Genomic DNA, 115,995 nt, shown 5'->3' with positions numbered 1-115,995 from the left:
CTAGACTGTGTTTTGGGCCAAGAGCTGAAATCACTAGGTTTGGCCTAGAGCCAAATCTACCAGAAGCCGGCAGAAGCAGCAAAGCGGATGGTGATAGAGCCAACAGGTCGGTGGCAGAAACATGAAACGAGCAGCCAGGAAAGCAGCGGCAGCACGATGAGCAGACAGCAGGTGGGTGATGCAGAGGCATAATGAGAGGCTAGCAGGGCGGATGGGGAGTGACCAGCGGAGTGAGGAAGTTGCCTCTTTACCTCCTGCCACTCAGGATGTCAGGTGAGCTCTGGGCCTGCCCTGACCAAAGGCAGCAAGTGTGAGTGGGGTGCAGGGAAGGGTTGGGCATGTGAAGGGGACATTGACATTGCTGGACTTACGAAGCTGAGAGGAAAAGGTCTTTGCCCAGCCTGCTTGGGGTGGGAAGGTTACTCATGGATTTGGTTATGAACTCTGTGCTGGTTTCCCAAACTAATGCCAGGTAACCTACCTCCCTTTTTATTAAAAATTTATTTTCCCCGCTCCGACTCTGTGGCTACGTCTACACTGGCATGATTTTCTGAAAATGCTTTTAACGGAAAAGTTTTCCGTTAAAAGCATTTTCGGAAGCATGTCTAGATTGGCATGATGCTTTTCCGCAAAAGCACTTTTTGCGGAAAAGCTTCTGTGGCCAATCTAGATGCGGTTTTCCGCAAAAAAGCTCCGATCGCCATTTACGCCATCGGGGCTTTTTTGTGGAAAACGCTACTGTACTGTTTACACTGGCCCTTTTGCGCAAAAGTCTTTCGGAAAAAGACTTTTGCCCGAACGGGAGCAGCATAATATTTCCGGAAAAGCACTGACAATCTTACATGAGATCGTCAGTGCTTTTCTGGAAATTCAAGCGGCCAGTGTAGACAGCTGGCAAGTTTTTCCGCAAAAGCAGATGATTTTGCGGAAAAACTTGCCAGTCTAGACACAGTCAGAATGTACGAGTGGGGAAGCATTTCCCAAGGGTGCTGTGTGATTTTCCCAGGTTACAGGTGTAGTAAGATGAAGGCCTAAAACATAAGTCCTTGTAGCACAGACCTGGTGTGAGGCCTAACAACAGACTAAACATGGGTAACATAAAGCAAATAGCTTCTTTCACACTGTTGTTGGACACCCTGCCGCTCCCCTACCTCTAGGACAATCAGGACCCAGGGTTGGAGGACGCACAACGTCTCCTCCCCCACCAGCAGCGTGTAGCGTGTAGAGTTAATTGGCAGGGTTGGCTCTAAGCACAGCCTGCCCTTTGCAAGGTGGAGGCAGGGTGGCAGGAGACTTCACATGCTCTTCCCACCTCCAGGCCCTGATTGACCTGGGGGCAGGCGGGGGAAAGCACAAAGTCTCATCCCACTACGAGAGGCGCAGGCTCCTAGAAGGAACCACCAGCTGTTCAGAAAAACTGGTGGTTCTCTCTGGGGGGCAGGAGTAAGGACTTCATGTGCCCCTCCCCTCCAACTGAGGCCAATCAGGAAGCAGGAAGTCTCCTGGCCCTGCCTCTTCTGGCCAAGGCTCCACCCCTTCTGCCCAAGCCCACGCCCCTTCCAGGGCAGCCCAGGGCCACTTCAGAAATTTCTGAAGGCGCCACCCTGGGTAAATTTATTGCCTGCTCCTGATTTAAAGACTTCTGAGGTACTGAGGCTATAATCTCAATGTTAACGAGTATGGAAATGAGTACTTTCTTAATTACTCGTTTCCTCTCTGATTTTTCCAATTAACTTATTCCTGTGGTGTTTCAAGCATACAGACTTCCACATGGGTCAGCAGCAGTCGGACCCTTTAGCTCCATCCACCGCACTGACGGCTGCCCTCTGAGCCAGCGCACTCACTGCCAGCAGGAGTCAGTTGGCATGCGCCATGTGGCCTTCCGCTGCTGGCCATGAGACACACACTTTACCAGAGGGTTGCACAGCTGTTTGGCATGAGCAGAGGAACAGTGAGACTCACGCAGGGTGGGTTCTCCTCCAGGCTAAGACTCGCCTGCCTCTGTCTCCTCCCTCAGGGTACATCTACACTACAGCATTAATTCGAGTTAACTTAATTCGAAATACTTAATTTGAATTAAGCTAATTCGAATTAAAGCATCTACACACAAAACCTATTTTGAAATAGCGTTTTGATATTTTGAAATAGTGCGTCCACACTGAGTGGACCCTGAACCAAAGTTAAGGCTGGCCGGAACCAGTGCTGGCAGGGCATCAGGTTAGGACAGGGGTTGTGTCTACATTGGCGCAATCTTGTGCCAAAGCGGCCGCTTTTGCCCAAAAACATGCTGCCTGTCTACACTGGCGGGGAGTTCTTGTGCAAGAACACTGACATTCTAATGTGTGAAATCAGTGCTTCTTGCGCAAGAACTATGATGCTCCCGCTCAGGAATAAGCCCTCTTGCGCAAGAGGCCAGTGTAGACAGGCAACATGAATTTCTTGTGCAAGAAACCCCAATGGTTAAAATGGCCATCGGAGCTTTCTTGCACAAGAGAGCATCTACACTGGCACGGATGCTCTTGCGCAGAAGCACATCTGTTGCGCAAAGGCACATGCCAGTGTAGACGCTCTCTTGCGCAAAAACTTGGTTTCCAGTTCACCCTGTCTCTTCATTTCCCCCTCAAGCCCACTCATTGACTCCCCCTCTCCAAGCCCCTTACCCCAACCCACTCCTCCTGCACACAGCTCTAGCTCTTCTCTCCCCTGTATTTGGATCAGGCTGCTTCCTCCTCCTCGCTGCCTTGGTTCCAGCTTTGAGAGTATTGAGAACACACAGTAGCAAGAACTGCTAGGGAAGTCCTGCTTGTTGCCGCAGTCCCAGGAATTGAAAGGACATGCGAGAAGCAGCCCTTGATCTAAAGGGACTGAAATGTCACTGCCAAATGAAGTGCACAAGCTGTTTGGTTATAAAATGTTCAAATCTTTTGATGTGATGAGTATGAGAAGCACACGGCATCTTTATATGAGCAAAAATCAAAACGCTGCATTTATTGAGCATACAATGGTAAAGCAGGTTTTTTTTTTCCTTTCATGAGGATTTTATTTTGCTGAAGAGGTCTTTTTGCAGACACATTTGATATGCATTTTGTTTCTATTAGAGCAGGTTACTCAACTTTGGGAGGCTTGGGGGCTACAGTGATACTCACAGCACATGCTGATGGCTGCAACTTAAGTGCGATTGTCTATACATGCAAATATATATACAAATAGATGCAAATACCTTCTTTCACACTGATGGGCATGAATACAAAGATTAAGGCAAGACAACACAACACACAGCCCCCATTTAATTCAGTTCTGATGGTATTAATAACATGCAATATTTACTCATTTCCACCCATATGACAGCACTTTTAATGAGTAATGACAGTCCAGGAATGTAACTACTAAAAATAATATTAACGACTTGTTTGTTTTGGCTCCCACCCATGGGCTGTGTATGGAGCCCTGTGTAAATAGAAAGCATGCCACAGGCCACAAACAAATGGGCTGTGGGCTGCATGTTGAATTGCCCTATATTAGAGCCTCTGCATCTGAAATGTTACCAAACTCTGACAATCTCTTCATCTGAATAGGGCAAAAATAGGCTGTATGTTCTCACCCTTATTTTGGTCATATTATCAATACGAAGGGCTTGATTGACACAGGGAAGTGGAAAAGGGATTCAGGAGTCATTGGACCATTTATTTTAGGCTTGATTTTACAAGGAGAAAAGATTATCTGTCTAGTCAGGCTGTAGTCAGCACTATATGAACTTAAGGGCAGGTGGGCTTGTGCTAGCCTTGCGTGAAGGACAACTGGACCCAGGGCTCAACTGCTTTTGGGGGACAGATAATGAAAATCAGGGTCAATGGATGCCGGTCAAAGGTTTAAAATGAGGGAACCAGATGGGGACAATGAGCAGAGGACCCCGGAGAGCACCCACTGCTCCTCAAAGCTGTCCGTGCAGCCAGTGGAAGACACATAGACGAACTTTGCCCACATTCATGACATGAGGGAGAAACAGAAATAGTCCCGTTGCAGAGCACCCACTCATCCAGCAGCCTCCTCATGGTTTTGTATATAGTGACTTTCGCCAGGGCCAGGAGGAGGTTGATGAGAAGGTCTCATGACTTTGTGGGGCCACGGATGGGGTGTTCATGAATAAAGAAGTGAAGGGAGTAATGCAGCCAGAAACTCAGCAAGAGGTTCTGAAGGAGCTAGAAAAGGGGCTGCAACCTCGCATATTCAAGAGAGGCAGGCATCCGATTTTCCCTCATGCTGCAAAAGAGGCAGGCATCGGAATAGGGATGAACTGCATCAGGTACAGGCACATGCTCAAGTCTTGGTGTTCTCAATGGGCCGTGGGATTATGGTGGAGTAAACACTGGCCCATCAGGGTTCCCCTCTCTCAATACTTCTTAGTCCCCCCATTTGGTATTGGGGTGGGCATGAGGGTGAGGAAATGCAACATATGGAGCACGGGGATGTACAATGGTCTCTGAGCGCAGATCAGAAACAGACCAGCTGTGGCATCTAGGACCCCTTTTGTCCCAATTGAGAAATGCTTGTGCTTTTCCTTGGGTCTGTCCCCCATCTGCCCTCCTTCAATATGCAGCAACTGTTGACAGAGTATACAGCATAAAACACACACTGACTTAAAATAACAAGCAGTCTGGTAGCACCGGAGGAACCAACAATATGAGATCATGATTATGCATATAGATTATTTTTTGTTAGTCTCCGAGGTGCTACAAGACTACGCGTTGTTTTTTTAAAAGTTACAGACGTACAGGGCTTCCCCTCTGAGAATATTAAGACTTGGCACATGAAGACTTGAATGCTTCCAATGTCACTAAATATAGGAAATAGGATTTTTTTCTACTATACTGATGTTTCTGAAATGTTTGTTTTCTACTCTTTGGGGAGGAAGAGAAGAATTTCCCAGAAATGCCCCAAGAATTCCCAGGAGTAAAACCCCATTTGCTCTGCTTTGGGATCTTTGCAAAAGGCTCTCGGTCAGGGCCAGATTCTAGGAATAGCCACAGACGAAGCAACGTGACTGAGACCAGATTTATGTGTTGTCCCACCCAGCCCTGGCAGAATCCCTTCTGCTTGGAACCTCAGCAGGCTGTTGGGGTTGGGTGCCACTGCACCGGAACTCTGTGCTCTCAAGTGGCCCTCAATGCGAGCCGCCTGCACCATTTCCACCCCTTGGCCTCTCTGCCCCGGGCTGTCTTTCTGTGAGCCCTACCCGGAAATGGGACCAGATGGCCCAGTGGCATCCGTCCAAGGACACAGGGTGAGCCTTAGGCAGATTCAGCCGATTCGGCCAAATCGGGCCCCATGCATAAGGGGGCCCAGTGCCAGGCACCTAGAAGTCGGCTCGGGTCCTCCTTACCTGCGCACGCTTCCGGCTGCTGCTGCCATGCGCGGTGTTTGCAAGCGAGCAGGCAGATGCCTGGGCATGACGTGACGTCACGGCCTGGGATTTTAAAACTGAAAACTGCTAGGTGGAGGTACAGGTGGTTTGGAGTCCGGCCCCACAAAGTAGAAGGCAGAAGGTAAGGGAGGGGGAAAACTAGGGGGAAAGGGTGGGAGGGGCAGGGGCTTGTGTGGAGAGGATGGGGGAGGGGCAGGGGCTTGTGTGGAGAGGACGGGGGGAGGAATGGGAGGAGCAGGGACTTGTGCGGAGGAGACGGGGAGAGGTGGGAGGGGTAGGGGCTTGTACCGAGGAGGAGGGGCTTGTATGGAGGAGATGGGTCAGGTGTGGGAGGGGCACCGTCTTGTGCAGAGGGGGAGGGGCTTTTACGGGGAAGGGGAGGAAGAGAGGGGAGAGGAAGAGGCTTGTGCAGAGGGGGAGGGGGAGAAAAAGGGGAAGGTAACAAGAGACAGGGTGGAAGAAAGACAAATGCCAGGGGGCCAAGTGCAGACAATGAGGAAAAGGGGAGGTGTCAGTGGAGAGTGGGCAGGGTGATGCTGGGAGAGGAGAGGAGAGGGGAAGGGTACTGGGAGTTAGAGCAGTGAGGGGGAGGTGCTGGGAGAAGGTTTGAAAGAAGGGGTGGGCATGAGGAAGGTGGGGATGGAGCAAGTTATGTGTGAGAGCACAGAGGGGCATGAGTGGAATGGGGGCAGAGAGTGGTGAGGGGATGGGCATTAGGAAAAAAGAGGGCAAAGGGGGTAGGGGCAGTGAGGGAAGAGGGATACACCAGGAGGGTGCAGGGATAAGGGAAGGTGCAAGTGCCAGGGGATTCTGGGGGTGAAGCAGAAGGGCAGACACCTGCAGGGGAGGGACCAGCACCAGAGGAGAGAGGCAGGGCAGATGTGTAGAGGGAGGTGTTAGATGAGGGGATGAGGAGGGGTAGCTCACATGATCAGAGTGGGGCTACTGGAGGAGTGGGCACAGGGGCGGGGGGAAAAGGGCTGGTGGGGGGGGCAGGTCACAGGAGGGTTGAGGGCAGTAAGAAGGGCAGCAGTCAGAACAGCAGAGGAGGGTGAGGAGTTGGGGGGCAGCAGGCACCAGGGGAGCTGATGGAGAAAGGAGAGGAGACATGGCAGCAGAGAGAAAAAGTAAAAGTTTATAAAATATTTATTAATAACTTGGAATGCTGCCCACGGCCACTTTGTTTCCACCCCACGGTGCAGTTTGAGTTTATGTGGGGATCAACATGTGGCCAGCAAGTGGGAGCCAAAACAAAAAAGTAGTCAGTGTAATGATTTTCTGTTGATATGTGTTTTAGTAGTTTAATTCTTGGACTGTCATTGCTCATGAAAAGTGCTGTCAAATGGGTAGAAATCGGGTAACTATTGCATTTTATTAATATCAGCAGAATTAAAAGGGGCCTGTGTGTTGTGTAGTCTTGCCTTAATGTTTGTATTCGTGCCTGTCAGTGTGAGAGAAGCTATTTGTATATATTTGCTTGCATATGCAACCGCACTTAAGTTGAGACCCTCAGCATGTTCTGTAAGTATCAGTGTGGCCCCTGGTGCTTCCAAAGTTGAGTTGCCCTAGCTCATCCCAGACCAGTATCTGTCTAACCTGGTCTTAAATATCTCCAGTGTCGGAGATTCTGCAATCTCACTAGGCAATTTATTCCAGTGTTTAACCACCCTGACAGGCAGAAAGTTTTTCCTAATGTCCGACCTAAACCTCCCTTGCTGCAATTTAAGCCCATTGCTTCTCATCCTAACATCAGATGCCAAGCACAACAATTTTTCTTTCTCCTCCTTATGATGCTCTTTTAGGGTATGTCTACACTACCACCCTAGTTCGAGCTAGGGTGGTTAATGTAGGCAACCGGAGTTGCAAATGAAGCCCGGGATTTGAATTTCCCGGGCTTCATTTGCATGTTGCCGGGCACCGCCATTTTTAAATGTCCGCTAGTGCGAACTCCGTACACGCGGCACGAACTAGGTAGTTCGGATTAGGCTTCCTATTCCGAACTAGCAGTACTCCACACAAAGGGGAGTGATTCAAATCTCAGCTGGAATCAGCAGGAGGCCAGAGCTGTGTGAAAGGATCCCCTGTCGTCCATGGAAGTGTCTCTGTGTGGAGGAGCGGGCTGGGGAATGCGTTACACGCTGAGAGTCCTACACTCATGCTGCTATTATTCCCCCCAGCTCCCGTCAACCATTTCTCCTGGCCACTGTGGTCATAGCCATGCGCAGCACATTTCATTAGGGTGTGCACCCAAAGAATTTTTTAAAATGCACTTTGACCCCCCCTCATTAGCCACACACCTGACCCCAGTTAACCATGCCCCTGGCCCCCATTAGCCACGCCCCTGGAGGTAACCCTCTCCGGGCAAGATGGGCACATGACCAAAAGTAAAAAGTGTTATGTGACCCCCCGACCCAAGGACTTTTCCCACCATCCTCCTACCAATAGGGATTAGTTTGGCCTCCACCAACCCGCTCCCCATGCAACTATCCTGCAATTGCATTAATCCAATGTGTGTGACATTAATGCGGAGGTGGAGAGGTTGGGGGGGGGGAGGGGGAGAGAGTGTTCCCTCTAAGAGTTTTGTCCCATGAGCAGAATGAATTCTGTGTTGTGCACCAGTACTGAGTTCATATGGCTTATTTGGATGTGCCATTGTGGCACCCAAGTTATTAATAAATATCTACCTTTCCCCTCTGCTGCCATGTTTCCTCCCCTTGCTCCATCAACTCCTCTGGTGCCTGCTGCCCCCCAACTCCTCACCCTCCTCTGCTGTACTGACTCCTGTCCTTCTCACTGCCCTCAGCCCTCCTGAGACCTGCCCCCCTCCACCAGCCCTTCTCTCCCTGTCCACTCCTCCAGTAGCCCCACTCTGACCATGTGAGCTACCCCATCTCATCCCCTCTTCTAACACCTCCCTCTACACACCTGCCTTGCCTCTCTCCTCTGGTGCTGGTCCCTCCCCTGCAGGTGTCTGCCCTTCTGCTTCACCCCCAGAATCCCCTGGCACCTGAACCTTCCCTTAGCCCTGTACCCTCCTGGTGCCTCCCCCTTCCCTTACTGCCCCTGCCCCCTTTGCCCTCTTTTTCCCTGATGCCCACCCCCTCACCACCCTCTGCTCTCATTCCTCTGTGCCATCACACATGACTTACCCCTTCTGTCAAGCCTTCTCCCACCACCTCCCCCTCCAATCCACAATGCCCTTACCCTCTCCTCTTCCAGCATCACCCTGTCCCCGTTCCCACTGACACCTCCCCTCCTGCCCTTTTCCTCATTGTCTCCACTTCCCCCATAGCATTTGTGTCTCCTCTACCCGGAACCTTCCCCCCTTTTTCCCCTCTCCCCTCCTCCTCCATACAAGCCCCTTCCCCTTTCTTCCTCCTCCACACTTTCCCACTGCAAAAGCCCCTTTCTCTGCCACCCCTTCCTCTTATTCCCCCCCCCCTTACCTTCAGCTTCTGCCTTACAGCTTGCAGGGCTGGAGTCAGAGCCAGCCCAAGCTACAGGGCTGGGGGGGGCACCCCCGGGGCACCGTGAGGTGCTGCCGGGAGAGGTGGGGTGCCCCCAGGTGCCTCAACATCGCTGGGCCATGTGCGCCATACTGCCATGCTGGGCAGGGGTGCTCCCAGGTGCCTCAAGGGCACCGCGCGGTGCTGCCGGGACGGGTGGGGCCCAAGGCGCAAAAATGGCTTGGACTAGCCAGCCCGAGACATTAGGGTGTGCCTGGGCACACCCGGCACATCCTGTGCACAGGCCTATGACTGTAGTGTTATGTGTCTAGGGGGGAAGCTGTGAGAGGTCTCCATCTCACAGCAACACAACACCAAGGGGGGGCAACACTGAGAGAAACTTCCCCGCAACACTGACATGAGGCACCTGTGGCATTTTTTTTTAAAACAAAGTGAATCAGACTTTGAGGGGCCCATTTCTGTTCCCACTCCTCTTGCCAGACGTTCTGATCTGGGTCCAGGGGGATTGGTCCCACGAGACTCACTGGTGTCATTACAACTGCACAAAGCCCTGGAGATCTGCTCTAGGGCAGGACTCGGCTCCGAGTCAGGGTGGGGACGGATTAGAAAGTCCTCCCAGGACCTTTCCAAAGTTCTTTGATTTCTTGATTTATGAAGAGATGCATCAAAAATAAAAAAATAAGTCACTTTGTGAGCAGTACAAGAAGTAACAACCCCCCACCCAACATGTCTATTCAGTCGGGAGATGAGTGAAGGACAATTGGTGTTTGTGAGAGTGACAGAGGCAGATGCAGTGTGTGAGCGAAAGAGATTTGCATTGCCAAGCTCTTGCCATCCCCTTATCTCTGTGTGGAGGGTGCACTCAGGGTACAGAAGTGGGGAGAGGAGGGACACCCTGACATCAGCCCCCCTCCTTTCTCCCATATCCCTCACAGCCAGCAGGAAGCTCCCAGGGGGGGCAGCTCCAAGGCAGAGGACAGGAGCAGCATGACAGCGGGTGGAGGGGCAAATGAAGCGCTAGCGGTTGAGAGCTTCCTACCCAAACCATCCCTACAGTGCTCAGCCTGGGAGACTCTGCTCTAGGATGGAGATAGCCATCAAAGAACAAACACCTAATATATCAACGTAACAAAAAGATGAAAATATGTGACCCACCCCAAAGCTGCATTTATCTGCCCCATAACAGCTTCCTTCTACATCAATCTCGTCTGACTTAATCTTGGGCTAGCCACGTCCTCTTTGTTAAGGGGAGCAGGACCAATGTGCAGAGATCTTATCAGGCCACCCCGTGCTCATGAGACCTCCGGATACCGTTGTCTCTGTGTCCCACCCTCCAGTGTGGGCAAGACAATTCTCTGCCTACAGTTGGCAGGCGCTGGGTGCAGAAGCTGCACCGGGACTGACAGGGACATCCTCTGCACCTGGGTAACAGACGATTGCTTGGAAAATGTGCCCAAGAAGATCCTCCCTGGAGAACTGCAGTTAGTGACCATGAGATACTGAGATTCTGAAGAGGATCCAGCCCAGCCCGGCTCCTGTAAACACGCAGGGTATGTTTACACTGCAGTGCTAATTCGAACTAACTTCGTTTGAATTAGTTAATTCGAACTAAGCTAATTCGAACTAACGCAGCTAGACCTAAAAACTAGTTCGAATTAGCGTTTTGCTAATTCGAACTAGCGCGTCCACACTGATTGTACGCAGGGGGGCATTTAAGGGCACCTGAAACCGGTTCTGGCAGGGCATCAGGTCAGCAGTTGCTTTGTGTGGCTGCTGTCTGAGGCTATCTAAGGCTCGTGCTTAAAGGAACCCCCCCCTGGACAGCCGGTTCTCAGCTTTTCCTGCTTGCTTGCCAACATCGCCGAGGGACAGCAAAGCGTTGGTCTCTGTGCCCGTCTGTGTCAGTGGTTCCCTTTGGGGCCGCCGCTGCAGGTGGCAACATGGAGCCAGAGTTTGCCCTGCACCTTCTGGTGCACTTTCTGGACTTGCTGCTGCAAGCCTGCCAGCAATGGCTGGAGGCTGCCTGGCACCACCTGGTGCACGTCAGCCCCCTGCCTCTCCACCTGGCCGCCCTGGGGGCCGTGGAGGAGACGCGGCGGTGCCCGGACGCCGGCGTGCCCCGCCGCATCTGGCGTCTGGACACCAGTAGCGACTGGTGGGACCACATCGTCCTGGAGCGCTGGGGAGACCGACAGTGGACCCAGAACTTCAGGATGAGGAGGGACACCTTCCTGGAGCTCTGCGAGTGGCTCGCCCCTATCCTGCGCAGAAGGGACACTCGCATGAGGCCCGCCATCCCCCTCCAGAAGCGTGTGGCCATCGCCCTCTGGAAGCTCTCCACGCCGGACAGCTACCGATCCGTCGGGAACCAGTTCGGCGTGGGGAGATCCACCGTCGGAGCGGTGCTCATGCAGGTACGGCACTTGCCGACCACTGGACCGGGGGAGGAGGGGGGCTGCAAGGAGGGGATGGGCTGCCCCAGGGAGGGAGGAGGCGAAAGTGCCCCGCACCGGTCTCTCCCGGCCATACTACACGCTGCCCGGGGGGGTTGCTTCCGGCAGTGGGGCGCGGGGCACTGCCAGGGCACGAGCACTCCCAGCCACCCGGGCGTCCCACTGATTCACGCTTTGCTGTGTCTCTCCGCAGGTGGTCAGGGCCATCAACTGGGTGCTGCTCTGCAGGGTGGTCCGCCTCGCCGACCTGGACGCCATCATCCGGGGCTTCGGTGCCCTGGGCTTCCCCAACTGCGGGGGGGGGGCCATCGACGGGACGCACATCCCCATCTGTGCCCCGGAACACCAGGCCTCCCGGTACGTCAACCGCAAGGGGTACTTCTTCGTGATCCTGCAGGCCGTGTGTGACCACCAGGGACAGTTCACGGACATTAATGTGGGCTGGTGCGGCAAGGCACACGACGCATGGGTGTACCGCAACTCCTCCGTGTGTCAGAGGCTGCGGGCCGGGACCTTCTTCCCCAACTACCACATCAGGGTCGGGGACGTGGACATGCCCGTCTGCCTGGTGGGGGATGCCACCTACCCCCTACAGCCGTGGCTGATGAAGCCCTAGACGGGGCACCTCAATCCCTCCCACCAGGCCTTCAATGTCAGGCTGACCAGGGCCCGCATCATGGTGGAGGGGGTCTTCGGGTGACTGAAAGCCCGCTTTCGATGCCTCCTAACCCGTCTGGACCTCGCCGAGCACAATATACCTCCTGTAGTGGCAGCATGTTCTGTGCTGCACAATTTGTGTGAGAGAAAGGGGGAGGCTTTCCTGCCAGCCTGGATGGCTGAGGCTGACCGCATGGCTGGCCACTACGCTCAGCCCCGCACTGCCGCTGTCTGGGAAGCCCACCGGGGGGGCCGTCCGGATCCGGGAAACCCTGTGGGAGAGCTTCCTGGTGGAGGAGGAGGAGGAGGAGGACTGAACTCTCCCTGCATGCCCTACTGGGGCCTTCTTCCACCATCCCCCCCTTCCCATTTCCCCTTCCTAACCACCCTTCCTAATGTCAAATAAAGACACCTGTTTTGGCAAACAACCTCTCGTTTTATTTAACATAAGTGGGGTGGGGGGACGGAGGAGTGAGGATGGGAGAGGGGAGGGGGAAACCTGGGAGGAGGGAGCTGGAAGGGGAGAGAAGGGAGGAATGGAATGGAAAGCTCAGGGGTGGGGGTCCGGCTGCCTCTCCGGTCTTGCAGCACTGTGGGTGCGGGGGTCTCGGGGGGAATGGGTGTGGAGGTTGGGGCAGGAGGGACGGGGGCTGCGGAGGAAGCAGGAGGAGCACGGGGAACAGGGGAAGCAGGAGGAGCAGGGGGAGCAGGAGCAGGAGCAGGAGGAAGTGGGAACTGGTCGAGGAGGCTCTGGAGGTGGCCTCTGAGGGCACGGCCCTGCTCCTCCAGCGCCTCCAAGCTCCACTGGCGCAGCCAAAGGTCCTCCTGGACCCACTGGTCCTGGGTGCGGAGCTGGTGATCCAGGAAGCAGAGGTGCCGCCGCTGGTACTCCTCCTGGTTCCTGGCTCTCCTGCTGGACCGGGTGCAGGTGGCTGCTACAGGCGGGGTGGTGCGCCCTGCAGGCCCAGGTGCTGCGGCTGTGGTGAAACAAGAGCAGCGGTCAATTCTCCCTGGGGCCCAGGTGGGTGAAACCGAGCCCCCCTCTGCAAGGCCAGGGCCCCTGCATGACACCCAGCTGCTGCTCCGTGGTGGGCAAGGCCCAGGCGCACAGCCCCTGGGCTCCCTCCTGGGAAGAGGGGGAGGGCTGGGGGGCATCGGGTGGCTGGCTCATGGGGTGGCAGGTGCAGGGTCAGCTGGCAGGGTGCTGGCAGCCTTGCAACTGGCACAAACACCGTAGCCAGCCCGTGGCCCTTTAAGGGCTCCGGGGCTGGGAGGGGGGCAGTAGAGTTTGCCTGGTGTTGCCCAGAGTGGCCAGCAGGGCAAGCTGGGAAGGGTTAGCCTCCCACTAGTATGAACTAAAGGGCTACACAGCCCTTAGTTCGAACTAGTAAGTTCGAACTAGGCGTTAGTCCTCGTGAAATGAGGTTTACCTAGCTCGAACTAAGTGCTCCGCTAGTTCGAATTAAGTTTGAACTAGTGGAGCGCTAGTGTAGCGCGTATGAAAGTTAATTCGTTAGTTCGAATTAACTTTGTAGTGTAGACATACCCGCAGTTTGGGAGGAAGGCAGGTAAGGGACGGCTGGAAGGATTCACTGCTCATTGTCACCACTGATTGATTAGACAGGGTTATTCTTTTTCTCTCCCACTCTCGTCTCTCCCTCCTTCCCCCGCATGCAGTTTCCTGACAATCCATGGCCAGCCAACATCCTGTCCCATTTCTGCTTCTCTCTCTTTGTCTGTCTGTCTGTCCAGCTTTCTCCCTGGGTTTAATTTTCTCTCTGCCACTTGCTGTCACTCCAGGCTGCTCCCCATCTCTGGGCCTTTCTCCATGTCTTTCTCTGTCCCCAGCATCTCCAAAGCCACTGGGTTCTGCTGGTCCAGGGCAGGAGGCTGAGGAAGGGCTAGAAGAAGCAGTGAAAACACAGAGCTGGGAGGTCAGTCACCAATTTCCCCATCTGCTCTCTCCCAACAGCACAGGAGTGTGTGAGAGAGGGACAGCGGGGGACACCAGCATCCTCCAGCAGTGGTTCCAAGATGGCTGAACTGAGCAGAGAGACCCTGCCACCAACAGCATCTGTCTCATATCACAAATATGAACATAACGACACTGAATGCCCAGAGTCTGATGCCCCTGAAGTGACCTTTAGCAGCATTGCTGTGATCATCAGTATATTGGGGCTGGTGGGGAACGGGATCGTCCTCTGGTTCCTGGGCTTCCACATGAAGAGGAACCCCTTCACCGTCTACGTCCTCAACCTGGCCGTCGCCGACACTGGCTTACTCCTCTCCTCGCTTGCCTATCTTGCCGCTTACACGGTTGAATATCTGTTTTGTGACAATGCAAAGTTTGATGTCATATTATCCCTGTTTGCAGTGCTGTGTGTGTGGACGTACAGCACCAGCCTGTATCTCCTAACGGCCATCAGCACGGAGAGGTGCGTGTCCGTCCTCTACCCCATCTGGCACCGATGCCACAGGCCAAGGCACCTGTCTGCCACCGTGTCTGCCCTGCTCTGGGCTCTCTCCTCCCTGCTCTGCTGTCCTGTGGCCATTTCTTGTCTAGATCTCAAGAGTGAAAAGCGTTTCACTTCTTTCCTGTACGTCTATGCTCTGAATGTCCTGATATTCTCCCCTGTCATGGTTCTGTCCAGTCTGATCCTCTTCATCAAGGTGCAACGAAGCTCCCAGCGGCGCCCGCCCGGCAAACTCTATGTTGTCATCCTGCTCACCGTCCTCTTCTTCCTCCTCTTCACTATCCCACCGAGCGTTGAGTTTTTCCTCACCTACCTGCACATACCTGTGCCCTCTGAGATATTACATGTGCTGGCCTGTGCAAGCAGCAGCATCAACCCAGTCATCTATTTTCTAGTCGGGAGCTACAGGAAGCGGCGATTCCGTGGGTCTCTCAAACTTGCACTCCAGAGGGTTTTTGAAGAGCAGGCAGATTGTGGAGAAGACAGAAACGCCCCCAGCAGAAACCCAATGGAGATGGCTGTTTAAATCCCTTCAGCAGCCAGCCTGGGAGACCCTTTCTGGGCATGGAGATTTCCCTACATTCCAGAAAGGGAAAGGACCTTTCTAATTGTTCCCCACCCCTGCCCTTGTGTGGATCCCCAGGGCTCCTTTGCTGCTGTCAGCCACCAATAGTTCTCCCGCTGCATGATCTGGCTCCCGCTGGAATCAGTTTGGAAAGTCCAAGTGACTTGAGTGGGAACAAGTCTCAGGGGCATCACTGTGTTAGCCTGAGTCTGCACAAACAATGGGGAGTCTTGACACCTTAAACACTCACAGGTTTATTGGGCTTTAGCTGTTCCCAGCTGGGATTTGAATCATTCCCCGTTTGTGCCAATGGCAATGGTACAAACTAACCCACAACCGGTCAGAGTTCAGTCCATCTATCAGCATTGCCAGGTTGTAAGGGAGGGCCTGTCACTGGCCATTGGAGAGACAGAGAGAGGAGAGCACTGAGCACAGTGGGAAAAGAATAAGGTGACCTGGTTCAGAAGAGAAGCCATGTGCAGGACTGAGGACCCGGCACCCGCTAAGGGGCTCTCAGTTTCACCCCATGCATACACCAGCATGGTGGGGAAAGCAAGGCAGGGCAAAGGGGTTGGTGTTTATTGTGGTGTCAAGATTTGTATATTTTGTGCACTCGCTACAGCAAAGAGGGATTGGTTTGAAATCCTTTTGAAAGCCCATGTGTGCGTTTGCTTCACAGTTTTATGATGTATACTCTGTCCAATTATTTGTACGTAGAAATAGATATGGAATCTTATGGTTATTATTGTAGAAATATTTCAGACTTTTACGGTTATTATTTTGTTTTTATTTCTATAGTAGATATTGTAATATCATGTAGGGAAAGAATGGAGTGATCTGAATTTTTTGTACTTCTTTTTGTAATCCCTGCTCTGTATGGGTGTGTCTCAACTACATGGCTCTGTCGATGGAGCCATGTAGATTAGACATATAGGGAAAGGCATATGAAGCCGCGATTTAAATGATCGCGGCTTCTTTTAAATTTACATGGCTGCCACGCTGAGCCGACAAACAGCTGATCAGCTGTTTGTCGGCACAGCGCGCTAGTCTGGACGCTCCCCTGCCGACATCAAAGCCCTTTGTCAGCAGCCCCGTTATTCCTCATGGGATGAGGTTTGCCGGGGCCGCCGACAAAGGGCTTTGATGTCGGCAGGGGAGCGTCCAGACTAGCGCGCTGTGCCGACAAACAGCTGATCAGCTGTTTGTCGGCTCAGCGTGGCAGCATGTAAATTTAAAAGAAGCCGCGATCATTTAAATCGCGGCTTCATTTCCCTTTGCCAAAAAAACAAATCTGCATGGCTCAGTCGATGGAGTCATGTAGTTTAGAGGTACCCTATGAGTATGTCTACACAGCAAAGTGATTTTGAAATAATAGCCATTATTTCAAAACAACTTTACCACAGTCTACACAGCCAGACCGCCATTTCAAAATCAAATTGAAATAGTGGAGGGCTTAGTTTGAAATTGGTAAACCTCATTTCATGAGGAATAGCACCAATTTCAAAATTGCTCTTTCAAAATAAGTGCTGTGTAGACGCTTATTTCAAAATAAGGGGCCTTCAGCCCTTCCCAGGTGCCCTGGTGGCCACTCTGGGCACAATGAAGAAAACTCCTCTCCCTCCCCCCTCCCTGGTGCCCTTAAAGGGATAGATTCTGGCCATAGTGCCTATGCTGACTCCAAGCCTGCCAGGCCAGAGCCAGCAGTTGCTAAAGTGGTCCCAAGTATGTGCCCAATTGACCCAAGTATGAGCCAGGCAGCCAGTGCCAGCCAACCCTCTACCGCTCCTCAGAACAAGTCTGCCAGCTCCCAGGAGCCTGCCATGGACTGGAAAAAGCAGGCACCTGCCTAGTCTAGTGCGGAGATCACGGACTCAATTCAGGTTTGGGGGGATGCCTCCAACGTCCATGATCTCCGCACTAAACAGAGGAACACAACTGTCTACAGGCAGGATGGCTGCCAGCCTGGCCACCAAAGGCCACATGGGAACCCAGGAGCAAGATCACATGAAAATAAAGGAGCTGCAGCAGGTGTACGCCAGGACCACGGGGGGCAGCTCCCAACCAGGGGCAGACCCAGGCCCCTTTTGATGCCCTGGACTGAATCCTGGGGGGATGACCCGCAACTCTTGATTCTATTTTTCATTATTTGTGCCCTGTAATCAGTTGAACACTGGGTCCAGGTGTCTCTCCTGTAAGGCAGAGGCCTATAGAAGTGGATGCTCACGGCCCCATGAGTTCAAATTTTGCTCACTCCAGGCTGACCAGACAGATACCCTTTTCTCTTTGTAAAACCGAGCCTAAAATAAATTCTCCGACATCTTCTGAATCCCCTTTCCACTGACCTGTGTCAATCAAGCCCTTCATATTGATAATATGATGAAAATAAGGGTGACAACATACAGCCTATTTTTGCTTTGTTCAGATGAAGAGATTGTCAGAGTTTGGTAACATTTCAGATGCAGAGGCTCTGATAGAGACAAAATGCCTATCGAATGTGTCTGCAGAAAGACCTCGTCATCACAATGAAATCCTGAGGAAAGAAAAAAAACCTGCTTTACTATTGTATGCTCCATAAATGCAGCATTTTTCCTTTTGCCTTTTACCCATAGAAAGATGCCGAGTGGTTCTCATACGAAAGATGTCAAAAGATTTGGACATTTTACTGCCAGAGAGTTTGGGCATTTCACTTGGCATTTCCTAAGCGAAACATCACTTGAAATTGAAAGGACATGGGAGAAGCGGCCCTTGATCTGAGGGACTGGCTTTTGGCTTCCTCCTTTCAACATGAGAAGCTAAAATCCCTTCCACTCTGGCACAAATAATGGATGTTCCTGTCCATGGTTTCTTGCTCTAACCACACAGAGAAGCTACCTAGACGATCTCCCTACAGCAGAGCTGCATCAGCCTAACCATACTGCTGTGAGCTCCCCACTGCAGACCCGGTCTGGGGGTGCAGGGAAATTGTCCAAGGGACAACAAGCATTTCTGCTGGCTGCGCCATAATGCACAAGCCCTGGTGAGTGGGTGGCATTCAGCTGCAAGGGGACACATCTGGAGCCAGCTCGCTGACAGGGAGTTACTCCATTAACTGCAGTGGCAGAGGACTGTATTGTGGGTCATTGTAGACCAGTGTTTCTCAACCAGTGTTACCAGTATCTCTAGGCCTCCTCCAGAGAGGTCTGGGGGGAATGTCAACACAACTGAAATTTGGAGAAAACTGAATTTTTATTTTAAGTTTGACAGCGCTTTATTGTTGTGCTTTCTACACCCAAAAATTTCATCACCTGTCCGGCTATGATTAAGTGGTTTAAATAAATACATTGCAATGGTGGGAAAAAAAAAATGTGTGTCTGAAAACTTTTTTTAAAAAAGGGGTACTTTATTACAAAAAAAGTTGAGAAACACTGTTCCAGATCATTCCTCATAGATGTTTCTCTAACCTGCTCTTGAGTAGGTCCAATGATGGGGATTCCACAACCTCCCTAGCCTATTTATACCAGTGTTTAAGCACCCTGACAAGCAAGAAGTTTCTTTTTAAATCTCTCTTGCTGCCATTTAAGCCCATTGCTTCTTGTTCTATCCTCAGAGGCCACGGAGAACAATTTTTCTCCTTCTTTCTTGTAACACCTTTTTACCTACTTGAAAACTGCTATCATGTCCCCTCTCAGTCTTCTCTTTTCTAAACTAAACAAGCCCAATTCTTTCAGCCTTCCCTTTTAGGTCATGCTTTTTAGTCCTTTTAATCATTTTTATTGCTCTTCTTTGGACCTTCTCTAATTTCTCCACATTTTTCTTGATATGTGGTGCCCAGAACTGGACACAATTCTCTAAGGGTATGTCTACACTACAGCGCTAATTCGAACTAACTTAGTTCGAATTAGTTAATTCGAACTAAGCTAATTCGAACTAACCCGTCTAGAACTAAAAACTAGTTCGAATTAGTGTTTTGCTAATTCGAACTAGCATGTCCACATTAAGTGGACCCTGAACCAGGCTTAAGGATGGACGGAAGCAGTGCCGGCAGGGCATCACAGGAGGACTTAGAGTGTGGAGATGCTGTCTCAGGCTAGCCGAGGGCTGTGCTGAAAGGGTCCCGACCCCCACCCCGGACAGACAGTTCTCAGGGGTGCCCTGCTTGCAAACCAGTCCTGGCTTGGAGTGCCCGGAGTGCCCACACTGGGCACATCACAGCACTCGGCCATCAGACCGGCTGCACTTGCCGCAAGCTGCCATCTGGGGAGAGGGGGTAATTGGGGGGCTGCAGGAGAGCTTCCACCCCCAGAAGCCCGCAGAGCCAGCCCAGTCCTCCCCATCGGGGGCTCGTACCCCATTCCTCCCTCACCTCCTTCCACTTACCCTTCCCTAGCCCCTTTTCTTGATGTACAAAATAAAGGACAATTGTGTTCAAAAATGGAATCTGTCTTTATTGAACAAAACTGGGGGAGACTGGGGAAAGGAGGTGGGAGAGGGGAAGAGAGAGGCTGGGAGAGGGGAGAGCAACTACAATGATCAGGGGTTGGGAACAGGTCCCATATGAAGAGTGGCTAAAGAGACTGGGACTTTTCAGCTTAGAAAAGAGGAGACGGAGGGGGGACAGAATAGAGATCTCTAAAAGCAGGAGTTGGGTGGAGAGGGTGCATACAGAAAAGTTCTTCATTAGTTCCCATAAAGAAGGACTAGAGGACACCAAAGGAAAGGAATGGGTAGCAGACTTCAAGCTAGTAACAGAAAGTTGTTCTTCACAAAGCAAAGAGTCAACCTGTGGAACTCCTTGCTGCAGGAGGCTGTGAAGGCTACAACTAGAACAGAGTTTAAAGGGAAGTCATGGAGGTTGGGTCCATGGAGTGCTATTAGCCAGGGGGTAGGAGTGGTGTCCCTGCCCAAAGTTTGTGGAAGGCTGGAGAGGGATGGCCCTAGACACATGGCTTGGTCACTGTCTTCGGTCCATCCCCTCCAGGGTCCCTAGGGTTGGCCGCTGTTGGCAGACAGGCTACTGGGCTAGATGGACCTTTGGTCTGACCTAGGACAGCCATTGTAAGCTCAGGGCTCAGGGTCGGGGGTCTCAGTGGACCCCCTTGATTTTCATGCACACTTGCTCCTGGGTGGCCAGGCTGGCAGCTCTCCTGGCCTAGCCGGCTACTTTCCTGTGCCTAGTGCGGAGATCGTGGACGAGGTCCACGATGTCCACTCTAGACCAGGCGGGTGCCCGCCTCTTGCGGTCCCGGGCAAGCTCCCGGGAGCCGCTAGCCTGGTCCCGGGAAGAGGGGGAGGGCTGGGGGGCATCGGGTGGGTGGCTCGATCTGTGCCAGGTGCAGAATCTGCTGGCTGGGTGCTGGCAGGCTTGCACCTGGCACGGGCACCGTAGCCAGCCCGTGCCCCTTTAAGGGATCCGGGGCCAGGAGGGGGGCAGACGAGTTTCCCTGGTGTTGGCCAGAGTGGCCACCAGGGAAACCTGGGGAGGGCTATCCTCCCACTAGTTCAAATTAAGGGGCTACACACCCCTTAATTCGAACTAGCTAGTTCGAACTAGGCTTAATCCTCGTAAAATGAGGTTTTCCTAGTTCGAACTAAACGCTCCGCTAGTTCGAATTAAGTTCGAACTAGCGGAGCGCTAGTGTAGCGCCTATGAAAGTTAGTTCGAACTAACTCTCTAGTGTAGACATACCCTAACTGAGGCCTATTCAGCGCAGAGTAGAGTGAAAGAATGACTTCTCTTGTCTTGCTCACAACACTCTTGTTAATGCAACCCAGAATCATGTTTGCTTTTTTAGCAACAATGTCACATTGTTGACTCATATTTAGCTTGTGGTCCACTATGACCCCCAGATCCCTTTCTCCTGTGCTCCTTCCTAGACAGTCGCTTCCAATTCTGTATGTGTGAAACGGATTGTTTCTTCCTAGGAGAAGTCCTTTGCATTTGTCCTTATTAAACTTCATCCTATTAACCTCAGACCATTTATCCAGTTTGTCCAGGTCATTTAGAATTATGTCATGTTCGCTTGCACAGATGTGTGCCACCGTATTATGGAAGAAAGAATACTAAAACAAGGGATAATTAGAAGTTGCATGACTTTAAATGTTTTATTATTATAAAATCAAATAAAAAGAATATTAATACCGCAACATTTTCAGTATCCATTAGGTATCTTCACGTATCTGTTGCTTTGAGGCATAAAACAAAATTGTCCATTTGTGACATACCAAACAAAGTTTGTTATGATTAATATTGATACATGAAATGAAATAGTTGTTATAATCAGGGCTCGCCGAACCGCAGCGAGCCCTGCTTGCCAGCCACGCTGTCCGGCGATCTGTACATGCCCAGATCGTTCTGCACATGTGCAGATCGCCCGAACCCGGCTCTTCCGGGTTACAATCTACTAGCCATGGCTGAGTAGATTGTATAATTTGGTTATAGTTTATGCTTGAAATTAAAGATTATGTCTCTTGACTTGACACATATGAAAAAAACGTTAGCAGCTTTATACATGTAAAAGTGTATTGGTTGTCTCTTTTGTGTTGTGACTTGTGAAACAAATTTAAACATTTTGTTTTGATGCAAGAAATTACTTCATTGATTATTTTTATTTAGGAGACCACTAATCACAGTAACTAGAATGAGACCAGTAGCCACTAAGGGTATGTCTACGGTACATGGCTCTGTCGACGGAGCCAGGTAGATTACCTTTGTAGACATAGGAAAGTGAAGTAACGATTTAAATAATTGCAGCTTCATTTAAATTAAAATGGCTGCCGAACTGTGCCGATCAGCTGTTTGTCGGCACAGTGCTGTAGTCTGGACGCTCCACAGTCAACATCAAAGGCATTTGTTGACCTCCCCGTAAGGGGGAAGGGTCTTGTGCAGCAAGGGAGGGGAAAGAGGAGGGGCTTGTGTGGAGGGGGAGGGGAAGAAACGGGAAGGCACCAAGAGACAAATGGCAGGGGGCCAAGTGCAGACAATGAGGGACATGGAAGGAGGGGAGGTGTCAGTGGTGGGAGGGCAGGGTGATGGTGGGACAGGAGAGGAGAGGGCACTAAGAGAAGGGGGAGGGACCAGGAGGGTGCAAGGCTAAGGGAAGGTGCAGGTGCCAGGGGATTCTGGAGGTGAAGCAGAAGGGCAGACACCTGCAGGGGAAGGACCAGTACCAGAGGAGAGAGGCAGGTCAGGTATGTAGAGGGAGGTGTTAGAAGAGGGGATGAGGAGGGGCAGCTCACATGATCAGAGTGGGGCTACTGGAGGAGTGGGCAGGGAGAGAAGGGCTGGTGGAGGGGGGCAAGTCGCAGGAGGGCTGAGGGCAGTGAGAAGGGCAGGAGTCAGGAGAGCAGTGGAGGGTGAAGAGTTGGGGGGCAGCAGGCACCAGGGGAGCTGATGGAGCAAGGAGTGGAGCCATGACAGCAGAGGGAAAAGGTAGAGGTTTATAAAATATTTATGAATAACTTGGTTGCCACAGTGGCACATCCACACATAACTTGAAATGATGCTCACAGCCAGTTTGTTTGCGCCCCACAGTGCAGTTTGGGTTTATGTGGGGATCAACACGTGGCCGGCGAGTGGGAGCCAAAACAAAAAAGTAGTCAGTGTAATGAACTTCTGTTGATATGTGTGTTAGTAGTTAAATTCTTGGACTGTCATTGCTCATGAAAAGTGCTGTCACATGGGTAGAAATGGGGTAACTATTGCATTTTATTAATATCAGCAGAATTGACTTAAATGGGGTCCATGTGTTCTGTAGTCTTGCCTTAATCTTTGTATTTATGCCTGTCAGTGTGAGAGAAGCTATTTGTATGTATTTGCTTGCATATGTAACCACACTTAAGTTGAGACCCTGAGCATGTTCTGTAAGTATCAGTGTGGTTCCTGAGACTTCCAATCCCTGACAGGTGTCTGTCTAACCTGGTCTTCTTTCGAGGTGAATGTGGCAGCATTGAGACACCACCCAGAAGCAGGCAGCACAGACACTAATTGCAGATTCATGGGACAGCTCTCACAGATCTTGCACATGCATAAGCTGATAGATCTGCAGGAGGGGGGACTGTGGCATAGTGAGGGGGGCGGAGGGATCAGTTGCCCCTGTGAGAAAAATAATCTAATATTTAGTTAAAAATAGATGTCACACGTTTTTAAAAGGAATACCATATCTCCTGCCTTTTGTCTATTTTTGTCTCTTTAGGCCCCCAGTTAAAATTTTCAAAAGCACTTGAGTGACTAAAGTCACTTTTGAAAATTGGACTTGGAAATCTAAGCTCAGATTTTCAAAGGTAATTAAGCTCCTAAAGAGACACTTGCCAACTCGGATCTTCAAAGAACTTTATACAGCTTTGAAAACTGGTCATAAGAGTCCTAGTCAGTTCTGAACATGAGATGTAGGACTCTAGTCCTAATTCCTTCAGCCTTTTTTTTTCAATTTGAACATTTATCTACACTAATTCCCCTCCTTTCTCTTTCACAATCCAATAAATGCATGGATCAAAATTATAGGTGCTTTGTGAATATCCTGACAAGAGAGTGGAAAGATTTCATATTGTCATGTATGATTCCTGGTCACCCATCTCAAATATGACAAACTAGGTTGATACCTGTTCATATCAGGAGCTGTTGAATTCAGTTTGCCATTTGCAGTATCTCATTAGGATGTTTAGTGGAGAAGATATTGGGTTTTTTTATTTATACCATGGGCAAAGCATAGGCTCACAGGAAGTCCTCCATTGTTTTACCATGTGTCTCAAAACATTTGGTGTTTTTCTAAAGGCTGGAGTCAATTGATTATGTAGGAGTCTCAGCTTTCATTTAGAAAAAGTTCTCTATACTTCTGAGCCTTACAGCTAAGAAGGAAACCTTTAAAACATGAACCCTAAATGCTCAAGAAACAAAAGGCCAATAAAAATCCAACATGTTTTATTTTTAAAAAAATCTTATGATTTGTAGACCATTCTCATAACATTGTGTAGACGTTCCGTGTGATTTTTGGGTTGGCAATACTGCTCTTGGGTTGGTGAATTTAGAAAGGTCTCTCCCTTCAGTTTCCCTTTCCACTCTCCTTTTTGGTCATAGGTCATCAGAGAATCATAGAGACAAGGGAGAGTAGGGTGTGTCCATGACTATGGTTAATGACTGGTCAGGGTGACTAACTATTATCAGCCAGTGGTCTGAATGAGCTAACTACTGCCATCTGCTAATCAACTGTAGGAAAAGGCTTCAGGAGCAGACCTTATTTATATAGACATACCTACTTTGCCACAGAGATCAGTAGATACACTTGCCGTGTCAAGGTGATCAATATTGGCTCTTTTGGGTTGAAATTCATTTAAGACTTGGAGCTGGGAGAGTGAAATGTTGTTATCCATATTGTATGTATGCTTTTGCAGAAAAAGTTGCCAGCTGTCTACACTGGCCGCATGAATTTCCACAAGAACACTGACGACCTCATGTAAGATTGTCAGTGCTTCTTGCGGAAATACTATGCTGCTCCCACTCGGGCAAAAGTCCTTTTGCACAAAAGCTTTTGTGCAAAAGGGCCAGTGTGGACAGCTCAGATTTGTTTTGCGCAAAAAAGCCCCCATCATGAAAATGGCGATCGGGGGTCTTTTGGGCAAAAGTGCGTCTAGATTGGCCACGGATGCTTTTCCGCAAAAAGTGCTTTTGTGGAAAAGCGTCCGTGCCAATCTAGATGCTCTTTTCTGCAAATGCTTTTAACGGAAAATCATGCCAGTGTAGACGAAGCCCCAGTGTTTAAAGGCAGAGCCGACTATGAAACAATTGAGAGTCTTTGTCTTGTCTCAGTGATCGCTTGAGCAAAAATCATTGATAAAATTTGTGTAGACTGACCTTGGACTCAACATGCAGGCAGTGTGTTGAAGGGCAGTGCAAAGGAGGCAGTGGTGGGGAGGTACCATATTACCTAGTGAAATCATTGGTGCTGAAATCACTAAGGTCTGGCATTTGACCATAGAACTGACACTTTCTTAACAAAGACTCCTTTTTTGCTATTTAAAAAGTGAATCAATGTAACAGAAAACTGCAGCGCTCTCTGGTAACTTTTTAAAAATCAAACGTTAAACTTTATTGAAAAGATTGGATAGTTTGCAATTGAAAATATTTGACCTGCACTTAGGGCAACTGATTTAATTTTGTATAAAATTTTCCATAATAAAGGATGGCATTTTTTTTTAAAATGTTCAACAATATTGTTATACATTTTGATCAAATCTACTTCTGCTGTGATACCTCATGTCCTTAACTTGCATTGCTGTTTCATAAGTGACCCAATGAATGAATGGAAACAATGCTACATACTGACAAGAGCCATATTTAGCTACCTAATTATGGGCCTCTTCCAAAGCCCATTGAAATCAAAGGGAGTCTTTGGGATTTGGATCAAGCTTAAAACATTCTGATTTTGGCAAGTGCTGAGCATTTGCAGCTCCTACAACAGTCACTTCAAGCTTTCCAAGCTAAACATGTTTGAAAATTGGACCATTTATTTAGATTCCTAAGGTCCTGATCATGACGATGCTAAGGCCATGGCTTCTGTTTAGATGGGATGGTAAGTAGACCAACTGGAGAATGTTCCTTTGTCTCTCTTACCCCGCAATGAACATCTAACATGTAAACTGGATCTGATGTATAGACCTTGTTTGAAAAATTGACTAAGTGGGTAGGTATAGAAATTGCTTTGGATAATCCTTAGCTGTCAGCCACCATGAAGCCCAGAAGGTATCTTCTGGATATATCATCTTTGTTAATATTGCAATGCTCGCTGACTATCAATGTTAAAAGCTTAATATATGCCGCAATGTACCGAAACTTTTGTGTGTGGTTGTGGTTTGTTCTGTGGGTTTTGTTTTTTGTTTTTTGCTCACCAAAAAAATCCTATGTTGTAGGGCCAAAACTGTTCGAATTGGGCCCCCCATTCCCTAAAGCCGGCCCTGCAAGGACCAGTGCTGATACCCCCTCACAACTTCTCCATAGCTTAGACAAACACACACCAGCTTTGCAAAAGGGTTTCAGATCAATCCCTCTTTGCTTTAGCGAGTGCACGACACACACAAATCTCGACACCGCAATAAACACCAAGCCCGTTCCCCTGCCTCGCTTTTGTCACTATGGGTATGTCTACACTACCCCGCTAGTTTGAACTAGCGGGGTAATGTATGCATACCGAACTTGCTAATGAAGCCCGGGATTTGAATTTCCCAGGCTTCATTAGCATAAAGCCGGTGCCGCCATTTTTAAAAGCCGGCTAGTGCGAACGAGGAGTACAGATAGTTCGGAATGGCTACGTAGTTCGAACTATCTAGCCCGTGCCTCGTGTAGCCGCGCGGCACGGGGTTCGCACTAGCCGGCTTTTAAAAATGGCGGCGCCGGCTTTATGCTAATGAAGCCCGGGAAATTCAAATCCCGGGCTTCATTAGCAAGTTCGGTATGCATACATTACCCCGCTAGTTCGAACTAGCGGGGTAGTGTAGACTTACCCTTAGATAGTGCATGCGTGGGGTGAAGCTCAGAGTCCCTTAGTGGGTTCTGAGTCCCCTGTCCTGCACATGGCTTCTCTCCCAAACCAGGCCACCTCGTTCTCTTGTCTCTGTGCTTAGTGCTCTCCTGTCTCTGGCTACGTCTAGACTGCAGAGATAAACTGGAAAAAGATATGTAGTTTGCTGTACTCCAAAATTTGGAAACGCTTGCTCGTTTGATATATCCCTTATGCCTTGTAGAATGAGGTTTACAGGGATGATGAAAGAGCATGTTCACTTTTTAGAATTTTTTTTCAGGAAAAGAGACATGTTTCTTGGGCGCGGGAAAAGCACTGCAGTCTAGACATAGCCTCTGTCTCTCCAATGGGACAGGCTCTCCCTTACAACTTGGCAGCACTGGTAGATGGATTGAAATCTGACCAGTTGCGGGCAGGGGCAGCCTGTGAGCCTGGGCAGACTCGGCAGTCGCTTAGGGCGCCGCCAGCCCAGGCACCTAATGATGACGTCATGGCCACTGACAGCCGTGTAGGTGGGGGCGCCGATCACGCCTTCTACCTGTGGTGCCAGCTGCCACAGCCCACCTCGGGCCACTCTTGGTTGTGGGTTAGTTAGTGTAATTGCCATGGACACAAAGGGGAGTGATTCAAATCTCAGCTGGAATCAGTAGGAGGCCAGAGCTGTGTGAAAGGATCCCCTGTCGTCCATGGAAGTGTCTCTGTGCGGAGGAGCAGGCTGGGGAATGCGTTACACGCTGAGAGTCCTACACTCATGCTGCTATTATTCCCCCCACCCTCCGTCAACCATTTCTCCTCGCCACTGTGGTCATAGGCGTGCGCAGCACATTTCATTAGGGTGTGCACCCAGAGAATTTTTTTAAAATGCACTTTGACCCCCCTCATCGGCCACACACCTGACCCCAGTTAACCATGCCCTGGCCCCCATTAGCCACGCCCCTGGAGGTAACCCTCTCCGGGCAAGTGTTATGTGACCCCTGACCCAAGGACTTTTCCCACCATCCTCCTACCAATAGGGATTCGTTTGGCCCCCCCCAACCCCCCCCATGCAACTATCCTGCAATTGCATTAATCCAACGTGTGTGACATTAATGCGGGGGTGGAGAGGCTGGGGGGGGGGGAGTGTTCCCTCTAAGAGTTTCTTCCCATCAGCATAATGAATTTTGTTTTGTGCACCAGTACCGAACTCATGTGACTTGTTTGGATGTGCCATTGTGGCAGCCAAGTTATTAATAAATATCTACCTTTCCCCTCTGCTGCCATGTCTCCTCCCCTTGCTCCATCAGCTCCCCTGCTGCCTGCTGCCCCCCAACTCCTCACCCTCCTCTGCTGTCCTGACTCCTGCCCTTCTCACTGCCTTCAGCCTTCCTGAGACCTGCCCCCCTCCACCAGCCCTTCTCTCCCTGCCCACTCCTCCAGTAGCCCCACTCTGACCATGTGAGCTACCCCTCCTCATCCCCTCTTCTAACACCTCCCTCTGCACACCTGCCCTGCCTCTCTCCTCTGGTGCTGGTCCCTCCCATGCAGGTGTCTGCCCTTCTGTTTACACCCAGAATCCCCTGGCATCTGCACCTTCCCTTAACCCTGCACCCTCTTGGGGCCTACCCCTATGCATACAGCTCCTGCCCCCTTTGCCCTCTTTTTCCCTGATGCCCACCCCCTCACCACCCTCTGCTCCCATTCCTCTCATGCCCCTCTGTGCCCTCACACATGACTTGCTCCAACCCCACCTTCCTCATGCCCACCCCTTCTGTCAAGCCTTCTCCCACCACCTCCCCCTCCAATCCACAATGGCCTTACCCTCTCCTCTTCCAGCATCACCCTGTCCCCCCTCCCACTGACACCTCCCCTCCTGCCCTTTTCCTCATTGTCTCCACTTCCCCGCTAGCATTTGTGTCTCCTCTACCCGGTGCCTTCCTCCTTCCCCCCCTCCTCCTCCTCCATACAAGCCCCTTCCCCTTTCTTCCTCCTCCACACTCCCCCACCGCAAAAGCCCCTTCCTCTCCCACCCCTTCCTCTTATTCCCCCCCTCCTTTCCTTCATCTTCTGCCCTACAGTTTTCAGGGCTGGCGTCAGAGCCAGCACAAGCTGTAGGGCTGGGGAGGGGCACCCCTGGGGCACTGTGCGGTGCTGCCGGGAAAGGCGGGGAGCCCCCAGGTGCCTCAATGGTGCCATGCTGTGCTCACCATACTGCCATGCTGGGTTGGGGTGCTCCCCGGTGCCTCAAGGGCACTGCACTGTGCTGCTGGGCTGCACAGTGCTGCCGGGCAGAGTGCGCCCAGGGCGCAAAAATGGCTTCGGCTAGCTGGCCCGAGACAGTAGGGTGGGCCTGGGCACACCCGGCACACCCCGTGCACACGCCTATGACTGTAGTGTTATGTGTCTAGGGGGGAAGCTGTAGGAGGTCTCCATCTCACAGCAACAAAACACCAAGGGGAGGAAACTCTGAGAGAAGCTTCCCACCAACACTGACATGATGCACCTATTGCATTTTTTTTTTTTAAACAAAGTGAATCAGACTTTGAGGGGCCCATTTCTGTTCCCACTCCTATTGCCAGATGTTCTGATCTGGGTCCAGGGGGATTGGTCCCACGAGAATCACTGGTGTCATTACAACTTCACAAAGCCCTGGAGATCTGCTCTAGGGCAGGACTGTACTCCAAGTCAGGGTGGGGATGGATTAGGAAGTCCTCTCAGGACCTTTCCCAAGTTCTTTGATTTCCTGATTTATGAAGAGACGCATCAAAAATAAAAAAATAAGCCACTTTGTGAGCAGTACAAGAAGTAACATCCCCCCACCCAACATGTCTATTCAGTCGGGAGATGAGTGAAGGACAATTGGTGTTTGTGAGAGTGACAGAGGCAGATGCAGTGTGTGAGCGACAGAGATTTGCATTGCCAAGCTCTTGCCATCCCCTTATCTCTGTGTGGAGGGTGCACTCAGGGTACAGAAGTGGGGAGAGGAGGGACATGACATCAGCCCCCCCCTTTCTCCCATATCCCTCACAGCCAGCAGGAAGCTCCCGGGGGGGCAGCTCCAAGGCAGAGGACAGGAGCAGCATGACAGAGGGTGGAGGGGCAAATGAAGCGCTACCGGTTGAGAGCTTCCTACCAAACCATCCCTACAGTGCTCAGCCTGGGAGACTCTGCTCTAGGATGGAGATAGTCATCAAAGAACAAACACCTAATATATCAACATAAAAAAAAGACGAAAATATGTGACCCTCCCCAAGGCTGCATTTATCTGCCCCATAACAGCTTCCTACGACATCAATCTCATCTGATTTTATCTTGGGCGAGCCACTTCCTCTTTGTTAAGGGGAGCAGGACCAATGTGCAGAGAACTTATCCGGCCACCCCATGCTCACAAGACCTCCGGATACCGTTGTCTCTGTGTCCCACCCTCCAGTGTGGGCAAGACAATTCTCTGCCTACAGTTGGCAGGCGCTGGGTGCAGAAGCTGCACCGGGACTGGCAGGGACATCCTCTGCACCTGGGTAACAGACGATTGCTTGGAAAACGTGCCCAAGAAAATCCTCCCTGGAGAATTGCAGTTTGTGACCATAAGACACTGAGATTCTGAAGTGGATCCAGCCCAGCCCGGCTCCTGTAAACACGCAGTTTGGGAGGAAGACAGGTAAGGGACGGCTGGAAGGATTCACTGCTCATTGTCACCATTGATTGATTAGACAGCATGATTCTTTTTCTCTCCCACTCTCGTCTCTCCCTCCTTCCCCCGCATGCTGTTTCCTGGCAATCCATGGCCAGCCAACACCCTGCCCCATTTCTGCTTCTCTCTCTTTGTCTGTCTGTCTGTCCAGCTTTCTCCCTGGGTTTAATTTTCTCTCTGCCACTTGCTGTCACTCCAGGCTGCTCCCCATCTCTGGGCCTTTTTCCATGTCTTTCTCTGTCCCCAGCATCTCCAAAGCCACTGGGTGCGGCTGGTCCAGGGCAGGAGGCTGAGGAGGGGCTAGAACAAGCAGTGAAAACACAGAGCTGGGAGGTCAGTCACAGATTTCCCCATCTGCTCTCTCCCAACAGCACAGGAGCGTGCGAGAGAAGGGCAGCGGGGGACACCAGCATCCTGCAGCAGTGGTTCCAAGATGGCCGAACTGAGCAGAGAGACCCTGCCACCAACAGCCTCTGGCTGGGATTACGAATATGAACATAACGACACTGAATGCCGAGAGTCTGATGCCCCTGAAGTGACCTTTCTCAGCATCACTCTGATCATCTGCCTGTTGGGGCTGGTGGGGAACGGGATCGTCATCTGGTTCCTGGGCTTCCGCATGAAGAGGAACCCCTTCACCGTCTACGTCCTCAACCTGGCCATCGCCGACACTGGCTTCCTCCTCTTCACACTTGCCTATCTTGCCGCTTACACGGTTCAATATCTGTTTTGTGACATATTATCCCTGTTTGCAGTGCTGTGTCTGTGGATGTACAGCACCAGCCTGTACCTCCTGACGGCCATCAGCACCGAGAGGTGCGTGTCCGTCCTCTACCCCATCTGGCACCGATGCCACCGGCCAAGGCACTTGTCTGCCACCGTGTCTGCCCTGCTCTGGGCTCTCTCCAGCCTGCTTTGCTGTTCTGTGGGCATTTTTTGTCTAGTTCTCGTCAGTGAAATTTGTTTCACTTCCTTCCTGTACATCTTTGTTCTGAATGTCCTGATATTCTCCCCTGCCATGGTTCTGTCCAGTCTGATCCTCTTCATCAAGGTGCAACGAAGCTCCCAGCGGCGCCCGCCCGGCAAACTCTATGTTGTCATCCTGCTCACTGTCCTCTTCTTCCTCCTCTTCACTCTCCCTGAGAGTGTCGACCTTCTCCTCACCTACCTGCGCTTACCTGCACTTACTGAGTTGTTACATGCGCTGACCTGTGCAAGCAGCAGCATCAACCCAGTCATTTACTATCTAGTCGGGAGCTACAGGAAGCGGCGATTCCGTGGCTCTCTCAAACTCGCACTCCAGAGGGTTTTTGAAGAGCAGGCAGATTCCGGAGAAGACAGAAACGCCCCCAGCACAGACCCAAAGGAGATGGCTGTTTAAATCCCTTCAGCAGCCAGCCTGGGAGACCCTTTCTGGGCATGGAGATTTCCCTACATCCCAGAAAGGGAAAGGACCTTCCTAATTCTTCCCCACCCCTGCCCTAGTGTGGATCCCCAGGGCTCCTTTGCTGCTGTCAGCCACCAATAGTTCTCCCTTTGCCTGATCTGGCTCCCGCTGGAATCAGTTTGGAAAGTCCAAGTGACTTGAGTGGGAACAAGTCTCAGGGGCATCACTGTGTTAGCCTGAGTCTGCACAAACGATGAGGAGTCTTGTCATCTTAAACACTCAGGGTATGTCTACACTTCAAAGTTAATTCGAACTAACAGATGTTAGTTCGAATTAAGTTTGATAGGCGCTACACATGCGACCCACTAGTTCGAACTTAATTCGAACTAGCAGAGCGCTTAAATCGAACTAGGTAAACCTCATTCTACGAGGACTAACGCCTAGTTCGAATTAACTACTTCGAATTAAGGGCTGTGTAGCCATTTAATTCGAACTAGTGGGAGGCTAGCCCTCCCCAGCTTTCCCTGGTGGCCACTCTGGCCAACACCAGGGAAACTCGTATGCCCCCCTCCCGGCCCCGGACCCCTTAAAGGGGCACGGGCTGGCTATGTTGCCTGTGCCAGGTGCAAGCCTGCCAGCACCCAGCCAGAAGACCCTGCACCTGGCACGGCTTGAGACAGCCACCCGCTGCCACCGAGCCGTCCCCCTCTTCCCGGGACCAGGCTGGCGGCTCTCGGGAGCCTGCCCAGGACTGCAAGAGGCAGGAACCCGCCTGGTCTAGTGCGGACATCGTGGACCTCATCCACGACCTCCGCACTAGGCACAGGAAAGTGGCCATCTAGGGCAGGAGAGCTGCCAGCCTGGCCAGCCAGGAGCAGGTTTGCATGAAAATCAAGGTGGTCCAGTGAGATCCCGACCCTGAGCCCTGAGCTTAGAATGGCCGTACTGGGTCAGACCAAAGGTCCATCTAGCCCAGTAGCCTGTCTGCCGACAGCGGCCAACCCTAGGGACCCTGGACGGGATGGACCAAAGACAGTGACCAAGCCATTTGTCTCGTGCCATCCCTCTCCAGCCTTCCACAAACAGAGGCCAGGGACACCACTCCTACCCCCTGGCTCATACCTCTCCATGGACCCAACCTCCATGACTTTATCTCACTTCTTTGTAAACTCTGTTCTAGTTCTAGCCTTCACAGCCTCCTGCAGCAAGGAGATCCACAAGTTGACTCTTTGCTTTGTGAAGAAGAACTTTCTGTTATTGGTTTGAAGCCTGCTACCCATTCCTTTCATTTGGTGTCCTCTAGTCCTTCTATTATGGGAACTAATGGACAACTTTTCTGTATGCACCCTCTCCACACCACTCATGCTTTTATAGACCTCTATCCTATCCCCTCTCAGTCTCCTCTTTTCTAAGCTGAAAAGTCCCAGTCTCTTTAGCCTCTCTTCATATGGGACCTGTTCCAAACCCCTCATCATTGTAGTTGCCCTCCCCTCTCCCACCCTTTCTCTTCCCCTCTCCCACCTCCTTTTCCCAGTCTCACCCAGTTTTGTTAAATAAAGAGAGTTTCTATTTTTGAACACACATGTCCTTTATTTTGTACATCAGGAAGGGGGGCTAGGGAGGGGTAAGTGGAAGGAGGTGAGGGAAGAATGGGGTACGAGCCCCCGATGGGGAGGACTGGGGTGGCTCTGTGGGCTCCTCGGGGTGGAAACTCTCCTGCAGCCCCCCGATTGACCCCTCTCCCCAGATGGCAGCCTGCGGTAAGTGCAGCTGGGCTGATGGCCGAGTGCTGTGATGTGCCCAGTGTGGGCACTCAGGGCACTCCAAGCCAGGACTGCTTTGCAAGCGGGGAACCCCTGAGAACTGTCTGTCCGGGATGGGGGTCGGGACCCTTTAAGCACAGCCCTCGGCTAGCCTGAAGCAGCAGCTCCACGCTCTAAGTCCTCATCTGATGCTCTGCCGGCACTGCTTCCGGCCATCCTTAACCCCAGTTCAGGGTCCACTCCGTGTGGACATGCTAGTTCGAATTAGCAAAATGCTAATTCGAACTAGTTTTTAAGTCTGGATGCACTAATTCGAATTAGCTTAGTTCGAGTTAATTAATTCGAACTAAGTTAGTTCGAATTAGCGCTGTAGTGTAGACATACCCTCACAGGTTTATTTGGGCTTGAGCTGATCCCAGCTGGGATTTGAATCATTCCCCGTTTGTGCTGATGGCAGTGGTACAAACTAACCCACAACCGGTCAGAGATCAGTCCATCTATCAGCATTGCTGGGTTGTAAGGGAGAGCCTGTCACTGGCCATTGGAGAGACAGAGAGAGAAGAGCACTGAGCGCAGAGGGAAAAGAATAAGGTGAACTGGTGACCTCCCTAGGCTATTTATTCCAATGTTTAAGTGCTTGTCCAGTGACAAGCAGGAAGTTTCTTTTTAAATACCTCTTGCTGCCATTTAAGCCCATTGCTTCTTGTCCTATCCTCAGACGCCCAGGAGAACAATTTTTCTCCTTCCTTCTTGTAACACCTTTTTAGCTACTTGAAAACTGCTATCATGTCCCCCCTCAGTCTTCTCTTTTCTAAACTAAACAAGCCCAATTCTTTCAGCCTTCCCTCTTAGGTCATGTTTTTTAGTCCTTTTAATCATTTTTATTGCTCTTCTTTGGACCTTCTCTAATTTCTCCACATCTTTCTTGACATGTGGTGCGCAGAACTGGACCCAATACTCTAACTGAGGCCTATTCAGCGCAGAGTAGAGTGAAAGAATGACTTCTCTTGTCTTGCTCACAACACTCTTGTTAATGCAGCCCAGAATCATGTTTGCTTTTTTAGCAACTGTGTCACATTGTTGACTCATATTTAGCTTGAGGTCCACTATGATCCCCAGATCCCTTTCTGCTGTGCTCCTTCCTAGACAGTCGCTTCCAATTCTGTATGTGTGAAACGAATTGTTTCTTCCTAGGAGAAGTCCTTTGCATTTGTGCTTATTAAACTTCATCCTATTAACCTCAGACTATTTATCCAGTTTGTGCAGGTCATTTTGAATTATGTCATGTTCGCTTGCTCGGATGTGTGCCACCGTATTATGGAAGAAAGAATACTAAAACAAGGGATAATTAGAAGTTGCATGACTTTAAATATTTTATTATTATAAAATGAAATAAAAAGAAAATTAATATCGCAACATTTTCAGTAACCATTAGGTATCTTCATGTATCTGTGCTTTGAGGCATAAAACAAAGTTCTCCATTTGTGCCATACCAAACAAAATTAGTTATGATTAATATTGATACATGAAATGAAATAGTTGTTATAATCAGGGCTCGCCGAACTGCAGCGAGCCCGGCTTGCCAGCATCGCTGTCCGGCGATCTACGCAAGCGCAAATCGTTCTGTACATGCGCAGATCGCTCAAACCGGGCTCTTCCGGGTTACAATCTACTCGCCGTAGGCGAGTAGATTGTATAATTTGGTTATAGTTTATGTTTGAAATTAAAGATTATGTCTCTTGACTTGACACATATGGAAAAAACGTTATGAGTTTATACATGTAAAAGTGTATTGGTCCTCTCTTTTGTGTTGTGATTTGTGGAACAAATTTAAACATTTTGTTTTGATGCAAGAAATTACTTCATTGATTATTTTTATTGAGGAGACCACTAATCACAGTTACTAGAATGAGACCAGTAGCCACTAAGGGTAAGTCTACACTACATGGCTCTGTCGACGGAGCCAGGTAGATTGCCTTTGGAGACATAGGAAAATGAAGTAACGATTTAAATAATTGCAGCTTCATTTAAATTAAAATGGCTTCCGCGCCGTGCCGATCAGCTGTTTGTCGGCACAGTGCTGTAGCCTGGATGCTCCGCAGTCAACATCAAAGGCATTTGTCTACCTCCCCGGTAAACCTCATCCCATGACGGGGAAGGGACATGGGCAGCAAAGGAGGGGAAAGGAAAGGGGCTTGTGTAGAGGGGGAGGGGAAGAAAGTGGAAGGCACCAAGAGACAAATGCAGGGGGCCAAGTGCAGACAATGAGGGACAGAGCAGGAGGGGAGGTGTCTGTGGGGGGGGAGGCAGGGTGATGCTGGGAGAGGACAGGAGAGGGGAAGGGCATTTGGGGCTAGAGGGAAAGGGGGAGGTGCTGGGAGAAGGCTTGAAAGAAGGTGTGGGCATGAGAAAGGTGGGGATGGAGCAAGGCACGTGTGAGGGCACAGGGGCATGAGGGGAATGGGGCAAAGAGTGGTGAGGGGGTGGGCATCAGGGAAAAAGAGGGTCAAAGGGAACAGGGGCAGTAAGGGAAGGGGGAGGAACCAGGAGGGTGCAAGGCTAAGGGAAGGTGCAGGTGCCAGGGGATTCACAATGGCCTTACCCTCTCCTCTCCCTGCATCACCCTGCCCTCCCTCCCACTGACACCCCCCCTCCTGCCCTTTTCCTCATTGTCTCCACTTCCCCCCTAGCATTTGTGTCTCCTCTACCCGGTGCCTTTCTCCTTTTCCCCCTCTTCCCTCCCCCTCCATACAAGCTCCTTCCCCTTTCTTCCTCGTCCACACTCCCCCACCACAAAAGCCCCTTCCTCTCCCATTCCTTCCTCTTATTCCCCCCCTCCTTACCTACAGCTTCTTCCTTACAGCTTGGAGGGCTGGAGTCAGAGCCAGCCCAAGCGGCAGGGCTGGCGAGGGGCACCCCCGGGGCACCGCACTGTGCTGTTGGGAGAGGCGGGGCCCCCTCAGGTGACATGATGCACCTGTGGCATTTTTTTTAAAACAAAGTGAATCAGACTTTGAGGGGCCCATTTCTCTTCCCACTCCTATTGCCAGACGTTCTGATCTGGGTCCAGGGGGATTGGTCCCACGAGACTCACTGGTGTCATTACAACTGCACAAAGCCCTGGAGATCTGCTCTAGGGCAGGACTCTGCTCCGAGTCAGGGTGGGGACGGATTAGGAAGCCCTCACGGGACCTTTCCCAAGTTCTTTGATTTCTTGCTTTATACTCAGACTCATCAAAAATAAAAAAATAAGCCACTTTGTGAGCAGTACAAGAAGTAACAACCCCCCACCCAGCATGTCTATTCAGTCGGGAGATGAGTGAAGGACAATTGGTGTTTGTGAGAGTGACAGAGGCAGATGCAGTGTGTGAGCGACAGAGATTTGCATTGCCAAGCTCTTGCCATCCCCTTATCTCTGTGTGTGGAGGGTACACTCAAGGTACAGAAGTGGGGGGAGGAGGGACACCCTGACATCAGCCCTCCCTTCTCTCTCCCATATCCCTCACAGCCAGCAGGAAGCTCCCGGGGGCCCACCTCCAAGGCAGAGGACAGGAGCAGCATGACAGCGGGTGGAGGGTGAAATGAAGTGCTAGCGGTTGAGAGCTTCCTACCCAAACCATTCCTACAGTGCTCAGCCTGGGAGACTCTGCTCTAGGATGGAGATAGTCATCAAAGAACAAAAACCTAAGGGTATGTCTACACTACAAAGTTAGTTCGAACTAACATCCGTTAGTTCGAACTAACTTTCATAGGCGCTACACTAGCGCTCCGTTAGTTCGAACTTAATTCGAACTAGCGGAGCGCTTAGTTTGAACTAGGTAAACCTCATTCCACGAGGATTAAGCCTAGTTGGAACTTACTAGTTCGAATTAAGGGCTATGTAGCCCCTTAATTCGAACTAGTGGGAGGCTAGCCCTCCCAAGGTTTCCCTGGTGGCCACTCTGGCCAACACCAGGGAAACTTGTATGCCCCCCTCATGGTCCCGGACTCCTTAAAGGGCCATGGGCTGGCTACGGTGCCCGTGCCAGGTGCAAGCCTGCCAGCACCCAGCCAGCAGACCCTGCACCTGGCACGGATCGAGCCACCCACCCGATGTCCCCCAGCCCACCCCCTCTTCCCGGGACCACGCTGGCGGCTCCCGGGAGCTTGCCCTGGACCGCAAGAGGCGGGCACCCATCTGGGCTAGTGCGGACATCGTAGACCTCGTCCACGATCTCTGCACTAGGCACAGGAAAGTGGCCAGCTAGGGCAGGAGAGCTGCCAGCCTGGCCACCCAGGAGCAGGTGTGCAAGAGAATCAAGGGGGTCCACTGAGACCCCCGACCCTGAGTCCTGAGCTTACAATGGCCATCCTGGGTCAGACCAAAGGTCCATCTAGCCCAGTAGCCTGTCTGCTGACAGCGGCCAACCCTAGGGACCCTGGAAGAAGTGACCAATCCATTTGTCTCGTGCCATCCCTCTCCAGCCTTCCAAAAACCTTGAGCAGGGACACCACTCCTACCCCCTGGCTAATAGCACTCCATGGACCCAACCTCCATGACTTGATCTCACTTCCCTTTAAACTCTGTTCTAGTTCTAGCCTTCACAGCCTCCTGCAGCAAGGAGATCCGCAAGTTGACTCTTTGCTTTGTGAAGAACAACTTTCTGTTACTAGTTTGAAGCCTGCTACCCATTCCTTTCCTTTGGTGTCCTCTAGTCCTTCTTTATGGGAACTAATGAAGAACATTTCTGTATGCACCCTCTCCACCCCACTCCTGCTTTTAGAGACCTCTATCCTGTCCCCCCTCCGTCTCCTCTTTTCTAAGCTGAAAAGTCCCAGTCTCTTTAGCCTCTCTTCATATGGGACCTGTTCCCAACCCCTGATCATTTTAGTTGCCCTCTCCTCTCCCAGCCTCTCTCTTCCCCTCTCCCACCTCCTTTTCCCAGTCTCCCCCAGTTTTGTTCAATAAAAACAGATTCCATTTTGGAAGACACGTTATCTTTATTTTGTACATCAAGAAGGGGGGCTAGGGAAGGGTAAGTGGAAGAAGGTGAGGGAGGAATGGGGTACGAGCCCCCGATGGGGAGGACTGGGCTGGCTCTGCGGGCTTCTGGGGGTGGAAGCTCTCCTGCAGCCCCCCAATTGCTCCCTCTCCCCAGGTGGCAGCCTGCGGCGAGTGCAGCTGGGCTGATGGCCGAGTGGTGTGATGTGCCCAGTGTGAATACTCCGGGCAATCCCATCCAGGACTGCTTTGCAAGCGGGGCACCCCTGAGAACTGTCTGTCTGGGGTGGGGGTCGGGATCCTTTAAGCACAGCCCTTGGCTAGCCTGAGACAGCATCTCCATGCTCTAAGTCCTCCTCTGATGCCCTGCCGGCACTGCTTCGGGCCATCCTTAACCCCGGTTCAGGGTCCACTTAATGTGGACAACTAGTTTGAATTAGCAAAACGCTAATTCGACCTAGTTTTTTAGTCTGGATCCGTTAGTTCGAATTAGCTTAATTCGAATTAACTAATTCGAACTAAGCTAGTTCGAATTAACGTTGTAGTGTATACAAATCCTAATATATCAACATAAAAAAAAGACGAAAATATGTGACCCTCCCAAGGCTGCATTTATCTGCCCCATAACAGCTTCCTACGACATCAATCTCGTCTGATTTAATCTTGGGCCAGCCACTTCATCTTTGTTAAGTGGAGCAGGACCAATGTGCAGAGATCTTATCAGGCCACCCCGTGCTCATGAGACCTCCGGATACCGTTGTCTCTGTGTCCCACCCTCCAGTGTGGGCAAGACAGTTCTCTGCCTACAGTTGGCAGGCGCTGGGTGCAGTAGCTGCATCGGGACTGGCAGGGACATCTTCCACACCTGGGTAACAGACGATTGCTTGGAAAACGTGCACAAGAAGATCCTCCCTGGAGAAATGCACTTAGTGACCATGGGATACTGAGATTCTGAAGTAAACACGCAGTTCGGGAGGAAAGCAGGTAAGGGACGGCTGGAAGGATTCACTGCTCATTGTCACCATTGATTGATTAGACAGGGTTATTCTTTTTCTCTCCCACTATCGTCTCTCCCTCCTTCCCCCGCATGCTGTTTCCTGACAATTCGTGGCCAGCCAACACCCTGCCCCATTTCTGCTTCTCTCTCTTTGTCTGTCTGTCCAGCTTTCTCCCTGGGTTAAATTTTCTCTCTGCCACTTGCTGTCGGTCCAGGCTGCTCCCCTTCTCTGGGCCTTTCTCCATGTCTTTCTCTGTCCCCAGCATCTCCAAAGCCACTGTGTGCGGATGGTCCAGGGCTGGAGGCTGAGGAGGGGCTAGAACAAGCAGTGAAAACACAGACCTGGGAGGTCAGTCACCAATTTCCCCATCTGCTCTCTCCCAACAGCACAGGAGTGTGCGAGAGAGAGGCAGCGGGGGACACCAGCATCCTGCAGCAGTGGTTCCAAGATGGCCGAACTGAGCAGAGAGACCCTGCCACCAACAGCCTCTGGCTGGGATTATGAATATGAACATAACGACACTGAATGCCCAGAGTTTGATGCCCCTGAAGTGACCTTTATCAGCATCACTGTGATCATCAGCGTTTTGGGGCTGGTGGGGAACGGGATCGTCCTCTGGTTCCTGGGCTTCCGCATGAAGAGGAACCCCTTCACCGTCTACGTCCTCAACCTGGCCGTCGCCGACACTGGCTTCCTCCTCTACTCGCTTGCCTATCTTGCCGCCTACATGGTGGAATATCTGTTTTGTGACAATACTGACTTTCATTACATATTATTTCTGATTACAATGCTGTGTCTGTGGACGTACAGCACCAGCCTGTACCTCCTGACGGCCATCAGCACCGAGAGGTGTGTGTCCGTCCTCTACCCCATCTGGCACCGCTGCCGCCGGCCAAAGCACTTGTCTGCCATCGTGTCTGCTCTGCTCTGGGCTGTCTCCAGCTTGCTTTGCTGGTTTATGGGCATTTTTTGTCTAGTTCTCAGTGAAAGCTGTATCAATTCCCTCCTGTACGTCTTTGTTCTGAATGTCCTGATATTCACCCCCGTCATGGTTCTGTCCAGTCTGATCCTCTCCATCAAGGTGCAACGAAGCTCCCAGCGGCGCCCGCCCGGCAAACTCTATGTCGTCATCCTGCTCACCGTCCTCTTCTTCCTCCTCTTCACTCTCCCTCAGAGCGTTGACCTTCTCCTCACCTACATGGACATACATGAGCCCACTGACATGTTTCATGCGCTGGCCTGTGCAAGCAGCAGCATCAACCCAGTCATTTACTTTCTCGTCGGGAGCTACAGGAAGCGGCGATTCCGTGGCTCTCTCAAACTTGCACTTCGAAGGGTATTTGAAGAGCAGGCAGATTGTGGAGAAGACAGAAACACCCCCAGCAGAGATCCAGTGGAGACAATTGTTTAAATCCCTTCAGCAGCCAGCCTGGGAGACCCTTTCTGGGCATGGAGATTTTCCTACATCCCAGAAAGGGAAAGGACCTTCTTAATTCTTCCCCACCCCTGCCCTAGTGTGGATCCCCAGGGCTCCTTTGCTGCTGTCAGCCACCTATATGTCTCCCGTTGCCTGATCTGGCTCCCGCTGGAATCAGTTTGGAAAATCCAAGTGACTTGAGTGGGAACAAGTCTCAGGGGCATCGCTGTGTTATCCTGAGTCTGCACAAACAATGGGGAGTCTTGGCACCTTAAACACTCACAGGTTTATTTGGGCTTGAGCTGATCCCCAGCTGGGATTTGAATCATTCCCTGTTTGTGCCAATGGCAATGATACAAACTAACCCACAACCGGTCAGAGTTCAGTCCATCTATCAGCATTGCCAGGTTGTAAGGGAGGGACTGTCACTGGCCATTGGAGAGACAGAGAGAGGAGAGCACTGAGCGCAGAGGGAAGAGAATAAGGTGACCTGGTTCAGAAGAGAAGCCATGTGCAGGACTGGGGACCCGGCACCCGCTAAGGGACTCTTAGCTTCACCCCATGCATGCACCAGCATGGTGGGGAAAGCAAGGCAGGGCAAAGGGGTTGGTGTTTATTGTGGTGTCGAGATTTGTATATTTTGCGCACTCGCTTCAGCAAAGAGGAATTGGTTTGAAATCCCTTTGAAAGCCCATGTGTGCGTTTGCTTCACAGTTTTATGATGTATACTCTGTCCAATTATTTTTATGTAGAAATAGATATGGAATCTTATGGTTATTATTGTAGAAATGATTCAGACTTTTATCGTTATTATTTTGTTTTTAGTTCCATAGTAGATATTGTAATATCATGTAGTGAAAGAATGGAATGATCTGATTTTTTTTTTACTTCTGTTTGTAATCCCTGTTCCGTATTGGTATGTGTACACAGCAAAGTGATTTCGAAATAACAGCCATTATTTCAAAATAACTTTACCAGAGTCTACACAGCCAGACCGCCATTTCAAAATCCAATCAAAATAGCGGAGGGCTCAGTTTGAAATTGGTAAACCTCATTTCATGCGGAATAGCACCAATTTCAAAATTGCTATTTCAAAATCAGCGCTGTGTAGACGCTTATTTCAAAATAGGTGGCCTCCAGCCCTTCCCAGGATGCTCTGGTGGCCACTCTGGGCACAATGAAGAAAACTCCTCTCCCTCCCCCCTCCCTGGTGCCCTTAAAGGGGTAGATTCTGGCCACTGTGCCTATGCCAGCTCGAAGCCTGCCAGGCCGGAGCCAGCAGTTGCTGCACCTGACCCAGTGGCCCAAAGATGAGCCAGGCAGCCAGTGCCAGCCAGCCCTCCACCACTCCCCAGAACCAGTCTGACAACTCTCAGGAGCCTGCCAGGGGCTGGAAAAAGCAGGCACCTGCCTAGTCCAGTGCGGAGATCAGGGGCTCAATTCAGGTTTGGGGGGATGCCTCCAACATCCATGATCTCCGCACTAAACAGAGGAACACAACTGTCTACAGGCAGGATGGCTGCCAGCCTGGCCACCAAAGGCCACATGAGAACCCAGGAGCAAGATCACATGAAAATAAAGGAGCTGCAGCAGGTGTATGCCAGGACCACGGGGGGCAGCTCCCAACCAGGGGCAGACCCATCCTCCTTCCCCTATTTTGATTCCATGAACTGAATCCTAGGGGGCAGGATGATCCGTGCCCCTCATGTGGTCATTGACCCTGGGGCAGAGTTTGCTGCCCCCTGCTACTCCAGCCCCTGCTGCCTCCCCAGCTACCGCTCCTCCTCCCACTCCTTCTCTCCCTCCTGCTTCTTCCTCCCCACCCTCCCCTCACCCCCAGTGACGCCAAGGCCCCGGCACCGACGGTGCTGGGAGACAGTTGGGCCAGCAAGATCCCCAGTCCTAAGCCCAGAGCTTCTTCTCCCCCTTCCTCTCCCTGCTTGCCCCTTTCAGCTCCCTCCTCCCACCCTTCCTCCTCCCCTCTCCCACCTTCTTTCCCCAGTCTCACCTCAGTTTCATTCCCCTCCCACCCCAGTTTTGTTCAATAAAGAGGCTTTGTTGTAATGAACACATGTGTTTTTTACTGTACATCAGGAAAGGGAGCTAGAGAGGGGTAAGCGGAAGGATGTGAGGGAGGAATGAGGCACAAGCCCTCATTGGGGCAAACTAGGAAGACTGTTACTGCCTGCAAAATGTGCTGCCAGGCTCGCAGCAACACGTCCAGGAGAAGCATCAGTGTCCTGGGGCGGCTCCGGCTTCATGCTGAAGAGTGCTGTGGTGTTCTGAGTGAGGGCAACCAGAGTATACAGAAAAAAAATGCTTTGCTGTCCCTCAGCGAGGTAGGCAAGCAAGCAGAGAAACCTTAGAACCAGATGTCCAGGGGGTCCCTTTAAGCACAGCTCTCAAGGTAACTCCTGACCTGATGCCCTGTCAGAACCCATTCCAACTGGCCTTATATGTGATTCAGCATTCTACCAGTGTGGATGCAATATTTCAAAATAGCAAAACGCTATTTCAAACTGCATTTTGTGTCTACACACGTTATTTCAAAATAAACTATTTCAAAATAAGATATTTCAAAATAATGCTTTAGTGTAGACATACCCTATGAGAGTAAGGAATGAGTGAGAGCACAGGGTAAAGGCCACTGTTGAACCAGAGATGGTAGACGGGAGGATCCAATTTAGAGAGGTCTCTCCCTTCAGTTTCCCTTTCCACCCTCCTTTTTTGTCACAGGTCAGCAGAGAATCATAGAGACAAGGGAGAGTAGGGTGAGTCCATGACTATGGTTAATGACTGGTCAGGGTGACTAACTATTATCAGCCAGTGGTCTGAATGAGCTAACTACTGCCATCTGCTAATCAACTGTAGGAGAAGGCTTCACAAGCAGACCTTATTTATATAGACATACTTACTTTGCCACACAGATCAGTAGACAGACTTGCTGTGTCAAGGTGACCAATTTTGGCTCTTTTGTGTTGAAATTCACTTAAGACTTGGAGCTGGGAGAGTGAAATGTTGTTATCCATTTTGTCTGATTAAAAGGTAAAAGACCTGAACTTAAAATGACCTGACTTAGGGTCTACCATCACATCACATCTAACTGAAAGGCACAGAAGATGGAAACATGTTTTATTTCTGGTGGTGTAGAGTCTGTTTGGGAGTCCTCAATATGCAGGCAATATGGGTATATCTACAGTACATGGCTCCATCGACGGAGCCATGTAGATGAGGTTTGTAGACATAGCAAAATGAAGCGGTGATTTAAATAATTTCCGCTTCATTTACATCAAAATCGCTGCCACACTGTGCTGATCAGCTGTTTGTCGGCACAGCACAGTCGTCTGGACGCTCAGCTGTCGACATCAAAAGCCCCATTATGCCTCGTGATCAGATCTACTTCTGATGTGATATTTGTGTGGTTTTGAGTGGGGGTGGTTTTTTTTTTTTTTTGCTCAATAAAAAATCCTGGGTGTTAGGGCCCCACCAAAACTGTTCGAATTGGGCTCCACACTTCCTAAAGCCAGCCCTGACTGGCTTGGGCAGGAGGTTCTCAACCGCTGGCACTTCAGTCACCCCTGCCCCCACTGTCTGCTGCTCCTGCCCTTTGCTTTGTAGCTGCCCTCTCCCTTCCCGGGAGCTTCCTGCTGGCTGTGCAGGATGTGGGAGGGACAAGGGGGACGTTGATGTCAGGGTGTCCCTCCTCCCCCCACTCCTGTCACCCATCCCTACACACCGAGAGAAGGGGATGGAGGGAGCTTGGCAATGGAAATCTCTGTCGCTCACACGAACACCAACTGTCCTTCCCTCTCATCTCCCGACCTAATACACATGATGATGGTCGGGGGTGGAGGGGGGAAGGGTTTGTTATTTCTTGTACTGCTTACAAAGGGGAGTATTTTTTATTTTTGATGGGCATTATGTAATTTTCCTCTCTCTTGCACTTAAATTTAGTCCGTTGAGTGGTGAATTCTAACAAGCCTAAACTGTCGTGGCTGAGCAATTATCCCTGTGGTCAGTGCTGCTCCTGGAAATAGCTGGCACGTCCCTCTAGTCCCTGAGAGAGGCAGAGCAGGGGGTCTCCACAGGCTTTCCTTGCCGGCAGACACCGCTCCTGCAGCTCCCATTGATCAGTAACAGTGGCCAGTAGAAGCTGTGAGCTCAGTACCTGTAGATGAGGGAAAGCACATGGTGCCATTGCTCTATATACCAGCTGCTTTCAGGAGTGGTGCAGGGCCAGGGGTGGAGTAAGCCTGTCTTAGCCCCACTACTCTGCCACCTGGAAGCCATCTCAGTTGAATGGTACCCAGCCAGAGCCTGATCCTTGAACACCTGTACCAGCCCCGAACCTCCTCCTGCACCCAACCTCCTGCCCCAGACATGAGTCTCCCTGCACCAAAACTCCTTCCCACAGCTTGCACCCTGAAACCGCTCCTGGACCCAATCCCCCACCCTGGGCTAAGCCCAGAGCCCCTCCCACATTCCAAACCGCATGACCAAAGGCCAGAGCCTGCACCCTAAACCCCTACCCCTGCCTGGTGAAAGTGAGTGAGGATGGGGAAAGAAGCGGGATGGAATGAGCAGAGGGAGGCCTCAGAGAACGATTGGGAAAGGAAGTGCTGCTGGGCTGATTGAGTTTGAGGTAGACCTTACATTGCACTTAAATTGAAAACACAATTTTGTGGTTAAGAAGGTTGGAGACCTCTGCTCTAATAGGCTGTTTCTCTGAAGTACGGCCCTCTGATCTGGCGGATCCAGGCCCTTGCTAAGTGTACAGCTTCCATTGTTAAAGAGCTCTATTGACAGCATTTGGTCAGTTCTGCTAATTCATGTAAGACATTTCATACAGCTACCGTGAAATGATAATTAGTGTCAGAGTTTATTCAGGCTGTACATGGCTATTGGGCCATTATTTTCTGAGATTTCCCATTCAAAATATGTAGGAAGAGCCTCATAATCAGGGCTTGCCGAACCGTGGCGAGCCCTGCTTGCCAGCTGCGCTGTCCAGCAATCTGCACGTGAACCTGGCTCTTCAGGGTTACAATCTACTCACCACACACTCTAGCATTTCATTTCAATATTTAGGTGTGTCTAAGCTACAGAGAGTGGGATGGAGCTGTAGGGTGTCCACAAGGAACTCTCTAGCGATATCTGGTGCTGCCACAGGAGCAAGTCAGCTGATCAGCATGTCAACAGGTAATCCTAGGTCAATAATATCTCTATTCTATGGCTGATTGTATGGCTAGTCCATCAGGGGTTTAGGAGGCATAGGAAGTTGCTAAAGCCCACGCTGTCTATCCTGTATTGAGCTATATGAGCCTGAAGAACTGGTGCTGAAAGAGAAACTTAAAAAACAACTAATGTTTTGGAAGCACTTTAAAGACTAACAATACAGGTAGATCAGCTGTTCCCAACCTTTTCCAAATGAGGACTCATTTTGACAATTCAGGAAGACTTGGTGACCCAAGGCAATTCAAAAATGGGGGGAGGAGGGAGGGCAGAGCCACCTGGGGAGACACTTGGCGACCCTTTTGGAATGTGATGGCGACCCATATTTGCATCCCGAACCATAGGTTGGGAAACCCTGATGTAGATGGTATCATGAGCTTTCATGGGCACTTCTTCAGATGAGCTGTGCCCATGAAAGCTCATGATCCCATCTACATGTTTTGTTAGTCTATAAAGTGCTACCAGACCATTTCTTGTTTTTTTCAGTTTATCCTCTACAGACTAATTCGACTACCCCCTGAAGTTGGTGTTGAAAGGTTCACGTTCAAGAAAAGAGTTTGAATATAGGCTGTAAAATTCTACACAAATTGTGTCAGCTGAAATATTCGGAGTGGTGGAGAAATGTGCAGTGCAGTGCATATACAAATGCAGCTGGACAGCTAACCTAGGTCACTGGTTTTGAGCCTGAACATTGGTCTTCTGGTCAGGCTGATTAATCTGAAAAGGAGGAAAAAGGGTTTATTCCAGGCTGATGCCTCTTAGCCTGAGAGACAGCTCCCCACTCACCCTGCATCCCAAGAGGAATCACAGTCTGAGTGTGTTTCACTGTGTGGGAGAAGAACACTGGACAATGCTCTCACTGGACTGAAAGCCAATTTTAAATTGTAGTTTTGTTGCTGACAATTAAAGAAAGACCAGACTGATGGGTTGGGGGGGGGTCTTTTTCCCGTGGGTGTGGTTGAGTTAGACACTACAGATGGAAAAAATTGGCTTGGTCAACATGCACCTGGTGGACAGTGCAAGATGGTTCCTACAATAATCAGAACAGGAGAAAAGTGCTGGGTTGAAAGTGTTGGTGAGGAGAAACCTGCAAGAGGAAAATTAAATGCAGAATTTTTTCTATCATAAACACCCTCAATTCTAAGAGGTCTGCTGAGACTGTATGATTGACCCAAGCAGTGCACTCTGCAGAGCTTACTTGTCTACATTTAAAAGCCAGAGGTGCAGTGGGGGACTGGCGTGAGCAGGGAGTGCTGTGTCCTGGCTCACACTGGGTTTGGGACTGCTGCACTTCTTACATCCTTAGTGCGGGGTCTCAGTGGAGGCAGGCTGGGGATGTGGTGTCTTGGCAGAGTGGCAGTGAGCAGTCTGAGAGTGCGGGGTCTGAGCACAAGGGAAAGAGAGGCCACTTACATGTTTTCATGCAGCTCCCAAAACTGCATGCCCCAAGCACTGCCTCTCATTGCTCCTATTGACTGGATTGCGGAGCAGCGGGAAAACCCTCCAGGAAATATCCCCGTGCTGCTGTTCCCCCAGCTGTGGGAGGGGAGGGCAAACAGCAGTGCACAGCCACTTCTAGCTGCGCTTCACCTTTCCAGGACATTTCAGTGCTTTATGGGGACACAGGGATAGGAGATTTCAAATCGGGACTGTCCCAGAAAATCCAGGCCGTATGGTCGGCCTACAAATATCACATTAGTGGATGTGCAGTTGCATGAGCCTCTGATATGGTGGCTTATGTGGTTAGGTCCAGTGATGATGTCACTTTTACAGATCTGTGGACAGAGTTGTCAATGGAGTTCACTGCAGGGGTGGGTTCCTGAGGAATGATGTGCGATTACTGGAAAGAATTTGCTTCAGGGTAGCGGGGGTGCCTGCGAGGATTGGTCATCCTGTGCATTTTGTGGGGTTGTCCCTGCACAGGAGCCCTCATGACAGGCTGCTTTAAGCTGGGATTTCAGTTCTTCTTCTGAGACCGTTTTTTTCCAAATCTGCACATGTTCACTCCTCTATTACCAAGTCTAATTTACAGGAGGCGAGATGCTATTTGCAAACAGCCGCTACAGAGGAGGCAGTAACACACCTGAGAGCACATCATTATCAGAGTGACCCGTTTGCCACTTGGGGTTGGCTTCCAAACAGTACAAAACAGAACCAGCCCAAACCTGCCAGCCAGAAATCTGGGAAAACTGAACACCACCTTGGCTACCTCTCTGAAGCAATCCTTGTATTACTGCATGCACTAACTTTGTGTGTAACACAAGCAAAGTTTTACTAAGGGAAGAAAACACAGCAGTGATGTGGGAAAATGCTGCTTCAGTGCCTGGAAAGTGCATCTACAAATAATGAAACATCCTCCTTGCAATATTTTGGGCGTAGCCCTTTGCCTCAATTTCCTATGTCAGGGCTGAGTTAGTTTAGAATCTTCTTACATCAGATCAAGCTAATGTGCTTTACTTTGGAGAAACAGAACATCCAAGGAGAGATTCATGATCAGAGATTTTTATTTCATTATAGGGAAATGAACAGTATGGTCCTGACTCTACTCGTATTAAATTCATAGGAAATGATGCCCCCGATTTCAGTGGCACCAAGATTGGGCCCTGAGTGAGGAAAACGACAGACACGCACCTTCCGCACTGATGGCTGTCAGGAGGGATACGCTGGAGGCTAACGTGAACACCAGCAACAATTCCAAGTACCTAAGTAAGTAAAATAAAACCAATATAATGACTATTAGGATAAGAGCCAAGCAGAGGAGAAAGCTGAAGTCAGCAGCAGCCAGGTTGAGGACATAGACGGTGAATGGGGTACCTCTTAACACGGAAGCCAAGGATCCAGAGCACCACCCCATTTCCCACCAGCCCCAATGGGCACACGATCAGAGTAATACTAAATAGTGCTGTCAGTACATGGTCATCGCTAATTGGTTTGGATCTATTGAAATAGCTCCCATTATATATGGTTCCATTTTCCAGGCTGGATTCTATTGGAGGCAGGGATGTGGTCCTCAGGTCAGTCATCATGAAACCTCTGCTGCTGGATGGTGGTCTCTCCTTCTGCCCCTATCACATGCACCTGTAGGCAGAGAACAGATGGGGTATCAGTGTCTCAGACTTTCCCCATGCCGTGTTTCACTGATTTTTCAAGTTGCACCCAGGCCTCTTGGCATGGAACTGCTAGGTTCTGCGTGTGAGATCTCCAGAGCCCATAATGGCCTTGAGGGGTCTTAGTAACAGAGAGAGACATGGAGAAAGGCTTGTCGGTGTAGACCACTTTGGATGCAGAGGCAGAGAGACACTTCAAGATGGAGAGAGGAGCAGTGGGGGAAGAAAGATATAGGAAGGGCTGTCAATCGTTTATGGAAAGGGAATGATAGAAAAGGGACAGGGGTGCAGAATGGATGTTGGGAGAGAGAAAAAGAAGATCCATATAGTGTTAATGATGACAAAGAACACAGAATCCATCCACCAAATCCTTACCTTGCTTCCCTCTACTGAACTGAGTGTGTACTGAAGTGTCTTGAGCTTTGACTAAGTGTGTATTGGAGCTGGAGCAGTGTGGATCCAACTTAGATTATCAGGGTCAGTTGGTCAGTAATTGAGATTCTCCCCATAGGGTCCTTTTCCAAAAGTTATTTGAGGAAGACTCTGTTTTTCAGGATACTAAAAATTTCCCTGTGGGCTCCTGTGCCACACCTGACACTCAGTCCATAATGGACCCCATGTGAGAAATGCCTGCAATGCATTGGACAGGGAGATACATTGAGATCAGAGGTTTTGCATGAGTACTGGGAGGCTTTGTGATATCTGAAAGTATCAGGTCTCTGCTCCCTGTACATGTTTGCTTTTGATCTGCTTGGCATAATGGAAATAGCTTTCTAATGATTAAATCTCATGGAAAAGATAAGATAAGAAAAAAATCATTTTAATCTGAGAAATTCTCCTACTATATTTAGGCTGTAACTGACTGTTAATTATCTTGAAAATTATCACTTGCTTAACTGTTTAATTTTTCTGTAATTTTTACCAAACATACTTCTGGGAACTTTGATTAGGTATTTTGTGTCTGCTTTGAAATGCCCATCACTATGGTGTCTTGCTTTAAATATATATATATCTTTCACTGCCAAAATACATAACCTACCATATTTTTTTTTTAAATTATGCTTGGAGTAGGTTGTGTATGTTCTTCCTGCAAACCCACCAACCAGAAGGAGAGATTGGGAAAAAAATGCATTTGGACAGTGTGGACATGAGCAGAATTAACATTGACTGGTGCCTATTGTACTCACCTGAAGAAAAGGTTTTCAAAAGAAAGTAATTAATGTAAATGTTGATATTGTTAAACAACACACGTTGTCGCAATGTCCATTAAGTATGATCATTAATAAATGTCCATAATCCCAGAAGGACTGAAAGAAAGGAGCAGTTCACAAATGAAATACAATGGATAGAGATTACCCACTGGCTACATAAGAAAGAAACTAGTCTGTATATTCCACAATGTGATAAAAGCAGCTCTGCTATCACAAACAGTATTTCATTGTGTGGTTCGAAGAGAGATATCCCCAGTTTTCTGGTTTTCTTGAAAAGGGGGGGATATCTTACTCCTGAGTTCCTGTTGCCTGCCGATCCTACCTACCCACCTCTTATTTAGGGCGCCCCCCGCGATCATGCTAATGAAGCCCGGGAAATTCAATCCCGGGCTTCATTAGCAACTCCGTATGACTACATTAACCACCCTAGGTCAAACCTTTGGGTTTGAGGTGGATCTTACATTGCACTTGGTTTGGAAAAACTGATGTTGTGGCTAAGGAGGTTGGAGAGCACTGCTCCAAGAGACTGTTTCTCCGAGGTACGGCCCTCTCATCTGGCGGATCCAGGCCCTTGCTAACTGTACAGCTTCCATTGTTAAAGAGCTCTTCTGAAAGCATTTGGTCAGTTCTCCTAATTCATGTAAAACATTTAATACAGCAACAGTGAAATGGTAATTAGTGTCAGAGAGTTCATTAGGGCTGTACGTTACTATTGGGCCATTATTTTATGAGATTTCCCGTTCAAAATATTGAGAAAGAGTCTCCTAAGCACATCTCAAAGCACTTCCAGTAAAATGTCAAAAGAGCCACTTTGCTTCATTTGGAGGTTTCAGTGATAGAGTCTCAAAGCCACTCTGGTCTCAAGTTGTGGTGGGAGAGGTCCAGGTTGGATATTAGGAAAAACTATTGCACTAGGAGGATGGTGAAGCACTGGAATGGGTTACCTAGGGAAGTAGTGGAGTCTCCATCCCTAGAGGTGTTTAAGTCCCGGCTTGACAAAGCCCTGGCTGGGTTGATTTAGTTGGGATTGGTCCTGCCTAGAGCAGGGGGCTGGACTTGACCTTCTGAGGTCTCTTCCAGCTCTATGATTCTATGATTCTAGGATGGAGATGATCCTAGGGCCAACCCAATGGAGATGATCAATTAAATTTCTTAGCCTGAGAGACTCTGCTTTGGGATGGAGATTTCCGTATATCACAGAATCAAAGAACAAAACCTAATGTATCAACATAAAAAAAATACGGACATATGTGACCCTTACCCAGGCTGCATTTATCTGCCTCATAACAGCTTCCTACTATAGTAATCTTGGGCCAGCCACTTCCTGCTCATTTAGGGAACTAGTGAGCAGAGCCGTGTTCCTTGATGCTATCAGACCACCCCATGCTCATGAGACTTTCGGATGCCTTTGTCTCTGTGTCCCGCCCTCCAGGGTGGGCAAGACAATTCTCTGCCTGCACTTGGCAGGCGCTCGGTGCAGAAGCTGCACAGGGACTGGCAGGTACATCCTCCGCACCCGGGTAATGGACGATTGCTTGCAAAATGTGCCCAAGAAGAACCTGCCCAGAGAACTGCAGTTAGTGACCATGAGACACTGAGATTCTGAAGAGGATCCAGCCCAGCCCGGCTCCTGTGAACACGCGGCTCAGGAGGAAGTCAGGTGAGTGACGGCTGGAAGGATTCACTGCTACTTGCCGCCATTGATTACACAGGATCATTCTCTTTCTCTCCCACTATCCTCTCTCCTCCCTCCTCCCACATGTTGTTTCCTGACCATCCATGGCCAGCCAACATCCTGTCACATGTCTCTCTCTCTGTCCTTGTCTGTCTGTCCAGCTCTCCCCCTGGGTTTAATTGTCTCTCTGCCGCTTGCTGTCAGTCCAGGCTGCTCCCCACCCCTGGGCTTTTCTCCATGTTTCTCTCTGTCCCCGGCATCTCCAAAGCCACGGGGATTGGCTGGTCCATGGCAAGTGGCTGGGGAGGGGCTGGAATGAGCAGTGATAACAGCGTTGGGGGATCAGTCGCTGATTTCCCCGTCTGCTCTCTGCCAACAGGCGTGTGCGAGAGAGAGGGGCAGCGGGGGACACCAGCATCCCGCAGCAGCGGTTCCATGATGGCTGAGCTGAGCACAGAGACCCTTCCAGCAACAGTCTCTAGCCTGGATTACAAAGCTTTCTATAATGGCAGTGGATGCTCACGGATTCTTGCCCCTAATGTGACCACTCTGAGCATCACTCTGATCATCTGCCTGTTGGGGCTGGTGGGGAACGGGATTGTCATCTGGTTCCTGGGCTTCTGCATGAAGAGGAACCCCTTCACCGTCTACATCCTCAACCTGGCCGTCGCTGACACTGGCTTCCTCCTCTGCTCGGTTGCCCATCGTGCCGCTTCCATAGTACAATATCTGTTTTGTGGCAATCCTGAGTTTCTTCACATATTATTTCTCATTACAGTGCTGTGTGTGTGGACGTACAGCACCAGCCTGTACCTCCTGACGGCCATCAGCACGGAGAGATGTGTGTCCGTCCTCTGCCCCATCTGGTACCGATGTCGCCGGCCAAGGCACTTGTCTGCCATCGTGTCTGCCCTGCTCTGGGCTCTCCCCTTCCTGCTGTTCTGTTCCGTGTGCATTTTTTGTCTTCTTCTCCTCAATGAATTCTGTGAAACTTCCCTCCTGTACGTCTTTATTCTGAATGGCCTGATATTCGCCCCCATCATGGTTCTGTCCAGTCTGACCCTGTTTATCAAGGTGCGATGGAGCTCCCAGCGGTGCCCGCCCGGCAAGCTCTATGCCGTCATCCTGCTCACCGTCCTCTTCTTCCTCCTCTTCACTCTCCCTCAGAGTTTTGCATTTTTCCTCTCCTACCTGCGCATAATTAAGCCCACTCCGATACTTTACATGCTGGCCTGTGCAAGCAGCAGCATCAACCCCTTTATTTACTTTCTAGTCGGGAGCTACGGGAAGCGGCGATTCTGTGGCTCTCTCAAACTCGCACTCCAGAGGGTATTTGAAGAGCAGAGAGATTCCGGAGAAGACAAAGACCCGCCTCCCAGCACAGACCCAGTGGAGACAGTTGTTTAAAGTCCTTCAGCAGCCAGCCTGGGAGACCTTTTCTGGGCATGGAGATTTCCCTTGATCCCAGAATCAAAGCACAGAGAAAGGGAAAGGACCTTCTTAATTCTTCCCCACCCCTGCCCTAGTGTGGATCCCCAGGGCTCATTTGCTGCTCTCAACCACAATAGGTCTCCAAGCAACTGATCTGGTTCTCACTGGAATCAGTTAGTGAGTCTCAGAGGGTCACTGTGTTAGCCTGTGTCTTCACAAACAACTTGGAGTCTTGGCATCTTAAACACTTAGGCTATGTCTAGACTGGCAAGTTTTTCTGCAAAATCATGCGATTTTGTGGAAAAATTTGCCAGCTGTCTACACTGGCCGCTTGAATTTCCAGAAAAGCACTGACGATCTCATGTAAAATCGTCAGTACTTTTCTGGAAATACTATGCTGCTCCCGTTCGGGCAAAAGTCTTTTTCCGAAAGATTTTTGTATAAAAGGGCCAGTGTAGACAGCATAGTACTGTTTTCTGCAAAAAAGCCCCGATTGCGAAAATGGCGATCGGGGCTTTTTTGCGGAAAAGCGCATCTAGATTGGTCACGGACGCTTTTCTGCAAAAAGTGCTTTTGCAGAAAAACATCCTGCCAATCTAGATGTGCTTTTCCGAAAATGCTTTTAATGGAAAACTTTTCCGTTAAAAGCATTTCTGGAAAATCATGCCAGTGTAGACATAGCCTCACAGGTTTATTTGGGCTTGAGCTAATCCAAGCTGAGATTTGAATCATTCCCCTTTACACCCATGGCAATAGTACAAAGTAACCCTCCCCCGGTCAGATCTCAGTTCATCTATCAGCATTGCCAGGTTGCAAGGGAGGGCCTCTCACTGGCCATTGTAGAGAGGGAGAGGAGAGCACTGAGCGCACAGGTAAGAGACCGAGGTGGTCTGGTTCTGTAAAGGAGCCATGCACAGAACTGGGGACCCAGCACCCGCTAAAGGACTCTGAGCTTCACCCCACGCATGCACCAGCATGGTGAGGAAAGCGAGGCAGGGCAACGGGGTTGGTGTTTATTGTGGTGTCGAGATTTGTATATTTCATACATTCGCTACAGCAAAGAGGTGTTGGTTTGAAACCCCTTTTCAAAGTCCGTGTGTGTGTTTGCTTCACAGTTTTATGTTATATACTATGTCAAGTTATTTTTATGTAGAAATAGATATGGGATCTTATGGCTATTATTGAAGAAATGATTTAGACTTTTCTGGTTATTATTTTGTTTTTAGTTCTAAAGTAGACATTGTAATATAGTATAGGGAAAGAAAGGAATGATCTGAAATTTTTAAAATTCGGTGTGTAATCCTTACTGTGTGAGAGTAAGAAGTGAGTGAGAGAAAAAGGTGAAGGCCACTGTTGAACCAGAGTCGCTAGAGGGGAGGATCCAACAACAGACTAGAAGCTGCCAACGGCTGCTACATATCAAGAGAGGGCAGATTGGTAAGTGTGGACACCAAGGAAAAGCATGAGCATTTCTCAATGGGGACAAGAAATTCGTGATCAAAACCTGCTTTGTTTGGCAGAACAAAGAAGATAAGGATCAAGAGAAACAACTGGAGATAACAAATATCTGTCATGAGAACAGCATGATGATGCAAAACCCACTGATCCTGATGGAGAAGGACCTTTATGAAAGAAGGACGGCTTTCCCATAACAGCCAGGTTTGTCGTGGCATTCTCAGACTTGAACCTCCTTCAGGGTTGAAGCAAAGCTGGGTCCTCCCTTTCACTTAGTTTATTTGGCCACCAGCCTAATGCGGGCATCAGACCGCTATCTAGACCATTAGTGGCAGGTGTGGGTGTGTGTGTGCCTGTCTATGTAAGCATATGCTAATTTCTTGTTTCAGCAGGCGGTGGTGGTTTTGTTGCAGCCCACTTTCAAATTCCTGCAGCGAGCCCTGCCAGAGGGTACACCCCACCCTCTTCCCCAGAAGCCCTCCATCTCTTTTTCTTGGGCCCCTGTTCCGTAGGTTCCCTGGCCTCCTCATCCATGGACCCCTGCATCTGCAGTTGGTCTGTTTCCAAACCGCGCCCAGAGACCATCTGTACACGATCATGCTCCATACGTTGCATTTCCTCACCCTCGTGTCCTGCCCCAATACCAAATCACAGGACTATGTGAGACCTGTTGAGGGTGAAGAACCCCAATGGGCCAGTGCTTACTCCATCTTAATCCCACAGCCCATCGGGGTCACTCCAGCCTGACTAGACAGATACCCTTTTCTCCTTGTCAAACCAAGCCTAAAATAAATTGTCCGACGTCTTCTGAATCCCCTTTCCACTGCTCTGTGACAGTCAAGCCCTTCGTATTGATAATATGATGAAAATAAGGGTGACAACTTACAGCCTATTTTTGCCTTATTCAGATGAAGAGATTGTCAGAGTTTGGTAACATTTCAGATGCAGAGGCTCTGATAGAGACAAAATGCCTATTGAATGTGTCTGCAGAAAGACCTCGTCATCACAATAAAATCCTGATGAAAGAAAAAAAAAAACTGCTTTACCATTGTACGCTCCATAAATGCGGCGTTTTGCCTTTTGCCTTTTGCCCAGAGAATGATGCCGAGTGCTTCTTGTACACATGGGCTACATCTAGACTGGCATGATTTTCCACAAATGCTTTTAACGGACAAGTTTTTTGTAGAATTGCCAAATTTCAGAAAAGCCTCTTTAGAAAGAAAATTGCAAAAAGATACGCAGTTTGCGGTACGCATATCTCCTCATTCCACGAGGAGTAACGGTAGTTCGAACTAGGAAGCCTAGTTCGAACTACCTAGTTCGTGCCCCGTGTAGCCGCGCTGCACGGGGTTTGAACCAGCGGGGATTTAAAAATGACGGTGCCCCGCTTATGCAAATGAAGCCCGGGAAATTCAGATCCCGGGCTTCATTTGCAATTGCGGTATGCCTACATTACCCTTCTATTTCAAAATAGGAGGGTAGTGTAGACATACCCTCTGACACAGTGGACTGTCAGGGACCCTCTCTTTTATAATCTCCCATCCCCTTTGTCGGGTGGCTCCAAATCAGCCCCATCAGCTCATCAAGGCCTCTATCTTGGACCAAAGTGGGGCCAACAGACTGGCCGGGCCCCTGGCCAAGATGGAGGAGGGTTTTCACGTTCCCCCAGATGGGTTGGTGGCCTCAGGAGGAAGGGGCAGGCCTTGGGTGGAAGGGATGGGCTGGGCCTAGCTTCCCCTAGCTGACCTCAGTGGTGCCCGGAGTGTAAGGTGCCTCCCCCAGCTGGCTCTCAATGCTGATCATAGCGCGGTGTGGGTTGCTCCAGTGGTGATTTAAACAGCTGCGATGGTTGCCAGGAGCTCTGGGCCCACTTGAATCGCCAGGACTCAGGGCAGTTGCCCCATTCCTCCAGCCCACTCCCCTTTAGGCAGCCCTGCCTACTTCCCTTGTGGAGTTCAGACTTGACTAATGAGCGCATTGGGCAGCAGCTGTCTCCTGGTTGGCAGGTTCTCCCTTTGAATGAAAGACCAGCAAAGGAGTAAGCCTGCCGTAACCCCACTGCTCCACCACCTGGAAGCCATCTCAGTTGAATAGTGGCCGGACACAGCCTGCTACCTGGACCTCTGTCCCAGCCCTGATACTCCTTCTGCACCCAACCTCCTGCCCCAGACGTGAGTCCCCCTGCACCCACACTCCTTCCCAGAGCTTGCGTCCTCAAACCCCTCCTGGATCCCATTCCCTAACATGGGCTAAGCCCGGAGCCCCTCCCACACTCCAAACCCCTTGACCCAAGACCAGAGCCTACACCCAAACCTCGTACCCCAGCCTGGTGAACGTGAATGAGGATGAGGGAGGAAGGGAGATGGAGTGAGCGGGGGAAGGACTGGGAAGGAAGTGCTGCAGGGCTGTTTGGGTTTGAGGTGGATCTTACATTGCACTTGAATTGAAAAACTGATGTTGTGGCTAAGGAGGTTGGAGAGCACTGCTCCAAGAGACTGTTTCTCCGAGGTACGGCCCTCTCATCTAGCGGATCCAGGCCCTTGCTAACTGTACAGCTGCCATTGGTAAAGAGCTCTTCTGAAAGCATTTGGTCAGTTCTCCTAATTCATGTAAGACATTTAATACAGCAACAGTGAAATGGTAATTAGTGTCAGAGTGTTCATTAAGGCTGTACGTTACTATTGGGCCATTACTTTATAAGATTTCCCATTCAAAATATTGAAGAAGAGTCTCCTAAGCACATCTCAAAGCACTTCCAGTAAAATGTTGAAAGACCCACTTTACTTCATTTGGAGGCTTCAGTGACTGAGTCTCGTTTGCTTTGACTTATTAAGGTCACACTCCAGAGTGGCTTTGATGGGAGGGTGGATCTCACAGAGGATGGAGATGATCCTAGGGCCAACCCAATGGAGATGATCAATTAAATTTCTCAGCCTGGGAGACTCTGCTCTGGATGCAGATTTCCCTACCTGGCAGAAACAAAGAACAAACAGCTAATGTATAAACATAAAAAAATACAGACCCCAAGGCTGCATTTATCTGCCCCATAACAGCTTCCTACTACATCAGTCTCATCTGATTTAATCTTGGGTAAGTCACTTCCTGCTCATTTAGGGGACCAGGATAAGTGAGGAGAGCTGTGTCCCTTGATCCTATCAGACCACTCTGTGCTCATGAGACTTCCGGATGCCGTTGTCTCTGTGTCCCTCCCACCAGGGTGGGCAAGACAATTCTCTGCCTGCACTTGGCAGGTGCTGGGTGCAGAAGCTGCACAGGGACTGGCAGGGACATCCTCCGCACCTGGGTAACAGACAAAAACATGCTTGGAAAATATGCCCAAGAAGAACCTCCCCAGAGAATTGCACTTAGTGACCATGGGATACTGAGATTCTGAAGAGGATCCTGCCCAGCCTGGCTCCTGTAAACACGCGGTTCTGGAGGAAGTCAGGTGAGTGACGGCTGGAAGGATTCACTGCTCCTTGTCACCATTGATTACACAGGATCATTCTCTTTCTCTCCCACTATCCTCTCTCCCCCCTCCTCCTGCATGTTGTTTCCTGACCATCCATGGCCAGCCAACATCCTGTCACATGTCTCTCTCTCTGTCCTTGTCTGTCTGTCCAGTTCTCCCCCTGGGTTTAATTGTCTCTCTGCCACTTGCTGTCAGTCCAGGCTGCTCCCCACCCCTGGGCTTTTCTCCATGTTTCTCTCTGTCCCCGGCATCTCCAAAGCCACGGGGATTGGCTGGTCCAGGGCAAGTGGCTGGGGAGGGGCTGGAACGAGCAGTGATAACACAGCGCTGGAGGGAGTCAGTCGCTGATTTCCCCATCTGCTCTCTGCCAACAGGCGTGTGCGAGAGAGAGGGGCAGCGGGAGACACCGGCATCCCACAGCAGCGGTTCCATGATGGCTGAGCTGAGCACAGAGACCCTGCCACCAACAGCCTTTAGCCTGGATTACAAAGCTTTCAATAATGACACTGGATGCCCAGGGATTCGGGCCCCTAATGGGACCATTCTGAGCATCACTCTGATCATCTGCCTGTTGGGGCTGGTGGGAAACGGGATCGTCATCTGGTTCCTGGGCTTCTGCATGAAGAGGAACCCCTTCACCGTCTACGTCCTCAACCTGGCCGTCGCCGACACTGGCTACCTCCTCTGCTCGGTTGCCCATCGTGCCACTTCCATAGTGCGATATCTGTTTTGTGGCGATCCTGAGTTTTTGGACATATGGTTTGCAGTGCTGTATGTGTGGACGTACAACACCAGCCTGTACATCCTGACGGCCATCAGCACGGAGAGGTGCGTGTCCGTCCACTTCCCCATCTGGTACCGATGTCGTCGGCCCAGGCACTTGTCTGCCACCATTTCTGCCCTGCTCTGGGCTCTCCCCATCCTGCTGTTCTGTTCCATTAGCATTTTTTGTCTTCTTTTTTTCAATGAATTCTGTGCAAATTCCCTCCTGTGCATCTTCATTCTGAATGTCCTGATATTCTCCCCCATCATGGTTCTGTCCAGTCTGATCCTGTCCATCAAGGTGCGACGGAGCTCCCAGCGGCGCCCACCCGGCAAGCTCTATGCCGTCATCCTGCTCACCGTCCTCTTCTTCCTCCTCTTCACTCTCCCTCACAGTTTTGCGTTTTTCCTCTCCGACCTGCACATTATTAAGCCCACTCCGATAGTTTACACACTTTCCTGTGCAAGTAGCAGCATCAACCCCTTTATTTACTTTCTAGTCGGGAGCTACGGGAAGCGGCGATTCCGTGGCTCTCTCAAACTCTCACTCCGGAGGGTTTTTGAAGAGCAGAGAGATTCCGGAGAAGACAAAGATCCCCGCCACAGCACAGACCCAATAGAGACAGTTGTTTAAAGTCCTTCAGCAGCCAGCCTGGGAGACCTTTTCTGGGCATGGAGATTTCCCTTGACCCCAGAGTCAAAGCACAAAGAAAGGGAAAAGACCTTCCTAATTCTTCCCCACCCCTGCCCTACTGTGGATCCCCAGGGCTCATTTGCTGCTCTCAACCACGATAGGTCTCTCCGCACCTGATCTGGTTCCCACTGGAATCAGTTAGCAAAGTCCAAGTGATTTTAGTGAGTCACAGAGGGTCAGTTTGTTAGCCTGTGTCTGCACAAACAACGGGGAGTCTTGAGAATCAGTTTTGAACCCCTGTCCTTTCAATTCCAAGTGATTTTTCGCTTAGGAAATGTAACTGCCAAGTGAAATGCCCAAATTCTCTGGTTGTAAACTGTCCAAATCTTTCGACATCATGGCTGTGTCTAGACTTGCCAGTTTTTCCGGAAAATCAGCCACTTTTCAGGAAAAATTTGCCAGCTGTCTACACTGGCCACTTGAATTTCTGGAAAAGCACTGACGATCTCATGTAAAATCATCAGTGCTTTTCCGGAAATACTATGCTGCTCCCGTTCGGGCAAAAGTCTAGACACAGCCTCACAGGTTTATTTGGGCTTCAGCTAATCCAAACTGAGATTTGAATCATTCCCTTTTACGCCGATGGCAATAGTACAAAGTAACCCACCCCCTGGTCACATCTCAGGTCATCTATCAGCATTACCAGGTTGCAAGGGAGGGAATCTCACTGGCCATTGGAGAGAGGGAGAGGAGAGCACTGAGCACAGAGGTAAGAGACCAAGGTGGTCTGGTTCAGTAGAGAAGCCATCCACAGAACTGGGGATCCGGCACCCGCTAAGGGACTCTGAGCTTCACCCCACGCATGCACCACTATGGTGAGGAAAGCGAGGCAGGGCAACGGGGTTGGTGTTTATTGTCGTGTCGAGATTTGTTTATGTCGTGCACTCGCTACAGCAAAGTGGGATGGATCTGAAACCCTTTTGCAAAGCCTGTGTGTGCATTTGCTTCACTGTCCAGTCCTCTGAAGAGTGGCACTGGAAACCCTGTCTGCTCACAGGAGGGCCGGTCTGGGAAATGGTTTGCCTAAGCTACGGAGAAGGGGATGGAGCTGTGGGATGCCCACAAGGAACTCTCTAGCAATAGCTGGTGCTGCCACAGGAGCAAGTCAGCTGATCAGCATGTCACCAGGGAATCCTATGTCAATAATATCTCTATTCTATGGCTGATTGTGTTGCTAGTGTGTTGGGCTTTACCAGGCATAGGAAGTTGCTAAAGCCCGCGCTGTCTATCCTCTATTTAGCTGTATGAGCCTGAAGAACTGGTGCTGAAATATAAACTTAAAAAACAACAAATGTTTTGGTAGCATTTCAAAGAGCAGCAAAACATGTAGATCAGCGGTGCCCAAGCTTTTCCAGATGGAGACCCATTTTGACAATTCAGGAAGACTTGGTGACCCAAGGCAATTCAGAAACGGGGGGAAGAAGGAGGGCAGAGCCACCTGGTGAGACAGTTGGTGACCCCTTTGAAATATAATGGCAACCCATATTTGGGCCCCGATCCATTGGTTGGGAAACCCTGATGGAGATGGTATCATGAGCTTCCATGCGCACAGCCCAGTTCTTCACATGGACTGTGCCCACGAAAACTCATGATATCATCTATGGCAGTGTCTACACTGGCACCTTTTTCCGGAAATGCTTAAAACAGAACAGTTTTCCGTTTTAAGTATTTCCAGAAAAGGAGTGTCTACATTGGCCCCGGAGTTACCGTTATAACGATGCGCTTTTCCGGAAAAACGCGTCTACTTTGGCGGCGCGCTTTTCCGGAAAAGCAGAAGCCCGGAGCCATTTTGAAGAGGGTAAAGGCCAGCAGACCTTTCCGGGGGCGGGGGCGGGGCTGGGGCCAGAGCACGTTTCAGACACGTGCTTAAAGGGGTCTCGCTGGACAGCCGTTGGTCTCCTGCTCACTTGCCTTGGGGCCTCTGCCAGGGACTGGCACCCTTAGCAGGTTTGGTGGTTGCCCTCTGAGTTTTGGAGACACCACCCTTTGGCCCGCAACTGCTTTTCCCTGCGGGTTTTTTTTTCTGCCCTGCTCTGTCTGCTACGGAGCCGTGGGTGGCCATGTGCCTGCTCGGGCCCCTGTTGCAGCTGTACAAGTGCCTGCTGCTCGTGCTGCAGGCCGGTGCCATGGTGTACATGTACCAGGAGGCAGAGATCGCCTTGGACTCCCTCACCAGGGAGGCCCTGTCAACCATGTCGCATCAGCACCCCACCGTGGAGAGGCCAGTCTGGAGTTTGGACACCAGCACCGACTGGTGGGACCGGGTGGTCCTCGGACTATGGGACGACCAGCAATGGATCAGGAATTTCCGGATGAGAAAACGGACCTTCCTGCAGCTGTGCACCTGGCTCACCCCCGCGCTGCAGAGAGCCACCACCCGGCTGTGGGCACCCATCCCCGTGAACAAGGGGGTCGCCATCGCGCTCTGGAAGCTGGCCACACCGGACAGCTACCGCTCGGTGGCACAGCAGTTCGGGGTGGGAAGATCAACCGTCGGAGTGATCGTCGTGGAGGTAAGTCCCAGGGGGAGTGGGATGGGGGGAGGGTGCTGCACTCCAGGCCCAGGGACAGCCAAGACTCCAGGCTGGGTCGCCCAGGGGTTTGGGCCACCCCTCCCTTGCACAGGCGCGGTGGGGGGGGGGGGGGCGTTGGGTGAGGGGGGCCCTGGGGTGTGTGTGTATGTGTGAGGACAGAGGGAATCAAAGGGGGGCCCAAGGGAGCGCACACTCACCCCTGCCGTATGTGATGTGTTCCCTTGTGTTTCTCTGCACCCTTCTGTAGGTCGTCCACGCCATCAACGACGTCCTGCTCCCGCCAATCATCCGCCTGCGCGACGTGGATGATACCATGGCCGGCTTCACTGCCCTTGGGTTCCCCAACTGCGGGGGAGCTCTGGACGCCACCCACATCCCCATCCAGGCCCCGGAGCATCGAGCGGGCCATTTCAGGAACCGCAAGGGGTACTGCTCCATTGTTCTGCAGGCCCTCGTGGACCACCGGGGCCGTTCCTGGACATTTACGGGGGCTGGTCCGGCCGGGCACATGACGCCCGCATCCTCCGGAACTCTGGACTGTTTCGCAGGTTGGAGGCGGGCACCTACTTCCCCCGGCGGGACTTGACTGTCGGGGATGTGCCTATGCCCATCTGCATCGTCGGGGACGCGGCCTACCCCCTGAAGCCCTGGCTAATGCGGCCCTACACGGGGCAGCCGGAGCAGAACCGGGCCCGGTTCAATGACCGCCTCAACCGGGCCCAAAACCCAGTGGAGCTCGCCTTTGGACGTTTAAAAGCCCGCTTCCGTTGTTTGCTCACCCGTCTCGCGATGGGTGAGCAGAATGCAACGGAGGTACTGGCCGCGTGCTGCGTGCTCCACAACATTGTGGAGCGCAGTGGGGAGGCCTTCCTCCCTGCATGGATGGCAGCTGAGGCACAGACGTTGGAACAGCCCGACACAGCTGCCATCCGCCAGGCGCGCCAGGATGCGGTGCGCATCAGAGAGGCCCTGCTGGACATGTTTGCCCAAGCCCCGTAGTAGGGTCGCCTGGGTCTCCCCAGACTACTCCCTCCCATCCCCTACCCTTCCCCACCCCCTCCCCTTACCTCTCCCCCCAATCGTACAGTGTCGGGTCAAAGCACATCGGCCGTCATCGTGACTGTTCGTCAGGTGCGTCGGGCTTAGTTAGGGTTTTTCTTTTTAGTTCAGGCTAGGGTTTAGGCCACCATCACCTGTCCCGAAGAACAGCCAAGAGGATTCGGGGTTCGTGCGGAAGGCTCAAGTCAGCATACCTGATTCCAGTCGTCTTCCGTCGAGGGATCTCCTGGCTGTTCCTCTCCCGAGGCCCGGAAGGACCAAAGGATTGAGGTGGTCAGCAATACTACCCAATTGTCCTCCCTGCACCTATACTATGTTTAATAATCTGTAGTGTGCATCTTTAACCGTTCTTGCTTGTTTGTTAGCTATGTAAATATAGTTTGTGGTTTACATTTTACTGAAAAGTCTCGGTATTTCTTTATGCACCACAAACCAATGACCACTTACAAAGGGCCCCCCGGTGATAGAGTAAAGAATTTGTTGTCCACAGTTTGTAACCCTGTTAAATTTAAGTGGCTAATTGGCATCTCAAATCATTTCTTACAGTTACTAGAGTAACACAATAACCAACACAAGAATGAACAGAAAAATTGAAAACTTTTTATTTACAGGGGGGAGGGGAGACCTGCAACTGGGACGGGGGGGAGGGGGAGACCTGCAACTGGGACGGGGGGGAGACCTTCAACTGGGACAGGGAAGGGGGGCAGTTACTGCGACGGGCGGCCCCTGTGCGTGCTCCTCCCGGGGGGACCTGCACAGGCTGGGCAGACCGCGTCGGGGCAGCCTGCACAGGGAGGTGGGCAGGAGCAGGAGCAGGGACAGGAGCAGGAGCAGGAGCAGGGGCAGGAGCTGGGATAGGAGCAGGGGCAGGAACAGGGGCAGGAGCTGGGAGAGGAGCAGGGATAGGAGGGGGCATGGGCTGTGCTCTGGGAGGGATGGTGGGGGCATGTGGTCCGGCCATGCCATAGTGTATGGCGTGCACTAAATGTGCCGTGAGCATGTCCATAGAGGTGCGCATCCCTCTGCACTCCGTTAGGAAGGCAGTCCAGCCCTCCTGCTGCCACTGCAGATCCCCCTGCACCCGCTCTGCAATGGAGCCCTGGATTGTCTCCACGGCGTTCACGTGGCGGCGCAGAAGCTGGTCCCTCTGTCGCAGCCTGCGCCTCCGGGGTTGGCCAGCTGGGGGTGCCGCTGCTGCCAGACTGGGGGGTTTAGTGCTCGGTCTCACTGCAGGGAAGAGAAGAAAGGATGGGTCAGTCAGGCAGGCCATCCACTGTCCCCACACCTCATGCCCTCCACCCCTGAGCCCAGGTGACCCCACAGTTGTGTGGCTTGGGCCCACTCGGTTCCCCTCCTGTCCCCATGTTGTATGTTGGCAAGGAGGACCACCCCTGGAGTAGGGTCCTCCCTCCAGTATTGTAAGCACCGGTCTGTATCCTGGCCCCGTGGAGGGCGGGAGGGCGCTTGTGCTGCATTCACCTGTGGAACTCCCTGCCGGTGGAGACTGTGAAAAGCTTTGGGCTAATCACTGGTGTTTGACAGGGAGTGAGATGCATCCCCACACAGTGCCTGGGAGCACATCTGGCAGAGGCGGTCTGGGCTCTCAGATCCCCTCGCGTGGGATATCTCCTGGACGGAACCAGAAGAGTGACTGGGTGGGGGGGGGGGTCCCATCCTTGCAGCAAAACTCAGGGGCCCTTGTCCCTCCCACTATCCCTCCCGCAAGGCCGGTAGCCCAGGTACATGTGTGGCCACAGTGGGGACTTCCCTCGGGGAACCACCCAAGGCACCGGGAGCAGGCGAGGGGCTCGGTGGGGTCCACGGTCACAGGACCATGACGCTGCAGTATACCCAAGAGCAGCTGGCTGTGCCTCACAGCCAGGCATGGGACAGTGTGCTGTTCTCTGTGCTCCAGCCTTGGCGGAGGTGCGGGCTCTGGGCTGAGTCCCTGGGGCCCTGGCCGGTTCCAGCCGGCATCCACCCTTCCCCCTGGTCCCGCCCAATGTGTGTGAGCAGCACAGTCCCAGGCGTGCCCTGCTACAGCCACATGCCGCTCGGTCACCAGGCTGCATGTGGTTGCACGTGCTGCTTGCTGCCTAATGCTACCCAGCGTGCAGCTCACATGGCCTCAGTGACATGCTCTCCCCCTCCTCCTCCGGGCACCTGGCTCCCCATCCCTGCCCTCCACCCTCCGCCCTTTGGGAGTGCAAACTACAAAGACTCACCAGTGGGTTCCTCCCCGGCCTCAGCCTCGGAGGAGCTGCTGGAGGGGGCCTGCTGGATGGTGGCAACGCTGGCCTCCTCAGCACCGGACGCGCTGCCACTCTCCTCTCCCAGCAGCCTCCGAGCTCTTTAACAGCTTGGGTAACCAGGAAGTCCAGGGTTCCTACGGGGTCTCGCGCTGTCCAAACCACTTTTTTCCGTTTCTTCTGCTTTTCCGGAAAAGCTGTCTACACTGGCCCTTTTCCGGAAAAGCTTTTCCGGAAAAAGGACTTTTGCCCGAGCAGGAGCAGCGTAGCGTTTCCGGAAAAGCGGCCGATTTGGTACAGTAGATCGTCGTTGCTTTTCCGGAAAAGCAAGCGGCCAGTGTAGACAGCTCGCAGCTTATTCTGGAAAAGCGGCTGCTTTTCTGGAATAAGTGGCCCAGGGTAGACACAGCCTACATGTTTTGTGAGTCTATAAAGTGCTACCAGACCATTTGTTATTTTTTAAGTTTATCCGGTACAGACTAATTTGCCTACCCCCTGAAGCTGGTGTTGACAGATTCACCTTCAAGAAAAGAGTTTGAATACAGGCTGTAAAATTCTACACAAACTGTGTCAACTAAAATATTCGGAGTGGTGAAGAAATGTGCAGTGCATATACAAATGCAGCTGAACAGCTAACCTTGGTCACTGGTTTTGAGCCTTAACATTGGTCTACAGGTTAGGCTGATTAATCTGAAAAGGAGGAAAAAGAGTTTATTCCAGGCTGATGCCTCTTAGCCTGAGAGACAGCTCCCCACTCAGCCTGCATCCCAAGAGGAATCACAGTCTGAGTGTGTTTTGCTGTGGGGAGAAGAACACTGGCCAATGCTCTCACTGGACTGAACTCCAATTTTAAATTGTAGTTTTATTGCTGACAATGAAAGAAAGCCCCGGGGGCAGGGAGGCGTGTCTTTTTCTCTGGGGTGCAGTTTAGTTAGACACTAGAGATGGAAAATATCCGCTGGGTCAATGTGCACAGGGTGGACTGTACAAGATTGTTTCCTACAATATATCAGAATAGGAGAAAAGTGCTGGGTTGAAAGTATTGGGGAGGAGAAACCTGCAAGAGGAAAATTAAATGCAGAATTTTTTCTCTCATCTTAAACACCCACAGTTCTCAGAGGTCTACGGAGACTGTATGATTGACCCAAGCAGTGCACTCTGCAGAGCTTACTTCTCTACATTGAAAAGCCAGAGGTGCAGTGGGAGACTTGGCGTGAGCAGGGAGTGCTGTGTCCTGGCTCACACTGGATTCAGGACTGCTGCGCTTCTTACATCCCTAAAGCAGGGTTTCGGTGGAGGCAGGCTGGGGATGTATCGGGGGTATATCTAGACTACAGGCTTACGTCGACATAAGATTTGTCGACAGAATCTGTCGACAAAACTTATGTTGACATAGAAGGTGTGTCTAAACTACATGGCTCCGTCGACGGAGCCATGTAGACGAGGCTTATTGGCAGAGGGAAATGAAGCCGCGATTTAAATAATCGCAGCTTCATTTAAATGTAAATGGCTGCCACGCTCAGCTGACCAGTTGATGATCAGCTGTTTGTTGGCAGATCCGGGCAGTCTGGACACTCCCCCGTTGACATGAAAGCCCTTTGTCGACCTCCCTGGTAAATCTCATACCACGAGGCATAAGAGGGAGGTTGACAAAGGGCTTTCATGTCGACGAGGGAGCATCCAGACTGCCCCGAATGAGGTGTACTGGTAGTTCGGAATAGGAAGCCTAATCCGAACTACCTACTCCGTGCCGCGTGTAGCCGCGGGAACGGAGTCCGAACTAGCGGGGCTTTAAAAATGGCGGCGCCTGGCAAGATGCAAATGAAGCCCGGGAAAGTCAAATCCCGGGCTTCATTTGCAACTTCTGTTGCCTACATTAACCACTCTAGTTCGAACTAGGGTGGTAGTGTAGACATACCCTAGTTTAGACACACCCAGAACGTCCAGACTACATCGCTTTGTCGACAAAGCGATGAGTTTTCTCTACAATGAGCGTCCAGACTGTGGGATGCTCCATCGACAGAAGAAGGCACCCGGAAGTGCTTCTGAAAGGTCACAGGGGCAGCCATAAAGCCCAGGCCCTGCTGCATGCTCCCTGCAGAGACGCGTGCTTAAAGGGATACTCCTGGACAGCTGTAGCTCTGCTCCTGCTTCTGGCTTGCCTACCTGATACAGGGAACGCAAAGCTGCTGCAGTTTTTCTGGCTCTGGTTGACCTGCTTTGTCGGACACCACAGCTGCTTATTTTCTGGTTTGTCTGTTTGTGTGTGTGCTTGTGTGTTTGTTTGTGTGTCTGCTTGCTTGTTTGTTTGGGTTTGGGCTTTTTCGGTTTTTAGTTTCTTTGTATTTCTGTCTGTTCGTTTGTTTCTTTTGTTCTTTTGTTTGTGTGTTAATTTGCCTTTTTTAGCCTTGGAGCCTGAGCTGCCCCTGGGCAGGCGATGGCCCCACACGGTGCTGCTGGAAGCTCTGCTGCATGCTCAGGAGATCAGGATGAGCTTGGCAGCAGAGCTGGATTCTGAGCCCAGCTGTGAGCCCCTCGCTCAGGCTGCAGCCCTGCTGCCCTTGCCCCCCAACTTATTCCTGGAGAGGCGAGTTTGGAGAGCGGACACCAGTTCCGTCTGGTGGGACCGGCTAATGGGAGTCAGGGGCATGGTTAAAAGAGGTCGGGGGTGGGGCTAATAGGGGTCGGGGTTTGGTTAACAGGGATCCAGGGGTGTGGCTAGTGGGTCACCACCAAAAATTATACAAACCTGCCACCCCTGAGTGTGTGTTTGTGAGAATGACAGAGACACAGTGTGTGAGCGACAGATTTGCATGGCCAAGTTCCCTCCATCCCCTTCTCTCTGTGTGGAGACAGGGTACAGAATTGGGAGGAGGAGGGACACCCTGACATCAGCACCCCCCTCTTCTCCCTCCCACATGCTGCACAGCCAGCAGGAAGCTAGTAGGGGAGGAACACCAAGATTCATCATGCTGACCAGCAGAAACTAACGGCCCCATTATCTAGCCTGGCAGTGAGAACTCGTGGCTATAAGTCTCATTCTAGTAACTGTGATTAGTGCTCTGCTAAATCCTTGCATCAAAACAAAATGTTTAATTTTTTTTTCACAAGTTACAACACAAAAGAGATAGTCAGTACACTTTTGCATATGTAAAGATGCTAACGTTTTTTCCATACGTGTCAAGTCAAGGGGCATAATCCTTAATTTCAAGCATGAACTATAACAACTATTTCATTTCATGAGTCAATATTAATGATAACAAATTTTGTTTACTATTTCTTTATGAGATTTCCCGTTCAAAATATTGAAGAAGAGTCTCCTAAGCACATCTCAAAGCACTTCCAGTGCCGTCATCGTGCCAGCCCTCCCGCATGTTGTTTCCTGACCATCCATGGCCAGCCAACATCCTGTCACATGTCTCTCTCTCTCTGTCCTTGTCTGTCGGTCCAGTTCTCCCCCTGGGTTTAATTGTCTCTCTGCCACTTGCTGTCAGTCCAGGCTGCTCCCCACCCCTGGGCTTTTCTCCATGTTTCTCTCTGTCCCCAGCATCTCCAAAGCCACGGGGATTGGCTGGTCCAGGGCCAGTGGCTGGGGAAGGGCTGGAATGAGCAGTGATAACACAGCGCTGGAGGGAGTCAGTCGCTGATTTCCCCATCTGCTCTCTGCCAACAGGCGTGTGCGAGAGAAGAGGGGCACCGGGGGACACCGGCATCCCACAGCAGCGGTTCTATCATGGCGGAGCTGAGCACACAGACCCTGCCACCAACAGCCTCTAGCCTGGATTCCAAAGCTTCATATAATGACACTGGATGCCCAGGGATTCTTGCCTCTAATGGGACCATTCTGAGCATCACTCTGATCATCTGCCTGTTGGGGCTGGTGGGGAACGGGATCGTCATCTGGTTCCTGGGCTTCCGCATGAAGAGGAACCCCTTCACCGTCTACGTCCTCAACCTGGCCGTCGCCGACACTGGCTACCTCCTCTGCTCGGTCGCCCGTCTTGCCGCTTCCATAGTGCGATATCTGTTTTGTGGCGATCCTGAGTTTTTGTACATATGGTTTGGAGTGCTGTGTGTGTGGACGTACAACACCAGCCTGTACCTCCTGACGGCCATCAGCACCGAGAGGTGCGTGTCCGTCCTCTGCCCCATCTGGTACCGATGTCGTCGGCCCAGGCACTTGTCTGCCATCGTGTCTGCCCTGCTCTGGGCTCTCCCCTTCCTGCTGTGCTGTTCCATGGGCATTTTTTGTCATTTTTTTCCCAAGGACTGTGCACATCCCCTCCTGTACATCTTCGTTCTGAATGTCCTGATATTCTCCCCCATCATGGTTCTGTCCAGTCTGATCCTGTCCATCAAGGTGCGTTGGAGCTCCCAGCGGCGCCCACCCGGCAAGCTCGATGTTGTCATCCTGCTCACCGTCCTCTTCTTTGTCCTCTTCACTCTCCCTTACAGTTTTGCGATTTTCCTCTCCTACCCGCGCATTATTAAGCCCTCTCCGATACTTTACATGCTGGCCTGTGCAAGCAGCAGCATCAACCCCTTTATTTACTTTCTAGTCGGGAGCTACGGGAAGCGGCGATTCCGTGGCTCTCTCAAACTCTCACTCCGGAGGGTTTTTGAAGAGCAGAGAGATTCCGGAGAAGACAAAGATCCCCGCCCCAGCACAGACCCAATGGAGACAGTTGTTTAAAGTCCTTCAGCAGCCAGCCTGGGAGACCTTTTCTGGGCATGGAGATTTCCCTTGATCCCAGAGTCAAAGCACATAGAAAGGGAAAGGACCTTCCTAATTCTTCCCCACTCCTGCCCTAGTGTGGATCCCCAGGGCTCATTTGCTGCTCTCAACCACAATAAGTCTCCCAGCATCTGGTCTGGATCCCACTGGAATCAGTTAGGAATATCCAAGTGACTTTAGTGAGTCTCAGAGGGTCAGTGTGTTAGCCTGTGTCTGCACAACCAGCTGGGAGTCTTGGCATCTTAAACACTTAGGCTATGTCTAGACTGGCAAGTTTTTCTGCAAAATCATGTGATTTTGCGGAAAAAATTTGCCAGCTGTCTAAACTGGCCGCTTGAATTTCAGGAAAAGCACTGACGATCTCATGTAAAAATCGTCAGTGCTTTTCCGGAAATACTATGCTGCTCCCGTTCGGGCAAAAGTATTTTTCCGAAAGACTTTTGTGCAAAAGGGCCAGTGTAGACAGCACAGTAGTGTTTTCCGTAAAAAAGCCCCGATTGCGAAAATGCTTTTTTGCGGAAAAGCATCCTGCCAATCTAGATGTGCTTTTCCGAAAATGCTTTTAACGGAAAACTTTTTCGTTAAAAGCATTTCCGGAAAATCATGCCAGTGTAGACGTAGCCTCACAGGTTTATTTGGGCTTGAGCTAATCCAAGCTGAGATTTGAATCATTCCCCTTTACGCCCATGGCAATAGAACAAAGTAACCCACCCCCGGTCAGATCTCAGTTCATCTATCAGCATTGCCAGGTTGCAAGGTAGGGCCTCTCACTGGCAGTTGGAGAGAGGGAGAGGAGAGCACTGAGCACAGAGGTAAGGGTACGTCTACACTACAACGTTAATTCGAACTAACTTAGTTCGAATTAGTTAATTCGAACTAAGCTAATTCGAACTAACGGATCCAGACTAAAAAACTAGTTCGAATTAGAGTTTTGCTAATTCGAACTAGCATGTCCACATTAAGTGGACCCTGAACCAGGCTTAACGATGGCCGGAAGCAGTGCCAGCAGGGCATCAGAGGAGAACTTAGAGCGTGGAGATGCTTTCTCAGGCTAGCCGAGGGCTGCGCTTAAAGGGTCCCGACCCCCACCCCGGACAGACAGTTCTCAGGGGTGCCCCGCTTGCAAAGCATTCCTGGCTTGGAGTGCCCGGAGTACCCACACTGGGCACATCACAGCACTCGGCCATCAGCCCGGCTGCACTTGCCGCAGGCTGCCATCTGGGGAGAGGGGGCAATTGGGGGGCTGCAGGAGAGCTTCCACCCCAAAAGCCCGCAGAGCCAGTCCAGTCCTCCCCATCGGGGGTGCGTACCCCATTTCTCCCTCACCTCCTTCCACTTACCGTTCTCTAGCCCCTTTTCTTGATGTACAAAATAAAGGACAATTGTGTTCAAAAATGGAATCTGTCTTTATTGAACAAAACTGGGGGAGACTGGGAAAAGGAGGTGGGAGAGGGGAAGAGAGAAGCTGGGAGAGGGGAGCGCAACTAAAATGATCAGGGGTTGGGAACAGGTCCCATATGAAGAGAGGCTAAAGAGACTGGGACTGTTCAGCTTAGAAAAGAGGAGACGGAGGGGGGACAGGATAGAGGTCTCTAAAAGCAGGAGTTGGGCGGAGAGGGTGCCTACAGAAAAGTTCTTCATTAGTTCCCATAAAGAAGGACTAGAGGACACCAAAGGAAAGGAATGGGTAGCAGGCTTCAAACTAGTAACAGAAAGTTGTTCTTCACAAAGCAAAGAGTCAACCTGTGGAACTCCTTGCTGCAGGAGGCTGTGAAGGCTACAACTAGAACAGAGTTTAAAGGGAAGTGAGATCAAGTCATGGAGGTTGGGTCCATGGAGTGCTATTAGCCAGGGGGGTAGGAGTGGTGTCCCTGCCCAAGGTTTGTGGAAGGCTGGAGAGGGATGGCACGAGACAAATGGCTTGGTCACTGTCTTCGGTCCATCCCCTCCAGAGTCCCTAGGGTTGGCCGCTGTCGGCAGACAGGCTACTGGGCTAGATGGACCTTTGGTCTGACCCAGTACGGCCATTGTAAGCTCAGGACTCAGGGTCGGGGGTCTCAGTGGACCACCTTGATTTTCATGCTCTCCTGCTCCTGGGTGGCCATGCTGGCAGCTCTCCTGCCCTAGCCGGCCACCTTCCTGTGCCTAGTGCGGAGATCGTGGACAATGTCCACGATGTCCGCACTAGCCCAGGCAGGTGCCCACCTCTTGCGGTCCTGGGCAAGCTCCCTGGAGCCGTCACCCTGGTCCCGGGAAGAGGGGGAGGGCTGGGGGGCATTGGGTGGATGGCTCGATCCGTGCCAGGTGCAGGGTCTGCTGGCTGGGTGCTGGCAGGCTTGCACCTGGCATGGGCACCATAGCCAGCCCGTGCCCCTTTAAGGGATCCGTTGCCAGGAGGGGGGCAGACGAGTTTCCCTGGTGTTGGCCAGAGTGGCCACCAGGGAAACCTGGGGAGGGCTAGCCTCCCACTAGTTCGAATTCAGGGGCTACACAGCCCTTAATTCGAACTAGTAAATTCGAACTAGGCTTAATCCTTGTGGAATGAGGATTACCTAGTTTGAACTAAGTGCTCCGTTAGTTCGAATTAAATTCGAACTAACGGAGCGCTAGTGTAGCCCCTATGAAAGTTAGTTCGATCTAACATCCGTTAGTGTAGTGTAAACATACCCTAAGAGACTGAGGTGGTCTGGTTCAGTAGAGAAGCCATGCACAGAACTGGGACCTGGCACCTGTTAAGGGACTCTGAGCTTCACCCCATGCATACACCAGCATGGTGAGGAAAGCGAGGCAGGGCAACGGGGTTGGTGTTTACTGTCATGTCAAGATTTGTATATTTCATACATTCGCTACAGCAAAGAGGTGTTGGTTTGAAACCCCATTGGAAAGTCTCTGTGTGTATTTGCTTCACAGTTTTATGTTATATACTCTGTCAAATTATTTTTATGTAGAAATAGATATAGGATCTTATGGCTATTATTGAAGAAATGATTTAGACTTTTATGGGTTTTTTTTTGTTTTTAGTTTTAAAGTAGATATTGTAATATAGCATTAGGAAAGAAAGGAATGATCTGAAATTTTTAAAACTCGGTTTGTAATCCTTACTGTGTGAGAGTAAGAAGTGAGTGAGAGAGAAAGGTGAAGGCCATTGTTGAACCAGAGATGCTAGAGGGGAGGATCCAACAACAGACTAGAAGCTGCCAACGGTTGCTACATATCAAGAGAGGGCAGATTGGCAAGTGCGGACACGATCATGCTCCAGATGTTGCATTTCCTCACCCTCGTGTCCTGCCCCGATACCAAATCACAGGACTATGTGAGACCTGTTGAGGGTGAAGAACCCCAATGGGCCAGGGCTTACTCCATTTTAATCCCACAGCCCATCAGGGTCACTCCAGGCTGACCAGACAGATACCCTTTTCTCCTTGTTAAACCGAGCCTACAATAAATTATCCGACATCTTCTGAATCCCCTTTCCACTGCTCTGTGACAGTCAAGCCCTTCGTATTGATAATATGATGAAAATAAGGGTGACAATTTACAGCCTATTTTTGCCTTATTTGGATGAAGAGATTGTCAGAGTTTGGTAACATTTCAGATGCAGAGGCTCTGATAGAGACAAAATGCCTATCGAATGTGTCTGCAGAAAGACCTCGTCATCACAATAAAATCCTGATAAAAGAAAAAAAAACTGCTTTACTATTGTACGCTCCATAAATGCGGCGTTTTGCCTTTTGCCCATAGAAAGATGCCGAGTGCTTCTCATACACATGATTGCTACGTCTAGACTGGCATGATTTTCCGCAAATGCTTTTAATGGAAAAGTTTTCCGTTGAAAGCATTTTCGGAACAGAGTGTCTAGATTGGCACGGACGCTTTTCCGCAAAAGCACTTTTTGCGGAAAAGAGTCCGTGCCAATCCAGACGCGCTTTTCTTCAAAAAAGCTCCGATCGCCATTTTCGCAATGGGGGCTTTTTTGCGGAAAACAAATCTGAGCTGTATATGCTGGCCCTTTTGCGCAAAAGGACTTTTGCCCGATTGGGAGCAGCATAGTATTTGAGCAAGAACACTGACAATCTTACATGAGATCGTCAGTGCTTTTGCGGAAATTCAAGAGGGCGGTGTAGACAGCTGGCAAGTTTTTCCGGAAAAGCGGCTGATTTTCTGAAAAAACTGGCCAGTCTAGACACAGCCATGATGTTCAAAGATTTGGACAGTTTACAACCAGAGAGTTTGGGCATCTCACTTGGCAGTGACATTTCCTAAGCGAAACATCACTTGGAATTGAAAGGACATGGGTTCAACACTGATTCCTGCGCATCCGCATATATAATTTATGCTATCATGTGCCGAAAGTGTCCGTCTGCTATGTACATTGGAAAGACGTCTCAGGCACTTCGCCAAAGGATCAATGCCCACAAAACAGATATCAGACAGGATCACAAAGAAAAAAAAGTTTCTTGCCATTTCAACCAGAAAGGACATTGTCTCAACAACTTGATTACCTGCATCCTGCTTCAAAGACCTTTTCAGACCACACTTGAAAGAGAATCCTCTGAACTGTCATTCATGCTTAAATTTGACACTTACACTTAGGTTTAAACAAAGACATTAATTATCTTAATTAAACAAAGATAGCTTTCCCAATTATCACCTCTAATATCATTAGCTCACAGACATTTACCTTCCCCCCCCCCCCCATCCTCCTTCTGTTCTGAAATTTGATTTGTCCTTTTCATATGTGTTCACTTTTTTAAATTGTATCCTTTGGTATATATGGTTGTGACAATTTTCTTCCACAATTTGATCTGAGGAAGTGGATCTGGCCCACGAAAGCTCATCATCTAATAAACCATCTTGTTACTCTTTAAAGTGCTACATAGTCCTGGCTATGTCTAATTGGCATTTCTGAATTACTTTTTTAAAAATAGGATGTGCTCTTTCGCCATCCCTGTAAACATCATTCTATGAGGCATAAGGGATATGTCAAAAGAGCAGGTTTTTCTGAAATTTGTAGAATTGCCAAACTTCAGAAAAGCCTCTTTAGAAAGAAAATTGCAAAAAGATACGCAGTTTGCATATCGCAAACTGCGTATCTTTTTCCAGTTTATCTCTGCAGTCTAGACGTAGACAGAGAGAGGAGAGCACTGAGCGCAGAGTTAGGAGACCGAGGTGGCCTGGTTCACGAGAGAAGCCACTTGCAGGACTGGGGACCTGGGAACCGCTAAGGGACTCTGAGCTTCACCCCACGCATGCAGCAGCATGGTGAGGAAAGGGAAGCAGGGGAACAGGCTTAGTGTTTATTGCAGTGTCGAGATTTGTGTATGTCGTGCACTCGCTACCACAAAGAGGGATTGATCTGAAACCGTTTTGCAAAGCCCGTGTGTGCGTTTGCTTCACTGTCCAATTCCCTGAAGAGTGGCACGGGAAACCCTGTCTGCTCACAGGAGGGCCGGTCTGGGAAATGGTTTGTCTAAGCTATGGAGAAGGGGATGGAGCTGTGGGGTGTCCACAAGGAACTCTCTAGCTATAGCTGATGCTGCCACAGGAGCAAGTCAGCTGATCAGCATGTCAACAGGGAATCCTATGTCAATAATATCTCTATTCTATGGCTGATAGTGTTGCTAGTGTGTTGGGCTTTAGGAGGCATAGGAAGTTGCTAAAGCCCGCGCTGTCTATCCTCTATTTAGCTGTATGAGCCTGAACAACTGGTGCTGAAAGATAAACTTTAAAAACAACAAATGTTTTGGTAACATTTCAAAGAGCAGCAAAACATGTAGATCAGCTGTGCCCAACCTCTTCCAGATGGAGACCCATTTTGACAATTCAGGAAGACTTGGTGACCCAAAGCAATTCAGAAACGGGGGGAAAAAGGAGGGCAGAGCCACCTGGTGAGACAGTTGGTGACCCCTTTGAAATATAATGGCAACCCATATTGGGTCCCGATCTATTGCTTGGGAAATCCTGCTGGAGATGGTATTATGAGTTTCCATGGGCACAGCCCAGTTCTTCAGATGGACTGTGCCCACGAAAGCTCATGATATCATCTACATGTTTTGTTAGTTTATAAAGTGCTACCAGACCATTTGTTGTTTTTTAACTTTATCCGGTACAGACTAATTTTCCTACCCTCTGAAGCTAGTGCTGAAAGATTCACCTTCAAGAAAAGAGTTTGAATATAGGCTGTAAAATTCTACACAAACTGTGTCAACTAAAATATTCTGACTGGTGAAGAAATGTGCAGTACATATACAAATGCAGCTGGACAGCTGACCTAAGTCAGTGGTTTTGAGCCTTAACATTGGTCTACAGGTCAGGCTGATTAATTTGAAAAGGAGGGAAAAGGGTTTATTCCAGGCTGATGCCTCTTAGCCTGAGAGACAGCTCCCCACTCACCCTGCATCCCAAGAGGAATCACAGTCTGAGTGTGTCTTCCTGTGGGGAGAAGAACACTGGCCAATGCTCTCACTGGACTGAACTCCAATTTTAAATTGTAGTTTTATTGCTGACAATGAAAGAAAGCCCCGGGGGCAGGGAGGCGTGTCTTTTTCTCTGGGGTGCAGTTTAGTTAGACACTAGAGATGGAAAATTTCTGCTGGGTCAATGTGCACAGGGTGGTCTGTACAAGATTGTTTCCTACAATATATCAGAACAGGAGAAAAGTGCTGGGTTGAAAGTGTAGGTGAGGAGAAACCTGCAAGAGGAAAATTAAATGCAGAATTTTTTCTCTCATCATAAACACCCACAGTTCTCAGAGGTCCACTAAGACTGTATGATTGACCCATGCAGTGCACTCTGCAGAGCTTACTTCTCTACATTGAAAAGCCAGAGGTACAGTGGGAGACTTGGTGTGAGCAGGGAGTGCTGTGTCCTGGCTCACACTGGGTTTGGGACTGCTGCACTTCTTACATCCCTAGAGCAGGGTTTCGGTGGAGGCAGGCTGGGGAGGTGATGTATTGACAGGGTGGTAGTGAGCAGTCTGGGGGTATGTCTAGACTACAGGCTTACGTCGACATAAGTTTTGTCAGAAACCTATTTTGATATAGAGGGTGTGTCTAAACTACATGGCTCTGTCGATGGAGCCATGTAGATGAGGCTGATCGGCGGAGGGAAATGAAGCCGTGATTTAAATAATCGCAGCTTCATTTAAATTGAAATGGCTGCCGTGCTCAGCTAAGCAGCTGATGATCAAGTGTTTGTTGGCAGATCGGGGCAGTCTGGATGCTCCCCCATCGACATGAAAGCCCTTTGTCGACCTCCCCGGTAAACCTCATCCCACGAGGAATAAGGAGGAGATCGACAAAGGGCTTTCATATCGACGGGGGAGCGTCCAGACTGCCCCGATCTGCCAACAAACAGCTGATCATCAGCAGGTCGGCAGAGCGCGGCAGCCATTTAAATTTAAATGAAGCCGCTTCATTTCCCTCTGCTGATCAGCCTCATCTACATGGCTCCGTCGACGGAGCCATGTAGTTTAGACACACCCAGAGTGTCCAGATTACATCCCATTGTCGACAAAGCGATGAGTTTTCTCAACAAAGAGCATCCAGACTGCAGGACGCTCTGTCGACAGAAGGAGGCACCCGGAAGTGCTTCTGAAAGGTCACGGGGGCAGCCATAAAGCCCAGGCACTGCTGCATGCTCCCTGCAAAGATGCGTGCTTAAAGGGATACTCCTGGACAGCTGTAGCTCTGCTCTTGCTTCTGGCTTGCCTACCTTATACAGGGAACGCAAAGCTGCTGCAGTTTTTCTGGCTCTGGTTGACCTGCTTTGTCGGACACCACAGCTGCTTATTTTCTGGTTTGTCTGCTTGTGTGTCTGCTTGTGTGTTTGCTTGTGTGTTTGTTTGCTTGTTTGTTTGGGTTTGGGCTTTTTCGGTTTTTAGTTTCTTTGTATTTCTGTCTGTTCGTTTATTTCTTTTGTTCTTTTGCTTGTGTGTTAATTTGCCTTTTTTAGCCATGGAGCCTGAGCTGCCCCTGGGCAGGCGATGGCCCCACACGGTGCTGCTGGAAGCTCTGCTGCATGCTCAGGAGAGCAGGATGAGCTTGGCAGCAGAGCTAGATTCTGAGCCCAGCTGTGAGCCCCTCGCTCAGGCTGCAGCCCTGCTGCCCTTGCCCCCCAACTTAGTCCTGGAGAGGCGAGTTTGGAGACCGGACACCAGTTCCGACTGGTGGGACCAGCTAGTGCTGCAGCAGTGGGACGACGACCGGTGGCTCCGGAACTTCCGGATGCAGAAGGCCACTTTCCAAGAGCTCTGCGTCTGGCTCGCCCCTGCCCTGGAATGCCAGGACACCCACTTGTGGCCTGCCATCCCCCTGGAGAATCGTGTCGCCATTGCGCTGTGGAAGCTGTCCATCCCTGAAAGCTACTGCTCCGTGGGGCATCAGTTTAGTGTGAGGAAGTCTACCATCAGGGCCGTCTGGATGGAGGTAAGTCACTTTCACGGGACGGTCCAGGGGGACAGTCAGGACCAGGCACAGGGAATTGGGGATGGGGTGGCAGAGGTAAGAGCCTTTTCAGCCTCACTGTGCCCTGGTGTGGGGAACAGGGAGTGGGGGAGCGGGGGATGGGGTTGCAGAGGTAGGTGCCCTCTCAGCCTCACTGTGCCATGGTGTGTGGAACAGGGGGTGGGGGAGCGGTTTTGGGGGGGGATGTTGGGTCTGGGGGGGAGGGGAGGAGCATCTCTCATCAGCTGAGCCAACCCCTCTAATGTCCTGTTCTGTGTCTTTCTATTTGTCCCTTTCTGCAGGTGGTGACGGCCATCAATTCCAAGCTGCTCCACAGGACCGTCCTCCTCGGAGACCTGCAGACCATCCTGGCCGGATCTGCGGGGCTGGGGTTCGCAAACTGTGGTGGAGCACTCGACAGGACCCACATCCCCATCTGCGCCCCGCCTCATCGAGCAGCACAGCTCATCCACAGGAAGTGCTACTTCTCCATGATGCTGCAGGCCATGGTCAACCACAGGGGACAGTTCAGCGACATTTGTGTCGGGTGGTCAGGCCGGGCACACGTTGCCCGCATGTTCAGGAACTTGTACCTGTACCGCAGGCTGCAGGCTGGGACATTCTTCCCACAGAGGAACCTGGCAGTTGGGAAAGTGCAGATGCCTACGTGCATCACGGCCGATGCGGCCTACCCTCTCATGCCCTGGCTCATGAAGCCCTACACCAGACACATGGATGTGAGCAGGGAACTGTTCAACTCCCACCTCAATAGGTCTCACCTCCAGGTGGAGTGCGCCTTTGGCCGTCTGAAGGGCAGATTTAGGTGCCTGCTCACGCGGCTGGACATGGGGGAACACAACATCCCCGGTGTGGTGGCAGCATGCTGTGTGCTGCACAACCTGGTGGAGAGGAAAGGGGAGCCTTCCTCCCTGCTTGGGGGACCCGGGCTGATATGGGGACACTTTGAGCAACCCCGGACAGCTGCCGTCTGGCAAGCCCACCAGCTGGGCTTGCGCATTCGAGAAGCCCTGAGAGAGCAATTCTCCCATGGAGGCCAATGAGTTTCCCCAGGATCTTCCAACTGTGGGGGATTGCCCCATGTCCCTCGTGTCTTCCTCCCCAAAACCCATTCACACACTGAGGACAGAGACAGGGGTTGGTGAAAACATTTGAACTGTTTATTGCTCTGTTCCTTTGTTGAAAAACTAACATATAAAACTCTTTTGTTCAGAGACAATATAAAACTCCTCTGTTCAAACCAAATAAAGTGTTTGTAAACAAACTAAAGTGCTTCCCTCAGTGACTCTCGCAGGTGGGAAGGGGGAATGTCAATGTGGAAGGGGGGAGGGAGGCTCAGGGCTGAGGGGGTTGCCTGAAGGAAGAGCCCCAGGCAGTTTGGCTGTAGAGGCCTTCTCGCACCTGGCTGCACATGCGGGCTAGGACAGTAGGGGGCTGGGCAGGAGGTGGGGCTGTACCTGGGTCTGGGATGGCAGAGGTTGAGGGGGGGCAGGGGCTGAGGAGGGGGCAGGTTCTGGAGGGTGGGCAGGCTGAGGAGGAGGGACAGGACCAGGCACAGGACCGGGGAAGGCCATGGCCTCCCTGATGGCTGTGCAGATGTCCCTGTGCTGCTGGGCAAATTCAACCAGCAACTGCCTGCACCACTCAGCTTCTGCCTCAAGCCTCCTCTCCATGGAGTCCTGCATCCTTTGCAGGACTCCTACGTGCTGGTGCACCAGGTCCAGATAGGTGCGCCAGTGCCGCCGGGTTCCCTGTGGCCGTCTGGATGGTGGGGCAGGTGTGGCTCCCCCCTCCTGGTCAGCTGGTCTGACTGTGGAGGACATGAGGGAAAAGTCGTCAGTCATGCATGCTGACCATTTCCCTGAGAGGGCATGTCCTCCTTCTTCTCAGCAAACAGTGCCTGTCCTAAGGGTCAGAGGTTGCTCGTGTGCAGCCACGGCCTTCCTGTTGCCCAGAAGGTGTGCAGGCCACCATCCTGCCCCCCCCTCGCACAGACCCCATTCCCCTCAGGCTGTGATCAGCATAACATGTCATAGCACTGCACCATCCACTTTGCTCCTGCCTGCCCTGCCCTGTGTGTGCTGGACCCTCACAGCACTCACCTGATGTTACCTCCCCAGTGTTTGAAGTTTCCTGGGAGGCCTCTTGCGTCTCCTGGGTGCTGTCCCCCTCCTCTTCCTCTTCCTCTTGGAGCTCTGGGTCATCTGGCAGGAGTTGCGGCCGCTGCTGCACAGGGGTCTCCATGGCAGACTCCACAAGCCTCTCAGGAGGCAAGGGTTCCCCTGCCCCCAGGATCCTGTCCAGGTCCTCGTAGTAGGCGCAGGAATGTGGCCTTTCCCCGGAGCGGGATCTGTGCTCACAGGCCCTGACATACCCCTGCCTCAGCTCCTTCACCTTGGCTCTGACCTGTGGTGCCAGGTGGGGGTGGTTGACTTTCCTGGCCAGGCCATCTGCCATTCTGGTGTAAATGTCCACGTTCCTGTGCCTGGCCCATGGGAGCTGAAGTGCCTCCTCCTCAGCCCACAGCTCTAAAAGGGCTTTAATATCAGGGCCAGACCAGGAGGGTGCCCGCCGTTTAGTGCCTCGGGATTCCTGGGGGGATGTTTCCCTGTGTAAGCAGAGTCAGGATAAGCTCTACCCTGACATCTGGTGGTGAATTGTGGCGAGTTGAAGGATAAAATTAATTTCTTGTCAGTATGACCTCTGTGTGATCTGGATGTTAAGCCTGGTCTTTGTAAAGGGGTACGTGCTTGGTCACAGGTATGCAATCAGAAGGGGATCGGTGAAACTGGTACAAACCTGTTTTACTGGTATGAACCTTTTGTAAGGCCTGAGAAGGGAATGTGAGGGGGTAGGTAATGATTGGAGGGGATTTGGTGCAGAGGGCATGACCTGTGTATGTGTGTATCTGTAAGTGGTCAGTGGGAAAGGGGTGATTACCATTTAAGATAGTACAAAAGACTTTACCTTTTGTTTGGGAAGTGGTGAAAACTTTCCTGAGAGTATCCTGGAGATTTTTGCCCTGGAATGCATTCCTGAATAAAATTGGTTGCTTAAGAAGGGTATCTGAAATTGACTGGGATAGGGCCTTGGTCCCCCGTCCAAACCTTCGGATTAAAATTCTCTGTCATTTAAGTGGTACAAAAAGACTTCAGGGGCTGATGTCGTTTGCATAGGCACACCTACCCATCCTAGTATGTGCTCACAGCAGCCCAAATGGTCACTTTGGCCACTGTGGGATCCCCAGTCTCTCTGTTATTGAGGCAGGGGGGATAAAGTGTTGTTATCCTGATTATGTGAATCAAAGACAGTGGAATAGTGGAGCTGTTTTATGACAGAGGGATTCGCCATAAACTAAGTAGCACTTGCTAGACAAGGGGCATGGGTTCCAAACCCAGTCAAGCTGAGAGAAGCTGGGGACAGGTATTTGTATTTGGTGGTGGGGCCCTGTCTGAAGGCCTAAAAAATGTCTCCTTCTCCACTATGGAATATCAGTGGTAATTTGGATTCCATTAGGAGTCTAGCTACAAGCTGCTGAGCTGACTTCATTGTAGACCAATGATGCGCTAGCACTGAGGCTCCTTTACTATGAGCTGAACTTGCTGAAGAACTAATATCACTGTGTGCTGTGGGGAGCCTGAAGCTATACTGCTGAGCTACTAGCAGAGCAGTTTGCAGGCACGACCGGCGGGTGCAAGAGGCCAGCACAGTGGCTGGTGGGGACAACCAGTGGGCAGCCGACAGAGCAGTAGCAGGAACAACCAGCCGGTGGCCAGGGGCGTGGACTGAGACAGTTCGTGGGACAGCTGGAGTGGCTCACAGGACAGCAGGTGGAGTGTGGCAGAGAGACTTGTGTTGACGGCTGCAGCAGAGCACTATGGAGTGGCGGAGCCGTCGGTGGACCGCGTAAGGTGTATCAACACCCAGTCCCACCTTTCATCCCAGATTGGGATGGTAAAACCCTACCGGTGAACTTTTGAATCCTGGGGCGGCGCTGAGGCAGAGACTTTTGGGGTGTTGGACTTTGGGACTTTGGGTGATTTTTTGAGTTGCTGGACTCAAGAGACTCTCGGGCTGTGTCTACACTGTGTCGACAAAACCCTGTAGTCTAGACACACCCTGGGAGGGCAGGGTCTGGGCACAAGGGGAGAGGCCACTTACATGCTTTCATGCTGCTCCCAAGACCACATGCCCCAAATACTACCTCTCTCTGCTCCTATTGGCTGGATTGAGGAACAGCAGGAAAACCCTTCAGGAAACATCCCTGTGCTACTGTTTCCCCAGCCAGCGGAGGGGAGGGGAAACAGCACCACACAGCTACTTCTAGCTGTGATTCATCTTTCCGTGACATTTCAGTGCTGTGTGGGGACACAGGGACAGGAGGTTTAAAATCGGGACTTTCCCAGAAAATCCAGGCCGTATGGTCGGCCTACATATATCACATTAGTGCAGCATTTCTCAAACTGTGGGTCCCAACGCCACCAGGGGGGTCACAAGCACCTTAGAGGGGGGTCGCGGTATCACAAGTTGGAGAACCCCTGCACTAGTGAATGTGCAGTTGTATGAGCCTCTGATGTGGTGGCTTCTGTGATTAGGTCCTGTGAAAATGTCGCTTGCACAGATATGTGGCCAGAGTTTACAATGGAATTTATTGCAGGGGTGGGTTCCTGAGGTGTGACGTGTGGTTGCTGGAAAGAATTGGCTTCTGGTTGTGCAGGGGGGGGTTGCCTGTAGGTCAGGATTGGCCTGTCCCCCAAGGCCTGTGGGAGTGAGGGATTGTTTTCCAGGATAGGTTGTACATTGTTAATGATGCGCTGGAGGGTTTTCAGTTGTGGCTGTAGGTGATGACCAGTGGTGTTCTGTCGTTTTGTTTGTTGGGCCTATCTTGAAGAAGCTGATGCCTGGGTGTACATGTGGCTCTGTCAATCTGCTTTTCCACTTCCCCAGGTGGCTATTTAAGTTTTTAAAATGCCTGGTAGAGATCCTGTAGGTGTTTGTCTGTCTGGGGTTCAAGCAAATCCGATTGTATTTTAGGGGCTGGCTGTAAAGAACTGGTCGGGTGATGTGTCCGGGATGGAAGCTAGAGGCAGCTGTCACAGAGTTTGGGGGAGTCACCGGGCCCTGCACCCTCATCCGCAGCCAGACGTGACCCTCATCCAGCAGGTAGAACAGAAGGTTTATTCATTAACAGGGAGAAAGCAACTTGTTGAGCTGAGGCTAACGTGAGTATTAAGATCAGGTGAGCGTGACTTAGTTGAGAACGGCATTTAGATTTGTTACCGCTGAGGATGGAGAATGCTGGTTCACACGTAACCTGCGTCCAAACATGGAAAGAATTCTCAACATCAAAGACTCTCGTGGGTCATAATTGGATCCCAGCTAGTGATCGAACTCAGGCGCACCAATAGTGTAAAACTAGCCCTTTCACACATATGTTCCATTTGAGCTGCTCTGATACACAATGCTCAGTGACAGAAAACAGCGCGCTGAAAATTGCAAACGTTCCTCTGTGGTTCCTGAATCAGAGAATCATTCTTGTCTCAGTTCAGTAATTTTGCTCACATACCTTTCTGTGGCCTCATCACGTTGGGTCCCAACGATGTCAGGTAGTTATTTCAAGACAGGGAAAAATATTCCACATTAGACTGCGGATGCTTAAGTTAAAAAAAGTGGACGGTAGCACAGAATTCTGTCCCTGCTTAGTCCCACTCTGGCATTCTCATGTTGAGTGAGTTGAAACACGGTGGAATATCCACCTTGAAAAGCCATTCATCATCCAATAATTCAGCAACACCTTTTCCTTTCTGACCCACTGTGGTTCTTCGTAATCAATTTTTTAAAGCCGGGGGCAGAGCGCTCACTGACTCCAGTGAGATACGACGGGCTATGATAAACATGATGAATATCTGATTCTTCCAAACACTGGTGGCTGAGACATGAAAATAAACTATTCGGCTACGCCTAGACTGCCATGATTTTCCACAAATGCTTTTAACAGAAAAGTTTTCTGTTAAAAGCATTTGCAGAAAAGAGCGTCTAGATTGGCACGGACACTTTTCTGCAAAAGCACTTTTTGCGGAAAAGCGTCCGTGCCAATCTAGACTCACTTGTCCGTAAAAAAGCCCCGATCACCATTTTTGCGATCGGGGCTTTTTTGCGCAAAACAAATCTGAGTTGTCTACACTGGCCCTTTTGTGCAAAAGTTTTGCTCAAAAGAACTTTTGTCCGAACGGGAGCAGCACAGTATTTCCACAAGAAGCACTGATTTCAGACAGTAGGAAGTCAGTGTTCTTGCAGAAATTCAAATGACCACTGTAGACAGCTGGGAAGATTTTCCACAAAAGCATCTACTTTTGCGGAAAAACTTTCTAGTCTAGACACAGCCTTGAAGTTTAACCACCTTATCCACACAGGGTAGACTTTCAGCGTTTTACTGCAGAGACATGGAATTCAGCGAACAACTCTTGCTTACAGTTGCTAGTTTGCAATTTGCCCTTCAATTTTGTCACCGCTCCAGCTTTCTTGCCCCTCACTGAGGATGTCCTGTCTACATCTGGACTGACTGCTCTTGTCCAGTCCCTATCCTGTTTTGCCAGCGCTTCCACCAAGCTGCTGAAGAGGATATTTGCTGTTACTGAGTCTCTCATTAGCCCCAATTCTTAGATAATACAATAGAATCCTACACAATAGCTGATTAAGGAAGAAAGATTTTCCTCCTGGTGATGAGAAGAAATAAACAATTGCTCCTGACTCTTTTTTACAAGGAAAATGTTGACTGCTGAGTGAAAAATAAAAACCGGAGTATTTGAATTCTGAAATTTCACCATCCTTCACCAAGTGCCTCCTGTTCCCATTTTCCTCCCCAGACTGGGCTCCCTGGCCAGACTACAACTTCCACATTGCACCACAGTCTTCCCCCTTGGGGAGAGGTGATAGTTGGTCATGCTACTCACCTGGATGTAGTGGGAGATTTAGTTCTGTAGGCTGGACTGGCCCATAGAGAATAGCAGCATCATGTAACTCAAACTACAACTGCCCTGAAGCACCAAAGAAAAATAAAAACATTGCAGTGCTGCCCAGAGGATTCAGGGGGCCTGGGACAAAGCAATTTCAGGGGTCCCTTCCATAAAAAAAAGTTGCAATACTATAGACTTTGTGGCGGGGCCTGGGGCAAATTGCTCTACTTCCCCCCGCCTCCCCGTGCGGCTCTGAAGCATTGCAGTTTATAACTCACAAATTTCCATTAGGGGTGTTTAGTTTTCTGAAAAACAATCCAAAAGTGCAAGGAAAATGGAAATTAAAACAAAAAAGAGCGAAAACAGCTTATTTCTCGACAAAAAGCAACAGATACGGGAAATGTTTCACCCTCCTCCATGCTGCATTTCTTTGCACCATAACAGCTTTCTGCTAAACCAATCTCATCTAATTTAATTAAAAGCCAGTCATTACCATCACTTTTAGAGGTGGAGGAGGAGCAACGTGCAGACCCAGTCATTACTGGATATTATAAAACTGAACTGTGCATCTCAGACCTCCGGATTCTGTAGTTTCTGTATCTCACCCTCCAGTGTGGGTAATACAGTTGTCTGCCTGCACTTGGCAGGCACTGGGTGCAGAAGCTGTACCAGGACTGACAGGGACATCCTCTGCACCTGGATAACAGACGATTGCTTGGAAAACGTGCCCAAGAAGAACCTCCCCAGAGAACTGCAGTTAGTGACCATGAGACACTGAGATTCTGAAGTGGATCCAGCCCAGCCCAGCTCCTGTGAACACGTGGTTCAGGCCCCAGGGGTGAAGACAGGTGAGGGACGGATTCATTGCTCTTTGCCACCATTGATTAGACAGGGTTATTCTCTTCTCCTCCCGCTATCCCCTCTCTCCAGTTCTCCCACATGCTGTTTCCTCACCATCCCTGACCAGCCAACATCCTGCCCCATTTCTGTCTCCCCGTCCTTATCTGTCTGTCCAGCTCTCTCCCTGTTTTTAATTCTCTCTTTGCCACTTGCTGTCAGTCCTGGCTGTTCCTCACTGCTGGGCCTTTCTCCATGTTTCTCACTGTCCCCAGCACCTCCAAAGCCACTGGGATAGGCTGGTTCAGGGCAGGAGGCAGCGGAGGGATGGAACAAGCAGTGATAACACAGAACTGGGGTGTCAGTCGCTGATTTCCCCGTCTGCTCTCTGCCAACAGGCGTGTGTGCGAGAGAGGAACGGCGGGGACACCAGCATCCCCCAGCAGCAGTTTCATGGTAACCAAGCTGAGCACAGAGTCCCTGCCACCGACAGCCTCTGGCCTGGGTTATGAAAGCAAATGAAAGCAAAGACACACAGAGCACAGACCCAAAGGAGACTGTCCCTCCAGCAGGCCAGGCTGGACACTCTGCTCTGGGAATGGAGGTTTCCCGCCATCCTGAAATCAAAGAACTTCGGGAAAGGTCCTAACAGGACTTACTAATCTGTCCGCATCCTGACTTGGACCAGAGTCCTGCCCTAGAGCGCATCGCCAGGGCTCAGTGCAGGTGCAATGACACCAGTGAGTTTCATGGGACCATATCCCCCTCCCACTGGACCCAGATTGGAAAGACTGAGTGATGTGAGTTGAAACCGGAATGGGTGGAAATAGGTAAATATTGCATTTTATTAATATAAGCAGAACTGAATTAAATGGGGCCTTTGTGTTGTGTAGTCCTGCCTTAATCTTTGTATTTATGCCCATCAGTGTGAAAGAAGCTATTTGCATATATTTGCACATATATTTGCATGTCTATGCAACCGCACTTAAGTTGCAGCCCTCGGCATGTGCTGTGAGTATCATTGTGGCCCCCAGAGCTTCCAAAGTGGAGAAGCCCTGCTCTAATAGAAAAAAAATGCATATCTAATGTGTCTGCAGAAAGACCTCTTCTTCAACATAAAATCCTGATGACAGGAAAAAAAACTGCTTTACCATTGTATGCTCAGTAAATGTGGCATTTTGCCTAAGCAGGACAAGAAGTAACAACCCCCCAAGTATGTGTTAGGTCGGGAGATGAAAGTGAAGGACAGTATGTGCATGGACAGTGAGTTATATGGGTTCGTAGTGCCCATGCTCCAGCAATATTCAGAGCCGGGGACTGTAGCCAGACACAAACCCCATCTTGTTTTTCCACGAACCCCATCTTGTTCCCCGCTCCCAGAGAGCAAGAGAAAGGCAGTCAGCCTTTGATGCCCTGGGAACTCAGGTGTGCTGCTTGTCCCTGACTCTACCATAAACAGAAACCAGACAGTAAATGGGCTAGCTGACGACCTGGGGCCTCCTGTTGCCCTGATGGCTAGTACCAGTAATTGACACGCCTGCACTGTCCCAGGAGAGGAATCTTCGCCCATCACATACCAGAGGTGCCCATTGTCGGCATTTTCCCAGGTGTAAATTATGCTTTGCACCCTTCGTGGGAAACTTGGCGTTCAAAGCCATTTTTCCTAATTGGCCACTTGAGACCAGGAAGAAGCCTACATGACCCAAGGGGTATAAAAAGAGGTTCCGCTGCCAACCCCATTTCAGCTCCAATCATCTATACCTGCTGGCAGGTATTGATTGTCTCCCGAGGTCTGTGGGACGCCCAACCTCGCCCTACTTCTTCCCGAGGGATTGAGAGAAAGACGCTGGCCACGCCAAGTCTGGAACGCAGGGGTGAGAATATATACCTGCTATGTGTCTATTTTGCATGCATTTAATAAGAGCTCAGAGAACCAAAAGGGTTTCATGGTACCTGTAAGTGACTTATTAGTGTAATTTCTGTCCTGTCCTTTGTAGTGGCTGTGTTATCTGTAACACAGCAGTAGCATTTAACAACTAAGTTTACCCTGTAACAATAAAATAGTAACTGTTTAAGCTTTAACCTGACTCCTTCAGTTGCTGTAACAGAACCAAGCACAATTTAAAAGAACTTCAGCCGGTCATAAGGGACTCACTGCCCTGACCGTCGGCTGACAGGGACCCTGCTCCACTAATATTTGGAGCTGGGTCTCTCCCCCAGCCCTGCCTTGAGTGGGCCCCAGCCCACACCTGCTAGCCCTTCCACGCATCCCCCCATCCCGGCCCCAGATTGTCCTTGCAGTGCACAGTTTTCAGTTCAGCTCCCCCTTGCCGGTGCGCGCAGACAGCTGCTGCTGCCATGCGCAGCATTTACAGGTGAGCTGGGAGACGCACGGGCGTGACATGATGTCATGGTCCAGGACTTTAAAACTGCTTAGCGTAGTGTTGCGCCACACGGTCTAGCTCTGGGTTCGGAGTCCGGAGACTTCTTGGGCCTGAGTGCAGACTCCGGCTCCACTAAGTGAAAGGCAGAAGGTAGGAGAGGGGAGAGGAAGGGGAAAACTAGGGGAAAGAGGTGGGAGAAAAAGGGCTTGTGCAGAGGGGGAGGAGGAAGACAGGGGAAGGCACCAAGGGACAGGGTGGAGGAGAGACAAATGCCAGGGGGCCAAGTGCGGACAATGAGGGAAAGGGCAGGAGGGGATGTGTCGATGGGAGGGGGGACAGAGTGATGCTGAGAGAGGAGAGGAGAGAATAAAGACATTGGCGGTTAGAGGGCAGGAGGGGGTGTTGGGAGAAAGCTTGAAAGAAGGGGTGGGCATGAGAAAGGTGGGGATAGAGCAAGTCATGTGTGAGAGAACAGAGGGGCATGAGGGGAATGGGGGCGGAGAGTAGTGAGGGAGTGGGCATCAGGGGAAGAGAGCAAAGGGGGCAGTGGCAGTACGGGAAGAGGAAAGCACCAGGAGGGGGCAGAGCTAAGGGAAGGTGCAGGTGCCAGTGGATTCTGGGGGTGAAGCAGAAGGGCTGACACCTGCAGGGGAGGGACCAGCACCAGAGGAGAGAGGCAGGGAAGGTGTGTAGAGCTGTGCTTTTGCACAAGATCATCCATGGCAGTGAGGACGCTCTCTTGTGCAAGAAAGCTCCCTTGGCCATTTTAGCCATAGGGGTTTCTTGCGCAAGACATCCCTGCCAAGCATCCACACTGCCCTCTTCTGCAAGAGAGCTTACATCTGTTAGAAAAGAACATAGTTCTTGCGCAAGATGCCCTCTCTTACCACGCCATACTGTAAATTTCTTTGCACAAGAGCAGGCAGGCAGTGTGGATGCTCTGTGGGTTCTTCCACAAGAATGGCTGTACTTGTGCAAGAAGCCACGATAGTAAACAAAGCCTTAGAGGGAACACTTCCCCCAGCCTCTCTGTCCCCGAGTTAATGTCACGCACATTGGATTAATGCAATTGCAGGATAGTTGAATGAGGGAGGTTTGGTGGGGGCCACACTAATCCCTGTTGGTAGGAGGATGGTGGGAAAAGTCCTTTGAGAGGGGTGACATGACACCTTTTACTTCTGGTCATGTGTCCATCTTGTCCTGAGCTTGTTACGTCCAGAAGCCTGGCTAATGGGGGGTTAGGGAATATGGCTAATGGGGGTCAGGGGCATGGTTAAAAGGGGTCGGGGTGTGGCTAATGGGGGTCGGGGTGTGGTTAACAGTGTTCCAGGCGTGTGGCTAATGGGGCACCACCAAAAATTATACAAACCAGCCACCCCCCCAGTGTGTGTTTGTGGGAATGACAGAGACACAGTGTGAGCGACAGATTTGCATGGTCAAGCTCCCTCCATCCCCTTCTCTCTGTGTGGAGATGGGGTACAGAATTGGGGGGAGGACGGAACACCCTGACATCAGCATCTCCCCTTCTCCCTCTCATATCCTGCACAGCCAACAGGAAGCTCCTAGGGGGGAAACTCCAAGATTCATCATGCAGACCAGCAGCAAGTAACGGCCCCATCATCTAGCCTGGCAGTGACAAATCGTGGCTATAGGTCACATTCTAGTAACTGTGATAAGTGGTCTGCTAAATTCCTGCATCAAAACAAAATGTTTAATTTTTTTTCACAAGTCACATCACAAAAGAGATAGTCAGTACACTTTTCAAATATAAAGATGCTAAAGTTTTTTCCATACGTGTCAAGTCAAGAGACATAATCCTTAATTTCAAGCATAATTTGTAACAACTATTTCATTTCATGTGTCAATATTAATGATCAATTTTGATTACTATGTCAAGAAAAAGGACCATTTTTTTTTCATGCCTCAAAGAAACAGATAAATGTAGGATATCAAATAGTTATTGAAAATGTGCAGGATTAATTTTATTTTTATTTGATTTCATAATAAATAAAATTCTCCACTTAAGAAGGAACAATTGGTTTCACACATACAGAATGGGAAGTGACTGTCTAGGAAGGATTACTGCCGAAAGAGATCGAGGGATCATAGTGGACAACAAGTTAAATATGAGCCAGCAGTGTGAGACTATGGAAAAACAAAGCAAACATGATTCTAGGATGCATTAACAGGAGTGTGGTGAGCAAGACACGAGAAGTCATTCTTCCGACCTACTTTGCGCTGACGAGGCCTCAATTGGAGTCCAGTTCTGGGCACCACATGTCAAGAAAGATGTGGATAAATTGGAGAAGGTCCAGAGAAGAGCAACAAAAATGATTAAAGGTCTAGAAAAGAGGAGCTATGAGGGAAGATTGAAAGACTTGGGCTTGTATAGTTTAGAAAAGAGAAGACTGAGAGGGGACAAGATAGCTGTATTCAAGTACCTAAAAAGGTGTCACAAGGAAAAGGGAGAGAAATTGTTTTCCTTGGTCTCTGTGGTTAGAAGCAGAAGCAATGGGCTTAAATGGCAGCAAGGGAGGTTTAGGTTGGATATCTTGAAAAACTTCTTAACAGTCAGGGTAGTTAGACACTGTAATCAGTTGCCTATGAAGGTTGTGGAATCTCCATCACTGGAGAGATTTCAGAGCAGGTTGGGCAGACACCTGCAGGGATGATCTGGTGCTCAGGTGCCACTAAGGGTAGGGGACTGAACTGGATGATCTCACTAGGTCCCCTCCTGTTCTAGTGATCTGATTCTATGACCTCAATATTGGTGCATGAGAGAAAACTCACTCCACTAATGGATAAAATATTTTAGCGAGAACACACCTGAGGACCAGAGCTAAACCCTCCAAGATGCCCTATTACTTTCAGCACTGCTTTTTTAGAGCTTCAGGGGAGAGCAAAGCAGACAGACATGCAGAATTTGCAAAAGGTTAAGAAAACCATGTGCTCCTTCCTCTAGCTAGCACGTAAAACACAGGGTATGTCTACACTACCCTCCTAGTTCGAACTAGGAGGGTAATGTAGGCATACCGCACTTGCAAATGAAGCCCGGGATTTGAATTTCCCAGGCTTCATTTGCATAAGCGGGGAGCCGCCATTTTTAAAACCCCGCTGGTTCGAACCCCGTGCAGCGCGGCTACACGGGGCTCGAACTAGGTAGTTCGAACTAGGATTCCTATTCCGAACTACCGGTACACCTCGTACACCGGTAGTTCGGAATAGGAATCCTAGTTCGAACTACCTAGTTCGAGCCCCATGTAGCCGCGCTGCACGGGGTTCGAACCAGCGGGGTTTTAAAAATGGCGGGTCCCCGCTTATGCAAATGAAGCCTGGGAAATTCAAATCCTGGGCTTCATTTGCAAGTGCGGTATGCCTACATTACCCTGATAGTTCGAACTAGCGGGGTAGTGTAGACATACCCACATGGAGTAAGACACATTTCATGGGACACATTCCCCTGCCTCTGTTTTGCCACCGCTCTGGAGTGTCCTTTGATGTTACTCTTCTAAAAAGTCCAGGGCTGCACCTTCTGCACAAGGCTTCTCCTGCAAATCAGGGAGTCTTTCTCTTTGCTCTACGGTCAGTACCGTCATCTCTCTCTGACACAATGACCAGTCTTTTGTAACCTCCTATCCCCTTTGTCAGGTGGCTCCAAATCAACCCCATCAGCTGATCAAGGCCTCCATCTTGGACTAAAGTGGGGCCCACAGACTGGCCAGTCTCCTGGCCAAGATGGAGGAGGGTTTCCTTCTGGTATCTCTCAGGAGGAAGGGATGGGCGTGGGGTGGAAGGGATGGGCTAGGCATGGCTTCCCCTAGGCGACCTCAGTGGTGCCCGGAGTGTAAGGCGCCTCCCCCCGCAGGCCTTCAATGCGGTCCATCGCGTGGCGTGGGTTGCTCCAGTGGTGATTTAAACATCTGTAATGGTGGTTGCCAGGAGCTCTGGGCCCACTTGAATCGCCAGGCCTCAGGGCAGTTGCCCCATTCCCCCAGCCCACTCCCCCTTAGGCAGCCCTGCAAACTTCCCTCTGTGGAGTTCAGACTTGACTAATGAGCACACTGGGCAGCAGCCGTCTCCTGGTCGGCGGGTTCTCCCTTTGAATGAATGACCAGCAAAGGAGTAAGCCTGCCGTAACCCCACTGCTCCACCACCTGGAAGCCATCTCAGTTGAATAGTGGCCGGCCAGAGCCTGCTCCCTGAACCCCTGTCCCAGCCCTGAAGCTACTTCTGCACCCAACCTCCTGCCCCAGACGTGAGTCCCCCTGCACTCAAAATCCTTCCCAGAGCTTGCGACCTGAAACACATCCTGGATCCCATCCCCTACCCTGGGCTAAGCCTGCAGCCCCTCCCATACTCCAAACCCTTTGACCCAAGACCAGAGGCTACAGCCCAACCCTCTACCCCAGCCTGGTGAAAGTGAATGAGGATGGGAGAGGAAGGGAGATGGAGTGAGTGGGGGAGACCTCGAAGGATTGGGAAGGAAGTGCTGCAGGGCTGTTTGGATCTGAGGTGGATCTTACATTGCACTTGGTCTGGAAAAACTGATGTTGTGGCTAAGTAGGTTGGAGAGCACTGCTCCAAGAGACTGTTTCTCCGAGGTACGACCCTCTCATCTAGCGGATCCAGGCCCTTGCTAACTGTACAGCTGCCATTGTTAAAGAGCTCTTCTGAAAGCATTTGGTCAGTTCTCCTAATTCATGTAAGACATTTAATACAGCAACAGTGAAATAGTAATTAGTGTCAGAGAGTTCATTAAGGCTGTACTTTACTATTCTGCAATTATTTTATGAGATTTCCCATTCAAAATATTAAGGAAGAGTCTCCTAAGCACATCTCAAAGCACTTCCAGTAAAATGTCGAAAAAGCCACTTTACTTCAATTTGAGGTTACAGTAATGGAGTCTCGTTTCTTGACTCATCAAGGTCCCACTCAAGAGTGGCTTTGAAGGGAGGGTGAATCGCACAGAAAAGGGAGAAAACCCCAGGGCCAAGCCAATGGAGATGATCAATTAAATTTCTCAGCCTGGGAGACTCTGCCCTAGGATGGAGAATTCCCTACATTGCAGAATCAAAGAACAAACACCTAATGTATCAACATAAAAAATACGGACCCTAAGGCTGCTACATCAGTCTCATCTGATTTAATCTTGGGCCAGCCACTTCCTCCTGGTTTAGGGGAGCAGGACCAATGCGCAGAGCCCTGTCACTTGATGTTATCAGATCACCCCGTGATCATGAGACTTCTGGATACCGTTGTCTCTGTGTCCCACCCTCCAGGGTGGGCAAGACAATTCTCTCCCTACAGTTGGCAGGCGCTGGGTGCAGAAGCTGCACTGTGACTACCCAGGACATCCTCTGCACCTGGGTAATGGACGATTGCTTGGAAAACGTGCCCAAGAAGATCCTCCCCAGAGAATTGCAGTTAGTGACCATGAGACACTGAGATTCTGAAGAGGATCCTGCCCAGCCCGGCTCCTGTAAACACGCAGCTAGGGAGGAAGTCAGGTGAGTGACGGCTGGAAGGATTCACTACTCCTTGCCACCATTGATTACACAGGATTATTCTCTTTCTCTCCCACTATCCTCTCTCCCCCCTCCTCCTGCATGTTGTTTCCTGACCATTCATGGCCAGCCAACATCCTGTCACATGTCTCTCTCTCTCTCTGTCCTTGTCTGTCTGTCCAGATCCCCCCCTGGGTTTAATTGTCTCTCTGCCACTTGCTGTCAGTCCAGGCTGCTCCCCACCCCTGGGCTTTTCTCCATGTTTTTCTCTGTCCCCGGCATCTTCAAAGCCACTCGGATTGGCAGGTACAGGGGAGGGGAAGGTGGCTGGAGAGGGGCTGGAATGAGAAGTGATAACACAGCGCAAGGCAGGGGTGGGGTCAGTTGCTGATTTCTCCATCTGCTCTCTGCCAACAGGTGTGTGTGAGAGAGGAGCAGTGGGAGACACCGGCATCCCACAGCAGTGGTTCCATGATGGCCGAGCTGAGCACACAGACCCTGCCACCAACAGCCTCTAGCCTGGATTACAAAGCTTTATATAATGGCACTGGATGCCAAAAGATTCTTCCCCCTAATGTGACCATCCTGAGCATCACTCTGATCATCTGCCTCTTGGGGCTGGTGGGGAACGGGATGGTCCTCCGATTCCTGGGCTTCCACAGGAAGAGGAACCCCTTCACCGTCTATGTCCTCAACCTGGCCGTCGCCGACACTGGCTTCCTCCTCTTCTCGCTTGTCTATGCTGTAATTTATATAGCGCAATATCCGTTTTGTGACAATCCTGAGTTTCTTTACATATCATTCCTGTTTACAATGCTGATTCTGTGGACGTACAGCACCAGCCTGTACCTTTTGACAGCCATCAGCACTGAGAGGTGCGTGTCCGTCCTCTGCCCCATCTGGTACCGATGTCGTCTGCCAAGGCACTTGTCTGCCATCGTGTCTGCCCTGCTCTGGGCTCTCCCCGTCCCACTGTGCTGTTCCATGAGCTTTTTTTGTCTTCTTCACATTAATGAAAACTGTTTCACTTCCATCCTGTACGTCTTTATTCTGAATGTCCTGATATTCTCCCCCATCATGGTTCTCTCCAGTCTGACACTGTTCATCCAGATGCGATGGAGCTCCCAGCGGCGCCCGCCCAGCAAGCTCTATGTTGTCATCCTGCTCACCGTCCTCTTCTTCCTCCTCCTCACTCTCCCTCAGAGTGTTACGCATTTTCTTTTCTACCTGGGCAAATCTCGGCCCACTGAGATGTCTTATGTGCTGGCCTGTGCAAGCAGCAGCATCAACCCCTTTATTTACTTTATAGTCGGGAGCTACAGGAAGCGGCAATTCCGTGGCTCTCTCAAACTCGCACTCCAGAGGGTTTTTGAAGAGCAGGCAGATTCCGGAGAAGACAGAGACCCACCCAACAGAGACCCAATGGAGACGGTTGCTTAAATTCCTTCAGCCGCCAGCATTTCTGGGCATGGAGATTTCCCTTGATCCTGGAATCAAAGTACATGGAAAGGGAAAGGACCTTTTTAATTGTTCCCCGCCCCTGCCCTTGTGTGGATCCCCAGGGCTCATTTGCTGCTGTCAGCCACCAATAGTCCTCCTGTTGCCTGATCTGGCTCCCGCTGGAATCAGTTTGGAAAGTCCAAGTGACTTGAGTGGGAACAAGTCTCAGCGGCATCGCTGTGTTAGCCTGAGTCTGCACAAACAATGGGGAGTCTTGGCACCTTAAACACTCACAGTTTTATTTGGGCTTGAGCTGATCCCAGCTGGGATTTAAATCATTCCCCTTTGTGCCAATGGCAGTGATACAAACTAACCCAAGTCCAGTCAGATTTCAATCCATCTAGCAGCATTGCCGGGTTGCAAGGGAGAGCCTGTCAGTGGCCATTGGAGAGAGAGAAAGAAGAGAGCACTGAGCACAGAGGGAAGAGAATAAGGTGACCTGGTTTGGTAGAGAAACCATATGCAGGACTGGGGACGCGACATCTGCTAAGGGACTCTGAGCTTCACCTCATGCATGCACCAGCATGGTGAGGAAAGTGAGGCAGGGCAAAGGGGTTGGTGTTTATTGTAGTGTCGAGATTTGTATATTTCATACATGTGCTACAGGAAAGAGGTGTTGGTTTGAAAGCCCTTTGCAAAGTCCATGTGTGTGTGTTTGGTTCACAGTTTTATGATGTATACTCTGTCAAATTATTTTTATGTAGAAATAGATGTAGAATCTTATGGTTATTATTGTAGAAATGATTTAGACTTTCATGGTTATTATTTTGTTTTTAGTTTTAAAGTAGATATTGTAATATCATATAGGGAAAGAAAGGAATGATCTGAATTTTTTTAAATTCTGTTTGTGATCTCTGTTCTGTGTGAGAGTAAGGAGTGAGTGAAAGGTAAAGGTCACTGTTGAACCCGAGATGCTAGAGGGGAGGATCCAACAACAGACTAGAAGCGTCCAACGGTTGCTGCATATTAAGAGAGGGCATATTGTCGACTGCGGACACCAAGGAAAAGCATGAGCATTTCTCAACGGGGACAAGAAATTTGTGATCGAAACCAGCTGAGTGTGGCAGAACAAAGACGATAAGGATCAAGAGAAACAACTGGAGATAACAAATATCTGTCATGAAAACAGCATGATGATGCAAAACCCACAGATCCTGATGGAGAAGGACCTTTATGAAAGAAGGACGAGTTTCCTATAACAGCCAGGTTCGTCCTGGCATTCTCAGACTTGAACCTCCTTCAGGGCTGAAGCAAAGCTGGGTCCTCCCTTTCACTTAGCTTATTTGGTCACCAGGTGTAATGTGGGCAACAGACCGCTATCTGGACCAGTGGTCCCCAACCTTTTGGGGCTGCCGGGCACCCGGGGGCAGAGCTACTCACATACCAGGCACCCAGGGGCGGGGCCACACACGCACCCGGGGTCAGGGCCTCCCATACGGCGTGCACCCTGTGCTGGCGTCACCCATGCGCTGCATTCCCAGGGCTGGCGCTGGCGCTGCTCCTTGCCACGCACCCAGGGGTGGGGATGCCCATACGCTGTGCACCGGGTCTGGAACAGCCCATGCGCCACATGCCCGAGGGCAGGGCTGCCACCGCCCGTGTGCTGCATGCCTGGCACCAGCGCCACTCCTGTGCTGCGTGCTCAGGGCCGGTGCCACCCCTATGCCGCACGCCCAGGGGCCAGCACTGCCCATGTGCTGCGCGCCCGGGGCCAGTGCTGCTCCTGTGCTGCATGCCCGCAGCCGGGGCCGCCCTGTGCCACACGCCCGGGGCCGGCACCACCCATATGCTGCACGCCCGGGGCCATCAGAGCCCTTGCACCATGCACCCGGGGGCAGGGCCACCCAAACGCTGCACACCCGGGGTGTGTCTAGACTACATGCCTCCTTCGACGGAGGCATGTAGATTAGCCAGATCGGAAGAGGGAAATGAAGCCGCGATTAAAATAATCGCGGCTTCATTTAAATTTAAATGGCTGCCCCGATCTGCCGATCAGCTGTTTGTCGGCAGATCGGGGGAGTCTGGACGCGATGCCCCGACAAAGGGTGTGTCTAGACTACATGACTCCTTCGACGGAGGCATGTAGATTAGCCAGATCGGAAGAGGGAAATGAAGCCGCGATTAAAATAATCGCGGCTTCATTTAAATTTAAATGGCTGCCCCGATCTGCCGATCAGCTGTTTGTCGGCAGATCGGGAGAGTCTGGACGCGATGCCCCGACAAAGAAGCCTTTCTTCATCGACACAGGTAAACCTGGTTTCACGAGGCTTACCTGTGTCGATGAAGAAAGGCTTCTTTGTCGGGGCATCGCGTCCAGACTCTCCCGATCTGCCGACAAACAGCTGATCGGCAGATCGGGGCAGCCATTTAAATTTAAATGAAGCCGCGATTATTTTAATCGCGGCTTCATTTCCCTCTTCCGATCTGGCTAATCTACATGCCTCCGTCGAAGGAGGCATGTAGTCTAGACACACCCAAAGAAGCCTTTCTTCATCGACACAGGTAAACCTGGTTTCACGAGGCTTACCTGTGTCGATGAAGAAAGGCTTCTTTGTCGGGGCATCGCGTCCAGACTCCCCCGATCTGCCGACAAACAGCTGATCGGCAGATCGGGGCAGCCATTTAAATTTAAATGAAGCCGCGATTATTTTAATCGCGGCTTCATTTCCCTCTTCCGATCTGGCTAATCTACATGCCTCCGTCGAAGGAGGCATGTAGTCTAGACACACCCCCGGAGGCGGGGACACCCATGGGCTGTGCACCTGGGGCTGACACTGCCCAGGGGGCCAGCACTGCCCAGGGGGCCAGCACTGCCCATGTGCCGTGCACCCGGGGACGGGGACGGCCCCGTTCACTCGGCCCCAGGCACTGTGTTGGGGACCACTGATCTAGACCATTAGTGGCAGGTGTGTGTGTGTGTGTGTGCCTGTCTATGTAAGCTTATGCTAATTGCTTGCTCTGGCAGGCGGTGGCGGTTTTGTTGCAGCCGACTTTCGAATTCCTGCAGCGAGCCCTGCCAGAGGGTACACCCCACCCTCTTCCCCAGAAACCCTCCATCTCTTTTTCTTGGGCCCCTGTTCCACAGGATCCCTGGCCTCCTCATCCATGGACCACTTCATCTGCAGCCGGTTTATTTCCAAACTGCGCCCAGAGACCATCTGTACATGATCATGCTCCATACGTTGCATTTCCTCACCCTTGTGTCCTGCCCCGATACCAAATCACAGGACTATGGAAGACCTGTTGAGGGTGAAGAACCCCAATGGGCCAGTGCTTACTCCATCTTAATCCCACAGCCCATCGGGGTCACTCCAGGCTGACTAGACAGATACCCTTTTCTCCTTGAAAAACGGAGCCGAAAATAAATTGTCCGACGTCTTCTGAATCCCCTTTCCACTGCTCTGTGACAGTCAAGCCCTTCGTATTGATAATATGATGACAATAAGGGTGAGAACATACAGCCTATTTTTGCCTTATTCAGATGAAGAGATTGTCATTGTTTGGTAACATTTCAGATGCAGAGGCTCTGATAGAGACAAAATGCCTATCGAATGTGTCTGCAGAAAGACCTCAGCATCACAATAAAATCCTGATGAAAGAAAAAAAAACTGCTTTACCATTGTATGCTACTAAAATACGGCGTTTTGCCTTTTGCCTATAGAAAGATGCCGAGTGCTTCCCGTACGCAGGATGTCAAAATATTTGGACATTTTACAACCAGACAGTTTGGGCATTTCACTTGGCAGTGACATTTCCTAGGCGAAACATCACTTGAAATTGAAAGGACATGGGAGAAGCGGCCCTTGATCTGAGGGACTGGCTTTTGGCTTCCTCCTTTCAACATGAGAAACTAAAATCCCTTCCACTCTGGCACAAAAAATGGATGTTCCTGTCCGTGGTTTCTTGCTCTAACCACAGAGAGCAGCTACCTGGGTGATCTCCTGGCAGTAGAGCTGCATCAGCCTAACCATACTGCTGTGATCTCTCCACTGCAGACCCGGTCTGGGGGTGCAGGGAAAGTGTCCAAGGGACAACAAGCATTTCTGCTGGCTGCGCCATAATGCAGAAGCCCTGGCGAGGGGTGACATTCAGCTGCAAGGCGACACATCTGGAGCCAGCTCACTGACAGGGAGTGACCCTTTCACACAAACAGCCCCTGAAAACTGGGGAATGGGAAGGTTTCCTGGATTTCATTAACATGGTCACAAAGACAAGGAGCTGCTGGTGCTGGAGAGGTGCAACCCCAGGCCCGTCCGTGTGTCAAGCAGAGGGGATGGACACAACATTGCGAAGGAACTGGAGCAAAAGTGGTTCGGCCACCTCTGAGTCTGAGACTGGGGAAAATACGTTTGTTTGCTCATGTTAGCAAAGTCCCTACCTCCATTATGTCACAACCCTCTAAACCGCTAGTGCTAGTACTCCATTAACTGCAGTGGCAGAGGACTGTATGGTGGGTCATTGTAGACCAGTGTTTCTCAACTGGTGGTACGAGTACCTCTAGGGCTACTCCAGAGAAGTCTGGGGGGGACGTCAAAACAACTGAAATTTGGAGAAAACTGAATTTTTATTATACGTTTGACAGCACTTCATTATTTTTGTACTTTCTACACTCAAAAATTTCATTGCCCATCCGGCTATGGTTAAGTGGTTTAAACAAATGCGTTGCAATGGTAGAAAAAACTTTTGTGTATTTGAAAACATAAGGTACCAGGGGTACCTGTAATTTTTTTTGTAAAAAAAGGGGATACTTTATTTTAAAAAAATTTGAGAAACACTTTTCTAGATCATCCCTCATAGATGTTTCTCTAACCTGCCCTTAAGTATGTCCAATGATGGGGATTCCACAACCTCCCTAGGCTATTTATTCCAGTGTTTAAGCACCCTGACAAGCAGGAAGTTTTTCCTAATGTCCGACCTAAATCTCCCTTGCTGCTTAAAGCCCATTGCTGCTTCTCCTATCGTCAGAGGCCAAGGATAAAAAATTTTCTCCCTCCTCCTTGTAATGCTTTTTTAGCTACTTGAAAACTGCTATCATGTCCCTTCTCAGTCTTCTCTTTTCTAAACTAAACAAGCCCAATTCTTTCAGCCTTCCCTCTTAGGTCATGTTTTTTAGTCCTTTTAATCATTTTTATTGCTCTTCTCTGGACCTTCTCTAATTTCTCCACATCTTCTTTGAAATGTGGTGCCCAGAACTGGACACAATACTCCACCTGAGGCCTAATCAACGCAGAGTAGAGAAGAAGAATGACTTCTCCTGCCTTGCTCACAACACTCTTGTTAATGCATCCCAGAATCATGTTTGCTTTTTTAGCAACAGTGTCACATTGTTGACTCATATTTAGCTTGTGGTCCACTATAACCCCTAGATCCCTTTCTGCAGTGCCCCTTCCTAGACAGTCGCTTCCCATTCTGTATGTGTGAAATGGATTGTTCCTTCCTAAGTGGAGCACTTTGCATTTGTCCTTTTTAAACTTCATCTTATTTACCTCAGACCATTTATCCAGTTTGTCCAGGTCATTTTTAATTATATCATGTGCACTTGTTCGGATGTGTGCCACCATGGTGCCCACGAGTTATATATATATATATATATATATATTAATGTTATGGAAGAAAGACTATAAAAACAAGGGATAAGTAGAGGTTGCATGACTTTAAATGTTCAGTTATTATAAAATCAAATAAAAAGAAAATTAGTACTGCAACATTTTCAGTAACCATTAGGTATCTTCACATATCTGTTGCTTTGAGGCATAAAACAAAATTGTCCATTTGTGACATACCAAACAAAATCTGTTATCATTAATATTGATACATGAAATGAAATAGTTGTTATAGTTTATGCTTGAAATTAAATATTATGTCTCTTGGCTGGACACATAGGCTACGTCTACACTGGCCCCTTTTCCGGAAGGGGCATGTAAATTTCACCAGTCGTCGTAGGGGATTTAAATATCCCCCGCGGCATTTAAATAAAAATGTCCGCCGCTTTTTCCGGCTTTTAAAAAAGCCGGAAAAGACCGTCTAGACTGGCCCCGATCCTCCGGAAAAAGTGCCCTTTTCCGGAGGCTCTTATTCCTACTTTGAAGGGCACTTTTTCCGGAGGATCGGGGCCAGTCTAGATGCTCTTTTCCGGCTTTTTTAAAAGCCGGAAAAAAGCGGCGGACATTTTTATTTAAATGCCGCGGGGGATATTTAAATCCCCCGCGGATTTCCCTACGACGACTGGTGAAATTTACATGCCCCTTCCGGAAAAGGGGCCAGTGTAGACGTAGCCATATGGAAAAAAAATGAGCAGCTTTATATATGCAAAAGTGTATTGGTTGTCTCTTTTGTGTTGTGACTTGTGAAACAAAATTAAACATTTTGTTTAGATGCAAGAAATTACTTTGTTGATTATCTTTATTTAGGAGACCACTAATCACAGTTACTGGAATGAGACCTATAGCCACTAGTTGGCTCTGCCAGGCTAGATGATGGGGCAATTACTTGCTGCTGGTCCTCCACAATATTTTGGGCAGATGACCTCACTTGACTCAGGTCCAACATTTTTCTGTATTTGTCAACTAGCTTGCTAATGTTTCCAGTGCCAAATTCACACCTGATTTGATGTGATGAAAGTGAGGCAAAGTCAAAAGATGCCCATTTGTTTAATTCATTGTCTGCAAACCTCTTATTCGGATGATCTCCCAGCAGGGAGATGAAACTTAGAATAGGTTCACTGAGGAATAGTTCATCTTCTGTGCTTGATGCAGTTATATTTTTCATAATGTTGCTCTAAGGCAGGGGTCACCATCCAGCAGATCAGGATCTACTGGTAGATCTTGGAGCCTTTGACAGGGGATCCTGACTGGTTTGGGCAGGAAGCTTTCAAACGCTGGCATTTCTGTTGCCCCTCCCACCACTTTCTGCTGTAGCTCCCATTGATCAGTAACAGTGGCTAGTAGACGCTGAAGGATCAGTGCCAGTAGATGAGGGAAAGCACATGGTGCCATTGCTGTACATGCCAGCTGCTTTCAGGAGTGGTGCAGGGCCAGGGCAGGAGTAAGCCTGCCTTAGTCCCACTACTCTGCCACCTGGAAGCCATCCCTGTTGAATGGTACCCAGCCAGAGCCTGATCCTTGAACACCTGTCCCAGCCCCGAACCTCCTTCTGCACCCAACCTCCTGCCCCAGACATGAGTCCCCCTGCACCAAAACTCCTTCCCACAGCTTGCACCCTGAAACCGCTCCTGGACCCAAATCCCCCACCCTGGGTTAAGCCCGGAGCCCCTCCCACATTCCAAACCGCATGACCAAAGGCCAGAGCCTGCACCCTAAACCCCTACCCCAGCCTGGTGAAAGTGAGTGAGGATGGGGGAAGAAGCGGGTTGGAGTGAGCAGAGGGGACTTCAGAGAAGGACTGGGAAAGGAAGTGCTGCCGGGCAGTTTGGGTTTGAAGTAGATCTTACATTGCGCTAAATTGAAAACACGATTTTGTGGTTAAGGAGGTTGGAGACCGCTGCTCTAATAGCCTGTTTCTCCGAAGTACGGCCCTCTCATCTGGCGGATCCAGGCCCTTGCTAACTGTACAGCTTCCATGGTTAAAGTGCTCCTCTGAAAGCATTTGGTCAGTTCTGCTAATTCATGTAAGACATTTAGTACAACTATCATGAAATGATAATTAGTGTCAGAGTTTATTCAGGCTGTACATGGCTATTGGGCCATTATTTTCTGAGATTTCCTGTTCAAAATACGTAAGAAGAGCCTCATAATTACACCTCAAAGCACTTACGGCAAAATGTTTAAATAGCCACTTTACTTCATTTGGAGGTTTAAATGAGACAGTCTCATATTCTTTGTCTCAAATTGTCCTCTTTGAACTGAGGAGCTGCAAAAGACCTTACAAAGTGTCTTCAAAAGTGTCTCTACTGTCTTCATCTTTGGCCCTTCGTTCCACGCATCAACTAAACCCAGGTCTTCTCAATGGGCCTTGTAGTGTTGTGCCGTTAAATGTGAGATGCGCTGCTTAACGAGTGTGGCAACATTCTTGTTTTTCCCTAGCATGACTGCAGCACCGTCTGAAGTGAACATCACCGTTTTCATCAGGTCCATTTTTTTGTGGGTATAAAAGTTGTATTTTTTTGTTGGACCAACTTCGGATGGCAGTACACCGAGCTCTCTCTGCTCTGGGCTCTCTCCGTCTTCTTCGCTGGACCAGTGGCATTTTTTATGATGCTGAAAATGGAGAAGAAAAAAAGCATCACAACACTCCAATGGAAATGCTAAGGGAGATTAGATAGGCTATAAAAATAAAAAACTCAATAATTATAATAGGGGATTTCAATTATCCCCATATTGACTGGGTACATGTCACCTTAGGACGAGATGCAGAGATAAAATTTCTCGATACCTTAAATGCCAGCTTCTTGGAGCAGCTGCTACAGGAACCCACCAGGGGAGAGGCAATTCTCGATTTAGTACTGAGTGGAGCGCAGGATCTGGTCCAGGAGGTAACTATTACAGGACTGCTTGGGAATAGTGACCATTATAACATTTAACATTCCTGTGGTGGGAAGAACTCCTCAGCAGACCAACACTCTGGCATTTAATTTCAAAAAGGGGAACTACGCAAAAATGAGGAGGTTAGTTAAACAGAAATTAAAAGATACAGTGACTAGAGTAAAATCCCTGCAAGCTGCATGGACATTTTTCAAGGACACCATAGCAGAGGCCCAACTTAAATGTATACATCAAATTAAAAACCATAGTAAGAGACTTAAAAAAGAACCACCGTGGCTTAACAGCCATGTAAAAGAAGCAGTGAGAGATAAAAAGGCATCTTTTAAAAAGTGGAAGTCCAATCCTAGTGAGGTAAACAGAAAGGAACATAAACACTGGCAAATTAAATTTAAAAATGTAATAAGAAAAGCCAAAAGATTTTGAGGAACAGCTAGCCCAAAACTCAAAAAGTCATAGCAGAATGTTTTTTAAGTATATTGGAAGCAGGAAGCCTGCTAAAAAACCAGTGGGGTCTCTGGACGATCGAGATACTAAAGGAGCAATCAAGGACAATAAAGCTACTGCAGAGAGACTAAATGATTTCTTTGCTTCAGTCTTTATGGCTGAGGATGTTAGGGAGATTCCCAAACCTGCACCATCCTTTGTGGGTGATGACTCTGAGGAACTGTCCCGGATTGAAGTATCATTAGAGGAGGTTTTGGAACAAATAGAAAAACTTAACAGTAACAAATCACCGGGACCGGATGGCATTCATCCAAGGGTTCTGAAAGAACACAAAAGTGAAATTGTGGAATTATTAACTGTGATTTGTAACCTATCTTTTAAATCAGCTTCTGTACCCAAGGACTGGGAGACAGCTAACATAACGCCAATATTTAAAAAGGACTCTAGAGGCAACCCTGGCAATTACAGACCGGTAAGTCTATCGTCAATACCGGGCAAATTAGTTGAAACAATAGTAAAGAATAAAATGATCAGACACGTAGAAGAACATAATTTGTTGGGCAAAAGTCAACATGGTTTCTGTAAATGGAAATCATGTTTAACTAATCTATTTGGGTATGTCTATACTACAGTGTTATCTCAAAATACCTTATTTCAAAATAGTTAATTTGAAATAACTTATTTTGAAATAATGCATCTACACAGAAAATGCATTTTGAAGTAGCATTTTGCTATTTTGAAATAGCATGTCCACACTGATTGGACTCTGAATCGCATTTAAGGCCTGCCGGAATCAGTTTCATCAGGGCTCCAGGTAAGGACTTGCTTTTTGGGGCTGCTGCCTGAAGCTATCTGAGATCTATGCTTAAAGAGACCCGCCCCCTTTCCCCAGGACAGGCAGTTTTCAGGTTTCCCTGCTTGTTTGCCTATCTCGATGATTGACAGAAAAGCATTTTGTCTCTGCGTGCTCTGGTTGCCCTCACTCGGGACAACACAGCACTCTGCAACATGGAGCCAGAGCTGCGTCTGGGCACTCTGGGGCTTCTCGTGGATGCCTTGCTGTGAACCTGGCTGCACTTTCTGCAGGCTGTCATCCAGGAGGTCCATCGGGGGTCTGATGTCAAATAAAATACATGTATTTTCATGAACACAAACTGTCTTTATTTAACAAAACTGGGGGGGGGGGAATTTACACTTTGGTGAGACTGGGGAAAGGAGGCGGGAGAGGGGAGAAGAGAGGGTGTGAGAGGGGAGGGGGAAACCTGGGAAGAGGAAGCTGGAAGGGGGAAGCAAAGGGAAGAAGGGGGAGGGGAAGCTCAGGGCTCATGGTTGGGGGTCTCGCCAGACCAACTTGATTTTCATGCAAACCTCCTCCTGGGTTCGCACGTGGCCTTTGATGACCAGGCTGGCAGCTATCCTGTCATAGACGGCTGCGTTCCTCCATCTAGTGAAGAGATCATGAATGTTGGGGGCATCCCCCCCAAACTTGAATAAGGTGCATGATCTCCACCCTGGACCAGGAAGGCACCTGCCTTCTCTGGGCCCTGGCAGGTGCCTGGGATCTGGCAGACTGCTCCTGGGGAGTGGTAGAGGGCTGGCTAGCTGGCTCATATTTTGTGGCCACTGGGTATGGGGCAGTGACTGCCGGCTCTAGGCTGGCAGGCTTGGAGCTGGCACAGGCACTGTGGCCAGAGTCAACCCCTTTAAAGGCTCCAGGGAGGGGGGCAGAAGAGAAGTGTTCTTGGTTAAGGCTGGAGTGACCACGAGTACACCCTGGAAAGGCAGGTGGCCCCCTATTTTGAAATACATCCACATCTTGAATACTACATACAGATGTGGTCTCCTCGCCTCAAAAAAGATATTTTGGCATTAGAAAATGCTCATAAAAGGGAAACTAAGATGATTAGGGTTTGGAACAGGTTCCATATGAGGAGAGGCTAAAGAGACTGGGACTTTTCAGTTTAGAAAAGAGACTGAGGGGGGATACGATAGAGGTCTATAAAATCATGAGTGGTGTGGAGAGGGTGAATAAAGAAAAGTTATTTATTTGTTCCCACAATATAAGAAGGAGAGGACACCAAAAGAAATTAATGGGTAGCAGGTTTAAAACTAATAAAAGAAAGTTCTTCTTTACACAGTGCACGGTCAGCCCGTGGAGGAGGTTTGGCTAGAGGAGACTTTGAAAGCTAGAACTATAACAGAATTTCAAAAAAGAGTTAGATAAATTCATGGAGATTAGGTCCATAAAAAGCTATTAGCTGGGGGTAAGGACAGTGTCCCTAGCCTCTGTTTGTCAAAGGCTGGGGAGGGATGGCAGAAGACAAGTCGCTTGATCATTGTGTCCGGTCCATGCCCCCTCCCCTCCCGGGACACCTGGCACTGGCTACTGTTGGCAGATAGGATTCTGGGCTAGATGAACCTTTGGTCATCAAGTAATGGCCATTCTTATGTTCTTATGTTCCAACTCATGTGTGTTCAATGCCCAGATGTTTACCTCTCTTATGGTTCTAATCATGTTAGATTCTGTCTCCCAAGGTCTGCCTTAGTTCCCAGGGATGTGGGACAGGAACACTCTGCACCCTTGTTCTGTTCACCATCCCCTTTGGCCTCCTCTTTGCTGTTCCCCCAAATGTCCAAACCTTCCTCCTTAGTTACACTATGGAGAATTGCAGTGAGATACGGCGCATAGAGGTCTCTGCGAACAGCAGCATGAACCTGGTTCTTTACTTTTTAGTTGAGAGCTGCAGGAAGTGGGCTGTCAAGGGATCCATCAAGGTCAGACTCCAGAATGGCATTGAAGGGAGGGTGGATCTCACAGAGGAGGCAGAAAACCCCGGGGCCAAGCCCATGGAGATGGTCAATTAAATTCCTACAGTGCTCAGCCTGGGAGACTCTGCTCTGGGATGGAAATTTCCCTACATCGTAGAATCAAAGAACAAACAGCTAATTTATCAACATAAAAAAAAGACGGGCATATGTGTCCCTCCACAAAGCTGCATTTATCTGCCCCATAACAGCTTCCTACTACATCAATCTCATCTGATTTAATCTTGCGCCAGCCACTTCCTCCTCGTTTAGGATACCAGGACCAACGTGCCGAGTCCTGTCATTTGATGTTATCAGACAACCTCGTGCTCATGAGACCACCGGATGCTGTCATCTTGGCAGGTGCTGGGTGCAGAAGCTGCACAGGGATATCCTCCACACCTGGATAAGAGACGATTGCTTGGAAAACGTGCCCAAGAAGAACCTCCCCGGAGAATTGCAGTTCGTGACCATGAGACACTGAGATTCTGAAGAGGATCCAGCCCAGCCCAACTCTTGTAAACACGCGGTTTGGGAGGAAGGCAGGTAAGGGACACCTGGAAGGATTCACTGCTCATTGCCACCATTGATTAGACAGAAGTATTCTCTTTCTCTCCCACTCTCCTCTCTCCCTCCTTCCCCCATATGCTGTTTCCGGACCATCTCTGGGCAGCCAACATCCTGTCCCATTTCTGTCTCTCCTTGTCTGTCTGTCCAGCTCTCTCCCTGGGTTTAATTCTCTCTCTGCCACTTGTTATCAGTTCAGGCTGCTCCCTACCCCTGGGCCTTTCTCTGTGTCTCTCTCTGTCCCCAGCATCTCCTAAAGCCACTGGGATTAGCTGATTCAGGGCAGCAGACTGAAGAGGGGCTGGAACAAGCAGTGAAAACACAGCACTGGGAGGTCAGTCACTGATTTCCCATCTGCTCTCTGCCAACAGGCGTGTGCGAGAAAGGGGCAGCGGAGGGCACCAGCATCCTGCATCAGCAGTTCCATGATGACCGAGATGAGTACAGAGTGCCTACCACCAACAGCCTCTGTCTGGTATTACGAATATGAACATAACGATACTGGATGCCCCGAGTTTGATGCCCCACAAATGACCATCAGAAGCATCACTCTGATTATCAGCCTATCTGGGCTGGTGGGAAACGGGATCGTCCTCTGGTTCCTGGGCTTCCGCATGAAGAGAAACCCCTTCACCGTCTACGTCCTCAACCTGGCAGTCGCTGGCACTGGCTTGCTCGGCTGCCCTTCTTGTAGCTTACGTGGTGCGATATCCATTTTGTGACAATCCCAAGTTTCTTTATGGAAGCAGGGGCTGAACTATTGCTTGTTATCAGCCAGCTAAAAGGAGAGAGCTGCCTTGGGCCTGGGCATGCTCACTCCAAGGCTATGTCTACACTCGCGGCTTCTCGCGCAAGTATGGCCATTCTTGCACAAGAAGCCGCAGAGCTTCTACACTGCCCGCCCGCTCTTGTGCAAGGAAATTTACAGTACGGTGTGGTAAGAGAGGGTTTCTTGCGCAAGAGCTATGCTCTTTTTAAAAGGTGTAAGCCCTCTTGCCCAGGAGCTCTTGTGCAAGAGGGCAGTGTGGACGCTCGGCAGGGATTTCTTTCACAAGAAAGCCCTATGGCTAAAATGGCCATCGGAGCTTTCTTGTGCAAAAAAGTGTCCACACTGCCATGGGTGCTCTCGCACAAAAGCACAGGTCGCACATGGCAGTGTGGACGTTTTCTTGCGCAAGACTTCTTGCACAAGAACCCTTGTGCAAGATGATCTTGCGCAAGAAGCCACGAGGGTAGTCATAGGCCAATTGTTTAGCTCTGCAAGATAATAAACTGTTAACTGTTGATATGTAAATACAGCTCATGCCAGGAGGGGGAAAGAATCCGAGGTGTGGCTATGCAAATCCAATTCAGCCAGGGCTGATGGAGGATCAGTGTTGGAATGGAATGTGGTGAATTGTAAATAATTTGGGGCTGTTGTGGGGGGTCACAAATCATGCTACCCCTAAATGTGGGAACTGTAAAACATGACACCAGTGCTTGCAGGAGAAACACCATCATTGTTAGAGGTGTCTGAGGAACAAGCCTCCCTCTTCCAGAGTTGAGTGAACTGAGCTGGGGAGAAGGGCTAAAGGGCATGAGTCAGCCTGCTTCACCCCCTGCTAGGTGTGAGCTGTAAGACTGGCCCAACCTGCCCCTTTCTCCCTGGCTACATCTAGACTGGAATGATTTTCTGCAAATGCTTTTGCGGAATAACTTGCCAGTCTAGACACAGCCCCTTTGTTTTAAGGACAGACCTAAAGCAGACTTCATGGTTGTGTCTCCACTGGCACGATCTTGTGCAAAAGCAGCTGCTCTTGAGGAAAAACTTGCTGCCTCTCTACACTGGCCGCGTGTTCTTGCACAAGTAAACTGACGTTCTAATGTATGAAATCAGGGCTTCTTGCGCCAGTACTCTAATGCTCCTGCTCAGGAATAAGCCCTTTTGTGCAACTGTTCTTGTGCAAGAGGCCAGTGTAAACAGGCAACATGTGCAAGAGGCCAGTGTAAACAGGCAACATGAATTTCTTGCACAAGAAAGCCCAGTGGTTAAAATGGCCATCAGAGCTTTCTTGCACAAGAGAGTGTCTACTCTGGCAAGGATGCTCTTGCGCAAAAAGCACATCTCTTGTGCAAAAGCGCATGCCAGTGCAGACACTCTCTTCTGGAAGAGTTTTTGTAGAAGAACTCTTCGGCAAAAGAGTTTTTGTGTGAGAACGCGCCAGTGTAGATGTAGCCCATGAGGAGTCTTTTTGCTAGTCCAGAGGAAGCTGGAATATTTTGCCAGTCTAGGTGGTGAAATCACTAAGGCTGCATCTAGACTGGCAAGTTTTTCCGCAAAGTGGAAAAACTTGCCAGCTGTCTACACTGGCCACTTGAATTTGCGCAAGAACACTGACGATCTAATGTATGATCATCAGTGTTCTTGAGCAAATACAATGACTCTCCCATTCGGGAAAAAGCCCTCTTGCACAAATGCTTTTGCTCAAGAGGGCCAATGTAGACAACTGAGAACCGTTTTGCGCAAAAAAGCCCTGATGGCAAAAATGGCGATCGGGGCTTTCTTGCGCAAAACTGCGTCTAGATTGGCACAGATGCTTTTCCTCAAAAAGTGTTTTTGCGCAAAAGCGTCCGTGCCAATGTAGATGCTCTTTTCCGCAAATGCTTTTAACGGAAAAACTTTTCCGTTAAAAGCATTTGCAGAAAATCATGCCAGTCTAGACGTAGCCTGAATCTGCACAAACAGCGAGGAGTCTTGGCACCTTAAAGACTCACAGGTTCATTTGGGCTTGAGCTTTTCTAGGTGAAAATCACTTTGTCAGGAACGGGAATGGGTGCATCATGGTTTGATTCCCTTTTTTTTTTTTTTTTTTTTTGCAATGCCACTAGTTTCTCCTGGTCTCAGAGGAGGAGGAGCAATGTACAGACCCTGTCATTACTGGATATTATCAAACCATCCTGAGCACCTCACATCCCTGGATTCTTTGGTTTTTGTGTCTTTTTGGTTTTTGTGGTTTTGTTCCCAAATTGGAAAGAGTTGTGGGTGAGGACAGAGTCACAGAGCTCGGTCACCAGGTGTGCAGTGGCATCATGGGGGACAGTGTTCCTGACAGCCAGTAATCCTGCATCGTGTGGACTGTTCTGGAGTAAAGAGCTTCTACAGCCATGCAGGCCAGGATGGGGTTTTCAGGAAGATTCCTGATGTTTTGTATTTTCATCAGGAAGTCAATGGCTACTTGGCACAGGCCACCTTTCACACAAGTTATTAAAACTCAAATAGCTAAAGACAAACCACATTGGCAATTTCCTACATTTAGGCTATATCTAGACTGGCATGATTATCTGGAAATGCTTTTAATGGAAAAGTTTTCCGTTTAAAGCATTTTTGGAACAGAGCATTTAGATTGGCACGGACACTTTTCCGCAAAAGCACTTTTTGCGGAAAAGCGTCCGTGGCCAATCTAGATGCACTTTTCCGCAAAAAAGCCCCGATCGCCATTTTTGCCACCGGGGCTTTTTTGTGGAAAACAAATCTCAGTTGTCTACACTGGCCCTTTTGCGCAAAAGTTTTGCGCAAAAGGGACTTTTGCCCGAACGGGAGCAGCATAGTATTTTCGCAAGAAGCACTAATTTCTTACAGTAGGAAGTCAGTGCTTTTGCGGAAATTCAAGCGGCCAGTGTAGACAGTTAGCAAGTTTTTCTGGAAAAGTGTCTGATTTTCTGGAAAAACTGGCCTGTCTAGACACAGCCTTTGTGTAGATTTTTAGTAACTGCCACTACTGCTCCCAGATAAGGGGCATCTCTTAACTTGAACCTCTGCATCATCACTGAAAGCAACTTGTTAAGCTGATGCTAACCTGAGTACCAAGATCAAGTGAGCGTGATATAGTTGAGAATGGCATTTAGATTTGTTGCTATTGAGGATGTACAATGCTAAATCACAAATGTACCTGCTCTCAAACTTGAAAATAATTCTCCACACCAAGGACTCTCATGGGTGATAATTGGATGCCAGCTAGCGATCAAGCTTGGATGCACCAATAGAATAAAACTAGCCCTTTCATGCACACGTTCCATTTGGAACTGCTCTGGTACACACTGCCCAGTGACAGAAAACAGCACGCTGAAAATTGCAAACATTCCTCTGTGGTTCCTGAATCAGACAATCGTTCTTGTCTCATTCAACAATTTTGCCCTTATACCTTTCTGTGGCCTCATCACATTGGGTCCCAACGGTGTCAAGTAGTGATTTAAAGACAGGGGAAAATGTGTCATGTTACACTGCAGAGGCTTAAGTTTAAAAAAGTGGATGGTAGCATAGAATTCTGACCCTGCTTGGTCCCACCTCTGCATTCTTGTGCTGAGTGAGTTGAAGTGTGGTGGAATATCCACCTTGAAAAGCCATTTGTTGTCCTGTAATTCAACCACACCTTCTCCTTTCTGATCCACTCTGGTTCTTCCCAAACAATTAAAAAAAAGGGGGTGGAGGATTTGAGCCAGCACATTCACTTAGCCAATGACTCCACTGTGATACCACAGGCCATGATGAATATCCCATTCCTCCAGACGCTGGTGTCTGATACATGAAAATGAAATATTGAGTTCTAATCATCCTATCCACCACAAGATTGAGTTTCAGCATTTTACTGCAGGGACATGGAATTCAGAGAACAACTGCTCCTTATATTTGATAGTTTGCAATTTGGCCTTCAATTTGTCACCGCTCCAGCTTTCTTGCCTCTCACTGATGATACCCTATGTCTGGACTGACTGCTCTTGTCCAGTCCCTATCCAGTTTGGCCAGAGCTTCCTTCAAGCTGCTGAAGAGGCAATTTGCTGTTATTGAGTCTCTTATTAGCATCAATTCAAAGATAATACAATAGAATCCTACATGGCAGCCAATTAAAGAAGAAAGATTTGGAATAAACAATTGTTCCTGACTCTTTTTTCCAAGGAAAATGTTAACTACTGAGTGAAAAATTAAAACCAGAGTATTTAAATCCTGAAATGTCACCATCCTTACTTGCGGAGGTGGGGAGTTCAAGAGCCTCTGGTTCCCATCTTCCTCCGCAGACTGGACTCCTTAGCCAGACTAAAACTCCCAGAATGTACCACAATCTTTCCCCTTGGGGAGAGGTGGTAGTTGGTCATGCTAGTCACCTACATCTAGTGGGAGATTTAGTTCTGTAGGCTGGCCTGGCCCATAGAGAATGGCAGCATCTGGTAACTCAAACTACAACTCCCCTGAAGCACCAAAGAAAAATAAAAACATTGTGGTTTATAACTCACATATTTCCATTAGGGGTTTTTAATTTTCTGACAAAAAATCAAAAGTGCAAGGAAAATGGATATTAAAAAAAAAAGTCCAAAAATAGCTGATTTCTCAACAAAAAGCAACAGATACGGGAAATGTTTGACCCTACCCCATGCTGCGTTTTTTTTTGCACCCTAACAGCTTTCTACTACACCAGTCTCCTCTGATTTAATCATGAGCCAGCTGTTTCCTTCACTTTTAAAGGAGGAGGAGCAATGTGCAGTGTCCTATAATTACTAGATATTATCAAACCACCCTGTGCACCTCAGACCCCTGGATTCTGTGTTTTTTGTGTCTCCCCCACAGTGTGGGCAAGACAGTTCTCTGCCAACAATTGCAGGCGCTGGGTGCAGAAGCTGCACAGGTACTGGCAGGGACATCCTCCGCACCTGGGTAATTGTTTGGAAAACGTGCCCAAGAAGATCCTCCCCAGAGAATTACAATTAATGACCGTGGGACATTGAGATTCTGCAGTGGATCCACCCCAGCCCTGCTCCTCTAAACACGCGGTTTGGGTCCCAAGGAGGAAGGCAGGTGAGGGACGGATTCACTGCTCTTTGCTACCATTGATTAGACAGGATTATTCTCTTCCTCTCCTGCTATCCCCTCTCTCCACTTCTCCCACATGCTGTTTCCTCGATATCCCTGGCCAGACAACCACTTGTCCCATTTCTGTCTCTCTGTCCTTGTCAATCTATCCATCTTTCTCTCTGGGTTTAATACTCTCTCTGCCCTGTGCTGTCAGTCTAGGCTGCTCCCCACCCCTGAGCCTTCCTCCATGTCTCTCTCTGTCCCCAGCTTCCCCCCCAAAGCCACTGGGATTGGCTAGTTCTGCGCAAGAGGCTGGGGAGGGGCTGGAACGAGCAGTGATAACACAGCGCTGGGAGATCTGTCGCTGATTTCCCCGTCTGCTCTCTGCCAACAGATGTGTGCGAGAGAGGAGCAGTGGGGGGCACCGGCATCCCACAGCAGCAGTTTCATAATGGCTGAGCTGAGCACTGAGTCCCTGCCACCAACAGCTTCTGGCCAGGATTCCAAAGATTTATATAATGGCACTGGATTCGGTGGATTCCATGTACATTATGCCCCTCGAGTGACAATCAGCAGCATCACTCTGATCATCTGCCTGTTGGGGCTGGTGGGGAATGGGATCGTCCTCTGGTTCCTGGGCTTCCACATGAAGAGGAGCCCCTTCACCGTCTACGTCCTCAACCTGGCCGTCGCCGACACTGGCTTCCTCCTCTTCTCGGTTGCCCATCTTGTAGCTTTCGTGCTGGGATATAAATTTTGTGACTGTACTGCAATTTTCTATATGTTATTGCTGTTTACAAGTCATTTGACGTACAGCACCAGCCTGTATCTCCTGACGGCCATCAGCACCGAGAGGTGCATGTCCGTCCTCTACCCCATCTGGCACCGATGCCGCCGGCCAAGCCACTTGTCTGCCATCATGTCTGCCCTGCTCTGGGCTCTCTCCTGCCTGCTCTGCTGTCCCGTGGCCATTTTTTGTCTAGATCCCTTAAAGAAAAGCTGCATCACTTCCCTCCTCCCCATCAGTGTTCTGAATGTCCTGATATTCACCCCCATCATGGTTCTGTCCAGTCTGATCCTGTTTGTCAAGGTGCGACGGAGCTCCCAGCGGCGCCCGCCAGGCAAGCTCTATGCCGTCATCCTGGTCACCGTCCTCTTCTTCCTCCTCTTCACTCTCCCTCAGAGCCTCCACTTCTTCATGTGCTCCTGTAACGTATTCAAGCACAGTGAGATATTTCACGTGCTGGCCTGTGCAAACAGCAGCATCAACCCATTCATCTACTTTTTCGTCGGGAGCTACGGGAAACAGCGAATCTGTGGCTCTCTCAAGGTCGCGCTCCAGAGGGTTTTTGAAGAGCAGATATATTTCGGAGAAAGCACAGACACCCAGAGCACAAACCGAAAGGAGACGGTCCCTCCAGCAGATCAGGCTGGACACCCTGCTCTGGGAATGGAGGTTTCCTGTCATCCTGAAATCATAGAACTTCAGGAAAGTTCCTGACAGGACTTGCTAATCCATCCCCATCTGGACTCGGGAGCAGAGTCCTGCCCTAGAGCGCATCGCCAGGGTTCTGTGCAGTTGTGAAGACACCAGTGGGCCCCATGGGACCAAACCCAGCTCCCACTGGACAGAGATTAGATAGACTGAGCGATGTGAGTTGGAACAGGAATGGGTGGAAATTGGTAAATATTGCATTTGATTAATATCAGCAGAACTGAATTAAATGAGGCCTGTGTGTTGTGTAGTCCTGTCTTAATCCTTCTATTTATGCTCATATGTGTGAAAGATGCTATTTCCATATATTTGCATATATATTTGCATGTATATGAAACCGCACTTAAGTTGCGGCCTTCTGCA

The 115,995-nt window shown here is 50.0% G+C and overlaps 8 protein-coding genes across 8 annotated transcripts; all 8 read left to right on the top strand.

The window, feature by feature from the left end:
- Positions 1-13,660: 13,660 nt before the first annotated feature.
- Positions 13,661-15,888, top strand: LOC102449958 (proto-oncogene Mas-like). Its single transcript, XM_075926060.2, has one exon. It carries the CDS (start codon positions 14,034-14,036, stop codon positions 14,997-14,999), a length of 966 nt encoding a protein of 321 aa, XP_075782175.1. The 5' UTR covers positions 13,661-14,033; the 3' UTR covers positions 15,000-15,888.
- Positions 15,889-29,932: 14,044 nt separating this feature from the next.
- Positions 29,933-32,687, top strand: LOC102450657 (mas-related G protein-coupled receptor member H-like). The gene has a single exon (XM_089778758.1). The coding sequence runs from the start codon at positions 30,628-30,630 to the stop codon at positions 31,573-31,575; it is 948 nt and encodes a 315-aa protein (XP_089634884.1). The 5' UTR covers positions 29,933-30,627; the 3' UTR covers positions 31,576-32,687.
- A 6,319-nt stretch (positions 32,688-39,006) lies between these two features.
- Positions 39,007-42,915, top strand: LOC102447570 (proto-oncogene Mas-like). Its single transcript, XM_075928506.2, has 2 exons — positions 39,007-39,309; positions 39,710-42,915. Exon 2 carries the CDS (start codon positions 39,772-39,774, stop codon positions 40,732-40,734), a length of 963 nt encoding a protein of 320 aa, XP_075784621.2. The 5' UTR covers positions 39,007-39,309; positions 39,710-39,771; the 3' UTR covers positions 40,735-42,915.
- Positions 42,916-51,661: 8,746 nt separating this feature from the next.
- Positions 51,662-53,874, top strand: LOC102449471 (mas-related G protein-coupled receptor member H-like). The gene is made up of 2 exons (XM_075928504.2): positions 51,662-51,947; positions 52,342-53,874. The coding sequence occupies exon 2, from the start codon at positions 52,398-52,400 to the stop codon at positions 53,367-53,369; it is 972 nt and encodes a 323-aa protein (XP_075784619.2). The 5' UTR covers positions 51,662-51,947; positions 52,342-52,397; the 3' UTR covers positions 53,370-53,874.
- A 3,139-nt stretch (positions 53,875-57,013) lies between these two features.
- LOC102451140 (mas-related G protein-coupled receptor member H-like) lies at positions 57,014-63,946 on the top strand. The gene is made up of 2 exons (XM_075928505.2): positions 57,014-62,289; positions 62,558-63,946. The coding sequence occupies exon 1, from the start codon at positions 58,439-58,441 to the stop codon at positions 59,714-59,716; it is 1,278 nt and encodes a 425-aa protein (XP_075784620.2). The 5' UTR covers positions 57,014-58,438; the 3' UTR covers positions 59,717-62,289; positions 62,558-63,946.
- A 5,405-nt stretch (positions 63,947-69,351) lies between these two features.
- Positions 69,352-70,483, top strand: LOC149524383 (mas-related G protein-coupled receptor member H-like). Its single transcript, XM_089778226.1, has one exon. The coding sequence runs from the start codon at positions 69,352-69,354 to the stop codon at positions 70,309-70,311; it is 960 nt and encodes a 319-aa protein (XP_089634352.1). The 3' UTR covers positions 70,312-70,483.
- A 24,484-nt stretch (positions 70,484-94,967) lies between these two features.
- On the top strand, positions 94,968-95,936 carry LOC142829321 (mas-related G protein-coupled receptor member H-like). The gene has a single exon (XM_075928804.2). It carries the CDS (start codon positions 94,968-94,970, stop codon positions 95,934-95,936), a length of 969 nt encoding a protein of 322 aa, XP_075784919.2.
- An 18,652-nt stretch (positions 95,937-114,588) lies between these two features.
- On the top strand, positions 114,589-115,638 carry LOC102447068 (mas-related G protein-coupled receptor member H-like). The gene has a single exon (XM_006118341.3). It carries the CDS (start codon positions 114,589-114,591, stop codon positions 115,636-115,638), a length of 1,050 nt encoding a protein of 349 aa, XP_006118403.3.
- Positions 115,639-115,995: the final 357 nt, after the last annotated feature.

Source organism: Pelodiscus sinensis, chromosome 5 (assembly GCF_052426305.1).
Source record: "Pelodiscus sinensis isolate ZL-2025 chromosome 5, ASM5242630v1, whole genome shotgun sequence".
In the NCBI taxonomy this organism is placed as follows: domain Eukaryota; kingdom Metazoa; phylum Chordata; order Testudines; family Trionychidae; genus Pelodiscus; species Pelodiscus sinensis.
The sequence above is the reverse complement of the archived record's forward strand: the minus strand, read 5'-3'. Positions and strand labels throughout refer to the sequence as shown.

Coding starts and splice junctions, on each gene's coding strand:
- LOC149524383 (XM_089778226.1), top strand. CDS start 69,352: ATGGCGGAGCTGAGCACACAGACCCTGCCACCAACAGCCTCTAGCCTG.
- LOC102447068 (XM_006118341.3), top strand. CDS start 114,589: ATGGCTGAGCTGAGCACTGAGTCCCTGCCACCAACAGCTTCTGGCCAG.
- LOC102449958 (XM_075926060.2), top strand. CDS start 14,034: ATGGCTGAACTGAGCAGAGAGACCCTGCCACCAACAGCATCTGTCTCA.
- LOC142829321 (XM_075928804.2), top strand. CDS start 94,968: ATGATGGCCGAGCTGAGCACACAGACCCTGCCACCAACAGCCTCTAGC.
- LOC102450657 (XM_089778758.1), top strand. CDS start 30,628: ATGGCCGAACTGAGCAGAGAGACCCTGCCACCAACAGCCTCTGGCTGG.
- LOC102449471 (XM_075928504.2), top strand. CDS start 52,398: ATGATGGCTGAGCTGAGCACAGAGACCCTTCCAGCAACAGTCTCTAGC.
- LOC102451140 (XM_075928505.2), top strand. CDS start 58,439: ATGTCTCTCTCTCTGTCCTTGTCTGTCTGTCCAGTTCTCCCCCTGGGT.
- LOC102447570 (XM_075928506.2), top strand. CDS start 39,772: ATGGCCGAACTGAGCAGAGAGACCCTGCCACCAACAGCCTCTGGCTGG.